The sequence below is a fragment of the Piliocolobus tephrosceles genome, chromosome 10 (assembly GCF_002776525.5).
Source record: "Piliocolobus tephrosceles isolate RC106 chromosome 10, ASM277652v3, whole genome shotgun sequence".
NCBI classification, from domain to species: Eukaryota; Metazoa; Chordata; class Mammalia; order Primates; family Cercopithecidae; genus Piliocolobus; species Piliocolobus tephrosceles.
This window is the reverse complement of record NC_045443.1, coordinates 22,952,170-23,096,348: the sequence shown is the minus strand read 5'-3', so window position 1 is coordinate 23,096,348 and position 144,179 is coordinate 22,952,170. Positions and strand designations below refer to the sequence as shown.

Below are 144,179 nucleotides of genomic sequence, written 5' to 3'. Positions count from 1 at the left end.
TCCAAATTGGCCTGAGGGAGGCATGTGGGTTAGAAACAATATTGTCATTGGCCTAGTTTTGGCAGGATTGGTAGAAAGTCAGACAACTGTTATGTTTTGGAGTTGCAGGCTAATAGTGCCCTCTGTTTTCCATTTTTGCTCCCATCCACAGAATTACCAGATGGCCAAGAAGCCACTAGAACAGAAGTAATGTCCCAATACAGTGGAAAAAGACCAATCCAGTAAACACTCTAACATCCATCCAGTGACTTAAAATAGCAATCTAAATGTTCTAAGGATGAAGGGAAAACAGTAGAAAACATAGCAAAAACTCTTTCAGCCTGACTCCTTTCACCTGAATACATGGTCTTTTCAGAGCAATACATTTACCACAGATTCCAGCACCCTCAAAATATTCTACCCATCTTCCCAAATGTCCGCCCCTGTAGCCCAGTTGACCAGGATTGCTCAAAAGATTTAGAAGACACTCCTAAACTTCCCAGAGATTCTCAGTCAGTGGATCCAGGGTGGGGCATAGTAATCTGTAATTCTTTTTAAATCCAAAATATGCTTATTAAGATGATTTCCCATTCATCTTGATAGAAGGTGCTTTTAATGCTGCTTCCTCCTGAAGGAAACTTCTTCTGTAAGCCTTGCTTTTTCTCCTGTAGGTAGGCAGAGAACAGTGGAGCCACGAACACACAGAACTACTGTTTGTGCCTGGCTCAAGACTGTGATGATTTTATAGCACCCTGGGCATTTCTTTCCATGAAGTGCCAGGGGCTCTGCATCAGGCCCTCCTTGCATTTCCTCTTCTGGAGAGGGATAAAACAGATCTTTTGTGAGACGCATGTTCTCATGGGTAGGTAGTCACCACTAGAAAGGGAAATATGTCATTTAAAAAAAATCTTTCCAAGTGGTTCTGATGGTCACACTGGGGAACCATTTAAAGGAATTTTTAATGGTCTATCTGCAGGAGAGATTTTGAAATGAGGTACTGGTGTTAGAAATGGAAGTCATTGGTTGGGTAACTTTCCAATTTTAATACATCCTCTGCTCCTACCTCCAAGTTTCTTCCATGCTTCCTAGTGGAGAGGGAATATAGTACACAGGGTGAGTAAGAATTGAAAAGCACTGTCTTTGGAATGGAGAGTCAGGAAACTGCCTGGAGAGAAACAAAGCAAAACAAAACAAAACCCTCTCGCTCTGATAGTGTAAACTAGTTGGGTGCAGATATAAAACAACTGTTATCACCACCCACCTCAACACTGGTTCATTCTATGGGGCAAGTTCTTCCTCTGCTCCTGGAAGAAATTCTGAGAAGGTGAAACTGGTTTTTTCCTGGCATTTTCAGATAATAAAATCATTTTGCCTGAAAAAGTCTCATGTTATAATTAAAAGTCAAGTCAAAACCATAGAGTTTAAGGTTAAAATTTCTCTCCTCCCCGACTGGGGATCTGCTCCCCCACTTTGGGCCTGCACGTTCGATCTCTTCTTAGTTTCCCTTCCTGCTTCTCCACCTCCTCTCCCTCACTCATCCTGTCCCCCACGCAAGATTGAAGGTGGGACTAGGGGCTGGGGTAGGCAAGGAAGAGAGGTAAAGTTACAGAGGGAAAGGTCTTACCTGACCAATATTGATGCAACCTGACCCTCCTTCCCCTTGGCTGGCTAATTCTTGCTCATGACATGCATTAAGGGTTCTTTGAAGAGCTCCTGTCATCGCTGGAGATGTCTCACCTGCAGAACCAGGTGGATTCATTTCCTCTAGCTGGTGATTCACAATTCCCTGAGCACCTGACTTTCACTGTACACCTTCAGCCTTTTCTACTGAGGTCTCCTTGCCTTCCCTCTACCAGGTTCATGGGCAGGGCTTAAGGCAGGTCAAGGGCAGCTTTATCTCTCACATGTTGTCCATATTTGACCCATGAAAAAGACTCATGTTTCATTCCCTGTTGCACCAACAAAGCAGGAAACTTTGGCCAGAGCATCTTGCTTTTAGGTGCTTTAACCATGTGTCAGATACCAGTCCACTGTATCCCCCAAATAGCAGGGAATCCTATCAGAAACCTCAATTTATCCCTGTGAAGCCTATTTCACTTGACTTTAGGTGAGGAGGAAGCCCCTTCCTCTTACTCCATAGCCATGAAGGCAGGGTATCAGCAGCCTTCTAAAAACTCTCTCTAAAATTTTGTCTTTCTTTTGATCTCTTCAATTTCTTTCATAGATTGAAGATAGGGTGATCTGCAAAATCAGTTTATAGCACCATCTTCTCAAAATGTTACGTGGTGCATCTATTGTCACGAGGCCTCAGGTGAAACAGGGATTTGGAGAGTCCCATTTTACATTTTGATGGCTAAAGCCCTAGTCCTTTGGACTGTCACACCAAGATGGTCAATGGATTTCCATTAGAGGATCCGAACGTGCCCTGTATTCCAGTTGGCTCTTTGACATTTAAAGTCTGGGCAGACTGGCAGGCCCCATTTGCCAAGGAGCAATTACTTCTGTAGTAATTAGGTCTGAAATCATGTTGCCTGTTTGAATCAAAAGCAGTTATCTGCACAAGATAACATTCAATGAGTGCAGACACAGTAGAGTAAATAAACAACCCATGTTTCTTCAACCAGGCACAGCCCTGTATTTTACAGCAGTCAAAGATTCTAAGGGTATTAAAGATTACGAGAATGTAATCATACAAATACCAAAGAGATTTGCTAATTAAAGCCAAAATCTGGAAGTATAAGCTGAAGTTATTAGTGTTTATATTATAATAGAAAAGAAAAAGAGGGACAAAGAAGGAAAAAGAAAAGAAATCTTAAATGGTAAACTGAAAAACAAAATCATAAAAATGTAAATATATTGAGGATTCTAAAAATCAACTGGTTTAATACCTTCATCTTACATAAAGTAATAACAATAGTAACAAAAAACCCTACTGCACATTTGCTATGTTTTAAGCACTTTATAATAATGTTATCTCATTTAATCATCATATATGAAAGGCTGTGGTAGATTAGATTATTGCTCTCAGATCTTCACTCACTCTCTTTTTCTGCCATGTAACTTTCTGATGCAGTGTAGCAGGCAGAGTACATTTCTCCGCCCTATTGATGTTGGGCTTCACCACGTGACTAGCATTGATTAATGGGATGTTAACACATGTCATACAAATACAAGAGTAAAGTCTGCTTTCTAAATTTGTAAATTGTATAATTTGACTTGTCATCTTGCATTCCTGAGATTGGTGCCGGACAGGAGAATGAAGAAACATATGGAGTAAACCTAAACTCAACCTGGAGCCTAGAGCCAAGGCTCACCAGTGGGCATCCTGAAGCAGATCTGCCCCAGAAAGCTTGCAGGCCCATGAACCAAGAAAATTAACGCATTTGGTAAGCCACTGAGTTCTGGACAGTTTGGTATATGGCATTATTTTAGCAATAGCTGACTAATACAAAGGTCTAGACAAAGAGAAAGAATGTCTGCTTATCACCAAGGCTGAAATAAATTTAAAAATCTTCATATTCCCAGTTTTCTTTCATGCTGCTTATTTGTCTCAGTTTAGATACCTTAGCTCTAACCTGTGCTCATTGCTGGAAGTGAAGGATTTTATCTGAAAAAGAGTTATAAGAGTAACTCACAGAAGCTCTGAATTACTACAAAAGTTTACACACACACACACGAAACCTTTTGTGGGTGCTTGCTTCGTCTGAGATGGAAAGAAACAAATGGACATCTATAACAGGTCAGTTTCAGGATGAACAACAGTAAGCTGACTGACAAGGGTTTTTTATGCAAATTGTACCGTCAACTCCCAGGACTAGAAGCATATAAAAACCTAGGCATCAATCAACGGGTGTTTATTGAGTGCTTATACAATATTAGGCTGAGGGAAAGGTGGTGCTTGGGAGTGGAGGTTTGAGGAGTGGCTAAAAATAAAAATATGACAGAGACCTTCCCCTGATAAATTTTATTCTCATTCTAACAGAAACTCATAGTTTCAAACTCCAGAACACTCAGATCTGCATGGGAACTAATAATTTGTTTCAAAAATAAACACCAAATTGGCTAACAAACAAAAACATCTACCCCCTCTCCCCAAAAAATAAGTTCTACGGCAAACATTTAGTCAATGCTAAAAAGTGAAAGCATTACCTTTAAAATTAGAAATAAGACAAAAATGCCTGCTATCACTATTTATGTTCACTTTATACAAGATATCAGAGCCAGTAGAATAACAAAGAAAAAAGAAGTCAAAAGTGTGATAACTGGGCTGGGCGCAGTGGCTCACACCTGTAATCCCAGCACTTTGGGAGGCCGAGGCGAGCAGATCTTCTGAGGTCAGGAGTTCGAGACCAGCCTGACCAACATGATGAAACCCTGTCTCTACTAAAAATACAAAATTAGCCAGGCCTGGTGGCACATGCCTGTAATCCCAGCTACTCAGGAGGCTGAAGCAGGAAAATCGCTTGAACCCAGGAGGTGGAGGTTGCAGTGAGCCAAGATCATGCCATTGCACTCCAGCCTGCGCAACAGAGCAAAACTCCATCTCCAAAAAAAAAAAAAAAAAAGTGTGATAACTGGAAAAGAAAAACCAACAACTACTATTATTTACAGACTATATGGCTGTATATATAGAAAACTAGAAAGAATATATAACGTTGGAACCATAAAAAATTTTAAATAGCGGGGTATAAGATTATTGGTGTGAAGATCGATATTAAAAAGCCAACAGCATTTTATTTTTTATTTTTTTAAATTTTTAAACAAACTTTTATTTTAGGTTCAGGGCTACATGAGCAGGTTTCTTATATAGGTAAACTTGTGTCATGGGGGTTTGGTGTACAGATTATTTTATTACCCAGGTAAAAAGCACAATTATAGTTTTATATACCAGAAATACACCTTTAGAATGCATAACTTTTAGGGCCAGGTGTGGTGACTTATGTGTGTAATCCCAGCACTCTGGGAGGCCAAGGCAGGCAGATCAATTGAGGCCAGGAGTTCAAGACCAGCCTGGCCAACATGGTGAAACACTGTCTCTACTAAGAATACAAAAATTAGATAGGTGCGCTGGCACACTCCTGTAGTCCCAGGAGGGACTCACGAGGCTGAGGCATGATAATTGCTTGAGCCTGAAAGGTGGAGGTTGCAGGGAGCTGAGGTCATGCCACTGCACTCCAGCCTGGATAACAGAGTAAGACTTCATCTCAAAAATATAATATGTAAATAACTTTTTAAAATACCACTTAAAATCCAACAATAAAAGAAAGTTGTGTGAATAAACTTAACAAAAGCTTTCCAAGATTTCTATGAAGAAAAACGTAATACCTTACTGGTATGTATGAAAGATAACTTACATAAATTAGAGACATACCATGTTCATGAATTATATGAATTGGTATGTATTAAAACAATGTCAATTACCCCTAATTATTCTTTACATTCAATTTAATTTCAGTCACAATCCAATAAGATTTTTAAGGGACATTACAAGCTAATTTCTAAAAATCTCATGTAGAATTAATGGACAGATAGACAGATGGATAGTTATGTGACAAGGAAAAATAATAAAATGTTAATTATAGAATCGGGTGTTTGTTTACAGTAAAATCCTTTTAACTCTACTTTCGGACTTTTAATAAGAAAATGTTTCGGTGGAGGGGAAATCATTTGGAAAAGCCAATAGCTAAGAAAAGCCCAGATGCTCCTAAAAAGGAAGAACAAAGTGCTTTACCACATGGGAAAACTTTGAGTGAAAGTTATTAAGACAGTGTGGTATTGGTGTGAGAACAGACAACTGAATCAACAGAATATGATAGAGACCAGGCATCTATGAAAACCTAATTTATATCAGATCCGACATTAGAGATCACTGGAGAAAGGATACACTATTCAGTAAATGGTATGAGGAAAATTGGTTATCCATATGGAAAAGAAAACATTGAAGACAAAACTTTAAAACTTTTAAGAAAAAGGTAAGAGAATGTCTTTTCAATATCTTTATAAAATAGAAAGTTTTTTAATAGCAAAAAGTATAACTCATAAAGGAAAAGACTGATCAATTTTATTACATTAAAATTTAAAACTGCTATTCAACAAAAGATGACATCAAGAGAGTAAAAGATTATCCCACAATCTGGAAAGAGTTATTTTCAACTCATATAACTGAAAACAGATTAATATCCATATTTTGTAAAGTGTTCTTATAAATCCTTGAGAAAAAGACAAACAACCCTACAGCAAAAAATGGGCAAGTGCAGAAGGATGAAAGGATGTAAAAATCTAAAAAGCCTATCCTGGGGGAAAGAAATACACAAACTCCTTTAGGAAAATTAACATTTTTAGTGGCCCTCAACTTTGAAAGAATCAAGCTAAAACAAAAGTGGCACGTGCTGATGATATACTGCGGTAAATTTGCAAACCTCCCATAAATTATAATCTAGAAGCTTACAAACCACATAAGACTTCATGAAGACTTATTTATTACTCTACCAAAAAAAAAGTATGAATTATGGCTAAGTATGCCTTTCTGTCCTCGGAAAGACAGCAAGGGAGGCAAAATCATAACCAAATATCATTTTTTTCTCCCTTCTCTTGTTTCTTCTTTCCTTCCTTCCTTTCTTCCTTCATCCATCCGCTCCTTCCTTTTCCTTTTCCTTTCATTTTCCTTCTCTCCTCCTCCTATCCTTTCTCTCTGTCCTTCTGTATTAGTGTTCTAATACTGAATAACAAATTACAAAAAACTTATCTAGGTGCAGTGGTGCACATCTTTAGTCACAGCTACTCAGAAGTCTGAGGTGGGAGGATCATTAGAGCCCAGGAGTTTGAGGCCAGCCTGGGCAACGTAGCAAGACCCCATCCCTAAAAATACAACAACAACAAAAATCCTTAACAATACAAAAAATAAATTATTATTTCACAATGTCTGTGAGTCAGGTGGCCAGTAACAGATTAACTGGGTCCTCTGTTCAGGGTCTCACCAAGCTGAAAGTAAGCTGTCAGCCAGTGCTCTGACCTCATCTGTGACCCAGAGTTCCCTTCTCAACTTATTCAGGTTGTTGTCAGAATTTAGTACCTTTCACCGATAGGACTAAGGGTCCAATGTGCTTGCTGGGTGTTGGCTAGGAGTAACTCTCAGCTCCTAGAGCCTGCCCTCAGGTCCTAGCTACCTGACCCTACTACAAGGTGCAGCTTACTTCCTCAAAGACAGCAGGAGAATCTCTCTCATGCTACAAATCTCTCTAACTTCATTTAAGAGCTCACCTGCTTAGGTCAGGCCCTCCTAGGATTTCCCTTTTGATTAACACACATTCAACTGACTAGAGACCTTAATTAAGCCAGAAACCACAACTTACTTAGAAAGCTAGAGAAATAAAGGCCAAGTCACAGAGGACTTTACAAACCACATACGGAATGTGACCTTCATCCCAGCAACAGTTAGAAACAAATGAAGGACTTGAAGGTTTTTAAGAACAAAAATGTCAGAATCAAATGGTCAGATCTGCACTTTAGAAAGATGGCTCCAGGGGGCAGTAAGAAGGAGAAGAAGGAGAACACGTATTTGTGGGATGGAAGGGGAGCATGTGACAAAAATCACTCTAGAAGCTGCCCTCAAGATACTATGCCATGCACTTAGAAACTCTTTAATTTGAAAAACAATTGCTGGGCATCTATTCTATCCCCAGAGACAAAGCTTGTAACCAGAAAAATAGTCATATGCCTGTCTTCTTCTAACATGCCACAAAAGTACATGCATGGCTTTTGAAAAAATAGTTGAGAGAGGACAACGGTCAAAATGTGGAAGGGAATAAGATTTAGGGGAGAAGGTTAGCACACCAAAATGTATACTGTATCTTCATTTATGGTTTCCACTTAGGATAAAATATTCTTAAATTTTTTTGAAGTCAAAGGGGTACAAGAGACTTGGTCAATTACAAAGACATTGGGTTCACAGGATAAACTTGTTTAGAGGACGAACCCACATTCCAGAGAGTCAGACTGAGCAAAACTTTTCACATGGATCATCTGCATTATTTTAAGTAGTAAACTAAGAGCCGGAAGAGGTCAAAATGAGGGAGTGAACCGTGCGCAGCAGGGTTTGCAGAAAAAGGTCTCCTGATGAAGGGAAGACTGAATGTAGCTCTGCAGAGGGGAGGGGCAAATCCTAGTAATGAATTTATCTCTATACACACCATTCGATTTTTTCTCATTTGATTTGTCAAAGGGCTTAGGGGTTATCTTGTGATTGGAAAGCCCTGCATGTATAATAAATTGCTAACTTCATCTCTTGACTGACTTGTAAATCTTGAATCTTTTCAGGGATTAACTACTTGCTAAATTCATTTATCAAAATTAAAACTAGGTTTTCAGAATGCTGCCCTCCAAATCCCAAGAAACTATGAAAGATTAACCTTTTGCAGAGCCTTCCAGGCTGCGCACCAGTGGGTGACATCAACACAAGTGATTAATAGCAGGTATCTAAGGTCTGGGCGAGATGCTGACAGACATTCCCCTCAAATGATAGCATAAGTCAGCTACTAATCAATCTAAGAAAACACACATCCTGATACTCTTCATACTAATGAAGCATTTCCAATTAATATTTAGAATATCCATAGGAATTCTGTTTTGCACTAGAACTAGAGGTTTTAAGTGTATCAGACCCCCTGAATATTGTAAAACAGAATTCATTGACTCAGCCACTTTTAGTCATTCTAGAAGCATCAGGAACGGTGGCAGAATTAAACCTCAAATCCAGAGTTGTAGCTGTTCCGTGATGCTGTTTTGAAAACAGAGCTTTTGCTAACATTTTTTATACCAGGGATCCTCGCACCATTTGAGCCATACACAACCTGTGTGCTCATCATAAAGAAGCACACCCCTCTCTGTTGTCTTTCTCCCTTGTCCATTTACCGCCTGTGGTGTCATCTTGAGACCTTAGAAGCATTTCATCCAAATAACCACATTCACACAAAATGTTCCAACATCTTCCCAGTACAATCCTAGACATTTTCTCTTCCCTCCTTGAGTGGCATGTGCTGTGAACCTGCTCCTTCTTACATCTGAAATGGCAACTGGGCGAGTTAATGGTCCCCTCAGATCCTCCACATCCATGATTCCTGTAAAACAAACTCTTTGCCCCAGTTCATAACAGCCCTGATGATGCCCTAAAGAAAGTGACACTGAGACTTTGCCTCCCACTACAGGGTACAGGTTAGACCCAGATGGGGGTATAAAATGGCATGAGGGCCAGGCACGGCGACTCGCGCCTGTAATCCCAGAACTTTGGGAGGCTGAGGCGGGCAGATCACCTGAGGTCAGGAGTTCAAGACCAACCTGACTAACATGGTGAAACCCTGTCTCTACTAAAAATACAAAAATTAGCCAGGCATGGTGGTGCATATCTGTAATCCCCGCTACTTGGGAGGCTGAGGCAAGAAATTGCTTGAACCCAGAAGGCGGAGGTTGCAGTGAGCTGAGATCGTGCCATTGCATTCCAGCCTGGGTGACAAGAGCAAAACTCCGTCTCAAAAAATGAAAAACAAAATAAAATAAAATAAAAATGACATGAGCCATTTTATTTAATATACTATCAAAGTATTCCCAGATTCTCTTAACTGTACTTCATGCATTTTCTAAACCAGGGGTGAGCAATCTTTTCTTTTTCCCTTGGGGACTACTAGCTTACAGGACAATCATTTAACAGGGGATCATAAGAATACAGGTCATACTAATTCCATTTACTTTATAAGCATCTGGAAAAGACAGGATTACTGAGCATTTATGGCTACCATGTACCGTGTGAAGTAATTTATATACATTATTTCTACCAGTCTTTACAACAATTCTCTGAGATATGTTCAATTACCAACATCCATTTAAACATGGGGAGACTGAGGCACTAGAGTGTGAGTAACCTGCCCAAAGTTAGCGAGTGCCGAGAGCAGCTCAGACCCTGGTCTGCCTGGCCCCAAAGCCTCTGTCCTCACTGATGACTGCCTTCTCTTTCACCACTGGTGAAGTCCATGGTAGGCCCTAGAGTCACGTGGATGATGAGTCACACGGATGCATAAGACAATAGTTCTGCTCCACTACCAGCTGGGGCTTATATTCCAAGAAACACAGGGTAAAACCTATTACAGAGCTAAGAACAGAGTCATAGTCCAGCATGGAGGATGCAGATATGAACTCAGCCTAGAAGACTGAAGAAATATTCCCTAGAGGAGTGACCTTCAGGCCGTGAGCGTGGTCGAGAGTGTTCAAAGCGGAACAGGTGCCGTACTAAAGCACACGGATAGAAAAGGGCACGTGCTAGGAAAGGCAAGAAGCTTGACCTGACTGTAATAGCAGCAATAGAGGCAGGAAGAGAAAAGGGAGGAAGAGGAGGAGAGCGACAGGCAATGAAAAAGGTTAGGTTAGGCCCTAGTGGCAATGCTTAAGAGTCTAGATATTATTTTTCAGGTAAGGGCACCCATTGTTTCTGAGCAAAAGCGTTGCATTACGAAGCCTGACTTTTGGGGTTTTTTTAAGGAATACTAAGCAAGTGGAAGTGTGGTAGGGAGAAAGGCCAGAAGCAGAAGCACCTGTTTGGAGTCCAGGACAACAGTGAAAGCAGGTGGAAAGGAAATACCAGACAAGGTACATGTCAAAGTGTCTCCAATGGACTTATCACCATATTTTATACCACATATTTATTGATTGATTTATTTTCTGTCTCCCACGAAATTATTTGTTCCATGAGAGCAGGGATTTTTGCTGAATTCTTAGTGCTCAGGACACTGCCTTACAGAACCTCCATAAATGAAGTAAACTAAAAAGAGTTTAGGGGTTGGTTGAATTTAATACACGAGAGAGTGGAGTGACTGAGAGATTATTATAAAATTTCTAACCTGGGAAACTGGATGGATCATGCCAGAGATCAAGAATACAAGACAGAAAGGTTTTGAAGTATCTACAGGATTCCAGACTGACATATGCGGAAAGCTGTTTGAAGTTTGGGACTGGAGCACAAGAGAAAGGTGGAGACTGGTTTCAGAGATTTTGGGATCATCAATATAGAGTTAGAGATGGTGCTGAAGCTATGGAAGCAGAAAAAACCAGACAGAGCCTACGAGGAGAACAGGGGAGAGGACGAGGAAACACAACATTTATGAGATAGGAGGAGCCAGCAAAAGCAGCAAGGAAGAAACAGTGAGAAAGACAAAAGAACTGGGAGAGAAGGGTGTTCCTGAAAACACCAGAGGAAAGCATCCTGAAAAGCAGAACGCAGTGCATGTGGGGACAATCAGATGTGCTATTGGCTATACACAGGTAAAAGAGAAAGAAGATAGAAAATAGACCATCTGTATTTAGAAACTAGATGATCATTACAATCTTTATAGAGGACATTGTGGGGCACGGAGGAGATGACTGAATGTGAATTGTTGAAAGTTCCAGAGAAGGCAGGAATAGGGCTACCACCAGCTCACTAACCCATTTGTGCAAATTAGAGAAAAACACCCCTTCCTGGCAGAGGAACAAAGGCACAGAGACTGACAGGTGGAGAACCCCCTCCTCTTGAGCTGAGTTCCTTTGTGCAGAATGCAGCCTGCCCAACATCACGCAGTGGCCCTTGCTAGGATTTAGACAAGGAATTCGTTTAAAACAGTGAGACCAGAATGCCAGGACCAGTGAAGAAGTCAATCTAAGATAAAGAGAAAAGATGGAGTATGGTGCAGGAGGAGACAGAAAAATAAAATGCACCTCAGAGTTTAAAAAGCATGGTAAATGTTTGAAACAGAAAAAAATAAAAAATTATTAGATGCAAGAAAAATGATGATCTAACCCATATTGATAGTTCACCTGAGGCTAAATACTAGTGTCACAAACTGTACAGGTATATACTTTTTTTTTCTGCAATGTTCAGAAGCCCAGCAATAGGAACAAAGAAAGCAAGTTGTTAGCTTCATCTTAAGTTTTTTTGGAAAATTACAAAATGCTTCACTACCCATTTTAAAAGTTGACAGCAATCAGAAAAATCCAGACAGAAGGAAACTACAGAAAAATAACTGTTCCCTCAACAAATAAATTGCAAGTTGAAAAAAAGAGACAGAAAGTGGAAACCTGTAGAATAAAAAACATTAAGAGAAAAACCAACCAATCACAAATTGAACTTGATTTGAATGCTGATTCCAATGGACACATTATGAAATTATTTTTAATTGACATTAAAGGGCAGTTGGAAATGTGAACATTAACTGGATTTTGTGATACTGAGAAATTGTTACTAGTTTTAGGAGCAATACTGGCATCATGGTTAGGTTCAAGAGTCCTCATGAATGATAGACATATACAGATATGTTTACAGATGGACTTGTTACTGAACTGAAACTTGCTTTCAAATAAAATAGGAAGCAGGAAAGTGAGTGGAACACAGGTGAAATAAGAGGGGCCGTGAACTTATGACCTTGAATCTGGATGACTGACCTATGGTGAAGGCTGTGATCGGTTCCTATGATAGGTTCATAAGATTTATTATACTATTCTGTGCACTTTCGTATAGGTTTTAGTTTTTCCATAATAAATTCTGTTTAATGTAGTGACAAAACTAAATTCTATTCAGTGAATAAAGGAAAAATTCCACTAGTTCTAGTGATGGCCAGTTAAGGAGATAACATGAGAAGTGACGGAGAGAAAAAATTTCAAAAGAGGGATAAATTAGAAAAAAGCAGAAAAAATGTAAAAGACAAAACACAGAGAGATAAAGGCATAAACACGAACAGAAAAAGAGGGTACTATCAGAGTGAAAGCAACACGAATTTAAAGACTCAAAAACAGACGTGAAATTACATTACCACCTTGTGGTCTTTTAGGATATTGCCCCTAAATACTCAAATGATGTTTTTTCACACCTGTAGGCATTTGTGGGGGTATCGGCCCTATGCTTGAACCAGGTGTAATTTAGTTAAAGGCCATATCTAAGCTTCAGATTGGAGGTTTCTCATTTGTGATATAAACTTTTTTGACTCTTCTAATATTTTCAGACTCTACCCCCACTTTTTACAAGGTCTCAATATTTCTATACTTCACTGTCCCAAATTTCTCCCTTTATATATTCAGGGTTAGCTTCCAATTTGGTATTTCAAGACTTTATTAACAAATTCTTATTCACCTGTACAAATACTTAATTTTTTTTTTTTTTTTTTTGAGACGGAGTCTTGCTCTCTCAGCAGGCTGGAGTGCAGTGGCGTGATCCCCACTTACTGCCACCTCCGCCTCCCAGGTTCAAGCGATTCTCCTGCCTCGGGCTCCCGAGCAGCTAGGACTACAGGTGCCCACCACCACGTGGTGGCTCACGCCTCTAATACCAGCACTTTGGGAGGCTAAGGCGAGTGGATCATGAGGTCAAGAGATCGAGACCATCCTGGCCACCATGGTGAAACCCTGTCTCTACTAAAAATACTTAATAATTTCTTGCCTTTGGTTTTACAGTATTTTATCTTTTTCCAAGACAAAGTCTCACTCTGTTGCCCTTTACCATTATATTTCCTGCCTGACTGATCTTATAATAATTTCTGACTCTTATGTTTTTGAGCATTCTACTCACCTTTCTCTTACCTTCTCAACTCCATGGCAGTTACTTTTCTTATAGCATGTGACAAAGTCATGTAATACATTCATATAATGTGGCACCATAAGACAGGAAAGGATTGGACTGTGGAACCAAAAGGAATCTATGGCTGTAATGGCCCCGCTATTTAGCCAGATGACCCAAGCCAGGACATTCTATCTCTCTTGTATTCAACAGTCCAAGTAGCCCAAATGCTGTTACCATTCCCCCATATTATCTTTTAAATTCACCCTCCTGTCCTCTCCTCCTGTGTGAGCCCCTGCAGTCCTCATCTCTGGCATGGATTGATGCACTAGACTCCTAGCTAGCACCCCTACTTCCATCCAGTCCAGAGTCCCTCCAACTGACCGTCCACACTGCACCAGTTACTTCTCTAAAATGCGCATGGGATCCTGTGACGTTCCGCTTAATATCTTCCAGCACTTCTTAACACCCACAAGAAAAGAATACTAAATGCTGACAGCCAACCTCTTAATAATACAACTCCTGCTGCTTTCTAGGACCATTCACTGTTGTTCCCCCAACTTACACAGGCTGCTGCAGTCAAACCAGGCCTTGCTGTTCCCAGCTAGGCCACTGTATACTCCATACTTCCTTGCGTTGGTACAAGCTGTATCCCTGTCTGAAAACCCGCTTTTATGCCTGGTTAACTCGTAATCTTGGTTAGTCTTAATTCAGACTTAACACTCATGACTCGGCTCACTCCCCAACTGAGTAGTCCCACAGCATTCCCACACTATTACACTTAATTCCCTGTATTGTAATGATGCATTTACTGGTCTCTCTATAACCCCTTACCTCCAGCTCCCCAGAACTCCAACGCAGGGTAGAGACTGAACTGTGCCGTATTTATTTCAGTAGTCCCAGAACCTAGCAGTGCCCAGCGAGGCATGAGTAGATAAAGAAGATTGGCTGCCTTCTACTCTGCAGCTGTTTGTAGGAATTTGATCTCCACAGGATACAGGTGGCCAGAGCTTTAATGAAGAAAAGGTGATACCTGGCTGGGCGCGGTGGCTCATGCCTGTAATCCCAACACTTTGAGAGGCTGAGGCAGGCAGATCAACATGAGGCAAGGAGTTTCAGACCAGCCTGGCTAACATGGTAAAACCCCATCTCTACTAAAAATACAAAAAATTAATTGGGTGTGGTGGTGCACGCCTATAATCCCAGCTACTAGGGAGGCTGAGGCATGAGAATTGCTTGAGCCTGGGGGGCAGAGGTTACAGTGAGCCGAGATTGCGCCACTGCACTCCAGCCTGAGTGAAAGAGCAAGACTGTCTCAAAAAAAAAAAAGGGGGGGAAAAGAAGGAGATACCATTTGTGGCTTAGCACACTGGGCAGGTATTTTTTTAATGATGATTAGCTACTGTTAGCAAGGATTCTCAAAGTTCAGGTAAGAATAAAAATTTGTTTAAGTCTTTCAGAAGTAAGTACAACAAAATATATCCAAAATATGCATATCATTTGACCCAGAATTCCACTTGTAGGAAGTGAAATTGACAATGGGCACAAAGATTTAAATATAATACTGTTTTTCACAGCAGCAATAATATGCTGGAAAGAAAAAAAACTAGAAACCTAAAATGTCCAAAATAGGCACTTGCCAAAGTTAATCATGGTATAACATATAATAAAACTCAGGCAGCTATTAAAAATGAACATTTTCTGAAAAGCAGAAAAAAATGATATAGAACAACTGTGGTCAGTTTTTAGTATACATCTGTATGTGTATGTGGGTTCATTTCTGACATGGCCTAACACAATAAACTTATGTATATACATACATTCATACACAAACAGATACCCAGCATAATGAAAGGTTGGAAAATACTTATGCCAAAATGAAAATAGGGTTATAAATAATTTAATTTTTGGTTTCTCTGTAGTTTCTGATTTTTCTCCAGTGAACAAGCATCATTTTTTTAATAATAAGGGGGAGAGGGAGGTAATAAAGGTTATATTATTCAAGAGAAGAGGAAGAAGAAAAGAAAGGAGGCTGCTAAGTCCCTAAGGCCATCAAGCAAGGAGACTATAGGAAGCTTACCTGAATTTAAAAAAGCATCTGAATCTTAATAACAGAAAGACCTATGGAGTTTTACAGAAGGTTAAGTCAGTTGGTTATATGTGCCTTAGTGTCAAGTCCTCAAATCAATATGTACTTGAGGTCAATGTCAGTGAATGGAAATTATTTGGAGAGGAGGGAGGTAGGGGGAAGAGGTGATATCTGTCAATATTACGGGTCAGACTATTCACATAACCCTTCTTCCCTTTGTTGCCCCACTCCACCCCACCAGTAGGCCTCCATTCTTACTACAGGGACTTGGAGAATACTAAAGACTTCCCTTCTTCATGGAGAATAGAAGGATATCTGTGGAAGTAGCACAAGAAGAGTATCTATGCCCTACACCCGCCCTTCTATCTGGATCTACATCACCAGCCTTGTCCTAACTAAAGGATAGATTAATTCTTTCCAAGTGCTTAGAAATTTGCACTTAGATTTCATCGAGAATTTTCCACTGATTGATTTACAAATTAAATCTTTAACACAAAGAATATCTGGTCTCATTAGAATAAATATAAATAAATATAAAATAGTTGTGTGGAGAATTATTTTGTTCAGACCAAAAAAAAGAAAAGAAAAGACCACTAAAACCATAATAAATGAAAGCTGAAGATAAAAAAAATGGGGATACCAAGGGTACACTGAGTTTTCATGAACTTCAGCTATGATGTTGAAAAGGGTTTAGGTAATGGAAAATATTTATTGTTATCATGTTTGTTTTAAGATAAGAAGAGACATTTGCATTTCCTGTCTTATGGGGAACATTATTAAGAGGAAACTAATTGAACAAAGAAGAGAGGACATAAAGGAAATCACTGGTATTGAATGGGATAAAGAGCATTTTTACTTCTGAGGTTGAAGAAAAGTAGACGAGGAGGATCCATAATATTTTTAGTTTTGAGGATGGAATGCGGTGGGACATTTTAATTGATTGTCTATGAAATTAGAGGCAAGATCAAGTGCTAGGGAAAGAGGGGTACAAGGGTCACACAGTGGTTTTAGAAGTATCACATGTTTTTGGGAAAAACGCAGCAAATAATGTCTTCCTGGGAAATAATGTGTTGTCCCAGGTGGTGTTCTCTGGGAAGCAGAGACTGAAAGAGAGAAGAGAGTACAAAAGTTCATCAGGGAGTAACACCTATGAAAGAGGAATCATGTCTTATGAGGGGCTCAGTGTTGCTTTCTGTTGTTGACTGGTCAGAGCTTCAGAGGCAGCAGATGAGGCTTGGTAGAAACTCAAATAAAGCCTAAAAATAGCCTCCATCCCTGCTAACGTGGCCACTTCATGCATGTGCCCATCATGTTAGCCCTGGGATGGCCACTGATGAAAGTTGGCTAATATGAAATGGCCAAGCCATTTTGTCTACTTAGTTGTTTAGTGACTCATCCATGGTGGATTCCATGTTTGGGGCATGTTAGCGTATGACAGAAAGATCCTTAAATTTTGTGCCTACTCCCGTATGTCTAACTATATGTCTCTCTCCCAGATCTTGTCACTAATCTTCACATCTTCTTTCCTTCCATCTCTGACCAGCTCCTCATTGCCCATGAGTCCTTGTACAGCATAACCTCCTTCCATACAAACTGGATAGCCTAATAAACCACCCAAAACTCTGTCCACTAGGAATATTTTCCTTCACCACTGTCTTTCAAGACCATCCTGAGTGGAGCAGTAATTGAGCCACTATCCACATCCAGTTTACACTCATATAAGGCCACCTGTTTATAAAGCAAGCCCAGGCTTTCTCCTTTACCTTCAGCTGGTTATGTAAGACCTCCCATGTATAAAGTGGGGGAGGGGTGATGATGCCAATATGATGAACAGCATAGGGGGATGGGTTAACCACCCATTCAACCTGCTTTTGTCTTCTGTCCTGTTCATGTCTAGTCCCCAATTTCCTATTTTAAATTTAAAATGAATTGCCACTGGGCCCGTCTGAGTTTTTAATCTAGTAGGACCAACGGAATCCAGATCACGATGGCCAGTTCAAGATGCATAATAATTGGGGGTCCCATAATCAAGTGCTCCATCTCTTGATTATTTGGGGTCCAGTAGCACACCAACAGCTATTTTCCAGAAGGCAATTAATTCTATGCTGCAGATGGCAAGACTACTCCAAAACCTAAGGGTTTTCTCCACAAGGAGAAATTCCATATTATATCTTTTTTCACCATTGACATCTCTAACATCATAGGGTCTACCAAACATATAGTTCAAGTGGCCAAGCTACTTTCACCATAGGCTTGACTTGTTGAAAAGGTCTTATCAGCTCCAAGTCCAACTCAAATCTGACATCTTCCATATCACCAACAACATGGGGTGAAACAGTATTCCTAGCTGTAGAATACGTTGTCTCTGCAATTCAAAGAGATATCCTAGGTAGTATGATTTCTTCTTTGTAGGTAAAGATGCACAATCAAACATTTTGTCTTTTACTTCGGAAGGGATGTCCCAGCATGATCTTTATCACTGAACCCCTAAATGTGTTAAGTCATAGGTCCCTAAATGTCCTTAAGGATTATCACACATATGTTTTGCCAAGGCCTCTAGCATGTTAGCTACCTCTTGTTCATCCTGCCTGATCAGCAGGATGTCACTGATGTAATGGATTGGTATGATGATTTCTGGGGTATCCAGATGGTCTAGATCTATTTGGACTATATTATGGCACATCATGATGATGCTAACAAAGCCTTGGCATATGGTTGACTCCCCATGCAGTTTAGTGGGTCAAAAGGGAGAAATGAGAACCAGAACTCACAAGGGTCTTGGTCTAGTCTTGCAGCACACCACCTGGATGGCAGCCTCAATCTCAGCTGGTCACAGTACCAAAAAGAGACTTTTAAAATTACCAAGATGGTACACCAAAGCATGGGGACCATGGCAGGGGGCTCTATTTGCTCACATCTAATGATGGTAATAGTCTCCATAATTCTTAACTGGTCAAGCTCCCTAGGCTGTTACTTCAAGCTTCTTGATTGTGTTGATAATCATGACCCCTCATTTCTGGCAGTTAAGCACAACCATCTGGCCTCTACGCTTCAGAGCACTATTATTTCCAGTACCACCAATGAGAAAAGTTCTGTGATAGCCTCTCCTATCTACAGAACTGGCTTACAGAGAACTATCACTGAACCTCTTGACTGGTGGCTCTTTCATCAGCTTATTCCTGACGGCCTTGGTGAAATGATGTGTCCTCTGTGCCTCCCTATAAAACATAACCTTCTGATGTGTCTTCTGGCTTTATATACACAATATTATATGTCCAGTCTGTCCACTGTTCTCAACCCTTTACAGTAATATCTTTTTCTAATGTATGTCATGGCAATTCAGGCATTTCAGCCTCATTCATGTGGGCCATCATTTTTTGCCCTGGTAGCAAGTTTGCCTCACCCCCCTCCCGGAGCCCTTACTAGAATGTTAAATTGTATATCCCAAGAGAGTACTATCAAGTCAATACATTCATTGTAAGTTACCAAAGAGACTAGCTCTGTTATTTAGTTTTCAATTGTTTGCTAACTGACCTCAGCTTTTCTTTATCTATCTACAGGTTATCAATGCAATTTATAACAACAATTCAATTCAATTATCTTTATATTTATCATTCCCCTTATTCATTTAAAATTCCTGAATAATCAAGCTACACCAATGGATTTCAATTCACTAGCACACCATCCTAGTTCATCATTAGTGAAAGTAGGTCACGTGTTGCTTAACCATGAGGATATGTACTAAGAAATGCGTTGTTAGGCAATCTCATCATTGTGTGCACATCATGAAGTGTAACTACAGAAACCTAAATAATATAGCCTACTAAACACCTAGGCTATGTGGTACAGCCTATTGCTCCTAGATTACAAACATGTACAGCATGTTACTATACGGAATACTGTACACAATTGGAACACAGTGGTATCTGTGTATATAAATATATCTAAACATTAAAAACCTACAGTAAAAACATGGTACAAAAGATACAAAGTAATACACCTGTATAAGCTACTTTCCATGAATGGAGCTTTAGGGACTGGAAATCAAGTTCTGGGGTGTCAGTGAATGACTGGTGAGTGAATAAGAAGGCCTATGACATTACTGTATACTGCTGTAGACTTTATAAACACTGAAGACTTAGGCTACACTAAATGTATTTCAAAATATTTTTCTTTATTCAATAATAAATTAACTTTAACCTAGTGTAACTTTTTTACTGAATAAACTTTTTAATTTTTTTACTTTTTGACTCTTTTATAACACTTAAAACACAATTATACTGTGCAACTGTACACAAATATTTTTTCTTTATAGCCTTATTCTATATGCTTTTTTCTATTTAAAAAATTTTTTAAAAACTTTTTTGTTAAAAAATAAAACACAAACACACACATTAGCCTATGCCTATACAGGGTCAAGATTATCCAGACTAAGCCATAAGAATTTTTCAGCTCCCTTATCATTTTACGGGACCACCATTATATACGTTGTCCATCATTAACCAAAACATTGTTATGTGGTACATTTCTTATGAAATAATGATAACAGATATATTTAGTAACATTATACAATGATAATTAAAAATTATATCCCAGTAAAATCATAACTTATGTCCATTAGGAGATATATGATGAGGACATACATTATTGTTTGTGGTGTCAAAAAGTTACAGGCAACCTGAGTGTCCATCACCGGGAGAAAGGATAGGTGAAATGTTTTCGATGCATACTAAATGGTTGTGCAGCTAACAGAAATGATACCTTAGAAATACATATTCACAGAGCTACAAAAATCAATCTTGAAAATACAGTGCTTGGTGAAAAAAGTGAGAATAAGAATGCAATGACTAAATTAATGTTATGTGAATTTAAATGGCCATAAAACTATACACATATTGTAAAACTACATTCAAATTTAAAAAATATATACAATAAAATGGCTGCTTATTAGAAGCAGTGGAATAAGAGTGGAAGGCATAGGTAAAAGGGAAATGAATTAATAAATTAGAGCACAAGCTGACTAGAAGTGCTTTGCAAGGACAAACAATGCTAACATGGCTTTAACAGAAGAGTATGATTAACTCAGTTCTCTATTCCTGAAGTCAACTGCTCTTAAAGGTGCAGTCTACAATGGAGACTTTGGAATTGGGGAGCATCAGCTAGCAAAGTTGTCACGGGGCAGGGCCAACCCCAGGGGCAGGATATATCCAAGTCTAAGAATTGGCTGGATATTGGTGAGAGAAAGATGGTGGTGGCCAGCAGTTAAAGAGGCTGGCAGGAGGACCTGAGGTGATATGCCAGCATCTAGCCTAGATAATAATAGGCCAAAAGGGGGATATCTGGACAGAAAAGAACGCGGTCCAAAGTCTGGAAGTTTTACGAGCTAAAAGAAAAGGTGAAGTGAAAGGGAAAAAAATGAAAAAAGCTGGAGGAATAGAAAAGCATAGCCAAAGATTGATACTAGTTTTTACATTTCAGTGGTGATGCATTTTTCAGGTCAGGAGTTAGGCACAGATTATGACTATCCACATGGGAAGCTGATATAAAATGGAAATGAATAATACTAAAATTTGAAGACACCCAGGCGCTTTCAGCCTGAGTTGCTGGAAGGGTCATTCTCAAGTAAGCTGCCTGTGGTGATAGCAGCAGTGGGAGACTGGGACTCAGAGATACTGAAGCTCTTCATGAGGAAGAAAGAGCCACCAGAATAGGAAATGACCAATAGGAAAGATAAGTCGGGTGTGACATAGGCATGTCTCATGAACTGTGCATAGTGCAAGTGTTTGTTGGCAAGAGATAGCAGTGGGAGGTTAAGAAAATATCCACAAGTCTCTGAGTCCTCCCTGTGGAATAACCATTCTTTATTCCCTTACTTTCTTAATAAACTTGCTTTCACTTTATGGACTCACCTCAAAATCTTTCTTGCATGAAGTCCAAGAACCCTCTCTCGGGCTCTGGATTGGGATCCCTTTCTGGTAACATTTTGGTTACCATATCTTAGCATTTTACAAATAGAAAAGACTCTAGAGGTAATCTTATTTAATCTGATCATTCTATAAATGAGAATATGAAGCCCAGAAAACCCATGGTCATTAATGGGACTTCTTGCCACCTGAACAGGGCCTTTCTACTATATAACACTTTACCTCTACTTTCTGTCTCCAGTGAGATACTCAGGGTTGACAAGGATAAACAAGAGAAAAACGAAACTCCATTCAACCTTTACAAAGACTTGTGAAATTAGCAACCCCCCTCTCATTCTTCATTTGTATTGCAAAGGTAAATGAGCTGATATTGTCAATACAATTACCAGGTAATTTAAGACAAAGAATTCTTCTCCTCTAGCCAAGTAAGGAAATTCACTGGCAAATGTGGTCAAATGGTTACATTTTCTTTCTAGTTAATGAATTTTCTGTTTTAGAATATTTCAAAGCTGTAACTCAGAAATATTTTTTAGCAAGATTGCTTTAGGTTCTTGTTAGGGATGTCACCAAGACAGACTTTTACAAGGCACCTACACAGCCTTCTGTTTCCATGTGGAAAAGAAAAAAGAAAACCTGCAAGAAGCACAATAACATTTTAAATTCTTTCCAAGTGTTACAAAACTAGAAAAAAAAGAGAACGGTTTTAGTTAGCTTCTTGAAATGTGGTGAGAAGATTAAAATGGCAATCCTTATCAACTAATTACTAAATATATATTTTTATAAGAGTCTAAATAATTTTTCAACTATTAACATTCATAATATAGTTGAGAAAACCAGCTAGAGAAATTGTAGTAGAAACCAGAATGTTTGATTCATGATGTTGTGTTGAATTAAAATAATACAGTAAAAATACCTGATATGTCAAAGAAGAGATTTAGGCTGATTCTTCTTTTGTAATAATCTCATTGAGAGAAGGGTTCAGAGGAGATAAAGCAATGCAACTGCCAAATCTTAATGACAGCCATTTTTAAAAATAAAGTTTTGGTATCAAAAGTCAGTAATGCTTGGCTTGGGTTTTATTGACTTTTATGCAATAGTCTGAGAAAAACAATTATAGGTTTTGACTGAAACTCATCTAGAGAGATAAAATCATGTAATGCTTGTTTCAATGTTATGGACACACATTTTTAAGACCATACACTGGTAGGACTTTAAAAGCTGCAGGGATTCTAGATTCTAAGAAGACTGAATTCTAGTCGCCTATAGGAAATCAATGGCAGTTTACAAAGCATTTAAATACTTCCCTCAATTCAGGCTCAACTAAATAAATTAAAACCAAACCATACAGAAATATGTGGTTAAAAAAATGAATTCACAACTTCCAAAGTAATGAAGTACAGGTTCTTCAATGCAGCAGATTTGAGAGCATCGTATCAACTCAGAAAAAAAATTATTCTGGACAATTATTTCCAGAGTTTTTAATCTCTTTCCAAAATCAAATCCTGTATTTGTGTCTTTATGGAATGTGTTCCTAGAGCACTGCACTGAGACAGAAGATGGAAGCAAAAAAGACAGCTGACGAAGCAGAAAGATGGCTCCCCGAAAGTCTTACCTCCAAAGCAGTTTTTAAAAGTTTTAACAGAGTAGGAGTTAACCTGGTCAAGAGGATTAGAAGAAAAGTATGAATAACAACAAAAAAATGAATTTAATATATATCATTGTGGAGGTAAGAATCAAACAAGGATAGGGACACTGTTTGACTATATGGAAATGTTATATGTTCTAACATGCAAAGAATGTTAACTAAATAAAATGGGAGAAAAAAGAGAGAGAGAGAAGCAGAGTAACATCACCGACTGTTCAATAAATAAGATGGAGTCAGAGGATAGAATTTAAAACTGACAGGCAAGACAGGAAAACCTAAATAAGAGAAAAAGCCCCTATAAAAATTATATAAAGAAAATCACTAGAACAAAAATACAAACCTTCCTGAATACAGATAGCAAAATAACAAAAAAGACAAACTAGATACAGAAAAAATAACAAATATTAACAACACATAGTAATTTTAACACAGACTAATATGGCCAGAGTTGAGTCCAAACATATCGGTCATACAGAAAATATGAATGGGTACATTAACATGATAAGATTTTCAAATTGACTCATAGGGTAAAATCCAATTATACGTTGTACATAAGAGACATATCTAAACCAGTAACTCAAAAAAGTTAAAGGGATGAACAAACATAAACCAGGCAATTAGAAATAAGAAAAGAGGGTTATGATCCTAATGTCAAAGTAGAATTCAGACCAAAAAGTGTTAAAGGGGATGAAGAGTGAAACCTTACAATGGTAAAAGCCACAACTTACAATGAACATCTAACAATATATATATTTATGCACCGAATAACACAGCAACAACCTATATGAAGCAGAAACTACAAGAGATACAAGTGAAATTGACAGAATCACATAACGATCAGGAACTTCAACATATCAAACTTTAACATATCGTAGGGACAAAAAAATGAGAATGACATTTCACAAATTTCATAAAAGACATAAATTTATAGATTCAAGTGGTTCAAAACCCAAGCAAGATAATAAATACAAAGTAAATTGCACCAAAGCATACCATAATCAAATTACTGAAAACCAAATGAAAAAAGAAAATCTTGAAAGTAGTCACTAAAAAATAACACACTATATACAAAGTGACATTCATTTGAATGATCAACTGCTCATCAGAAACAGTGGGGGTCAGAATAGTGTTTTTAGAAAATACAAGAATTGAGGAATAAAAGAGATTTATGTGTGCAATTTGCTCTCAAATAATTCACAAAAAGAAATCTAGATGTAGAGAGAAAATGATAAAACAGAGCAAATATTTATTGGAGGGCATGGGAAAAAATAGGAGTTCACTAAATGATTCTTGTGACGTTTCTGTATATTTGAAATGAGTTCAAAATAAAACGTTACAAACACAGATGAAAAAGTATACAGGCATGTGTGTGTATAGTAGTCTACATATATTTATTTTCTAAAATGTCCACTGATGGAATGTAGAAGTAGCAAGAACTCAGGCTGGGCACAGTGGCTCACGCCTGCAATCCCAGCACTTTGGGAGGCTGAGGCGGGTGGATCACCAAGTCAAGAGATAGAGACCATCCTGGTCAACAGGGTGAAACCCCATCTCTAATAAAATTACAAAAATTAGCTGGGTGTGGTGGCGTGCGCCTGTACTCGCAGCTACTCAGAAGGTTGAAGCAGGAGAATCGCTTGAACGGGGGAGGCAGAGCTTGCAGTGAGCTGAGATCGCACCACTGCACTCCAGCCTGGGCGACAGAGCGAGATTCCATCTCAAAAAAAAAAAAAAAGTAGCAGCAAGAACTCAGTAGTAATAAGCACCTGGCACCCGGTCTTGATTTCTAAATACCATTCTCTAATAAATAGAAAAAAAAAAAAAAAAAGAAATAAGAACTCCTTGAAGAAATAGTTGAATTGAGGGTTGAGGCAGGGAAGGCACAAGATGAGCCTGAAACAACTCATGTTATTAGAAAAAGAAGTGCTCAAAAAACTACGTAGCTTTACACTGCAAATGCTAGAGGTTAAGAAATAACAATAAATACATACAAATAATTATTGTAGCCACTTGTCTGGGGTAAATACCTGGGGTGTGTCGTCTCCTGCCATAAAAATTTAGGACCCAGACACACACAGGGAGTTTAGGAGCAGAGGTTTAAGAAAGGCGAAAAGAAAGAGAAAGGAAAACAGCTCTCTGTCTAATGAGAGAGAAGGGACTTTGGAGAGGAAAAGGCCATTCAGTCACCTATGTCCGGATTTTATAGACTGGCTTGAGGAGGCAGTGTCTGATTTACGTAGGGCTCACAGATTGGGCTCACAGATTGGTTCCATCATATTGCCCGGGAATGCTGGATGCCCCACCCTCATCTTATTATGCAAATGAACTTTCCCCTTGGCCAGCACCATCTTATCTGCTCCTTACTGTACATGTGGCTGGCAGAGAAGGGAAGACCAGCTGCCATTCTGAACATGATTGGCACAACTGCTGGCATCTATGTCTGCAGCTCAATTTTACAGGCTGCTCTTTGTTAGAAGGGAAAATGGTTTGGGGCTGCTTTCCTTTCCTTTTCTTTTTTTTTTTTTTTTTTTTTTTTTTTTTGAGACAGAGTCTTGCTCGGTTGCCCAGGCTGGAGAGCAGTGGCCCGATCTCAGCTCACTGCAACTTCCGCCTCTGGGATTCAAGCAGTTCTCCCGCCTCAGCCTCCCAAGTAGCTGGAACTACAGACACACACTGCCATGCCTGGCTAATTTTTTTGTATTTTAGTAGACACAAGGTTTCACCGTGTTGCCCAGGCTGGTCTCAAACTCCTGAGCTCAGGCAATCTGCCCGCCTTGGCCTCCCAAAGTATTAGGATTACAGGTGTGAGCCACCAAGTTAAGAAGAAAACCTTACTGAGGACTTCAGTGCCCTCAATATCTGCATCAGTAATTTCTTCTTAATTCCTGTATCGTAGGCATGGTGAAAGGATACAGAAGCCAAGCTGAAAAAGTTCCCAATTGCCAAAATGAAAACCTTGAGCAACGAAATTATTTTTTTGGTCAACAACTTGGCCAAAACAATTATTGTAGTGGATTATAGGCCAGTGAATTAAGTATCTGAGTCCTTACTGATATAGTTAAATAAATAAGTGTAAAAAAGGTATCCCTCCTTATTTCAGCAAAATTCCAATTTTCAAATGTAGAAGAGGGAAATGGAAAAATCAGTGTTAGACAAACACAGTAATTGTTGCAAACAAAACCCACCAATGGATGCTAAAATTAATGGCAAAAGATTTGCATAGTTTCAAAGTATCCCTCCCCCACCCCCACACAGGATATTAATTAAAAGAGGAAAACGGGGGCGGGGGGGGGGAAGGAGGGATGGAAGAGAGGGAGAATTGGGAGGAATCCAGCAGATACCACTTTAATCAAATGATCGAAGTTTACAAAAACTAGTAATTTGTATACTAACATCTTATACACTCTCATGATACATTCTAAAGCACATCAATTCTGTGAAATTCTTAAAAACACACACAAACATAATCATAGTGGGTAAAGAGAGAAACAAATATGAATGAGAGAGGCAAGGAAAAATTCTAGTTAGAAGCTGGAGGTATAACGTGGCCTTTTGGCTAAGATCAAGTGTGGAAATTGGAGGTAACAGTATGAACTCACAATCTCTAAAAAAGAGATTTATATATAAATGTGTGTGTGTGTGTGTGTGCTTTCTTGCTCTGCCAGTCCAAAGAACCTAGGATGGATCGGTGATATCTCAGGAGTCAATAAGCACACCAAGTTCTCAGATCTTAGTTTCTAAACACCATTCCTCCTAAATGGAACCTCCAGGTTCTTTGGAGAAATGGCTGATTCCAGGGCTGAGGCACAAAAGGTACAAGATGAGTCTAGAATGTCTTCTTTTGCCAGAAAGCAAGCGCTCAAAACATGTTGGGAGCATAGCAAAAGGAACCAAATTTGAGGGGCTCCCTCAAGACCAATCTCAGACAATTTCAACAATGACATGAATAAATATAGTATTAATAGCAGATTATAATCCACTGAATAAAACAGAAATCTATGAGTCTACACTTAAAATACAAATAGATGATAGATGATTGATAGGTAGGTAGATAGGTGCAAATAAGAGGACAATTCCTTTCAGTAAAATGCTGAGAAAAGGAGAACATAGCAATATTTTTAAAACATCATTTTACAATCATCATAATAAAGACTGGATTGGGTGAGAATTATCAAGTATTGCTAAATCAGGGAAGGAAAAAGATGTTTGTAGGGGAGCAAAATACTCAAATCTAAAGCACTATCCCACAGATTGCCTATTTGTTGCAAGGGGGAAATATACAGTGAAGACACAGAACAACACTTTAACCAGGTGATCAAAATTAATAAGTGATGTATCCTTGTTAAGGTATCACATGTGAGATGAGGAACTTGTTGATGTTATCCCCAGTTGGGGATACATAACTGCAAGCTAATCATCAGAAATTCTCAAACCCAAACTGGAAAACATTCTACAAAAAACCCCACACATGAACACAAATTAATGACTATTTTTGTTAATGGACAACTGACCTTCATGGCAAACAAACATCATCTGAAGGCAGAGATCATCGATCACACTGATAATTTTAAGAGTTTGTTGTTTAAATGGATAATCCCTGCCTAGACCATGAGATGCTACGTCTCAGTGTCTTTATTCCTCTATGTTTCCCAACTCTGGTTCCAAAGAATAGTGAAGACACAAAGCATAATAGCTAGAAGAATAATGGATTTTTAAACTAGGTAAACAGAATGTTTATAAGTTATGTAATACTCCATAGTCTCATCTCAACCAAATTTTTCCAAAAGTAAACATTTTTTCAAAACTTTTTTGTAGGAAGATCCCTTGAAACAACTGCTATGAAATAAAAGAAGAAATGCTCCTGATTATCGTAAATACAAAATTGCATGCAGGATTGTGTTAAGACAATGCCAGGTTGGACTGCCAGAATGAGCCAACAGCGCGTTATGTGCTTCCCCCTGCAGAGAGCCTGTGAACGGACGTGCAGTCAGGGAGGTTTCACATCACCAAGATTCCTATCCCAGAAAAGCAGATGTTCATAGCTCTGGGAATGGAAAAGCAGATGTTCATAGCTCTCCCTAGTGTAGAGCCTACAAAAGGATGCATGAGGGGTGCCTGTCCATATGGATAAGATGGGGCTATAAATGCCCTCATCTTGCCATGGCTCTTACATGCCTCTTTAGGGTTAAGGCATACTCCCTTCTGAGAATTTCTGGTCTAACTGGTTGTCTAGCTTTACGTCCTGTTTCTATGGATTGTTTGTAACCAGTTTTTGCTGCAACTGTTACTGCTGATTAATATCTTGCTAATCGTAGCTTATGGAAAGACCGTGTTTCTGTTTTAAGGCTCTGTTAGAAACTACTGATGCACACACTGTATTATAAATTCTTATCTCTGTATACTATACTTCTGCATACAGATGTTATGTTAAAGAATTACTTCATCCCCATGTGACCATCTCACCTAATAATCAAATGACCCTAAATCCCTCACTAACCTACCCCTGCTCTCACTAAACTTAATAATAAATGCTGGTATATCCAGTGCATTGGTGGCACCATGCGACCAGAAGGTGGTGACCCCCTGGACACAGCTTTCACTATGTTGTGTGGGTCTATTATTTCTACACCTGCTGATCTGCCTGGGAGCAAAGAAAGAGCCCTGTTGCATTGTGGGCTGCTGGCCAGATCCCACAATACTTTTTAATGTATATAAAACTAAAAACAAAACAAAACACCTAGAATTTAGAATTAGAATTTAAAGAATCACTCCACATATACACTTACATACTAACTTTGGAAAGTCTTGTTTGCAGATATTCACAAGGAAAACCTCAAAAATAAGTTGAAGTAACAAAATTTATGAATACACTGTAGTTAGAACTCAACTTTATTGTTACAACCAATTTTTATTTACAGAATATAAATCTCTTCAAAAAGATACATTCCTTCATTTAATCAATGGTAAAAAGCCTTATTAACAGAAATAAAGCCTAAACATCACTTATATTTGAACTGAAAGACAAACAGCTTCATTAAAAGTTTATGAACACATAGTGAAAATGTATTTTTACTTAACCAGTTACATGAATGAGGCTGTTTTTAATTTTCTTCACTGCCAACCTCATTTTGCCCACAGAACGAATTTTACTTAAATTAACAGTAGTAAAAATGTAAAACTTAAATTTTAAACATGAAAATATGAAACAAAACCACAGGAAGTATCTTCATTACCAAACAGATTAACAAATTCTTAGACACTCAGATATTTTCTGAGGCATATCAAAACACCTACATCAAAAGTTGCATTCATTTAAGAGGTATCAATACATTTTCAGTGCTGAGACTATTTGTAGCACTTACATTATATACAAAGCAGCATTATACTACTATGCTTCACATTTGATAAACACGAATTTAAGCTTTATGCCACTATTTCCCAATTCAACATACAGCTAACGCAATGACAGTTACTCAATTTCATTCTTTTTCTTCTGAAACTGAATAAGGAAATTATCATTTAAGCACATGGAAAAATGGCCATGTCTTTTTCCTTTTAGTAACAGTATATTTTAAAACTCAAATACTTCATATCGTGGAAATCTGACCTAGCTGTACAAAGGCTCCTAAATACAGTACAGTCAAAAAGTTTCCTCTTTGCAGACTCAATTTACAGTCAATTTAGTACAGATAAATACCAGAAACTACTTCAGATTATTGGATAATAAGAATTTCAGTGTGTCACCACCTGTAATTAAGTAGCAGCACACCACAACCACAGCAAGTAAACACTAATCTTCTCCACTGCCTTTTTGGGGTCTTTTCCAGTTCCCAGTGGTATCCAGAGATACCACTGGGTTTCAACTTATCTCCGAAGGTTCCTTTATTATGAGTTTTGAAATTTAACTAATGCATCACCTACAATTCTGTCGGCCAGTTTTTTTCTTACCATTCACTAATTAGTTTCAAATACAATATGTAATGTTTTCAAATTTTTATAAACACAGGTGTTGTACTAAAATGATTAATGGCATTTGAAATAACACAAATTGGTAAGATGTGAACCAAAACAATGGGATTAAGAGTATTTTAGAAAGAAATTTTTTGATAACTAGAAAAGCTATAAGATTCACAATGAATACAGATACAATATTTTTAACTCTGCCCTTTTATTACATCAGTAGTATAGTAAATGCATTAAGTATAGAAGAGAAAGAAAATTTCAGGAGAGAAACCTACAAAAAACTTGAAGTTTGATGCATCAAACACAGAAGAGTTTACAGTTCTCATAAGCACTATCATAATTTTTTCCTATCCAAATAATTCAGGTCTTCATTCCATTTCAAATTATAATCCAGAAATGAAGATTTTCAGTGTAAAAAACTGTTCAGAAAAATCTAATTCATTATGTAATACATCTTATTAACTTCAGTCTTCAAGTATTCAAGTAATGCATACCCAAGTACTTCCTGTTACAGCAACACATTTACAGACTAAGCCTCAAACATGGGGAAAAATTCATTTAAAATAATTGATACACTTTTCTGTCCAACGACATCAAACCCAAGACATGACACTGGAATCACACAAGTGGTATATAAAAGTTAAAAATTTTAAAATAAGGTGGTTCAATATAACTAACAATGTCTTCTTTTCAAAACAAACTGATAACAGGTTATCTTAATATGTAACTAAATTCCCAGTAAAAGGACATACTGGAATCTAATGGACTAAAGAAAAAGCAGAGCAAATCAATTTTGAAAAATGAAGCTGCTTTACCACATACTTAAAATTATTTTTCCTCTGTGCATAATAATTACTAGCATTTGTTTTCTGCATAAAGTAGCACAAGTTGCTGTCAACAAGTTTCCTAGCATAAAGCATCGTAACTTTGTCTATCAACTGAATGACTGATTGATTAAAAGCTTAAGTCTGTATCACTTTGGAATGTTTATTAAAAGCAATTTAAAGCAGAAAATCGAAATGACAGTATTTTCACTTATATTATGAAGACAGGAATTCATAAAATGGTACAGAAGGCTTCTGTGTAATGTAAAAAAGAAATAACTATAATTTTAAAAGTGGAGGGTTCTAACTTTTAATTGAGAGTGTTTGGGGGAAACTTTTTTCTTTAAATCTGGAAGCTGTAGTAACATATATTTATGAAGTTAAATATTTTTAGTTCAGCAAAAATGGAAACAGTTGTCATTACAAGATTACTTATGTCTTTTCTGTCTTTTATGATCCTATCAGGATCAACTTTAAATTTAAAGAAGTCATTTGAGATATGCTTAAGTCGAAGTAAAGACTTATTATGTGTCTTGTTTCTGTATATATGGAACTTAGATTCACATCGGGATATATAAAATTTCAAGGTTTTTTTGTAGAAAAAAAATTAACCCTAAAAATAGGAAATTATTAAATTACATTTTTAATTTCCTTTAGCTTGGAATCATGAGTCAAAGAATGGAGCTCTATTCATATAACAGTGTACAAATTCACTGCTTCCAGGAATCTAACCTCACAAAACCTAACGGCTAACTAAAAAATAAAGAAAAGTCTTATTAAGCACTAAGAGGCTAAATAAATAAGTACTGACATTAACCAAAGCCGACAAACCCTATTTCCAGTTCCTGTGATCTCACTGTGCAGCCACAACTGTTGGCTATTTTTAGTCTAAAACCAACAAGCTGAATGATTTCCTTACAGAAAAATTTCTACAAAAGGGAAGAGAATGCAAAACAATACACAATGCAAGATACAATTCACACTAATTTACAAATTTTTATTTACATTATTTTATATACATTCCAGGCAGACCTACTTGATGAGTTTTGTGCTCATATTGATCTCAGATGATCATGTGTACTGTATGATTTACTACCACATCTCTTTTGATTTCCAGAATATGGTGGTAGCATGGGGTTAGTAGGAAAAAAAAATCACTGGTCAGGTGAGATCATACAAGTATGAAAGGGAAAAACTGAAAAAAATTGTGGAATTTTGCTTGTTAAAGCATCCAGGCCACTATGGTCTACTGACTAACATTGAATATACATGAATGCCACTTCTTACAGCCATTTTCATATTTACAAAATGAGCTTACTACTAGTTGAGTTATTAGGTAAGGCATTCAAGTTCCTCAGCTTAACATAAAAAGGCAACAGACATCTCAGCACACCACAGGACAAATTTTAGAGGGATGATTTTAGAGCACTTTGAGATTTACCCTTCTTTAGAATCCCTTAAGTGGTTGACATAAAAGGGAAGCAATTCTGAACCCTATTACTAGCCTGCACCACGATCCCAAAAACCTATACAGGAAGTAGGAGCATCACAACACCCAAAATCTAGCCAGAGTAAGGAAAATAGATTAAGTATCTTATTTTGTTCCCAAGATCCACTGCATATTCCCAGAGCTAAAGTGAGAGCCTTTATTCCTGGTTACATTCACTTCCCTATGAAACTCTCCAAAAAACTTACAATAGTGTGACAGCTAGTAGCTACGCACAGTCTATCAGCAATGGCTCAGTGAATCTCTATTCAAAATAGTTTGAAGAAAGAATATGGAGTAAGGTAGAAAAATTATCTTCTCTCCTCCCACAGTTCTACAAGATATATACTGTTGCACTTTAGAAGGCAGAAAGAAAAAAAAAAAATTCAAGGGTATTACACATTCTTTATCTGTTTTATGAAAATGTTCCAACCATAGACAAAAATTCCACCAAAAACAATTTTTCAAGTTCACACTAACATTATAAAAAGCTACTAGTTGTTTAATTGGTTCCATTCACTTAATCAACTAGGCAAAGTTCTATTGATCTTACAGTAATATGGTTTATAAAAACAAAAGTGAACATTTATAACATTGGGGAGGTAGAAACCAAATCTGGTCTAACACTGTTATAGATACAAACATGTTTTAAGATTCTATTTATGTAACTAGAATTTACCATTTAAAATGGCCTGTGTTTCTACTTACTTTATTAGCTTTAAAAATCTTGAGATAATCCAAGTATTTTAAAGCATTTGTCTGAGAATATTAAGTCATTTGGAATACATCAGACTCCTCAGAAGATTTCTCAGAGGATAAATTAGTAGTTGCATATTTTGAATATGCAGATCCAGTAAGCCAACTTTGTACATGGGCACTTATGTGACCGAAGTGCAAAGCTTGTCAGACTAATTTTCTAAGTACAGTTAACCATGACTGCCCAACTACAACAGCAGACTCCAAAACCTGAAGCCTATTTATCTATCTGAAAGATCTAACTTCTTTCCATACAATAATTACCTCCTCTTACCACCAAACTAAATTAAAAATACAGTTAAACAAAAACAAGAGAAATAAACAAAAGCCCTCCTGCCATGACTATTTTGCTTAATTCACATTTTGTCATCTGTCAGATTTTAAGTGTACAAGATCAATGCCCTAAGTGTTCCTTATTTAATTATATAACTGCCTCAACATATAACGCTGAACTTACATGTATCAAGTAATCATTTGCTATCATTCTAAAAACATAGAACCAAACTAAAACATGAAACTAAAATGTAAGGAATGAAACATGAAACTAAAACATGAAATTGAAATGCAAGGAATGACTCTGGATAGGTAAAAAATAATTAACCTAAACAATATTTTCTTATTTCCACATATGATAAACTTTGTATATTTATTTTAAAAATTAGCAATACTACTGACTAATAATCAAAAACATAAAGCATCTCTAAAAGTAAAAGAAAATTTTTGGTTAGAAAGAATTTGACACTGTAAAATTTTCAAAACTGAAAATAGTAACTTGATCATATTTAGCATTTGAAAACATTATTTAATACAGATTTTGGTAACATTAACTCATACTTATTCCAAGATTATATGGTAAATATTTATATTTATACTGCCAGACTACATAGAGAAATGGGGATTTAATTCTAAGTTATATTACCCCAAAAAGAAATACTTTCTAATATTGAATTCAACAAGATGTACCACCAACAGAGACAGTGAATGTATTTCACCTTCCTAAACAGATATTTTTATATGAAAATCCTAAACTATCTACATCAGTCAATGACTGGCATTTCAAGAGTAAATGATTCATTTTACTTACAATGCATCAAGATAAAAAGGTTACATTGAACAACTAGAATGTTTACTGAAATTAATATTAAAGTAAAACTGAAAACAATTTATCTGGGACATTTTCATTGCTTACACTCAACAAACATGAAAGAGAGAAAAACAGTCACAGAATCCTGTTAAGTTTATAATAAATAATTCACATAAAACATAGGTTAAATTATCAAAGAAATGCTTAAACTGACATCTTTATACCTTTTGCAGATTTAACACATTTCTAATCCACCACATACTGAGAGCAGTAGGTATATTTCTTGACATCATTCAGTCTATTTAAAAAATAGATTGATTGTTTAGAGGCATAATTTATAAAGCAAGATAACCAAATTAAATAACAGAATTTTAACTAATATTGGCTTTTTGGGATTTCTTAAGAAAAGATTCACAAGCATTGCTCAGCTACTGGAGAATAATTAAATCTCTTCTTTACTCAGGCACTTTTAATGCAGTAACCTCAGGCTTCATTTTAAAGTACTGGTTAAAACGAACAATTGCATACCTAGTGAGAAAGAGAACAACAAAAACATTAGTCAAAGCGGAAAAACTTGGTCCTTCCCTTATTTCCACTCAGTCCTCTAAGCTGGTTTTTTTAAAGTTTAAGATTTTCAAAGGACGTACTTTTAGTTTACTGCACCACCTACTGGACACTTTTCTAATCCTGTGAGCACTTAACAGCATATAGCAATTTCTTCACAGACCAATTACTAAATGTATGCAACTTTTATAATTGATTGCAAATAACTACAATATTCCTTGTGAATTCTAAATGTTAATCCAAACAAAAGCAGAAACCAATGTAATCCATATAATAAAATTTAACTCACCCAAGGAAATCAAACTCAATAGTGGAGTATTTGGCTTGAATCAAAGCCCACAATCCCCAAAAGAAATGAGAAGCCTTAAAAGAAGGAAAGAAAAATCAAAAATTATGATAATGAATTTCTCTGTAAAACACATATGAATTGCTAATTCTATCCTCTAAATCAACTCCATGCACCATACTTTCTTGCTGTTCTTTTTATATAGTGTCTAAAACCTAGATCATATTGAAGTCTACACCTGCTAGATGGCTACATATCACTTTCGTCAACACCAAAGGAGGATATGGTAAATTATAATCACTTGAAAAATAGAGGCCAGTTCCTGTGACCTGCTTTTTTATAAAGCAAAGTTTACTATTAGCACTGATACATGTTAGTGTTTTTAATGGTTATAATTGTTAACAGGCTTACACATTATATCAAAAGCCTTTGTTTCTTGACATAAAAATATAAACACAAAAAGAAAACCCAAATCTCACAAGCAATAAATATATTTAAATGTAAAAAATGTTCTAGGGGTGAAAAACATCTGAAAAGTATCTTATTGGCTTAATTCTGCATAACAGACTACAACATAAAGTAACACAACTTATGTCAGGAAAAATATGGGCTTTGGACTTACAGGGAAATTGAGTATGTAATTAGTAACTGTAAGATAATTATGTGTGCTTTACAATCTATTTTCAGTTGAACATGGAAATATTTTAAAATTTGAATAAGATTTCACTTCCCAAGAAACACTATATTCTAACTAGAAATATTCTAAGTAGAAAAAGTATTAAAGACAAGGTTTTTGTTTCAGCTAAATTCATTATAGCAACAGTAACAAAGGGGCTCTAACAAAAAAGTACTCAACAGCCATGACCTTGATATTTTTAAATACCAAGGTCAAGCAGCACAGTATACCAAAAAGAATTCTTAATTTGAATTACAAGATGTAGAGGTTCCAGTCCAGGCTCTGAGTACCTCTGCAACCTTTAATAAGTCACAAACTTTAGTGTCAGATCTATCATTTACGAGATGGGAATATTAGCCATTCTGTATTGATTGTTTTAAAGACTCAAGGAAATAATATATGTAAAAACAAATTTTCAACCTAAAGATCTCTATTTAAAAAGCACACTGCACTTTGGTTTTGGCTTCCCCCAAAAATATCATTAACTATTCAGCTCTTCAGGAGGCTGGTAATCACTAGAGCCCAGGAGTTCAAGGCTGCAGTGAGGAGCATGCCATTGCACTCCAGCCTGGGCAACACAGTGAGACCCTGTCTCTTAAAAAAAAAAAAAAAGAGCAAGAATATAATTTCTCATCTGATACAGGGATAGAAAAGAATAAACAATGTAGCAAAGACTAAAGAAGTAAAGTCACTTGCACATGAAGCATAATAGTTAAAAAAAAAAAAAAAAAAAGCTGGGCTCTGGTGTGTGGCTTTAAGCAGCAAACACGGTGCCTTTATTTCCTCATCTGTAAAATGTAGGTCATAATAGTGCCTATACCTGGCATATAACAAATATTCAATAGGATGCTAGCTATTCTTACTATATGAAACCAGAATGATTAAAAATGATAAAGATTTTCAAAAATGGTCTTCTATCTAAAAAAGTATACCGGGTATTGAGAAATGAAGTTACGAAATTAGAGAACTTTCTTCTTTTCAAAGTCTACATCAGAGGTTCTTAAAGTGGTCGATGAACCCATGGGAGGTTTCAGAGGCCCAAAATTACTTTCATAATTACACTGATATGTTACTTGCCTTTTTGACTGTGTTAACATTTGCACCAATGGTTCAAAAGCAGTGGAGGGTGAAGCTATTGCTGCCTTAAGTCAAGGCAGTCGTAGCAAATCACACTAGTATAACAGTTTTATTCTTCACCATCACACAATAACAGTAAAAAGCCACTAAAGAATGTCCTTTGTGAAACCATTAAAACTATTAATTTTATTAAATCTCTATCCTGAAATACATGTTCTAGTATTCTGTGGGAGGAAATAGGCAGTACATATAAAGCATGTCTACTGCATATCCAAAGTACAATGGTTGTCTCAGGAAAAACACTTAGGTAACTGACTTTTGAGTTGAATTTGTACATTTTTAATGCAACACCATTTTTACTTGAAAAAAAAATGACTAATATACAAACTAGAGTTATCAAACTAGAGTTATCAGACTTGGGTATTTGGCAGACATTTTCCCAACTATAAAAAAGATAACTTGTCATTTCAGTGAAAATAACTGACAGTATTTGTTGCCAATGATAAAATTCAAGTTTTCACCCTAAAATTAGAACATGAGAAAAGTTGTACATGATTCTGTGAGCTTAACAGCTTCTCAATATAGTACTGTAAGTTTTTCTGATGACACTGGTGGTGATATCAACACATGTGATCTTTAGCTATCTTATAATGAGATGTGTCAACATTTGGAAGATCTATACAACTCAATGAATCAATTATTTTCCAAATAACTAATAAGCTAAAATTACCAAATCACATACAGGTAAAAGAATCATTCAATCTGCAAGATAAACTAGTAGATCTTAATGTAATAGAGTAAAAAGTTAATTGATATGTTCAGATTATTCACAGCAACTAACCTTTAAAAAACTATCACTTGTTGAGTTTTGGTCTAGTATCAAAAAAGAATATCCACAATTATCTGAAAAGGCAAAATACTCCTCTTTTCCAGCATGCATGTGTGAAACTTTTTCTCATATACTTGAAATGAAACAATCCATCACAAAAGATGTAATGCAGAAGCAGATATGGGAATCCCGCTGTATTCTATTAAACCATACATTAAAGAAATTTGCAGAAGTGTAAAATAATGCCATTCTTCTCACTAAATTGTTTTTTGTTTTGAAAAACAGTTATTCTATTTATGGTATTTATGTTAATGTAATGAGTTTATTTTAAATATATATATATACACACACACTTAAATGTTTGAATTTTGACTTCTAATATGGTAAATACTGCTAATTAATTCACAAAGACAAAAGCTTGTAGAGGTCTTCAAAAAAATTTTAAGTGTGTAGAGGTCCTAAGATTGAAAACTTTGAGAACCACTAGTCTAAATCATCTTGCATATTTTACGTTGATATAAAATCACCTATAGATGGTATCCTAATCTCTTCTTTCTACTAAATTTATTCTGTAGTGGAAAAGAGTGAGAAATCAAGAATCATTCTGCATTTTAAAAACATACCAACTTAGCTCTTCTCACCATTGTCAAGCAGAAATGGTAACTATATTTCTCAATTAGTTTTTATTCATATACTTAAATAAATTAAATGATTCTACACTAAAGAAGCATTATCCATAAAACCTCACTGAAATCTCATTTGTGTAGGCAACCATTTTTATAGGGGGAAAAGTGATAAATTAATATATAACAGTGGATTCTAAATGGATGAGCAGCAAAGGCAGAAAACAGCCCATTCGTCATTTGCATCCCCCCAAAATATAAGTACACCCAAAAAAATAATAAATTCTGTAACTATACTATTTCTTTTACATTTGGAGGTTATGGATATGTAAGTCTCTCTGTTAAAAGGTATTTTAATTTCTAGACTACTCACCCCTGTTGCAAGAAATATTCAAAGCTTTATATGGTAAATAAATAACTAAAATAAATCCCAAGTGTGCATATAATGGGAAAAAAAAAAAAAGAGAAACTCCTCAAAGTCATTATGTATACTCTGTTGGGTTTTATAATGCACATACCTACTTTTGTTTGCCACCATCTCAACATTAAACAATCAATGGTAAGTGAAGTCTTATAATCTTTAGAAGTCTGTATCATGGTCCGAGCATTAAACATTTACTAACCATTTGTAATATTTCAAAACACGTATACCCTGATCTTATTATTCAGACCTGCTTTTCTTTTTATCAAGGCAGCTTCATAAACTATCTGAGGAGGAAACAGCACTTAAGACACATCCATAAGGAATAAGAGAAATCTGTAAAGGGATGCAGGGAAAAGGGCATTTCAGGTAGAAGGAATAAGCTTCTAAGTGCACAGACATGAAACATCATGGAGTATGCCGGCACAAAATGACTCTGCTAGGGCTGAAGTAGGAGGTGTGAAGTAGTGGGAAATAAGAGTTTGCAAATGCTGTCATCTGGATTTCATTCTGTAGGTCACAGGGAGCCATAAAATAGAAAAGTGATACAATCTAATTGACAAATTCTAATTACTATAAAATCACTTTCTTAATAAATAGGATAAATTAAAGACAGGAAAAACAACAACAACAAAAAACTGAAGGCAAAGAGACCAGCAAAGGTTAATGTTAGTAAGAGATTAAGTTCTCAATCAAAAGTCAAAAATAAAGGGAGAAGGGGATGAAATCAAGAACATTTTAGGAACCAAGAACAGAACTTGGAAGGGGAAGACCCAAATCAGAACACTAGGGAATACTACTAACATGTAAGAGGGCTGGGAGAAGAGGAGGAAAGAGGAGCCAGATTAAGAGATTGAGCAACACAGTACAAAAAGAGAATTTGTCACACGGCTTTAAAATGATGTATTCCCCCTCCCTGCAAGAATATGGCCAGGTGAGGTGGCTCACACCTGTAATCCCAACACTCAGGAAGGCCAAGGTGGGTGGATCATTTGAGGTCAGGAGTTCAAGACCAGCCTGGCTGATACGGTGAAATTCCGTCTCTACCAAAAACACAAAAATTAGCCAGGTGTGCCGGCAAACGCCTATAATCCCACCTACTGAGGCCAGGGAACTGCTTAAACCCAGGAGGTTGCAGTGAACCCAGATTGCGCCACTGCACTCGAGGTTGGGCGATAGAGACTCCATACCAGAGGGGAAAAAAAAAAAACAAACCCACAAATATGAGAATTATCAGATCCTGTATGTAAGAAAATGCAACTACTCCCATTCCCTAGGAAAATGCGAAGTCTTATCAGGCCCTATGATGGTTAATATTAGGTGTCAACTTGATTGGATTGAGGGATGCCTAGTTGGCTGGTAAAGTATTGTTTCTGGGTGTGTCTGTGAGGGTGTTGCCAGAGGAGACTGACATTTGAGTCTGTGGACTGGGAGAGGAAGACCCACCCTCAATGTGGGCTGGCATCATCCAATCGGCTGCCAGCCTGGCAAAAACAAAGCAGCAGAAGAAAGTCGGATAACTTTGCTTGCTGGGTTTTCTGGCTTCCTTCTTTTACCCCATGTTGGATGCTTCCTCCTGCTCCTCCTGCCCTTGGACATCAGAATCCAAGTTCTTCGGCATTTGGACGCTTGGACTTAGGCCAGTGGTTTGCCAGGGGGCTCTTGGGCCTTTGGCCACTGACTGAAGGCAGCACGGTCAGTTTTTCTGGTTTTGAGGCTTTCAAACTTGTACTGAGCCACTACTGGCTTCTTTCTTCCTCAGCATGCAGACAGCCTATTGTGAGACTTCACCTTGTGATCATGTGAGCCAAGTCTCCCTAATAAACTTCCTTTCACATATACATATACCCTATCAGTTCTGTCCCTCTGGAGAATGCTAATACAAATTCCATATGTGAGTGCTTGGGGTGAACTCCTTCTCCTCTTTGGAATGTTACATTACATTTTCTCAGACCCCATATGAGTAACTGACCTCAACTAGTGGACTTCAAAATGCATACAAACATAACAATATGACACTCTGAACACTTAGTCTGTGACAGGCTGCACTCTGTCAGCTACTTCTCCAAAAGCAGAGTTCAGGCCTCTCTATAGGCCTTGGAGCTCTGAAGTCTCATCATGACAACACTAACACTACCTTCGTGCGTCCAGGAACTTCAGGTGTCTTCATGGATCTCTCCTATGTTGGTCAAGCCCAAGAAACTAATCATAAAAAGGTATAGCTCAATCCTCTCCTGCTTTCATCCTAATTGGACTAGACTTTTAATAATTTGGAACTCACTCGTTATATAGTTAATGTACCTCATCTATTGAGTATATTCCCTGTGAGATTTGTTCGGGTTGTTCTTCCTCTCTTTAAGCATCGTGAACCTAAGGGGAAAAAATTATCTTTGTATGGCAATAAAGTGTGTAATTCATGAAACCAGACTTTGATAATTTCCTTATTTTCACCATACATAAAACTATTACAAAGTCAACGAGAGAACATTTTTTAAATCAATGGTAAATACTGCCAAATGTTACTGACAGATCAAGGAAGATAAGGACTGAAAAATTTACATTGGACTTAGCGATTATGTCATGATTGGTAAGCCTTACCTGATCTTCTTTTTATAGCAGCGAGAGAAAAGGCAGACTGCAGTGTCTGAGAAATGTATGAAGGACAAGGGAGTAAGATTGAGGGTTTCCTTTTATTTCACATTGCAATCACAATTACTGATTCCTTTAAACACTTGAGATGTGACAGGCACATACTTAATAGACAGTGGGAGGAAATTAAGAGTTGGTAAGAGAGGAAGGTAAACAGCTAGCTAAAAAGAAGCTACAGAAAGTCTTGAAAAAGAAAAGAAGATATGTCAAAAGAAGGTAGCAACAGAGGCCCTGATACAAGAAAGTTGTGACATCCCAGAAGGGCAGAAAAATCACACAACAGACGATCAGCAGAATTCTGATAAAATAAGAACAGGAATCGAAACAAAAACTGTCTTGATAAATAAAGGACTTTTCAAAATCTCCTTAAGCTGAGAATCAGCTTCAGCAAAGTCTCAGGAGAAAAAAAATCAATTTACAAAAATCACAAGCATTCCTATACACCAATAATAGACAGACAGAGAGCCAAATCCTAAGTGAACTCCCATTCACAATTGCTGCAAAGAGAATTAAATACCCAGGAATACAACATACAAGGGATGTGAAGGACCTCTTCAAGGAGAACTACAAATCACTGCTCAAGGAAATAAAAGAGGACACAAACAAATGGAAAACCATTCCATGCTCATGGATAGGAAGAATCAATATCGTGAAAATGCCAATATTGCCCAAAGTAATTTATAGATTCAATGCTATCTCCATCAAGCTTCCATTGCCTTTCTTCACAGAATTAGAGAAAACTACTTTAAATTTCATATGAAGTCAAAAAAGACCCTGAATAGCCAAGACAATCCTAAGCAAAAAGAACAAAGCTGGAGGCATCATGTTACCTGACTTCAAACTATACCACAAGGCTACAGTAACCAAAACAGCATGGTACTGCTACCAAAACAGATAAATAGATCAATGGAATGGAACAGAACCGAGGCCTCAGAAATAATACCACACATCTACAACCATCTTTGACAAACCTGAGAAAAACAAGCAATGGGGGGAAAATTCCCTATTTAATAAATGGTGTTGGGAAAACTGGCTAGCCTTATGCAGAAAACTGAAACTGGACCCCTTCCTTACACCTTATACAAAAATTAACTCAAGACGCATTAAAGACTTAAATGTAAGACCTAAAACCATAAAAACTCTAGAATAAAACCTAGACAATACCATTCAGGACATAGGCATGGGCAAAGACTTCATGACGACAAACACCAAAAGCAATGCCAACAAAAGCCAAAATAGACAAATGGTATCTAATTAAACTAAAGAGCTTCTGCACAGCAAAAGAAACTATCATCAGAGAGAACAGGCAACCTACAGAACGGGAGAAAATTTTTTGCAATCTATCCATCTGACAAAGGGCTAATATCCAGAATTTATGAAAAAAACAACCAAATTTACAAGCAAAAAAACAAACAACCCCATTAAAAAGTGGGCAAAGCATATGAACAGACACTTCTCAAAAGAAGATATTTATGCAGTCAACAAACATGAAAAAAAAGCTCATCATCACTAGTCATTAGAGAAATGCAAATCAAAACCACAATGAGACAGATACCATCTCACCCCAGTTAGAATGGTAATCATTAAAAAGTCAGGAAACAACAGATGCTGGAGAGGATGTGGAGAAACAGAAATGCTTTTACACTCTTGGTGGGAGTGTAAATTAGTTCAACCATTGTGGAACACAGTGTGGCGATTCCTCAAGGATCCAGAACCAGAAATACCAATTGACCTAGCAATCCCATTACTGAGTATATACCCAAAGGATTATAAATCATACTACTATAAAGACATATGCACACATATGTTTACTGAGGCACTGTTCACAATAGCAAAGACTTGGAACCAACCCAAATGCCCATCAATGATAGACTGGATAAAGAAAATGTGGCACACATATACCATGGAATACTATGCAGCCATCAAAAAGGATGAGTTCATGTCCTTTGCAGGGACATGGATGAAGCTGGAAACTATCATTCTCAGCAAACTAACACAGGAACAGAAAACCAAACACCACATGGTCTCACTCATAAGTGGGAGTTGAATAATGAGAACACATGGACACAGGGAGGGGAACATCACACACCGGAGCCTGCTGGGGGTAGGGGGCTGGGAGAGGAATAGCATTAGGAGAAATACCTAATGTAGATGACGAGTTGATGGGTGCAGTAAACCACCATGGCACATGTACACCTATGTAACAAACCTGCACATTCTGCACATGTACCCCAGAACTTGAAGTATAATAATAAAAAAAATTGAAAAAAAAATGAAATAAATAAATAAAGGGCCTTTAATGTTTCTTAATGAGGAAGAACTGGGAATTGGTATCAGAATCTATATGCTCTTATGGAAAAACTAAGTATATGCAAATTCAAAGGATATGTTCAATTATTCAGAAATGTTTGATACTGAAGTTTTATGTCTCTATCAATTGTCCTTTATCTTTTTTCAATCAGACCTTCTACTGAATGCATGACATTTATTAATATATCTGTTGTATATTTCATGAAGATATTCTTTTCATTTTAAATCAGAGTAAGTTTCCTTCTAATTCCAATTTACTAATAATTTTACACCAAAATGGGTGTTATGGCTGGGCATAGGGCTTACGCTTGTAGTCCCAATACTTTGGGAGTCTGAGGCTGGAGGACTGCTTGAGGCCAGGAGTTCAAGACCAGCCTAAGCAACAGAGCAACACCTTGTCTCTCCAAAAAGTTTAAAAAATCAGCCAGGCATGGTGGCGTGCACCTATAGTCCTAGCTACTTGGAAGGCTGAGTTGGGAGGATCCCTTGTGCTCAGGAGTTTGAGGTTGCAGTGAACTATGACCATACCACTGCATTCCAGCCTGGGTGACAAACACCTTGTATCCAATAAAAAATAGGCCTGGCATGGTGGCTCATGCCTGTAATCCCAGCACTTTGGGAGGCTGAGCCGGGGAAAATCACTTAGGCCCAGGAGTTCAAGACCAGCCTGTGCAATATAGACAGACCTCATCTCCACAAAAAAACTAAAAAATTAGCCAGGTATGGTGGCGCTTGCTACTCAGAAGGCTCAAGTGGGAGGATTGCTTAAGCCCGGGAGGTTGAGGCTGCAATGACCTGTGATCACATCACTATACTCCAGGCCTGGATGATAGAGCAAAGACTGTCTCAAAATAAAAATAAAAGTAAGTAAATATTAAAATAAAATCAATTTTAAAAGAAATGACTGTCAAATTTTACCAGTAAAAGAGTTATTCTGTACATCTTATTTGGCCTTCTAAATTATAAGCATTTTGAAAGAATGCATTTTTTTAAATTCTTCCAATCCACCTCACCTAGAATAACAATAAGTACTTAGTATCTGATTAATGAATCAGAAGTACAGGTATTTTTCAATGCCATGTACAGATACAGTCACAGTATCCCCCCAAAATGTTAAATGTCATCAAAAGTTTGCAGGGAAATCCAAATCAGCTTTCTAACAGCAAACAGTGGGACTGATGACTAAGAATTGATGAGCTATGTGTACTTTACATGGAAATTAATTCAATGAATAAATGGAATATTAGGTTTATTCTGAAGCTCATTAAGTAACCTAAAGAGAAAGAAAGGCCTACATTCTCTAAGATCATGCTTAAATACAATAAATAGAAACAGCAGACATCCTAGGACCAGCTGTAGAGCATGTCATTAATTGACCCAGTAGCTGTACCGAAAATAGATATAAGAACAGCAGGTAAAGGAACATTTCAGGACACTCTCTTACTTGGGATGTATTCTGAGTAACTCTGGTCATATGGTACTTTTAAGACTATAAAAATGGTATACTTGTATACCACCACTAGGGTCTATCTGTACAGACAACATAACAAATATTTCCCGTGTCAACTGTACAAAATTATATTAAAACTGAAAAGCAGCAGCTAAAATAGCTTTGGCTTATTATTCCATTTAATTATCTAACACTTTAGTTGAAAGATCATTCTAATGTATCATATTGTTCTCAAAAGATAATTTAATGAGCTAATTTTTAAAATATAAATGCATGTAAAGAGAAGTAGGTCTTAATAATAAAGCTTTAAGACACCAATAAAACTGGAAATAACTGCTTATCAAATGAAGGTCAAGAAGATAAAACACTGGATAAGTTATAAAAAACATAATCCTACTGGTTCTTCCAACCTACTTTTATCACATAAGATCTAACTATAAAATGTGTCGTGGAAAAGCTCCTTTCCTGTAAAATCTGACTTTGATGTAAAGAAAGGAATAGACTAAGAAATTGTTTTATGCATCAATCTTAACCCTAATAAGAATCTACTCATTAAACAAATAATTACTGAGTACCTACCATATGGCCAGGCATTGCTCTAGGGGATAGGGATATAGTAGGAAATGAAACAAAATTGTCTTAAAAGCAATGCAATGGGGTAATGCCTACTGTAAATGGTCATGTATTTTCACTATTTTGAACAAAAATTCACAAAACTTAAAATAGGAAATTGTCTAAGATGACAAAAATGTAGAGGCATTTTAAATTACAGTAAGAACCGTTCATTAATTCTGTACATTTGAACTTACCAATGCAAACTGATTGACTTGAATGAAGAGTATTTCTACCTCCTTTTCAGTAACTTCAGTCCCAAAGCCCTTAAATTCTTTGTAGGCTTCAAGGTAAGCACGCAGCCACTGGCTCTGGAGTTCTCTATCTGGATACAGACTATAGTCTACATCACTTACACCTTTAGAAGAAAAAAAAAAATACACTGAACATTTTTAAAACATAAACTCTTCTGCATACCTTAATAATCCCTAAAACCACCATTTTTTCATAAAAAAATGAAAAGTTCCATTTTGACTAGAATCGTACACGTTAAGTAAATAGCATTTATTCAAATAATAAACCAATCATTCTATATTTCAGCTTAAACGCTAAGGCACATTACTATTGATCACCAAATCAATTCTCATAGCTTCAATTTTTCCTCAAAATATGTAGCTAGAACCAGCTGCATCACAAACCCAAAATATGCATTTTAGGAAGCAACCCAGGAAATTCTTAAGCATGCCGACATTTGGAGAACCACCTCAAAGTGTGGCTATAAAACTTTTTAAAACATGACTCATGGTAAGAATACTTTTTTTTTTTCCTGGAGACAGAATCTTGTTCTGTCGCCCAGGCTGGAGTGCACTGGCGTGATTTCAGTTCACTGCAACCAAGAATACATTTTGTTTGAGACCTTATACATATAACCAGCTGATACTAAATTTCACACAACAGTATTTACCCCAACAACATTTTCCAACTCTGATACTGTGTTTCTCTTTCCCATTCCTTGTTTTGAAAAAAAAAAAAAAAAAAAAAAAAGTCATTACCCCAAAAATTTAATTTCATGATCTGTAGTTTGGAAAATACTAACCTAGAAGACAAAGTTCATACTATTTTCCTTAGCGTCCAAGGTTCTTTATAAGTTGGTCTAAATCTACCTCACTAGTACAATAACTTTCTAGGCTCCTTCATGAATTTTATATCCTATAAAAGTAGTTTTGTCCCCTTTCCTTCTCTTTCGTTTGCACATCCAAATTCCACCTAACTCACAAGGTTTAGTTCCCTTTTTTTGCTCACGAAATCATTAGAAGATCACTAGAGTTTTCTATTTCATATCCACGGCAATGACTGTCTATATTAGTAATATGGTAATGTTTCATTATATGTACAGCTAGTTCCCTTTCCATAGATGAGATACATAAAAATATGTACAGCTTATATGTATATGATAAGCTTGGTAGTCCAAAACAACTGGAAACATCAAATTAAAATTTTTTCCCAGAGTATTTCCCAGTCTGGTAATCTGAAGTATATAAAAATACGTAAATACATAAACTTACACAAATATAAATTCAACAATAAAAAATTCCTACTAGGTATAAACCATTCAGGGGTATGTTCTAATCTTTAGCTTTTAGAGCATTTCATATTTCTAAATAAAGAGTGATAAAATGGATTTTAAATTATTTCCACTTACACTTAAAAAACTAGTAATTTTAATTTAAGTAATTATAGATTAATAGGGGTAAAAATGACCAACTTTTCAATATTCATAGCCAAAGACAAAAAAAGGTTATTGAGTTTTTTAGTGAACCAACATTCCAAAAGCCCCAGTTTACACTGGAAACAGCAAAGGCTTTTTAAATGCTTAAAAATTAGCTTCAAATCTTAGTTCTCTGTATTTTACTGTGACATTGGTGAGTTTCTTTTTGATATGTAAACTGGGAATATTAGCTTGTAGGGCTGTTGTGGAGAAAAAAATGAGGTAAGATTTATGAAGCACCTTATACTATATCTGGTCTCAACAGAAGCCACAATCATTATCTTTCTGCTATTACTTTCTGATGGCAATTAAGGAAGAAATTTTGGTCATCTCTGCTTTCCTCCAGTGATAAACAAAAGCAAAGAAAAACGGTCAACAACACTTGGGAAAATGTTGCTCCTGCTCCCAGTTTATTTGCTTTAAAAAAAGAATAAAATATTCTGCAAATACCACTTCAAAGCTAAATAAGTTACTCTATCAGTTATACCTGCAAATTCATTGAAATGATTTCCAATGTCATATGCCAGGTAGTTGTATCCAGAATATTCATAATCAATGAACTGTACATCACCTATGTGAGACACAAAAACAAAGACATTAAGAAATCACATATAAGATCAGAAAATCCCTATGCTATTTGTAATTAAATAGCTTCCAATATTTTGTCTCATTGTACGTGCTTGATTACATGCACTTCTGAGACAATACAGGGTAAGGCTGTGAATTTTATGGCAATGAGCTTTACAAAATTCAAATTATTTCTCTTGGTCAACAGCTTCTTTGTAAAAACTAATGTCCACTTTTTTAAAGAAAAATGAAAAGACAGTCATTCTCCAAGTTTAAACAAAACCAAAATACATCTTTCGCCACATGGGGGCACCAGTTACTTAAAAATTCAAGTATAATTAGAAACAAAATTTTTATCTTTGAAAATTGCTAATAATCTGTGTAATTTTAACAAAAACTTTATCTATGATACTCCAAGAGTAAACTGACAAGCTTATCTACATATGGAAATAAAATATAAACTTTTCAAGACCTGAATTCTGTAAATCTTGCAATAATGCTATAATACTTGCTGAGCAAATTAAGTAAGATCACTAACAAGAAGTTAGCTGCTATCATATGCTTACATTTTCCTGTAATACTACCTAAGGTTTCCATATCTGAGCAGCATTAAGGTGGTGGTTTTATCTTATAAAAAAGCAAAAGTATGGTTTCTGTTAACGTTTATAAATGTGAGAAATTTTTACATAAGCTAAATAGATGCCTATTCTAAATTACTGCTACGTATATAGGCATGTCATTATAGCTCTCCAAAGATAATCTAGTTCTTTTATACTACTATTCAGGAACTTTTAACTTTTGAGTAATATTATAAAGGATTTGCCTTAACAAAGATATAGGTCCTATATTCAAAAGAAAAAGCAAAAGAGACAGAGAGAAACCTTAAAAAAAAAAAAAAATCAATGTGGGTCACTGTCTTCACCAGGGATCACAAACTCAAAGGCTTACAGGGGTGTGGAGTTAAAATGGATATATGAACAGAGATGGCTGTAAGAATATAGAAAATGTTTAACACCTGCATAGTTACACTGTCTTTTAATCATCAGGCTTAGGTAGGAGAACAAATTCCTGGTCTTGACACATTGTTATTTATTTCCCACATAAAAACAGCTTTTGAATTATAGTATCTTGATATACATTTGTAAGTTTAATTTTGGGAAGTATTTGATCATATTCAAACACAAAGAAAAACAAAATTATATGACAAAAAATGTCATGGCAAATTGTGTTTTACATAAAAGCAAATATTTTTAATATAATTGTATTTAATACGTAATTCTAAACTTGTATAAATAAGTCACATCAGAATAAAATAAGTGAGAATAATCAAAGTTATAACCCAGTTATTAAAATGTAATGTGTATTATAATAATAAATATAAGATTTACAAATATTGGTGACAATAAATCACGGCAATTCAACTACCTCAAGTATTATATATTTTTTTCTCTTTTTGTTTTTTGTAGAGACGGGGGTCTTGCTATGTTGCCCAGGCTGGTATTGAACTCCTGGCCTGAAGTGATCCTCCTGTCTGTATACCTGAATTCACAGAACATTACTCCACAAGTCTTAGAGTTAACCAAATCACTTTACTAAACTGCAGAATGGGAAGTAGAAACATGTTTTGAAGTTTCTTTTCTAGGAATCATTGGGAGTAGGAGAGTGAAGACAACCATCATGATAAAATACTCACAGGCATGAAAATAAAATGAAATAAAACCATGAAGAAATCTCATTTTCAAAACTAATGACCAGGGAAATTACAAATGTCATATGAAAAGGAGATACTAAGTAGTAAACTGTGATCCAAATTAAAATATGCCTAGAGAGAAAAAATATATATGTAAATAATGCATGCAGGGAAGGATGACTGGAAATAAACCAAAATGTTTAAACTATTAACAGGTGATAGACAAGTGACTTTTTTTCTTTTATTTTTGTTATTTTAAAATTTATGTACAATAAGTAATAGAAATAAATTAGAGGAAAAATGTTATTTTAGAAGAGAAAAAGATGAATTCCCTATATAAAACTATCAGTAAAAAGACTGAAACCAATGATTTCGGAGACATCTATCCACCAGACTTCAGAAACTCAGGATACAAGATTTACTAAGTTGTACAACTGAGCTAACCTAACAGTTTTAATATGTAATTTTTAAAATCTGCAGCTGTTGATAGCTTTAGCTCTCTAAAAACAAATTCTTGTAGAGCTCATATTAACTGTTACATGCCAATAAAAATACACAGCCCAGTCCTGAGGCTTACTTTTGCCACATAAACATAAGCTTCAATTTCAATTTTCAAAATTATATTTAGAATTTGGCAAATACAGTTAAAATGGCAGGTAAAACATGCCTGCTTGTAGAGTAAATACAATTTAATTAAAGCATAGCACATTTTAACAAAAGTTAAAATCTGTTTCACTATGAAAATTTTAGCAATGACTTTTTGTAGTAACATTAATTAATTAAAACTAGCCTTTATTTTTAAATGCTATGTTGAGTTTATAAATAATGAAATTTTAAAAATAAGAAAATGAAGCTAACAAGATACAGATGAGGCTGTTACCAGGCTCCGTGCATGTGAACAAGTGATGCGATAAACCTCCAGTCAGTGCGTTTAAGAAGCACGGGGTGCGCCGCCACATGGCAGCAACAATGGCATACCTAATCTGTAGCAGATGAAGAAAATTTGGCAAACTCACATTGTACAAGACACAAAGCTTAAAAGGAAAAAAATTTTTAAAAAAAAATCTGCATTAGCTATTCTTTTTCAAACTATTGCAAACAAAGTGGAACTCAACCTTAAATTTAATCTTCTGCAACAAAGTAAAATTTAAAAAGCCAACTTCCTGTAGTTAGGGTGCCAGAAAAATCAAATTACTGGAAAATGCTTTCCTAACAACAGAAAATACACTTTTTCCTTCTATAAAGTTAACTTCTGATTTCTAAAATTTCCCTTTATTTAAATGAATATCCACATCAGCAATAAAAATTAACTAGCTCATATAGCATGATCATCTTGTCAGTTCTTTAAGACATGAATTTTTAATTGGGGTTTCAAGGATGAAAAGACAATTAGAATATTCCCTAAAATTTTATGTGTATGTGCACTTTCTTAGGAGGATATTCTCAATTTTTCAGATTCTCAAGGGACCCTTGACCTTTAAAAAGTACAGAACTACTACTTTAAGACCTAAGAGTGTTATTTTAGTTATTTTTATATAATTATCACAACGACAAGCACATAATGGGTAAAGTATATAATTAATGGATAAAACTACAATTTGAATTTTCCAAACCTACATTTTTGTCTTTTATTACTTTATTTCTTGCATATCTTTATCAGGGTAATCAAATCCCCACACTACTGGTTAAACTGTTCAAATCTTAGTAAAAGACTGAAAACAGTCTGCCAATTTTTAAGGTACTTTAAAACCAAAAAATAATAACGTATTACCTAAAGCTGTCTAATTATCACATGACATGTTTGTCTGAATTCCTTTATTTTGTTGTTAGGAGAAAGGAATAAAAATGAAAAGCAAAACAGTCAATATGAGAACCTGAAAAATCTTTCCAACTCACCCTACTTGCTCTGCAATGTTAGGCAGGTTCAAAGAGAACACTACAAAAAGCAACTATAATCCTAATGTTAGCAAAATGTTTTCTGTCTTATACAGGAAAAGGGAGTATTCTAGTCTGAAACACTTTCCCTGCAATCCTCATGCTGGTGTCCTGTGGTACTCTGTACCCCTTCACCGGGGCACTCATCATTCTAAACGTAGGTATCTGTTCAGTGATTGGACTCCTCCACTACACGATACACAGCCTCCTGGAGGGGCAGTAGGGTCCCTTTCCTCTTTCATCATGCAATCCACAGAGCAATCCCTAGGACACAGGAAATATTTAAATGCTAGTGGAAAAAATGGAAGTTTTGCAGAAAATGCTGACACACAATAACACACTTGCTGGGGGAGGGGGAAAGACAAAAAAGCATGGAAAACTAAAGAAAAAAGTGTGGTGTTTCTGACATTTTTATTCAAGTACAAGACTGAACACAGTGGGCCAGAATGCATGAATGAAAAAACAAACAAACAAACTAGTACCTATATTAGGTCCCTCTTTCTTAATAGCTGCAGGTTTTTACAGTTCATTTAAGGTTTTTATTATCTGACTTACATTTTATTTTCTGCTAACTAGTGGACGAGAATACAAATTAAAGCAGAGTTAAAGATTAAACTACATTTAGAAACACCACCCTAGAAAACACAGTTTACCAAACACAAAAATCAATTTGTATTTATTTAAATTTTTTAAAAGTATCAATGCAAAAACTCTTCTCAGTCATTAAAACATGAATAACATGACAACTACAAAGCTTTCTCAGGAGTAATAATACAGTGGATAAGATTTAGAGACAAACAAGTGACTATGGGGACTCACTCATTTTCTATTTATATTGTGTAGAACTCTTAAAACAAAACAAAACAAAACCTGATTTACTCTTTAATTCCCAGAAAAAGCTTTCTTTTTCTTCTACTCATTTGTATTTCCTTAAACAGCTGTAAATCAGCTTCTTGTATTTTGCTGACAGAGAAAATAAACAGTGATTGCCATTACTGACATTTAAAGTTACATATTAGGTATTTACATGAGCTTTTAGGAAGAAATGGGAGAGAGGAGGAGAAATGAAAGTCACCAAAAGTCATGAGACCAATAAACATTCTGAGAGAGCATCAAGACATGAGATAGAAATCTCAACAGCTTTAGTAATTTCTTGATGTCAGTAGTTAAATGATTAGTTGAAATTAAAATATTAAAGTTAGTCATAGGCAATATTACAATTTGTTCTGCTTAACATAAAGTCTATTAAATTAATGATTGATTTAAAAGATGACTGACAATTCCTATAGTTTTGGAGCAAGAACCGCTGCTTTTGGTTTCCTTATTATATATCAAATTCTACCATCATTATCATTAAGTATTCTTTTCTTACCTTTTTAGGATGTCATTTCACTGAAGGCAAGGAATGGGCCGCTGCTTACCAATCACCTAATTCCTGGCACTAACTTTTCAAAAATCTTGACAGCTACCATCAACTTCAGAAAGGAAGCTCACTCTTCTCCCATGTCCTGAGTCCTGTCAACTGACATGGTGAGAGCAGGTAGAGGCAAAATTTCTTCCTGTGATGCCTATCAGTTCCAATAACATTCGCATGTAAAAATGCCTACAAACTGCAGGGTGCTCATAGCATGTGTGCCTTGTGTATAAATATGACCCATATATACATATACACACATTTGTAATTCTAAATTAATATCTCAAGTTATAGTTAAGACAGACACTGAAAGTTGCACTTAAAGACAAACTGAATTGTCATGTCATATCTATCTGTTAATTAAGTCCTATAACTACTACTAGTAGTTATAAGACTTAACTACCTACCATCTAGCCTATAGTAACCATTTTTCAATTTTTCAGAATCAGATACACTTTGTAAAACAAACGCTATAAACATAATACAGGGTTGGCAAACCATGTACCTTCAGCCCAAATCCAATCGACCACCTATCTTTGGAAAAAGTTTTATTGGAAAACAGCTACACTCATTTAGGTATGTATTGTCTATTGCTGTGTTCATGCCTCAACACACAGCTGAAAAGTTGCAATGGAGACTATCCGGCCCACAACGCCTAAAAGTTGTACTACACAGCTCCTTACAGAAAATGTTTGCCAACCCCTGTGTTAGTATAATAGCTACAACTAAGAGCTGCTAAGTCCTTGGTCCAGTGCTATATATTTTATATGCATAATCTAAAATCTTGTTAGCATCCATCTGAAGTAGATACTGTCTCTAAGTTACAAATAAAGCAAACTAAAGTTCTAGATTATCAACAGCACAAAAACTGCCTCAGAATCTGTTAAACACAAAATTTCTAAGCCTATCTATAAAAATTATTGTTTAATTGGTCATGGGTGGGGCCCAGAAATCCTAATTTTTTCCCAAGAACCATAGGTGATTCTGATGTAAATTGTCAAGAACAGTCTGTGTTTACATAAAGACATAACGAGATAAAATGATATGTCTAATACTATTTATTTCTGTAAGTAACTGGGTAGGGATCTAAACTCAAATGTGCTTAGTTCCAAAATCTATACTCTTTCTGACTTCTCTTGGTAGTAACCAAGCTTTAATTGTATCTGCTTTTAAGAGTCAGAGATTGTCTAGTACAAAATCTAAGTTACTATGGTTTAAACATACATGCAGAGACATCAAGATAATCCAGTATAAATTTAAGAAGTTTGCCTAAAATTTGTACTTCTGAGAAATTAAGGGTCTGAAACATACTGCAGACAAAGACTGAGCTTGATGATTTCAAGGCCAGTTCCTTGGCTTTCATCTTATTATGTTTTATCTATTGGTATCTCAAAGTTGGGTACACAATAATGAAACCCGGAGCTCAAGTCATATGAATGACTTAAGAAGTAATAACAAATCAAACATGTTTGTGAATATGCAGCTTAATCGTTTATTTTATATGGAAATTATCTTAATCTCAGAAGACTCAACATGGCATTTATATGCTATAATAAGGCAACTAGTTTAAGAAGGTAAATAACTGCAGTCTGTATCTCTAGCTCTAATTAACCTTTTCAAAATTGCTGCCATAAGTGTTAATGCTATGCTACAATCTCAAATATATACAATTTCTTCCTGTGATGCCTATCAGTTCCGACAACATTCGCATGTAAAAATGCCTACAACCTGCAGGGTGCTCACAGTATGTGTGCCTTGTGTATAAATATGTTATGTATACATATACCCATATACATACACATCTTAACTAAATTAATCTAAATTAGTCTCTCAAGTTATATTATAGAGATTAATATAAATTAATCTCGAAATTAATCTCTCAAGTTATAGTTAAGATAGAAACTAAAAGTTGCACTTTTAGTGAACTGAATCGTCACGTCATAACTATCTGTTAAGTCCTATATTTACCAGTTATACGCTTGCATTTAACATGCAAACATATCTACTACTTATACTACATGCATATTATATTATTTGCATATTAAACGCACACATATAACTAGTTTGCATATTAAATTTACTCAATATTGACTATTTGTGCCTATAAAATTTATTAAATAATATAATTCATACCTTTTAAATATAAGGTATGGTATCTTCTACTTATAGTAAACACTCAAATATGTCATATAGTTAAATTACCTCAAAACCATCAGTTCCTAATTTGAAATGTAACACAAAAGACTAGGCTAAGTAAGCGTCTTGTCATACTCCAGTTTTAGATTTTTATTTGAACATTCTAACCATATTTCTTAATGCTTATGTTTCAACTAATCACATAGAAATTACTTTTTTAAACAGATACCATGGGATCAAAACTAGACTTCCTAGTGAACATTATAAAACCACTGGTAAGGAGAGAAAAAAAAAAAAAAAACAGAACATTTCTGTAACTAAGACACATACATAACCACAAAGACTAAGAAAAAACAAATGATACAAAAGAGACTTCAATAAAAAAAGGCAAATTCTAAAAAATGTATCAAAACAGTTCATCTGTAGAGCTGTAAAAATTTTCTGTGACAGGAAAATTAGACACAAAAGTATGATTCAAGTAACTTGGCACAAAAACAAATGACAACCTTGCATTCTTAAGGCCAAATTGAATAAAGATTTTATGTGAAAACATGGGAACTTTTCACATAACTGACAAATAGTTTAAAGATAAGTGACCATTTAAATAAAAAAGTGAAAATGTATTTTTTAATACCCAAGACAAAGTAATCTGATTTTTTTGGTCCCTTATTTTTTGGTTTTATAAACAAGTTTGTTCTGTGAAATGAATATGCAAAAGAAACTTATAAAAATAAAAATATGAAAGTTTAAAATTATATTCTAAAGGAAATAACAGATTCTCTTTGATCAACTTGCAGTTAAAAATAAAGCTGAGTGTCCACTTCAAATGTAAGATGAAGTCCCTCACTTGAAATTCCATTATATAAAATGTTTTATTAGGTCCTGTATTGAATTTACAAGCTCATACACTGCTTTAATGCGTAACTAATGCTCTAGTCTCACAAATGGCATTGAGATTTGGTTACCAGTATATAATGTAGTGCATATAAACTATGATAATTATATATAATAGACAAAAAGACATTAAAGGACACTGTCAAGTACTTAATATTTTAGGGTACGCTTGAAATTTTAAAAATGATTCCACACGAGCATTTCAAGATGATTCAAGACAAAAATGTTAGTTCAGTCTGTTTTTGAAAAACATATCTCTAATCGACATTGAAATATCAAACATAAAAAATTCTCGAACATATTTTCGGCAATATGTGCGTAAGCCTACCACTCGACAGTGTACCTTTCGTTTTCTTGAAGTGAAAGTCAGCTATATCTATCAACCTTTATATTTGAATAGTCCCGCCTTACACTCTAAGAAGGGTCATAAACAGTAATTTAATATAATTATGACCATGCTAATGTGAATTCTTAGGCTTTAGTACATTTACAATAGCACAATTTTGATTCAAAATTGGCTCTTCCAACTGTAATAACTATCTTCAAAAACTGGTTTTCAGGCCAGGCACAGTAGCTCACGCCAGTAATCCCAGCACTTTTGGAGGCCAAGGCAGGAGGATCACTTGAGGCCACAAATTCAAAACCAGCCTGGGCAACATAGCAAGATTCCATCTCTACAAAAAAAAAATTTTGAAATTAGTCAGGCATGGTAGCATGCACCTGTAGTCCCAGCTACTCAGGGGGGTGGGGCAAGAGGACTGCTTGAGCCCAGGAGTTGAAGGCTGCAGTGAGCCATGATTACACCATTGCATTCCAGGCCTGGGTAACATAGTGAGATCCCATCACTTAAAAAAAAAAAAAAAACCAGAGAAGCTCGGGCACAGTAGCTCATGCCTGTAATCGCAGCACTTTGGGAGGCCGAGGTGAGTGGATCACCTGAGGTCAGAAGTTCAAGACCAGCCTGGCCAACATGGGGAAACTCTCTCTCTTCTTAAAAAAAAGAAAAAAAGAAGATACAAAAATTAGCCGAGCGTGGTGATGTGCACCTGTAGTCCCAACTACTCAGGAGGCTGAGGCAGGAGAATCACTTGAACTTGGGAGGCGGAAGTTGCAGTGAGTCAAGATTATGCCATTGCACTCCAGCCTGGGTGACAAGAGCGAAATCCCGTCTCAAAAAAGAAAAAAAAAAGTAAAAAAAACAAGTTTCCTATAAAATGAAAACACGGTTTCAAAAACATTTTTTTGTTAGTAAGAATCCTTCAACCAATATTTCATTTTTAAATTTCAATTTAGCGTTGAAGGGCATCTATCATTTAGCAACCAAACCTCAAACCACTTTAGCCAGTAATATAATACAACCAAGTGGTTCTTAAATATGAAAACAGAAATTGAATACAGTGTACAAATATGAACACAAAAACATTTCACCAAAAAGTATCAGGCTACCTCAAAAAATGTTGAAATTATTTACCAAGATTTCTTGATTACTTTAGTAGACATAAATTTGAGAAACTACAAATAATATCTCCTCCATCTGGAGCTCTCTCCTTAGCATCAAAATAACTACCAAATCAACATAATAAATAGATAATGAGAAACCTAGAGACACATTTGTTTTCAATACTGTTGTCCTTCCCAACACTGTGAGAAAATTTTTCTATTTATAAAGCAGTTCAATGTCACTTTGTTGATTTTCCACATCCCCCATTATAAGCAGGTACATGTTCAACTCATGAACAACCAAATAAGTTTTGCAATTAAATTTATAAACAAATTCATTTCATCATTTTATACTTAAAAATCCCACAGAAATCACAATCTGTTTCTAACCAATTCTAAAAAACATATTTTATACAAATATTAAAAGAATATATATCCTAAATTATCAGTTACCGTAACTTGATAACCTAAAAGAAAATCTTTAAAGGTTTCATGCATGATCTTATTCCTTGCATTTGAATTTATTTTATTGATATAGAGATGAAATGACCATTAAGAACATAAAATAAATCAATTTTACTTACTGCTAAGGTCAAATACCTACCTTGTTTCTCATTGTAGATTATATTCTTACACAATAGGTCATTATGGCAAAGCACAACAGGTGAGCCCAGGTTGGAAAGAATCTCCTTCATCCAAGTCATCTCTTCCTGAAGAATCTGAGAGCTTGGGATATCACTTAGGAACCTTTTAGTTTTAAAAGAAGAGTTATATCTTGTGTGACTTTTTTTCAAGTTTGATTATGTCAAAAGTTAGAATAAAGAAAACCTATATAGTAAGTTTAGACATGAATAAAAGAAACTGAGCAGCAATTAAAATGTAGGACAAAAGTTAAAAAAAAAATCACTAAAAACTTGTGTTTCTAAGTGATATATATAGGTAATAACTAACAATTACTAACTACTATTCTAAGTAATTTACATTTATGTCAATTTTATAGATGACAAAACAAAGACACAAAGCATTTAATAAACAGAAGTTTAAGAATGTTATTTAAAGTTACAAAGACAATTTCAAAAATTAAAAATACGTATTTCAAGGTTGAAAGGGTAAATGCAATATAAATCTAAATTCTCAGAAAAGTCAAAAGATTACTGTCTATAAAAGTTGATAAAAAATAAAGTTATCCTTATATAATCCAGTTATGTTAAACACAGAACTATTATAGAAATCGCCACAGAGTAGTGAGACTGTGAAGGGCGGGAGGCAGCATGGTGAGCTGGACTAGAAATCGTGGCTTTTTGTCCTGTCCTCATCTATACTGATTATTATCTATACTTGTATTAATTTGATTAAAAAATCAAAGGAAACAAAATTGGCTGCTACCACTCATTCCTCAATAGCACCAATCAGGCTTACAAAACAGCTATACTCCTTCCCTCCTTCCCTTAATACTTGATGACGTCTTGATTTTGTCTCCAAAGTCTCTCGAATTACTCCTTGCTTCTCCATTAACAGTACAAATACAGATTCTTTTTACATTTTAATTTGCCTGTTCAGGTGGTTTCTACCTATATTTTCCCCACTACTGTATTCTTCTCTACATACAACTTCCACAAGTAGTCCTCATATGCTCTTTTCAAAATGGTATGACTGGTCAAAAATGCGGTGCTTTTTAAAAAAAAATTTTTTTAAAGGTAGTGTTGAATGAAAATTGCGGGATTCAAAGGATTATAAAACTTATAATCATGAACAAACAAAATGGAATAAAAGAAATACAAAATGTATTTAATATTTTAATTGTGTTTTATGTTCTAGCTGTATTATTTTCTACTGGGGTAAGGGTTTTCTTCCTATTATTTACTATAGTACAGTTCCAGCTTTTCCAAAGAATCATTAACCTTAAGGATTTAAAATAAACCTTAGAGAGCCTAGGAAAGAAATACAACTCAAATAACCTTCTTTGAATAACAATAGTAATTTTTAAAACAGTAGCTACCTCAACACTTACGTGATGACCAGGCACTGTTATAAAGACCTTTACATATACTATCTCGATCTTCACAAAACCTCTCTATGGTTAATACACTACTACTGTAATTTCCATTTTATAGATAAGAAAACAGTTAGGTAAGTTCCCTAGTTGAGTGAGTTACACAACAGAAATGTTAACCAGTAGGGCTGAGATTTAATCTGTTTGGCTCCAGGCTCTTGTGCTCTTATTCTACATAATACTAGACTTGCCTCTCAATTCTGCAGTATCTTAAAAAGTCAAGAAAAATCTTGCTTCACCATTACCACCTACCTTTTTTATTTTTAAATGGTGTTCCCTTACTTCCACCTCTGCCCCTTGCTGTTGTAGGGCATATTTTTTGGAAGGGGACACTGAGGGGGATAGAAAGGCAGTTTTTTCTGTAGTGCCATCTGACAGCCAAAGAATCAATGCTTATTTTACTTCAATGCAAAGAAAGAAAACCATATTTTATACAATGAAACTTTACAATTACCTTTGAAACCCTATCATAGAGCAAAGCAACGTAAAACATAATTTCAAATGTAAAAATAATTTTACCTTTTATTAATGTCTTCATCTGCAAATCCTGTGGGAATGAGAGAGAAATACTTTCCCATCTTTAGCCAAAGATTAGATTTGGGGATCCAGCCATTGTGTGCATGGATAGCATGGATTTTAGCAAGCTGACGAGCTATTAGCCTGTTTAAAACAAAACCACATAAAAAGAAAAACTTAAGTATCAAAAAGGTCAAGTCTACTGACAAAGATTCTTGATGAAACTTTAGTCAGTCTCCTGAATCTTCTTGTAGACCTACCTGTGCTCCCTGTTGTAAAAATCAGTTTTAGCAAGAATCCTACTGAGTCCGTTTAGCGAGAGTATCCCCACCCTTGATATCTGATCAGGTTCCTTAACCTTCACCATTCCCCAAATTAATTACTCTGGCCATCTTCAGCAAGAACCATTAGTTTGTTTTACCCAGAAACCCCTTACTCTGATGTTACTCTTAATCTTCCATCCACCAACCCCCACCCTGCTCCTTGGATATACATTCCCACTTGCCCATGCTGCATTTGGAGTTGGGCCCAGTTTCTCTTCTCCAATTCCAAAATCCCACTGCTGTGGGTCCCTATACCAGCATCTCAATGATTCTGAAGAAAGTCGGCCTTATCATGCTTTAGCAAGTATCACTGAATAATTTTTTCTTTAACAGTTATGGTGCTGTGACTCAGAATCAGATTCATCACTGGACCCAGGACCCTATGTTCGCACATTTGAATTCACTTCTGACTGACTGATGGGGATCCATTGGTGAGTCAGATTCCTGAACCACTGAATATCCACTGAAGTTGGCAAGATCTTTGATACTTAAGATTTTGAGTGTACTCTCTGAAACTAGATTAGAGTCCCAGGCTTCCTTTGAAAGGTACCTCCTAGGCTGGAGGTCCTTCTTTCTGTCTCTGAGGCCCCTCTGTTCTCTCCATTGGATCCTGCTTTTCCCATGTGAACTTCTCTGTCCCCTGAAATCCCTCTTTTCGAACCTCGGCTCTACCAGCTCTGTCTACCTAGTTCTTGTTAGCATGATTTTCCTAAGGAACTTCAAAACAAAGTAATTACACAGAAACTAACGAAATTCTGATTTAACTGGCCTGGTGTGCAGCCAGGACACTGAGATATTTAAAACCTTCCCGAGTGATTTTAATATGCAAAAACATTTGAAAACCACTTAAGTAAGGCCCACAGAGAACCTAGCATTATATCAATCCTTAAATAACACATTTATTATTACATTTCTATATTATTGTGAATATTCTTGTTTTTGTTTCATTCCTAGTAACTAAAGAGTCCTGATTTTCCTTTGGAGAAACTTCTGTCCCTCTTACTTTTAGTTCATGTCATTACTACAGAACTGATTTCAATCCTAACTGCATCCCATGTGCATCACTCACTTCAACAGTGAGTGAACATATGACCCTGACTTGCTCAGAGCATTCTATCATTCAGGCTGGTTCAGCACATATTACCCAAGCTAAGCCAGAGACTTGATCTCACTTTTGTTGAAGCTATTAGAAAACTAGGAAAATTCTCCCCCTGGGGTGGTTAAACCGGTCAGAGAAACCAACTGATATTATTATGGAGAGTCCTAAGGAAAGTTTGCGAGAAAAAAAAAAGGTAAAAGAATAAACAGAATAAAGTGATATTCCTAATGACATTGTTACAGTCCCTGGATTTACCCCATGTTTGAACTCAGTATTCGCAATTACAAGTACCAATAAATTCCTTCTCCTTTATGTCACTGTAAATTGTCAAATTATCATCCTCAATCAACAGTATTAGTCTCATCTTTAATCTAATACATTATTAAAATATTAAAATCCATAACCTTTTTATATATGTGTACTTTGGTTCATACCTCTCAAACAAATGAGTAAATAAACATTTACTTTTATAAACTAAATCATTTTGAATGACCCTCCCTAAGACCATATACTCATGTCCACAAGAATACAGAAAACAAATTATTTTTATGTCAGTCGCATCTATACACAGAAAGCTAAGCCCAAATGAACTGTGGTATTTAAGCACCAGGCAACTTGATGAAAAGGCCAGGTGGTTATAAAATCAAAACAAAGGAAAGTGTAAATGCATGCATGTACACGCACGCACGCACAGACACACACACACACTTTAAGCCAGTTAAAACTGGTTTTAAAACTTCAGAGAAGAGGGGGAAACAAAAAGCTTGAAGAAAGATACAATCTGTGTTACATGAAACATAAGGGGTGATCTATATCAACAGAATATTATGTCTTAGAAATATTTACTAAACAAATGAAACAGATGATTTAGGAGGGGGTCACACGTATTTAACAAACTTTATTTGCTGTGATTTTTTAAAATAAATGAATAATAATATCATTTCTAACAGTTTTACCCCAGGGTTTATATGAGACCCTGATTTGGGATCTCTTACAAAACGTAATTTTCCTTTTTGCAAAGCAGACACACGTGCTGGAACTGACAGAACTCCATGACTTCCTCGTCTGCTCCATGCTGGATTCGGAGCAGGTGTGAAGAGAGGCAAATGTCTGGGAGAGCAGAAGGCCCATGTCACTGGAGGGCTCGGCACAGTAGTTCTGCTTTCAGTGAATAAGCAAAACTCAGGGAAGTAGTCATCCAAGTGCTGCAGTTATTTGGAAATGTTTTCCAAACAGTCCCTTTAGAACCACGCCATTTCTGCTTTTCTGATCTGAAACGATCAGTGTAAGCTTACTGAGATCAGGAGACAAGGAGGCCCTGCACATCACACGGATAAAGTCAGACAACTATAACACTTTCGCTGCCTCAAGTTCTTTTTTAAATAAAGTATTTTGAAGTTCATGAGAATCATGCTGCAATATGGTCATTCCAGAGCAAATATATATTTCAAGATGAATCTAAAGCAGTTTTTAAATTACTTGAATTTTCTGTGTATTAAAAAAATGTAATGTTAGAAGTTGTCCAGTTACTCCGCTGATAGTAACTGAAATGTCAGGTGGATTAAAATCTATTTTGGATTTTTAATAATCTCATGTACTAATAATTGTAACAAAAATGTTTTCTTATACAAAAACCAAATGAGCATCCACTTAAAATACTGCCTATTCTTTGATAATAAAGCCACATCACCTTCTTCTCTCACTCCAGAATTCAAGCCAGTATCTACAGGTCTCAAAATTACTGGTCTTTTTTATCTTTTATATAACACAATTAACATGTAAAGTGTCTTTGTCCTTTCAGGCTGCTTTAACAAAAATGCCATAAACAAGGTAGCTTATAAATGACATAAATTTCTTTCTCACAGTTCTGTTCCTCACAGATGGCACCTTCTTGCTGCGTTTTTGCATGGTAGAAGGGGCAAGCAAATTTCTTTGGGCCTCTTTTATAAGGACGTTAATGCCATTCATGAGAGCTCCACCCCCATGACTAATACTGCCAAAGGGACACACCTCTTAATACTATTTCTTTGGAATCAGGTCTGAACAAAAGGTTTTTGAGGGGACACAAATATTCAGATCATAGCAGAAAGGAAGGCAGTTGATTTACAATACAAATCTTCTCATGGAAATAAGTATACTTCGATTGTAACCGTGGCAGCCACCTATATACACTTAAAAACTAGGCTTTCTGAAGAGATTTTAAAAATTAACTATGGCCTAATCACAAGTTCCATACTCATCTAAATTTTTTAATAAATAAGGACTGAACAAAGCATGAAAATTTTAAAGAATGATTTTAAGAAAATTAACAATTTTTACTAAAAATCGAATTCAACAAAGTTGCAGAACAGAAAATCAACACACAAAAATCAGTTGCATTTCTACACTAACAATGAACAATCCAGAAAAGAAATTAAGAAAACAATTCCATTTACGATAGCATCAAAAAGAAATAAACACTCAGGAATAACCGTAATTGAGGAGATGAAAGACTTGTAAATTGAAAAAAATTAAATACACAAATAAACAGAACGACACCCCATGTTCATGGATTGCAAAACAATATTGTTAATATTTCAATACCACCAAGAGTGATCCAGAGACTCAGCGCAATCTCTATCAAAATCCCATAGGCAATTTTTGCAGAAAAAGAAAAATCTATCCTAAAAATTCACGGACTCTCAAGGGACCTGAGAGTCCATGACACTGAAAAAGAAGAGTAAAGTTGGAAGTCTTACACTTCCTGACTTCAACTTATTACACAAAGCTACTGTAATCAAAACAGTGTGATGCTGTCACAAAGAAAAACATATAGATAAATGGAATAGAACAGAGAACCCAGAAACAAATCCACAATTATACAGTCAAACAGTATTCAACAAGGGTGCCAAGAACCTTAAATGAGGAAAGGACAACAATGAGAAGAGAAGAACAATGAGGAAAGGACAACAAATCGTACTGGGAAAACTAGACATCCACATCCAAAAGAATGAAGCTGGACCCTTTCCTTGTACCATACACTATATACGAAAACTAACTCAAGATGGACCAAAGATCTAAACATAAGAACTAAAACTATTAAAACGCTCATGAGAAAACAGGGGGAAAGCTTCATGACACTGGATATTTGGCAATGATTTCTTGGCTATGACACCAAAAGCACAGGCAACAAAAGTAAAAATAAATTCTACCACATCAAAATTAAAAACTATGCATCAAAGGACACAATCAACAGACTGAAAAAGCAACCTGCAGAATAAGATAAAATATTTGGAAATCATGTATTTAACAAGGAGTTAACATTCAGAACATATAACAAACTCCCACAACTCAACAACAAAAAGTAACAACCCCATGAAAAAATAGGTAAAGGACCTAAATAGGTGTTTCTCCAGAAAAAGTAAACAAATGGTCAATAAGCATATGTTCAACATTACTACTCATTAGGCAAATGCAAATCAAAAGCACAATATGATACCACCTCATAGCCACTAGAATGGCTACTATAAAGAAGAAAATAACTGTTGGTAAGAATGTAAAGAAATTGGTGCCCTTGTGCACTGTTGATGGGAATATAAAACAGCGCAGCTATTACAGAAAACAGTATGGTGGTTCCTCAAATAATTAAAACCAGAATTACCATATGATCTAACAATTCCACTTCTGGGCATTTATCCAAAAGAACTGAACGCAGGGTATCAAAAACGTATTTACATATCCATGTTCACAGCAACATTATTCACAACAGCCAAAAGTGACTAGCCCATGTTTATTCATCCATGGATGAATAAACAAAATGTAGTATATAAATACAAAGGAATATGATTAAGCCTTGAAAAGAAAGAAAATTCTGACACATGCTACACAACATAGATGAACCTTGAAGTGTTCATGCTAAGTGAAAGAAGCCAGTCACAAAAAGACAAACATTACATGATTCCACTAACATGATGTACCTAAGTAGTCAAATTCCTAGAGATAGAAGGTAGATGATGGTTGCCAGGGGCTGGAGGAAGGAAGGAAGATTTGTTGTTTAAAGAGCATAGAATTGGCCAGGCCTGGTGGCTCACATCTGTAATCCCAGCACTTTGGGAGGCCAAGGTGGGCAGATCTGGAGTTCGAGACCAGCCTGGCCAACATGGCGAAATCCTGTCTCTACTAAAAAATAAAATAATTGGCAGGACGAGGTGGTGGGCACTAAAAAATACAATAATTGGCAGGGCGAGGTGGTGGGCACTAAAAAATACAATAATTGGCAGGGCAAGGTGGTGAGCACCTGTATTCCCAGTTACTTGGGAGGCTGAGGCAGAAGAATTGCTTGAACCTGGAAGGCAGAGGTTGCAGTGAGCCGAGATTGCACCACTGTACTCCAGCCTGGCTGACATGGCAAGACTCTGTCTCAAAAAAAAAAAAAAAAAAAAAAAAAAGATGGAATTGTAATTTTACAAGATAAAAAAAAAATTTCAGGAAATTAGTTGCACAACCATGTGAACGTAATAACACTACTGAGCTGTACATGTTAAAAAACGGTTAAGATGGTGACACAGGAGCCAGGAAGAAATTATTTAGGCAGATAGTGAAGGTAAAGGAGTTATAGGTAAGGGCTCCCTTTTAATAGAAAGCAGCCCCCAAATCACTTCTAACAAAGAGTGGCCTGAAAATTCAAGCTGCAGACATAGATAAGCAAGCTAGAAGCTTGCATGGGTAAATGCTGGCAGCTGTGCCAATAGAAAAGGGCTACCTGGAAGCCAGGTATGTTCAACATGGAGCCTCCTCCATCTTCTCTTTTCTTTGTTATCATGTGTCCAGTAAAAGAAGCAGGCAATATGGCACTGGCCAGGTAGAGAACCATCTGCATAATAAAAGATTAAAGTGGGGCCATCAGCTTCTACATGCTTTATGCAAAAGGCACACCTGGTCCAACCAATCTTTTGTGCCCTATGCAAATCAAACACTGCCTCCTCCAGTTAATCTATAAAACCCTGTGCGTTTCCGCACAGAACTGGCAACCCATTTTCTCTGGGACCCCTCTCTGCACAGAGAGCTCTTCTCTTTCTTTTGCCTATTAAACTTGCGCTCTTAATCTCACTCTGGTTGTCTGCATCCTAGTTTTCTGTAGCTGTGGGACAACCAACCTCAGGTATTACCCCAGATATAAATGCTGCTTCAATGGTAAATTTTATGTTGTACTTACCATAATCAAATTTTTTCAGAACTATAAACAAATCAAAGTTTTATTAACTAAATAAAATGCTCATTGAAAAAGAGGAGTTCTTAAAAACACTTTAATCAAGTGTACCTCAGTTGTTTTCTATTAGCAAATATCATATACAACAGAAAACACTACATTTTTGTATTTCCTATTTATTTAAAACATTATTTTTAAATGTTTCTTTTTTATATAATATATTTGCTGACACAAAACATAAGCAAATCAAATCCAACAATGTATAAAAATAAACTATACACTGTGACCAAGTGGGATTATCTCAGGTATACAAGGCTGGTTCAATATTTGAAAATTAATTAATGTAATCCATTACATTAACAGACTAAAACGGAAAAATCACATGAACCTATCAACATGTGCAGAAAAAGCATTTTGCAAAACCCAGCACCCATTATCATAAAAACTCAGCAAACTAGGAATAAAGAGACAGTATCTTCAATCTGATAAAGAATATCTACAAAAAAACTACAGCTAACATCCTACTTAATGACAAATAATTTGAAGATTTCCCACTGAGATCAGGAATAAAGAAAGAACATCACTTTTTAACCAATCCTTCTTAACACTGTACTGAAAGTCCTAGCTAATGCATTAAGACAAGAAAAAAAAAAAAAGGAAGTAGACAACATGATTTTCTATGGAGGAAATCTAGAAGAATGGACCAAAAAAATCTCCTGGAATAAGCAATTATAGCAAGCTTGCAGGATAAAAAAAAAATATGAAAGTCAATTGCTTTCCTACATACCAGTAATAAATAGTGAAATTTGAAAATAAAATGCACTCCTTTTACAGTAGCACCCCCAAAAATAAAATACTTAGGTATAAATCTAACAAACTATGTACAAGATCTATATGAGGAAGATTATAAAACTATGATAAAAGAAAGCAAATAACTAAATAAGAGCTATTCCATGTTCATGGATAAAAAGACTCAATACTGCCAAGATGTCGGTTCTTCCCAATTTAATCTACAGATTCAGTGCACTTCCTACCAAAATCCCAGCAAGTTATTTTGTGATATCGAAAAACCGATTCTAAAGTTTACATAAATACTGTATCCCAAATATACACAATTATTATTTGTCAATTAAAAATAAATTCTTAAAAAGTCAATTTTAAAATGTAAAAAATAAAGTTTATAGAGAGAGGCAAAAGGCCCAGAAGAGCCAACACAATATTGAAAGAGAAGAACAAGTTGGAGGACTAACACTACTTGACTTCAAGATTTACTATAAAGTTACAGTAATTAAGGTAGTGTGATATCTGCAAAAGATTAGACTAACAGATGAAGAAACAGAATACAGAACCCAGAAATAGACCCACATAAATACAGTTAACTGATTTTTGAAAAGGAGCAAAGGAAATAAAATGGAGAAAAGACAGACTTTTCAATAAATTGTGCTGAACAACTGGACCTTCACACACAAAAACATAAATCTAGACATATACCTTACACCTTCATTAAAATTTTGTCAAAATGGCTTACAGACCTAAATGTAAAATCCAAAACTAAAACTCTGTGAGAAGATAACATAGGAGAAAACGTAGATGACCCTGGATTTGGCAATGACTTTTAAAAAACGACAACAAAGGCATGATCCACAAAAGGAAGAACAGATAAGATGGACTTCATTAAAATTAAAATTTTCTACTCTGCAAAAGACACTGTCAAGAGAATAAAAAGATAAAGCACAGACTGGAAGAAAATATTTGCAAAACTCATATCCAATAATGGATTATTATCCAAAATACACCAAACAGCTCTTAAAATTCAGCAATAAGAACACAAACAACCCAATTTAAAAATGGACCAAATACCTTATCAGACATTTCATCAAAGATACACAAATGAGTAAATAAGCATATGAAAAGATATTCTATATTACATATCAGGGAAATGCAAACAAAAACAATAAGATACCTATACATTTATTAGAATGGCCAAAATTCAAAACTCTTACACCACCAAATGCTGGTGAGGATGTGGAGCAACAGCAACTCTCAGTCATCGCTAGTGGAAATGTAAAAATGGCACAGCCATTCTGGGAAACAGTTTGGCGGTTTATTACAAAACTAAACATACTCTTACCATACAATCCAGCAATCATGCTCCTCAGCATTTACCCAAAGGAATTAAAAATTTGTATGTCTACATTAAAATCTGCAGAGAGATTCTTATAGCAGCTTAATTCATAGTTGCTAAAACTTGGAAGCAACCAAAATGTCCTTCAGTAGTTGAATGAACAAAACAGATTTGGTGTACATCCAATGAAATATTATTCAGCACCCTGAAAAGAAATCTGCCAATAAGCCATAAAAAGACATGGAAGAAACAAATGCATATTACTGAGTCAAAGAAGCCAATCTAATGAGGCTACTTAATTAAATGACTCCAAATATATGACATTCTGAAAAAGGCAAAACTGGGAAGTAGTAAAAAGATCAGTGGTTGCCACTGGTTAAGGGGAAAAGGGGGATGAATAGGCAGAGCACAGAAGATTTTTTTAGAGCAGTGAAACTCCTCTGTATGACACTAACAGTGGATACGTGCATTATATATTTGCCCAAACTCACAGAATGTACATCACCAAGAGTGTACCCTAATGTAAACTGTGGACTCTGGGTGACAATGGTGTATCAATATAGGTTTGTGTATTATAACAAAAGTACCACTCTGATATTCATAATGAGGGAGGATGTCTGTGGAGGATGTATCAATAAAAAATATATCTTTAAAAAGATCTAAGTAGAGAAAAATAAACAAAGCCTTTGGCATTTTGGAAAGGAATAATATATAAGTAGATCTAACCAAAAGGCATAGAAAAGGATACTTTTACTGAAAACATGTTTATAACATTGTATCAACTACCAAAGTATGCCTTGACAAACCTTCACTGTTCTTGATCAAAAACTATAATAATTTTATTTTTTCTATTTGAGGTTACTGAAAAAGATAAATCATGTTTTACTCTCTGCTTTAGTTACAAGGAAACTCATGTGGCCTTTCTCTAGGAACTTCATGAAATATGTTTTTGTATATATACAAAACCAGCTTTGGGGGGGATCCAATTTATGCATCTATTCATTTTTACTGCTGTTATATAGGTATTTGCCAACCACTGTGAACAAGATTGAGGATTTATAAATACATGCAAGCCTAAAGACTACCAAACAATTGATATACAGTAAACACAAATGTATTAATCAGAATCTCTTAATACATCTAAAGATCAGACTCATGTAAAAGAAGAAAATATATGTAATGGCTAAAAACTAGGGTTTGAACAGATTTCTATGCCAAAATATTTTAATATATTATTTGATATAGGTTTACAATAGGTAAGTGATACTGGTACATTCCATTTTTACCAGTGTATTAACTTAGCAATTCTTAAACTACGATCAGGGAGCCCCTGGCCATCCAAAACCCTTTCAGGAGTTTTGTAAAGTTGAAACTATTTTCACAAGATGTTATTTACCTTTCTCACTCGCATTCTCTCACAAGTGTACAGTGTAGTTTTCAAGAGGTTACATGATATGTGATAATTTCATCATAATGATAGCTAACAGGACATGTACTTAATATTCTTTTATTCTAAAAAATTTGTTTTAGTATCTAATATGGCAAATATTGATAAACATTAATCAAATATTAAAACAAAGCTCTTTGGGCACTCAGCCTCAAAGAGCTATAAAGAGATCTTGAAACCAAAATGGTTGCGAACTGCTTCTTTAACCTATGAAGTAACCTGCTGTTTTCCAATCAAGACCATTTTCTAGAGTTTTCAAGAGCAGAAAGAGAATTTTTAAAGTTGGCAATTTTGGAAAAATGATCAAGCATATATGATATTATTCTTTATCGAAAGCACAATAACAATGAACAACTTAAAGAACAAAGAATTGTTAACCAAATTAATAAAATTTTACTAAGCAAGAACTCTGAAAACATGAATAATTAAGTAATAAGCAATCGTTAGTAACAAATGTATAACACTTCAACTCAAATACTAACTAGGAAAAACTAAGCAGAAGCCTCGACTCTCTGCAGCTGGTTAATCCAGAAGCTCTTGTAGTTTTTCCTTTGCAAAGAGTCAATGACGAGAACTGCAGATATAAAGAAATTTACTTCTTTCTTTTTAGGGAAAACAAGAACAAAAACAAAAACCCTAGCTAAAGAAAGTTTCTAAGTTAACCAAATAGTTGTTCAAACAAAGAAAAGGTAATTTTAAAAAATATTTCCTTAATGCACTTAAATGCCCATATTTTTCAAAAGGAAAAATTCAGAAAAAATGTACCTGAAAATGGCTGGATTGCAGACATGCTTTGGATCCAATGCTTCTCCTTGTATAAACTCATAGCATAGTCCATTATTGAAGGTACAGTAGAGTTGTGGTGCACACCCATGAGCCTGCAACACTCGAAAACTCTTTACTTCCTCATCTCGATCAACTAATAACTCAGTCTTATTGCCATAAATTCTCACCAGGACTACATCCTCCATGGTATTTCCCACGTAACAGCCAATAAGTTTATTTGTGATTCCGTCTGTGAAGAGCTGCCAAAAATAAAAATTAAAAATGGGGGAAAAAAAGGAATTATCTATCTTTACAGAACAGGAGATAAATTGAAAATCATGAGTTAAATACTTATTAAAGAAAACACCAACTTCTTAACATAAAAGAACCATCTTTGAATACAATTTTATCTAACATCTATAACTTTAATTCTATATTTAAACGAAGAGGACAACTAATGTTAATATGTTGCCCTTAATTCATATAACATGCCTTCCCTGATCCAAAGTGTTAATTATTCACTGTCTTCAATATTTCTATATAACTTCTTTGATACATGCCATTTCTTACAGTCCACCTTGTATCACAATCTTTGCACATCTGTGTGTGTGTATGTGTGTGTGTACACATACAGGGAATCTCTCCTATGTCCAACAGATTAGAAAGTCTCTGAGAATGGGAACACTGCCCTATTCCTGGTATGGTTCATTACTTATAGAAGTCCTTAACAACATTCATAGACTTGTTAATAAATATACAAATATAATCTACCATAATTTAATTATGGCAAATCTCCAACTTACTAAAAACTCAATTTTAAATACTAATTTTAAAGACTGTCTAACATAACATGCATTAAACATTGTGTTATGCACTCAGGGTATAACAGTTTTGACTATTATAATTTAACTGCTATGGCTATAAACAAAAACACAACCTTACAGAAAGATAAAAGAGGTAAGTAGAGATTTCTATGGTATTTTTTAAATGAGACTTTGGGGCTTGTCAAGACCTTAAGTACTTCAAATCCTTTTTTAGATCTGAGCACAGAAGGTATATTTCAAAAGGAAACAGGTGATTAGCAATACTAATTATAAAAGTCTACTAAAAATTATAATTTTCATTTGCCTCTGTATTAATCTGACACTAGAACTAACACTTCACTTCTATTATAATTCAGAACTTTTGGAGGCTCCCAAGTGGAACAAAGGAAGAAAAGAAGAAAGCGAAAGCAGGAATTCAGGACATTTTTTCCATGTCAACAGGGCAAGAATAGGAAAAAAGAACAGAAGTTTTAAAAGTATGTATACACATTTAACTAATGCTTGAGAAAGAGGATAAATATTTCTATCTCAATTAGATTGCTATGATATTAAATGACATATAAAAAAAGATGTGAAACTATTTACTGAAATTATTAATAATATACAACTAACCAGTGTTGAGATAATGGTTTTTATTATATATAGGTCTTAGCTGTAACCTTTATTCACATAATGCAGTAAAACTTTATGAACTAGTGTAAAGGGACTTATTTTGAGTATCCCCATTTTTTAGATATGTGCATACTAGTGTTGCTTTCCACCTAGATTTCAAAAAGACTGCATGAAAGACACTGTCAGGAAGTATATATACTTCAAATGAGTATTTTTTATCATAATCGTAATTTTATTAAAATCTGCATTGAAAAACATGTTATTTCTTATCACAATGCCACTATCAATTCACACATGCTGTTCTGTAACTGATTTGTTTTTCTAAGACCACCAGAGTGGGCACAAAAGAACCAGCGAGTAGGCAAGGCTAAAAGCAAAACTGCAAATTTATTCTTTGGTCATCTAGCTTCAGGGACCGGAGCTGGCGGGGGGGTGGGGGGTGGAGTTTCTAATACAGTCCCGACAAGAGTGGGGGCTGAGAAAGCCCACCCCCGGCGCATCTGCTGGGAGCGACTTTTCTAGGAGTGCAAGGGCAATAGGCGGGGCATGGGCATGTCGGGGGAGGGGGGCCGCTCCGCAGGTGCCACCAGGTAAATCTTGGTCTCCTCGGATTGACATCACCTGGTGCATGCCTGATTAATCTGCACCTTCCCGAGCGTCAGCTGCATTCTCGCACACACGGGAAGAGTTGGTGGTGAAGAAGAACCCGGAAGTGCACCATCCTGCCTCCGTTCGTCCAAACAGTAACTTCTTCAGATGTCACAGATAAAATATTTCAAATACGGTAATAAAGATTGAGAAACCTTTTAACATTCTGAAATGCTTATAATGAATGAAACTCTGGGCTACTCAAACTCCAGAAATCATCATCTCCATTTTCTGAATCTTCACAGCAAATAGTTGGTGCTTAATACTTAATACTAGGTGCTTAACACTAGAACTCATATAGTTACCAACATTAATGTCTTCATCTAGCTTATAAAAATTGCATTCTCTTGTTCTTGCCTATAATGATCAAACATATTCCTAAATTGACCATGCTATATTATACATTTATTTGTGCAAACATAAAAAGATGTATACATTTAAGGGCTAGAGACAGATATGATTACTCAATACAGATTACTGAACACTAATTAAACATATATAAAGATGACACAGTGTCACAACTCCAATGACCCTGGCCCTAATTTTCTGTATTGCACAACAGCTACATAATTGGCAATGAAATGATAGGCAAAGAAACCTCTGGAATAAAAAGATATGTGAATAATATAATTCCACATTTATCAAAATATTTTATGTATAAAGATTTATTTGTCTACAAAGATACTAGGTAGTTTAAATCTTGTTTCTTTATTTTTTTGTTTCTCTATAAGTAATTTAACCTTTTATCTTTTGGCTTATGTATGTTTACTAACTTGTATTTTTACAGCAATGAACCTGGTTTACTAGTGGAAAAATTAGTAGCAAAACAATGGCCTGGCACTCACTAGGCCTTGAAGTCATGCTGAACATAAATAGTTTTACAAAACATCAATATTCAACATCAGATGAGGTCACTCTGTGATTATAATGGATCCAGAAAACAACAAAACCACTCTGTAATTATGTCTGAAGGTAGAAAAAAATATGAACTTTGTCCAAATGACAAAAATTACCAAGTATCTCCTTATCCTGGCTAATATGAGTGACTGCTGCTCTTTTCTAGTCAAACTTTGGCCCTGCTTCATTTCTTCAGCCTTCTAGGTAAGATTAAGATACCCCTAAGTCATAGACTTACCCCACTTCCGTCCTGACAACATCCAATCCAGAGAATACCCTGTTTACCTCGAACCCTCCACCAAATCACCAGACAAATCCCCACCATTCTTGATGATGTAGTTCTCCCTTACTGCAGTGAGTAATAAACCCAACTTCTTCAGCTACAGGTGAGTTTCTGCCGGTCTCTCGCTAGAGAACAATGACTTCAGTTTAAAGAGGTACAGGTAATACTTCTTACCTTTGCATTGTTCCCACCTCATATATAAACCACAAGTAACTCAATGTGCTGAACCATCAAAAATATGCTATTAAAATATACTATACACACTCTAGCTATGTATACTATCTTAAATATATACTAGAAATATAAAATTCCACCTCAGTAGAGGTGAGACAAAATATAAACCTTAGTGAGCTCCTTTTAATGGGGCTTATCCTGCACTATTTGTCAAGTATTTCAGATGGCAGTAGTTGAGAAGATGAGCTACAGAGCCAGAGTTTGAGTTTGAAACCAAGCTCTGTTACATACAAACCGAGTAAACTTAGGCAAGTCACTTACCCTCTGTGTGTCTCTATCTCATATATAAAATCAGTATATTAGAATCTACTTCTTGCATTGCTCTGAAGATTAATATGTTATATACATAAAAGTACTTAGAACAGTGCTTGGCACACAGTAAGCTTGTAAATGTAGCCAATGATACATTTAAATTTCAATACAAAACAGCAAAATAATGTTGAAATTATAAAATAATTAAGACTAAAATATATGTTAAAACACTATTTAAAAACAATACTTTCAACATGTCTCTAAAAGTAGCTTAAATCCAAATAGCTAAATGTTAAATATCATTTCTGGGCAAATTCTCTTTCACATCTGAAAAAAAAAAAAGGCTTTCAATTTAGTTAGAAATGTCATTCAATGTTACTCTCTCAAGTTAGTATTACCCTATATGCATTTGGTTTTGCACGACGAATTATATCCCGTTAAACTTTAATCCCTAAAACGTATACTACTAAGCTAGTAAATTTAGCTACTAATCACTTCTAATCTTTAGTTTAAATATTAACAGCTTTTAAATACTAGGAAAATTAATAATGGATTCTCAATTTGTTCTCTGCTTTACCTCATCACGTAATTTTTAAAAACAACATCTATATTGGTTAAAAATACAATTTAAACTTACCCTTTAACAAATTCCAACAACCCAGGAGTCTATTTTTTAACTGCTTAATATTGATGAAGTTATCAATGTTACTCTGAAAATTGGCAATTAAGTAGAATTAAGCGTTTATCCTACATTTTATGTAAAACACATTTCATAATATCCAAACCGCTCTAATTAATGAGAGAAAGTTATCTACCAAAGAATTCCGTTGACAAATGTGGAGGATACAACAGCAAAAGTATTCAGGAAACAATCTTCAATGAATAAGACCATTAGATGAAAGATTGACAGGTAATTTTACAATGGTAGGAGTCATTTGTCACCTCCTGATTTCATGAAACAACCTGACATGTTATACCTTCTGATGTGATGCAATATGAAATACACTGCACTACCCATGATATGAAATCTAATCAAGCTTCTAGATCTTCTCTTTTTTTTTTTTTTTTTTTTTGACAGAGTCTCGTTCTTTTGTCCAGGCTGGAGTGAAGTGGTGCAATCTCGGCTCACTGCAACCTCCACCCCCTGGGTTCAAGTGACTCTCCTGCCTCAGCCTCCCAAGTAGCTGGGATTAAGGCACCTGCCACTACACCCGGCTAATTTTTGTATTTTTAGTAAAGACAGGGTTTCGTCATGTTGGCCAGGCTGGTCTAGAACTCCTGATCTCAGGTGATCCACCCGCCTCGGCCTCCCAAAGTGCTAGGATTCCATGTGTGAGCCACGATGCCCGGCCAGATCTTCCTATTCCTAAGAAACACTACATGGCTGGCCACAGTGGCTCACGCCTATAATCCCAACACGTTGGAAGCCAGGAAAATCACTTGGGATCAGGAGTTCAAGACCACCCTGGCTAATGTGGTAAAACCCCGTTTCTCTAAAAAAAAAAAAAAAAAAAAACCACAAAGAAGAACAACAAAAAATATACAAACCCAGAATGTGAGTCTTTCTACACAAACACCCCACCAATAGTCAATAGCATGGCAGTCTAGTTTACAGAGGCTTATGAAACACACAGATGCATCTAGTTTGTTTCCTAATTCAAACAAATATGTCTAAAAATATTTTTTGAGGTAAAATTGTATTATGAACTGGCTATTAAACAGTACTTAGACATTACTACTAATTTTGCTCAGTGTTATAATGGTGCTGTGATCATGTAAAAAAAAAACTTTTTTTATGTTTACAAATGCATACTGAAATACACAAAGACAATGACAAGGTCTGACTGAGATTTGCTTTAAAATACTTTAAAGGGGTTAAAAACCAAATGAAGCAAATATGGATTCTGGATAATATACGAATATTTTATTCTCTCAATTTTGAGTATGTTAGAAAATTACAGTTTTTAACTTGCATGATACAACTAATCAAAGTGTAAGTGAGGAACTCTAGAGCTTCTATTAGAGAATTACAAAATATAAAAGCATCAAGGAGAAATTCTAGAGTTTCTATTAGAGAATTACATAATATAACATAGCACAAGTATGTAAGATTCACTTGCTAGCAGATTCCAAAACAAATAAATGATAAAACTTAAAGACAGGCCGGGCAGGATGGCTCATGCCTGTGATTCCAGTACTTCAGGAGGCCGAGGCAGGTGGATCACTTCAGGTCAGGAGTTCGAGACTAGCCTGGTCAATATGGTGAAACACTATCTCTACTAAAAATACAAAAATTAGCTGGGTGTGGTGGTGCATGCCTGTAATTTCAGCTACTCACGAGGCTGAGGCAGGAGAATCAGTTAAACTCAGGAGGCAAAGGTTGCAGTGAGCCAAGATCGCTCCACTGCACTCCAGCCTGAGAGACAGAGTGAGACTCCGTCTCAAAAAAACAAAACAAAACAAAAAACACCTTAAAGACAGGTTAAAAAGGGGGAAAAAAAGTTAAAAGGTCCAAGTGTTATGGGACGGAAAAATACATTATGCGGCCATGTATCCCACCCACTTCTAGAGGCCAACTTCTTTCTCCTTCCCTTCTCTGCCAAATTTCTTGCAAGAGAATTCTGTATTCAATTATTTCCACTTCCAAACCTACCATCTGCTTTTTTCAGTAATTTTTATTTTTATCAATCAACAGTAGACCTCCCGCTAAACTACTTTTCAACTCTCATGCTATTTAATTCCTTATTTTTAAATACCATTCTTAAACTGCTTTTCTGTAAAAGTCTACACATTATCTGAGACTTCTTATGAGATTGAGCTTTCTTATTTTCTTCACACACATATTCTCTCTCTCTGTCACTTCTCCTATCTTCCTTTACCCAATATAAGTATATCAGATTTTTTATTTTATCAATCTTCAATTACACTATTTTGTATACATCCTTCTAAACCCCAACATGAGATATACTGTAAATTTCCTTTCTGGATAGTTTGTTTCCTCTTTAACTAATAACTGCCTTATTTTCTCATTTGCTTACTTTTTTATATACCTATTTGTACTCTCTATATTAGTGACTTTCAAATTGGGCTATAAAGCCCTCAAGGAATGGGAATGGGAATCCAAGTGAGCAAAAAAGCTCTGCTATATCCCCAGCACATACAAACGAACATGTGCGCATATACTACACTACCACCATCTTGCCCTCGTTTATTTCACATGTACATGACACTTGGGGACAAGATTTTATTTAAACAAAGAATTCTAACCTTATAGAAAAGGTTGAAAATCACTGATAAAAATCATCTAATGGGCCACTTTCACTCTTGGCCAAGGCAAAGTAATGGGGACAGGATTTACCCTTTTACTTGAAGCAATCTCTCTCTCACAAATAAAAACCAGACAAAACGTATGAAATAACAATTTTTAAGACAATGGACTTTAGAGAGAACAGTGATTCCTGAGGGATGGGAAACAAGCAATATGAACTCCATGACTGCCCCAGCTTAATGTCTTGAGAGAATTCTCAGGTCCCAGCAAAGGGAAAGAGAACCCAGATGGAGCTTGTATGGACTTCATTAATTGAGATAAACTGAGCATCGGAGGATATCCAAACAGCTAGAGTATGCAGGACAGAGTAGTAAAGCGGAAAGACAGGGAGACAGACAGAAAGGAGACAGCACTCTAGAGGATCTGCAAACGGCTCCACTGTATCCCCTTGGTATCCGAGGGGGATTCATTCCAGGACCCCACCCCCACAACAATGCCAAATGCTCAAGCCTGTTAAATTTTGTTTTAAGTTTTTTTGTTCATATTATTTTACAGGTTCTGAAAGTCTGTTATATAGAATGATGTAGTATTTGCACATAACCTATTTATATTCTGCCACATACTTTAAATCATCACTAGATTACTTACAATACCTAATACAGTGTAGATGTTATGTAAATAGTTGTTATACTGTATTGTTTAAGGAATAATGACAAGAAAAAATACCTACACGTGTTCAGTACCGAACCAACCATCTTTTTTATCTCTTAATATTTTCAATCCGCAGTTGCTTGAATCCACGGAGGCAGAAGCCATGGATGTGAAAGGACAACTCTATATGCTGCTTACAAAAGACATAGAGAAGAAAGCTGATGTAGCTAGCTATCTCGTAACAGATAAAATAGACCTTAATCAAATATTACTAAAGGAGGGACATTTTATAATGACAAAGGGATTGATCCACCCAGAAGATATAAAAATTCTAAATGTGTATGCATCCAACAATACAACTTCAAAAGATACAGAGCAAAAACTTACAGAATTCAACAAATCCCATAATAAATGTAGGAAATTTGAGCATACCATTCAAGACCTCAATTTTAATTTTTTTAATGTTTATAGATTACACTATTTTTTTTACAAGACCTCATTTTTTTGAGCTGAGAAAAATCATTATGTAATAAGAGCTCTAAACAACAAAATTAAAAATCCAACTTAACTGACATACACAGAACCCTACACTCAACAACAGAATATTCTTTTTCTTATCTTTTTTTTGAGAGGGTCCCACTCTGTTCACCCAGGCGGCAGTGCAGTGACACAATCACAGCTCACTGCAGCCTCAACCTCCCAGGCTGAAACAATCCTCCCACCTCAGCCACCGGAGTAGCTGGGACTAAGGCGTGCATCAACATGCCCGGCTAAGGTTTTGCATTTTTTTGTAGAGACAGGGTTTTGCCATGTTGGCCAGGCTAATCTTGAATTCCTGGAGTCAAACAGTCTGCCCACCTCAGGCTCCCAAAGTGCTGGGCCGTGCCTGGCCAAGAACATACTTTCTTTTCAAGGCTACACAAAACATTACCAAAACTGACTATGGGCTTCATTATAAAGCAAGCCTCAACAAATATCAAAGGATTAAAATCACTTAGAGTATCTTCTCAAACTACAGTGGATATGAGTTAGATATCAATAACATACACACCAAATAAAACCGGTTAAGATAATAAATTTTTATGTTTTTATAACAATTTTTTTAAAAAATTAAATATGCATCAACTCAATGGAAATGAATCAAATACACATGTAAAATAAGAGATAAAGAAAAAAATACTACAATGGCAATTAGAAAACATTTTGAACTAAATGATAATAAACACATATTGTCAAGCAAGTGGTTATCTGTCACCTAATATCAACAGTAGAAGTCTTAGAACTTCTTTCTGTTCATTGTTTCTTGGTATCATAGTCACCAAAGAAAACACGATGCGCAGTCAAGCACTGCATGGAGCAACGCTTTACTCACAGAGAGAGGAGACAAAGCAAGATCAGCTTCAATAATGGGTGTTGGTCTCCCATGGTGAGCAAGTTCCTCCCAGCAGCTGATGCCAACAACTGGCCTACACAAACCCCTCCTGGGCTACAGCAGACCAACCCCATCCCTCCATCCCCTCCCCAATGGGGAGACACTGTAGGTGAGCCAGGTGACATATGACACACATGCTGAAGCAGAGCAAAGTAGTACACACTGAGTCTAAAACAGGAAAAAATATTCCCACACAGGAAAAAATAGGTCCAGCACAGGCTGTGAGGACTCTTATCTCTTGGTAAGAAAGTGTTTCAGGCCCAAAGCCCATTTCTATTTGGTGAGAAGGGATGGAAAGGCTGTGTGCATGAGACTGCCTTTCCCAACGCAAGTCAAGACTTCTGGATACTTACAAAGACATGTAATGAACAATATATTAGAAATTTAAAAGGCAAAAAAGTAGTGCTTCCAGCTCAAGAAGCTAGAACAATAACAGCTAATTAACCTTCGAAAACAAAAAAAGGATTAGGAAGGAAATAGTGAAGGACAAAACTATCAATAAAACAGAAAAACTCAACAGTCAAAAATTGTTATTTTTGGATAACTTCAAAAATAACAAACTTTTGAAAACTTCAAAAGTTTGAGATGTGATGGCTCATGTCTGTAATCCCAACACTTTGGGAGGCCAAGGTGGGCAGATTACTTGAACTCAGGAGTTCAAGACCAGCCTGGGCAACATGATGAAATTCCATCTCTACAAAATAAATAACTAAATAAATAGCTAAATACAAAAATTAGCTGGGCATGGGGCGAGCACCTGGTTGAGGCTGTAGTGGGCCATGATAGCACCACTGCATTCAATCCTGGGCAACAGAGTGACATCCTGCCTCAAAACAAAAATTGTTCTTTGAAAAGATTAACACAGTTGATAACTTCTTAGCAAAATGTATGAAGACAATAATGCAACACAAATGATAAAGAAATGAACTTCACTACAGACCTTAAACATGTATTATTAAAAGCAACTCTTCTCTTCCAAAAATAGAAAAAGAAGAAATACCTCCAAACTTGGTACCAAAACTTGTCAAGGACATTATAAGAAAGGAAAATTACAGACCAATCTCTTTCATAAGCAGAGTTGCAAAAATCCTAATCAAAATATTAGCAATTGATACAATAATAAAAAAGAGAATATATACAACCAAATAGGGTTTTCTCCAGGAATGCAAAGGTTACTTAACATTTAAATTTTTTTTAAATCAAAGTAATTCACCTCAATAAGAGAAAAATTAAGAAAAATCTTATAATCATCATGAAATGCAGAAAAAACATTTGGCCAAATTCATCACTCATGATGAAAATATTTAACAAACTAAGAATAAAAAGAAACTTGCTTAATCTGGCAAAGTCATTAAAGAAAATCTATAGCAGATATCATACCTAACAATAAATTATTGAAATTGTTCTCCTTAAGACTGGGAAATAAAGGATGCCCACTATCAACTTTCATCTTCTTTTTCAAGTGTGTTAGAGAGGTCCTTACTAGTGCAGTAAGACAAAAAGACAGAAGGACAGACAGCAATTATGTATTATTTTCAGATTTTACATAGAGAAAATGCAAAAATAATCTACATAAAAACCTTTAGAATGTGAAAAATTCAATATACAACAATTAATTATAATCCTATATACCAACAACAAAGTAATTTTTTAAGTGACACCCTTTACAATAATATCAAAAAGCATCAATACCTAGGGATAAATCAAATAAAACATGTGAGATCTCCACAGTGAAAACTTCAAAAGTTTGAGAGAAATTAAAAACCTAAACAAATGGCATATATGGTGTTTATTAATTTTAAGATTCAATCTTGTTAAAAGAATTCACTTCTCCCCAAATCTATCTATTGATTCTACAAAATATAATCAAAATCCTATCCAGTTTCTTTTGTGGGAAATTCCAGAATTGAGTCTACAACTTATATGGCAACTTAAAAATTCAAGAATAGTCAAGGCAATCTTAAAAACAAACAAAGCTGGAGTCCTATACCAAAGCCTATAATAACTACATCAAATACCAAGTCCTGTAGCAATGATTGAGAGTAATCCACACAGAGTGGTACTGCTGCAGTAACAGACAAAACAGACCAAAAGAAAAGAACAGGCGGGGTGCGGTGGCTCCCGCCTGTAATCCCAGCAATTTGGGAGGCCAAGGCGGGCAGATAGCTTCAGGCCAGGAGTTCAAGACCAGCCTGGCCAACATGGTGAATCCCCATCTCCACTAAAAATACAAAAAAAAATTGGCAGGGCATGGTGGCGGGCACCTGTAATCCCAGCTACTGGGAAGGCTGAGGCAGAAGAATTGCTTGACCTCGGGAGGTGAGGCTGCAGTGGGCCGAGATTATGCCACTGCATTCCAGCCTCAGTGGCAGAGTGAGACTATGTCTCAAAAAAAAAAAAAAAAAAAAAAAAAACAGAACAGAATTCATAAACAGATCCACATATAATGCCATCCGATTTATGACAAAGGTGACACTGCAATGGGGAAGTATTTTCAACAAATGATACTGCATCAGCTGACAGCCATTTGGGAAAAAAATGAATCATAGTCCCTCCACCTCAAACCATACATAATAATCAATTATAAACTAGACGGCTTATATATCGAAGTGTAAAATATGAAATAATAAAGCTTCTAGAAGAAAATAGGAATATCTTCATAACTTTGGCACTAGAAAAGATCTCTTGTTCAAGACACAAAACATGCTATCCATTAAAAAATTGAAAAGTTAGTCTTAAGACTATCAAAAGACAATATTAAGAATAAAAATGTGCAGTCGTAGTGGTTCACGCCTATAATCCCAGCACTTTGGGAGGCCGAGGTGGGTGGATCACCTGAGGTCAGGAGCTTGAGACCAGCCTGACCAATACGGTAAAACCCCGTCTCTAGTAAAATTACAAAAACTAGCTGGGCGTGGCAGCGTGTGTCTGTAGTTCCAGCTACTCAGGAAGCTGAGACAAGAGAATCGCTTGAACCCGGGAGGCAGAGGTTGCAGTGAGCCTAGATCGCACTACTGCACTCCAGCCTGGGCAACAGAATGAGACTCTGTCTCAAAAAAAAAAAAAAAAAGAAAAAAAGGAAATGTAAGCCACAAAGCAGGAGAAAATACGTCGTGAAAACATATTTCTAAAAGAGGACGCAACTAGAATACATAAAGAACATCTACAAACCATTGAAAACATATTTCTAAGAGATGACTCATCTAGAATATATACACAACATCTACCAATCATTGAGAAAAAATCAGATAATCCAATAGAAAAATCAGCAAAAGGCTTGAACAGGAACCACAAAATAGAACACATATAAAAAAACCCCCCCACACACAGAAAAAAGATGCACTAATTGTAGAAACAAGAGCAACTTTATTTTAAAATGTTAATCTACCATGTAACTTCTGACTAACCCTTGTCCAAGAATGCCTAAAAAATGTCTTTCTGTAGAAATGTCCATTCATTGTAAGTTTCACCCAAAACAACCCTTGATGCTGGGTTGCAGAAATCATAAGTTGTGACACCCATAACCACCTACACATTCCTTCAAGAGCATGCATACTTTCCCCAAGACATAAGACCTGGGTCTGAGGGTTTGTGAGGTAGAGATCTACCTGTTTTGCAGCCACCCAAGACCACACTTCTGAATCTAACTTCCCCTAGTAAGTCACCCAAAACCAACGAACTGGATTTGTCTGCCTCCTTTTTTGGTTTCTCAGCTCCTTCCACATTTAGAGGTTGCTTTGCATATATGGCCCTTTCACAAAACAGTAGTTATCAGGAATATGCAAATTATACCTGGAATAAGATACCCCAAGACCCACCAAAAAGAAAAAAGTAAAAGCAGACAATAGCAATTATTGGTAAAGATATGCCATAACTGAAACTCTCACATATTGCTGTTAGGAATATAAATCGGGACAATCACTTCAGAAAACTGAAAGCGTCTAACAAAGCTGAAAATACACAAACTAGATGACTCAGAAAGTCTACTTCTAGGTATCCACTTAACAGAAATGGATATTCGTGTTCAAAAAACGTATATTTGTAAGAAACATAATTTGTGATAGCCAAAACATGAAAACAACCCAAGTGTTCATTAACAGTAGGAGACAAATAAATTGAGGTGTATTCTTAAAACGGAATGCTAGTCAGTCATGGAAAAGAATAACAACTATACAAGCTTGAATAAATCTCTCAAAATCTGGGCATATGCCAAACCAAAATTTTAAAAAAACACATATTTCATATGATGCCATTATATAAAATTCAAAAAGAGGCAAAACACTGACACAAGGCACAGTGGCTCACACCTGTAATGCCAGCACTTTGGGAAGCTAAGGTAAGAGGGTCACTTGAGGCCAGCAGTTCAAGACCAGCCTGGTAATACAGCAAGACCACATCACTACAAAAAATTTAAAAACTAGGCAGGCATGGTGGCATGCACCTTTAATCTCAGGTACTCTGGATACTGATGTAGAAGGGATCGCGTGAGCTCAGGAGTATAAGGCTGCAGTGAGCTATGATAGCATCACTGCACTCCAGCCTGGATGACAGCACGAGACCCCACCCCTTAAAAAAAAAAGTAAAAATTTAAAAAATAATAAATACTAAGTCACATTATGTTTAACACGATCATCAAATATTAGGTTTGTGACTATCAAAAATTATACTCCCATTCAAACATGGGAAAATGTTTATAAAGGGCTAGTGAAAAAAAGAATATAAAATTATATATATGATTGCAAATATGTAAAATAGGTTTAGGAGAAGTAGAAGGTAATAAAAATAAAACAGTTGTGAATAGAATACTGACGACAGGAAATTGATTTTTTTTCTCCTATTCGGTTTTAATACAGTATCGTGGTACAACCTTTCAGTAAAACTAAATTATTTCATGTTCATATGGTTTCTTGTATAAAGACCTTCACGCACTTATTATTTTCTCAGAGTACTTACTTTCAAAAAATAACTAATTCAAAACATTCTATTTTGTTAATTAGAAAAAAAAAAATCTGCTATTATGATTACCACTAGAGGGAGGGAGAGATCAAGACTAAGAAGGAAAATGAAGACACTCGGTTGCTGGAAATTAATTTTCTTTTCCTGGGTTGGGGTGGGTATACTTTTTACAACAATTTATGATTCGTCCATTTTTCTATATGTTTGCTTTTTTTTTTGCAATTTTTAAAAGAATGTTAAAAATGTATTTATAGCCATTCTGGTATATCAAAGAGTAAAATAACTCCTTAGAAAACAAAATAAAGAGAAATAGAACCTCTGATTTCTTAAACAAAGGTCTTCTACTATTTCTCTATCTTTGTCATCCACTCCTTCCCCCACAAAAAACACCTTAATCTTCTTCCCTAACCTGCAATCAATTAACAAGTCCTGCACATTTATTTTCTGAAATGTGAAATCTGTACCTTATTTCCATCTCATCTGTCCTAATCTGGGCCCTAGCACCTCTTGTCTGGACTAACGCAACAATCTCTCTCAAATTATTTCCTCAAGTTTTTTAAATGCAATACACAGGAAGAAATGTATTTATCATTTGATATAATATGTATATAGATACTTTTTTTTTTTTTTAGATGAAGTCTCGCTCCGTCACCCAGGCTGGAGTGCAGTGACGCAATCTCGGCTCACTGCAAGCTCTGCCTCCCAGATTCACGCCATTCTCCTGCCTCAGGCTCCCGAGTAGCTCAGACTACAGGCACCCGCCACCACGCCCAGCTAATTTTTTGTATTTTTCAGTAGAGACGGGGTTTCACCGAGTTAGGCAGGATGGTCTCGATCTCCTGACCTTGTGATAGACCCGCCTCGGCCTCCCAAAGTGCTGGGATTACAGGCGTGAGCCACCGCCCCCAGCAGTACATAGATACTTTTATATAAAACTAAAGCACGCTTCACAGAAGAATAAATACCACCGGGTGCAATGGCTCACGTCTGTAATCCCAGCACTTTGGGAGGCCGAGGCAGGTGGCTCAACTGAAGTTGGGAGTTCAAGACCAGCCTGACCAACATGAAGAAATCCCATCTCTACTAAAAATACAAAAATTAGCTGGGCGTGGTGGCAGGTGTCTGTAATCCCAGCTACTCGGGAGGCTGAGGCGGGAGAACCACTTGAACCCGTGAGGCGGAGGTTGCGGTGAGCTGAGATCACACCATTGCACTCCAGCCTGGGCAACAAAAGCAAAATTCCATCTCAAAAAAAAAAAAAAGTACTTACCTTACTACTTGCAAGGCTGTCTGATGTATCCTCTACCATTACTTACTCTAACTTATCTTTTTAAACTCTAATGGTCTCAAGACAGTATTGATTTGGCATCCTATTAATGTATGGTAACCGCCAGTTTCAAAACCAGTGTTCTGAGTGATGACTTATTTCTCAATTTAAAACATTTCCCTCAAACAACCCTTCTCTACATTCTTGCCTGTCACTTCTCTAATACGTGATATAATTTACCTGCTTAAAAATGTCCAGGCCAGGCGTGGTGACTCACGCCTGTAATCCCAGCATTTTGGGAGGTCAAGGTGGGTGGATCACTTGAGGTCAGGCATTCGAGACCAGCCTGGCCAACATGGTGAAACCTAACTCGACTAAAAATACAAAAATTAGCTAAGCATGGTGGCGCAGGTCTCTAATCCAAGCTACTTGGGTGGCTGAGGCGAGAGAATCACTTGAACCCCAGAAGCGGAGGTTGCAGTGAGCTGAGATCACACCACTGCACTCCAGCCTGGGCAACAGCGAGACTCTGTCTCAAAAAAAATAAAATAAAATACAAAAATAAAAACATCCAGTGGCTTCCCATGATGTCCTAAATGATGAGTAAGCTGCTCAAAGTCTAGATTCATTGCCTTTGTGAGACAGTTTTCCTTGCTCAGAAATGTTTCTCCTTTCAGTCTGATCTCATCTACCCTTCAAAGCTTAGCTCAGGTACCCCTACTTCTATGAAGCCTTCTGTCCTACATTCTTCCATGCCTAACTTGGGCTACAGTTAGTTGTCCAAGGACTCTTACTGAAAACTAGCATTATACCTAGTACAAAAAACATGTGTCAGAATTACTGAATTTTAGGAGCTCACAATTCTCTCAGTTGGGATGGGAGAATTGGAAATGTGAGGTGGAGGAACGTAGTACCAAAACATACTATGCGTAATTGTAGGTATGTCATTGAATTCTCATGACTATTTTCCAAGGTAATCCCACTTTATAGAGACTTTAAAACTTGCCAAAGGTTACAATAGCTGGAAATAATACTGAAAAACCATCCTCTTTCCATATTATGCTCAGTCCCCAAAAAGACGTGATGCAGTTTACATAGTCCAAGTTACACGGCTATTATACATGAAAACAAACTAGCACTTTAGGCTCCTGACTTCATAGTCACATCTTAATAAAACACATGGGAGCCTAACAAACTTTTCATGTTTTTGGTGGGCATCTATTAAACATTATATACTTTATTATTCTAAAATGCTGAAAACAGGGAGGGAATAGGAAACAGAAAACTGGATATAACCACTAATATTGAAAGTTACATTGAATATAAACTATGACTCCTTATTCGTATCTACAGGACTCAAGATTTCCTATAATTCTTAGGGAAAGTAAACTAATATATTGTTTACTTTTTTAATGTATTAAAAAATTAGCCGTAACTTAATATATTAGCTTACCTAAGACTTTTCAGAAGCTACTGCTGAAACGAACAAACTCATTTTTTTTTAAATAGAAAAGAAAATCGATTATTGTATTAGAACACTAATGGAGACATAACTTAATACAGCAATTGTATAGATCTGGCTTTTTCTTCTTCCTTTAAGACAAAAACCAATATAAAATATTAACTATCAATATTAAGAGTGGTTACAGGTTCTTAATAGACTATTTAGGTAACCACCTCCAACACTGTTAGAAAGAGGAAGGATATGAAAACTGCTGTGTAGCTACACAACCTAACACAAAGATAAGTTTCCATGATAGTACACATATGTTTAAAAAATATAATGAAAAGATTTTTAAAAACATGCATTCAAAAACATGCAAAAACCTGTAGTAAAGCAGAAAGAACAGTACATTTTTGAAACTTCTTGTGTAATCTTTGCACGTGAACTAAATTTGAATATTCATTCCATAAACATTACATTGTTATAATTTTCTTATTTGTCTTCCCCATAGGACTAGGAATTTCAAACAGCAAATGTTTGTTTTTTGATTCAAGCATCCAATATATAGTAGGTGCTCAGCAGCAATAAGAATTATCATGAAAGATAGCATTTATTTTACCCTCACAATAACCCATTGAGGTAGGGACAACTACTGGATCAATTTTATAGCTCAGGATACTGGGACAGGAAGTTTAATGATTTGACCAGGGTAACAAAGCTAGTAAAGTACAGAATCTGGACTCAAAACTAGCACTGTGTTCAAACCTCATGCTCTTGAGTACTGTAACATACTGTCATTGAAAAACAAAGTTGCTATAAGGTACCATATAGCAAACAATCTCATTTAGACCCAATAAAGGAATAGATACATTAGTTTCGTAAGGTTAAATAATAATTACGGTATTAATATCCTACCTATGAAGCCTTTGCCATTATCTACTATAAGTTACAAGTAATAGAAAAATTCACAGTGACAAGTTAGTGAGAAAAACAACATTGCTTAATACTGCAAACAGAAAGATCCTGAGACAACATAACTGGAATATTCCAAACACTAATTCATCAGCTCTTCAGAAAATGAAAAACAATTTTAAGAGTCCATTGAGAATTATTTTGGACCTGAGATGTGACTTGATTCTCTATTCCTTTATACAATGACTATCCAAAGAAAAGTATAAAAATTAAAAATCCAAATCTTCAAGTAAGTTAGAGAGCTGTTACACAACAAAAGTCACTATCCTAAAGCAAAGCTGAAGTGATCCCTTTTTCCTAAAATGGTGTCACATATGAAAAAAGTAATGCAAATTTATGTTCAAGGGAAATTGAAAGTAGAATCTTTTTATGAGCCAAAGCTTTTAAGAAATTAATTTTATACAGAAGCACTTTCCCTGCCTTAATCATAATATACCAACAAAACTCTTGGTCAAAGAACAATAATTCATAAGATGGTTTCTCATCTCAGATCTGCCATTTGTAAACAGCAAACTCAGTTTCATTAACTATATAACATATATTAACAGTACCGTCTACATCTGCCTCACAGGATAGTTGGGAGAATGTATGTGAAAGTGCTTTATAAACAGTAAAGGACTATTAAATATAAAGCACTGTGGCCGTATTGTTGTTTTAGATTTACTCTACCTATTCTGTTACTATACTCTGAAAACCTCACCACCTCCTTTATACTTTATTCTTTTAATCTAGTAAGAACAGGAATTCTAACTAAAATGAGATATATTATTGCATGTGCCCACAAGTTTTGAGCAAAGACTGGGCTTTCTATCATTTTGACTCTAGTCTTTTTTTAGTTTGTTTTTTCTTTTTATTTTCTGATATGTTCTGGATAGTTCAGCTTGCAGGAATAATCAATCACCAGATACGTACCACTACAGTAAGTTTCTAAGGTATACTTCAAGTATATCTTAAACATACAAAAATGTTAGAAAAATACTGAGAAAAAAAACAGGCTACATTACTGATACTCGACTGCTCTAAAATTACATTATATTCTGTTAACTATATAATACATACTTCTTCTGAAATGTGAGGTATGATTTGTATCTATTTCAAGGGAAATACAACGAAATCTCAAAAGAAAGTATTTCCATTGAGATTTACTAAACAAATTCTGAAGCGTTATGAAAGTAGAGTTTGTAATGACCTAGAATGCAAAGCGCCAGATCTACTGAGTTGAAAGGTGAACTCATCAATTCAGCTTAGCAGATGCTTTTAGGCCAGCTTCTAGACCAAAGCTTTGCTTGCACATGGAGGGAATGTATTTCTAACTAATAATCATCTCAGGGAAAATAAATGGTAGTATTTACCTGCACTTACAAATATTAAAAATTTAGATTATAAACCCAAAGGTCTTTAGGTTAAAAGTTGCTACAAGAAACCAATATTTAATCACACGTAGTTACTTTCCAACAAGCAAAAACAGTTTAATGTCACTACATTTTGCCCTTTTTTACCTACATCCTGGCTTACTTCACTGAGTTTCAACCTAAAAAAGAGATAGTGCCTATCTAATATGGTTGTTTGGATGACTAAAATAAAAAAATATAACTTATCTAACCCCACAGTAGCTACTATTACTATTCTACAGACCAATACATCAAAGGAAATTCCAGTCTTCAAAGCTTCAAACTTTAAAGTCACTGCTTAAAAGTAACTGATCTGCCAACACTGGAGTTTACCAGGAAGTAGCACTCTTTAATTAATAATGTTTTATGTGTAAATGACTGCCAGAAAATAAATCGTCTTAATAAATTTTAGAGCCTTATATAATAAAATACAAATAAATTGATAAACTCAAAAAGTACTGAATTTCAATTTGGAAGATGCATTTCCTTTAAAGGAAACATATTTTTTAAATGACATAAAAATCACTTTGTGTTCACTATTTCCCATATACTCGGCTAACAAATACTCCCTTAAATTTCAAAATGTGTTGTCTAACAAGTTTCTTTTCCAAAACATACGGGTCCTTTTAATCTGCTTAAAAACTCTTCTAGGCAATAAGAACTGAAACTAACACATGAAAACCCAAGTGTCAGGAACTGCTCTGAGCCCTAGGCACTGCTCATGTTTTATTCATCTCTGTATGGGTGGCTGGCTAGTTTAGCAAAGAATTTAGCAAATAAATCAACAAATACTGGTGAATAAATTAGTCATCAAAACGACGCAGATGGTTTGGCTAATTCAAATGAATGTTCTTACATTATTGCTCAGATTTAGAACAAATCCCAAATACCCCAGCCTTGAAAATTACTGGGTTTTTTTTGTTGTTTGCAAGGGAAAAGGAGAAAATGAGATCTATTTTCGTATCTAGTTCCTGAAACTAAAGCTAAAAACAAATTAGTATTCAAAAAAAAATCACGTAGTGGAAATCATAACTTCCAACTTATCAGAAAACTCCTAGCGTCTCAGGGATTTTTCTCCTCCCAATTTTTTCTCTATCTATCAATACGGTGTCCCATGAAAAGGAAATAGTCACAAGCCACTGCTCCTTCTAGTATCAGGTATTAATTTCACTACGACGGCTTTAATAATTCAGAAATATCGACTCAAACAAAACAATGTGCGTGGTGCTACCTAAGAACCGACCTAGCGATGCATGGTCGTGGTCATTACTTTGGGAATAGAGTACGCTCGCCAATCGGAGGGTTTGGGAAGACAAAACGCAGTGTGAGGCATCAATGAAAGCACATCGCAGGGGGAGGGGAGAGGAAGGAAAAGATCAGAGAGGATTAATGACTGCATTACTGATGGGACGGGAGGAGGTAGTCGAGGACCCCGTGCAAGAGGAGTGGAAAGGTTCATTTTGCAGTGACCGTGGACTGGGGAGTGGGAGGAGGGGCAACTATCAACAGGAATCTCCCCCCTGTGGATGGGTGCGTCACTTACGCAGCCGCTTCTAGAAAGAGAAAATGTGCCCTCAGGTCAATCTCAAAGAGCAACTGCGACGGGAAGGGGGAGTGACCTTCCTAGGTGTGAGGGGAAATACAGGGTCACTTCCCAACGGACTTAGGGAGGAGATGTTGCCCTAGGTCCTCCTCGGTCATCGTGGGACAGAGGCGATTGTGGTGAGGACCCCCACAGCCGCGTGAGGGACATAAGAGACCCAGAGCTGAGGTGTGGGCGTTACCTGCAGGGTCACCTCCTGGGGGTCCCAGTGAGGCCGCAGGTGTTGCAGGAGGCTCAGGGCTCCCTCCCGGCAGCGCTGCTCCTCCTGATCCTGAACGGTGACGTTCAGTTTGGGCACCTCCGGGGAGCCGGGAGGGACGTGGATGTAATTGGCCATGGCCCAGGCGACGGCGGAGACTACCACCACGACGACGGCGACGGCGACCACGAGAACGGCGGGCGCCGACAGACTGGTGGATCCTTCCGTCCCGGGGCGCCCTCGCGGGAGGGCTGGGGGCGCTCGGACGGGCGGGCGAGCGGCAGGAAAACGTCTGGAGGCGGCAGTGTCGCCGATCCGGGTCTGGACAGCAGCTGAACTGAGCCCGGGCCGCTCTCGGGAAAAATTCCTGTTGTCGGCGCTCGACCGCGGGCGGCCGCGGAGCATGCCGGGACTGGCCTGACGCTGGCGTCACGCGCGGGGCGGGGTCTGCGCTGCGTCAGGGGGTGGAGGCGGGGTTTCTCGCCTTCCGTCACAATGGAACCGCTGTACCGCGATGGACTTGTCGGCCTGCGATTAGCACACACCCATCCCTGGGAACTGCTGGTCTGGAAAGTGGGGCTGCTTCTCCGGGATGAGCCCCAGCCCTGTCAAGCCCCTCAAGGCATTGAAGCTTTAGCTCACCTGATCCGAAAGATCGTGGGCATCCGGGCTCGAGTTAACGACTGAATTTTTGTGGGAAGCAAGGGACACGTTCTAAAATAACCCTAGGATCACTCTCCGAACTTGTCCTGAGTCTAGGCAAGCAGTGTTACTCAGTCGCCTTGATCTTGGAGCTGCTGTGTTCTGGGGACCTCGTACTAGCTGGGTTAACTATATTCCCATTAGAGTACACGGGATCGCAGTACTCGGGACAAGCTTGAGTTCAGGTATTTGGGTAAGACAACTGCAGCACTTAAGTTATTTGTGGAGTAAGATGTTCGACCATACAGAGAATAATTCGAAGCAGGGGAGAACAGGTTAGAGTCTGGTATATAGAAGAAAGGGAAGGAAAGGAATAGTTTTGAAGCTCAACACTAGAACGACCCGATGTCCGTGCCAGGGTACCCCGAGTGGGCCATGAAATCTTGCGTCTCAGTACCTTACAGGGAATGGTAGAAACTGGATAAGCTACAAGTAAAGTATTGGGGCCTCTTAATTTTCCTTTTTGATGGAGGAAAACGGTCTGGGATTCCCTGCAGCACTTAGTACTTGGTGAATACGTTTGTTAGTAGTAAATAAAACCCTTAACTGGACTGAGTTTAATTAACATTCAAAATGTTTAATTACTTCACCAGCATTAAGTTTACATCCTGATTGTTAAGAAAGAACCTACTTACCTTTGTAATTCACAAAATAATTACTTCACCTATAACGGTAAACTTCCTAAACTAAAAAGAGGGGTGGAAATGGAGCTTTATAATACAGCAAAGAAGTTGATTTAACATTTTTCAAATTTAATGGGTTGTTTTTGCTTGTTTTTTGTTTTTGTTTGTTTTCAGACGGAGCCTACTCTGCACCCAGGCTGGAGTGCAATGGTGCGATCTCGGCCCACTGCAACCTCCGCCTCCTGGGTGTAAGCGATTCTCCCGCCTCAGCCTCCCGAGTAGCTGGGATTACTGGTGCGTGCCACCACGCCCAGCAAATTTTTGTATTTTTAGTAGAGACGGGTTTCACCATGTTGGCCAGGCTGGTCTCGAACTCCTCACCTCAGGTGATCCACCCACTTCGGCCTATCAAAGCGCTGGGGATTATAGGCAGGGCGCGGTGGCTCCCTGGCGTGGGCCACTGCGCCCTGCCAGATTTAGGCATAATTTTCTACTAGAAACATTAGAGTGTGTGTTCCTTCCACTTTGGGGAGAAATCGTAAATATACTAATACTTTCACATTTCAGATACTATCCCTTGTATTTTTGTATAAATTGTATTTTTATTAAGCAGTTGACATTTTAAGAATTTTAAAACTTTAAGAATTGTAAAATAATTTAATTTAAAATTATGTTGCAAACTGCACTAGTTTGTAACGGTAAATAAGAGTCCATTAACAAGTAGAAGAAAAAGAAAAACAACTGTTAGGTACCTGAGAAAAGAAGTAACAAAAATGTACAGGATCCGTGGATAAAATTAATGGAGAAATGAACCATATTCATAAATGAGAAAAGATTAATATAAAGGCCTCAATTTTCCCTAAACTAATCAGTACATATAGTGTAATTCCAGTTAAAATCTCAGAAGGGTTTTTTTTACTGAACTTGTTAAAATGACACTGAAATTCATATCAAAAGTTAAGCTCCAAGAAAAGCACTGTGATTAGGGAGAGAGGGATGGGGACAGGTAAGATGAGGGAATATATTGGGAGGACCAATCCTACCACGTTGTATTATATATTGGTTTAGGTATGGGCACATAAGCTACTAGAACATAATGAAGTCCCGGAACAAAACCCACACACATATGAGAACTTTGTATGTAACAAAAGTACCATTACAAATTAGTGAGAAAGTCCAGACTGATCAATGAACAGAAGTGGTACAGTTGCTTTTTGTATGAGAAAAAAATTTTGATCCCTCCCTCTTATTACACACAAAAATTAATTTGGGGAAGATTAAAAACCTAAATATTAAAAGCAAAACTTTAAAAATGTGCAAGAAATATCAATTCTTATCAACCTAATCTACGGATTTAATTCTAATCACCCCAGGTTATGTCTTGGATATCAGTAAACCAGTTTTAATGTTTACATGCAAAGTCACAAGAGCCAGAGTAGCCAATATAATATTAAAGAAAAACAAAGTCAGAAAACAGACAGACTTGAAGACAGTATAACTGGGTGCAGTGGCTCATGCCTGTAATCCCAGCACTTTGGGAAGCTGAGGCAGGAGGTTCACTTGAGCCCAGGAGTTCAAGGCCAGCCTGGGCAACACAGTGAGACCTTATCTCTCCAAAAAAAAACTTAATTAGCCAGGTGTGGTGGTGCACACCTGTAGCCACACCTACTCAGAGGCTGAGACAGGTGGATTGCCTGAGCCCAAGAGATTGAGGTTGCAGTGAGCCATGATCAAGTTACTGCACTCAAGCCTGGGCAACAGAACGAGACTTTGTCTAAAAAAAGAAAAAAATAATAGTATACATTCCAGTAATCAAGACAGTGTAGTATTGAGGCCAAGCCGAGTGGATCACTTGGGGTCAGTAGTTTGAGACCAGCCTGGCCAACATGGTGAAACACTGTCTCTACTAAAAATATAAAACTTAGCTGGGAGTGGTGGCAGACACCTGTAATCCCAGCTACTTGGGAGGCTGAGGCCAGAGAATCACTTGAACGTGGGAGGTGGAGGTTGCAATGAACCAAGATCACACCACTGCACTTCAGCCTGGGTAATAGAGTGAGACTCTGTCTCAAAAAAAAAAAAAAAAAAAAAAAAAAGACATATAGTACAGTGTAGTATTCTCAAAAGAATAGATAAATAGATCTATGGAACAAAATAGAGTCCAGAAATAGATCCACACAAATACTGTCAACTAATATTTAACAAAGGAAAAAGGCAATTCAAATGTTGAATAAATGGTGCCAGAACAACTGGATATACAGTTGCAAAAAAAAAAAAAAAGAATCCAGACACAGACCTTACACCTTTCACAAAAAGTAATTTGAAATGGATCATAGACATAAATATAAAACACAAAACTATACAACTCTTAGAAAGCAACATAACAGAACATCTAGGTGACTCTGGGTTTGGCAGTTACTCTTTAGATGCAGCATCAAAAGCACAACCCATGAAAGAAAACTGGTAACTTGTACTTCATTAAAATTAAAAACTTTTGCTCTGCAAAAGATAGTTAAGAGAATGAAAAGACAAGCCACAGACTGAAAAAAAATGTTTGCAAAACATATTCAATAGAAGATTTCTATTCAAACTATACAAAGTACTCTTTTTTTATTTTTTTGAAAAACCCAATTTTAAAATGGGCAAAAGATCAGAACAGATATCTCACCAAGAAGATATACAGATGGCACAAAAGCATGTGAAAACATATTCAGTATCTAAACAATGAGATACCATTACATATCTATCGGAATAGCTGAAATCCAAAACACAACCAACCGAATGCTATGAAGATGTGAAGAGGAACTACCATCGCTGGTAGGATGCAAAATGGTACGGTCACTTTGGAAGACAGTCTGGAAGATTCTTATGGAGTTAAACATAGTCTTACCATACAATCTAGCAGTCATGTTCCTTGGTATCTGCCCAGATGACTTGAAAACTTATGTCCACACAGAAACTTGCACACTAATGTTTCTAGCACCTTTATTCATAACTGTCAAAAATTGGAGCAACCAAGAAAATAGATGAATGTTCAATAAAAACTGCTACATTCATAAAATGGAACATTATTGAATGATGAAAAGAAATGAAGGATCAAGTCACAAGAAGGGAAGAATGGAGCAGAGGAGATTTTTAGGGCAATGAAACTATTCTTTATGATATTATAATGGTGGATGCATGACATTATAAATTAGTCAAAACTCACAGAACTATGCAATACAAAGAGTGAACCTGAATATAAACTGTGGACTTTAGTTCATATTTGTATTTTTGTCAATCAACATACTGCCTTGCTGTAGTAGTTAATAAATGTAAATGAATAAAAAAGTCAGAAAATATAGAAACAGATCTCTATGATTATAAGTTAGAGAAGGATTCCTAAACAGACTCATAAAGCACATACTATGAGGAAAAAGGATTGATAAATTTGAAAACATTAACATTTGAAACCTCATGACCGAAAATACCATGAAGATAAATGACAAGCCATAAAAAGATAAGATATTTGCAATGTGTATGATCAAAAAAGTATTTATATTCAGGATACTACTAATAAATAAGGAAGTTAAACCACCCAGTAGAATAACTGGCAAACAAATAGCAGTTTGAAGAAAAGGAAATCCAAATAGCCAATAAGCTTTTGAAACTGTACCTCCCTAATTGTAATGTCTAATAATTAAGATGATGTAAATTAGAATAATAATGAGATACCATTTCACACCCATTAGATTGGAAAAATTTTGAAGTCTAATAATGCCAAGTGTACATTTCTTGTGGAGAAGTACCTTTATTTGTAAAAACTTTGGAAAACAATTTTGCAGATTTTTATAAAGTTAATGGTAGACATTCTTTACCATCCAGCGGTTTCAATTCCAGGTAGATGTGAAAATCCCATACCATGTACATGATAAAGTGTGTACAAGAATGTTCACTGCTGTCTTGCTCCTTGTATTGCTAAAAACTGGCAGCAATCTAACTGTCCCACAATATGAAAATGATTAGATGGATGGATAGTTAGATCAACAGATCATTAGATGTTAGACAGATAGGAATATATTATGACAGAATAAAGATGGCAAATAGAACATATGCATCTACTTATGCACATATTCAGGAGGCAACAGCGGTCCTAGAAGTCAAAATTCAAGCAATAATTCTGGGAACCCAACAGCTCTTCTGGTTAGTTGAGTTCTCTGTCTCTTCTCTCCACCTGTTTTTACCTATCTTCTGTTTCTAATTGTCTGGTTTTGCTTCCTCATGATTTCTGCGTACTGGCTTCTTTTCATGTGGCTTCCTATCATTTAGATCTTACTCAAAAGTTGTTCTCTGGAGGGGCATTTCCATCCATCACTTCCCTTATCACAACGACCTGTTTTATTTTTTATATATCATAAAACAATGGGAATTACCTTGGAATCAATGTATTCACTTTTTTTCCCCAGCAAAGCAGCAAAAGTTTATTAAGCATAGTAACACTCCCAGAGAGGGGAGAGTGCACTGACCTCTGTGAAATGAGATCAGCTAAAATCAGTGTATTTTTTATTTACCTTTTTAGTGTCCCTCTTACGTATTAGAATGTTAGTGCCAGCAAACCAGAGCCACAGCTTGTCTACTGCCACATTTCCACTGCCTACAATAGTGCCTAGAACATAAAAGATAATAAATGCTTAAGCCTACCTAATTAGTCCTGAAACTGTGCCAGTCTCACATAAGAATAGCACTCAGCCAGGGGCTGTATCCGCTTAACTCATTATGCTGAAATCACCTGCCTGATCATTTCCTAGGCCACTGACCAGCCCACTAGTTATCTTTGAGTCTGGAAAAAAATCTTAGCTACAGGGTGTCAGTAAAATATTCCAGCATCTTGCAACACAGGTCGAGAGAATATAACATAGCTATAAAGATGTAACATTATTTTGAAGTATACAACACATTTAATAGTCCCTTTCCCATGCTTCGCATGGCATTGGGACCCTCCAATACCTGGAATGTCCTGCCTCCTATGTCTGCTTCTTACACCCTCGCTCATCCTTCAAAGCTTAACTCTCCAGCAATCTTCTTCATGGAGCTTATCTGGATTTTCCTAGTCCAAATTTACTTCTCCCTCTTATATATCTGTTAAAACACCTACAAAATTCTGCCTTATGACACCCACATTGTAGATTTAAGTCATAATGATTATACCACACATAAAAGACTAGAAAAGCTGTTTCTAAATTGTTACATAATGAGCATTTGTAAGAGGGAGTGAAAGGATCACTGAATATAAACCCAGGGGTGCTCTGGTTGTTACGTGACAAGGGTCTGGATTCAGACCCCAAGAGAGGGTTCTTGGGTCTCATGCAAGAAATAATTCAGGGCAAATCCACAGTGCAAAGTGAAAGGAAGTTTATTAAGAAAGTAAAGGAATAAAAGAACAGCTACTCCATAGACAGAGCAGCCCCAGGGGCTGCAGATTGCCTATTTTTATGGGTTTTTTTTGATGATACGCTAAACAAGGGGTGGATTTTTCATGCTTTCTCTTTTTAGACCATATAGGGTAACTTCCTGACATTGTCATGGAATTTGTATACTGTCATGGTGCTGGTGGGAATGTAGCAGTGAGGACAACCAGAGGTCACTCTCATCACCATTTTGGTTTTGGTGGGTTTAGACTGGCTCCTTTACTGCAACCTGTTTAATCAGCCATCCCTCTTGTTTCTTCTGAGCAGCAGTCAGAGATGACTGGTTGGTTTACAGGAATAAGCAGGGCTGGCCTAAATTGCAGAAAGAAAAACAACAGATGAGACTAGAATTTAATACCAAGTATACCATAGTTATTGAAACATAATCTCTCTCCAGTTTCCCATTGTTACTAAAGACAAATTATGGTAAGACCAATTTGCTTTATTATACTTGGCTTGATTATTTGTATAAAGTGCAGCAAGAATCATAATTTGCCATATAGGCTTTTTATTTAGCTTTGATGGAAATTTGTTCCATAAGGAATCTCAGATAACACTTTTTTAGAGCCAAGTCCTGCCATGGGTTTGTACCCTCAAATACCCAAGTTGAGTAAATTCCTTTCCTCTTGGGGTCTCAAGATAACTTGGGGCTTCTGGACCTGAGAAAAAGTGACATTCTTTACTTACCACAGGTAGAAAACCTGTACAAGGGACTGTGTAGGCAAAGTATGAGGCCAGTTCCCCAAAGGGCTTTCATTGGTTTTACAAGTCAAGTTTGACTCCTTAAAGGAAAGCACACCATTCCAGTTAAAGCCTTGGTAAAATAACCAATTTCTCCAATTGCGTCCTGTTGCAAAAGAAAACTGATTCTTATTGCACTTATGCAAATAACCACACTTAACTTATTGCCATAAGTTAAGAATACTCACAAATAGTCTCCAAATTCTGGAGAAATCAGATAGAGAGAAACAAGTATGCTCCAAATGTTATTCACAGCAGTATAGTTTACTCAATTGCCACAAGCTGTAAGTAGCTCGAAAGAAAAGTTTTCTTGACTCTGGAATAAAAAACAAAGGATCAGCAATGTTTTAAGGAAAAAGTCACAAAGATTATTTGTGCTTTTTATTGATTCTGGTTATTTAGTTAACTACTGTTTTGCTTGATATTCATGAACACTTTAGCTGTCTGTGACAGTTCTGAAAGTTGTTTCCTCTATTCTAATGTCACAATTTTCAAAGTGTCAGAAACCTGCATATAAGAATGTCTGTTAGAGTTCTATAGCTGATTATAAACCAGCTTCTATGGAGAGTTAAAACAAGACAAGAATTGTCTGTGGATGACGAAACGTCTTAGGACAGCCACAGTCAAAAACACAATTGACAAAGGAATTTTGGTTACCTCTGTGCCTCAAAATGATTTTATGTAACAATATAACTACTCATAACATACACTAAGCCATATTAGAATTACAGAAGTTTCCCATAATTTTGGAACATATATTAATTTACACACTTACAGCCCAAAGAAAACCAAACACCATTTCATATTTGATAATGCTTCCTATGTAATTTTTTTTTTGAGACGGAGTCTCGCTCTGTCGTCCAGGCTGGAGTGCAGTGGAGCAATCTTGGCTCACTGCAAGCTCTGCCTCCTGGGTTCACACCATTCTCCCACCTCAGCCTCCCGAGTAGCTGGGATTACAAGCACCCACCACCATGCCTAGATAACTTTTTTGTAGTTTTTGGTAGAGACGGGGTTTCACTGTGTTAATCAGGATGGTCTTGATCTCCTGACCTCGTGATCCACCCATCTCAGCCTCCCAACGTGCTTGGATTACAGGCGTGAGCCACCGTGCCCGGCCCTATATAACTTTTATACCAAATAAGCCAAATGTCACTGTTGCATTAGTGCATTATTGATGTCAAACCCAATTCTTACTGAAACCTTATCAATAAATGTATTTAATTTTTATCAGTTTGACCAAAGGTAAGATTTTCATAAACCTTTTACAACCCTTTACAATTTTTGTTAAAGAGCAGATCATAAGCAGGGTTTTGCTTTAAAAAAAACCTGGTGGGCCAGGCACGGTGGCTCACATCTGTAATCCCAGCACTTTGGGAGGCTGAGGTGAGTGGATTGCCTGAGGTCAGGAGTTTGAGACCAGCCTGACCAACAGGATGAAACCCTATGTCTACTAAAAATACAAAAATTAGCTGGACATGGTGGTATGCACCTGTAAACCCAGCTACTTGGGAAGCTGTGACAGGAGAATCACTTGAACCCAGGAAGCTGAGGTTGCAGTGAGCCTAGATCACACCACTGTACTCCAGCCTTTGAGATTCTGCCTCAAAAAAAAAAAAAAAAAAAAAAGGAAAACCTGTTGTGCTTTTATTCCAGTGGTTAATTTGCAGAAAAACTGAATAACACCCCTTTAACTTTAGCCAATGTCCACACAGAATCTGTTTTATGGGTTAATTTTTCATAAACCATTAGACATTTTTCCTTTCTTAAACAATCCTTTAACACTTTAGGCAGAAAAAAATCTACCTTCTCATGACTTTTTATACTCTTTCACCAAAAACACATTTTACTTTCTTTACACACCTTGCATGTAAAATTGTTTCTTTGTAGTTTTAATTACATGTTATAATGTTAACTTTTAGCAACTTCTATTTTTGGTGAAAACCTTGGTAAATCTGAGATTTTAATTATGTACTAAGTGTGGATCCTACTCTAAGACACACCAGGCAGAAGTACATATAAGAGCTGACTCTTCAGCATAGTTAGGGGGTGTGGCTAATTCTACATGTTCCCAGGCCTTACCTTACTTAAGCAGGCAAGTTGTACAGTAAGAGTCATGGTAGCATTGTATGAGGCATTTAGAAGGCCTAACAACCTTTGAATTGTACATTTCTTGCATAAATTCCCTTCACAAATCCTTTCATGACTTACACAGACTATCTGAGACATTCTTGAACTTTCTGACTTGCCCTAAACATCAATAGTCATTTTACTTTAAGACAAGAATTGACCAGACAAGATCATTTCTCATATAAAATCTCTTTTTTTATAATCTTCTTTGTATAGCTAGGGTGCATGGTGATTCCACATGTCCCCAGACCTTATCTATAATCTAATGGCTTTAAGATAGGTAAATTGAACAATTTTCAAGCAGTTTATGACCTTAAAGCATTTAGTAAACTTATTATCTGACCTGCATAATTTAGACCAAATATCTTTACTTACCAATAATTTTTAAAACTATCTTGTCCGGGCACGGTGGCTCATGCCTGTAATCACAGCACTTTGGGAGACTGAGGCGGGTGGATCACGAAGTCTGGAGTTCAAGACCATCCTGGCCAACATGGTGAAACCCCATCTCTACTAAAAATACAAAAAAATGAGCTGGGCATGGTGGCATGCACCTGTAGTCCCAGCTACTTGGGAGGCTGAGGCAGGAGAATCACTTGAACCCAGGAGGCGGAGGTTGCAGTGAGCCCAGATTGTACCACTGCACTCCAGGCTGGTGACAGAATGAGACTCCATCTTAAAAAAACAAAACAAAACTATCTTTAGTTCCCAAAGATTACTTAAGTCACATGACTTAAAGTCATTATACTTTTTTACTTTTCTGATAAAATATTAAGCTCTTATTATTTTTCAACTAAAGCTATTTCATATGTAAATATCACAAACATAATACATATAAATACATAGACAGAAGATAAAAGATCATCCCCTAGGCCAAGAATTGAAACCTGAATCCAGGCCACCATTGTGAAAAGAGAAAGCATGACCACATGGTTACAAGGTCAAGTTCCCAAGGGCATAACTGACCAGAGAGAAACTTCATCCAGTTTACACACACACACACACACACACACAGAGATAGAGAGAGAGGGGGGAGAGAGAGAGAGAGAGAGAGAAGCCGGAAATCTGACTGGTAAGAAATTCTTACCTTTTGCTGGCATTACAGGCTTCTAGATTCCCCTTCCCCGAGCAGCCCTAGTGACCCAGCTGGCTGTACACAGCCCCAAGGGCCAAGCCACAACACAAAGGAAAATTATCTTTTTCTGTTCTGGCCAGAGCAAAATACATGTGACAAAACGTAGACATTAGCCACTCTGCTTAGCACCCATTGTTAAAATTGAAAGGCTTAAACTTGCCCCTGGTCAGGCCCCATCATGGTTAATCCAACCTCTGATCAGGAATTTCAACATATGGTCTCTGGGCAAGATGGTCACCCTGAATAATAGAAAAGATAAGAAAGAGAAAGGAGAGAAAGAAAAGCATTGCCTGTGGCAGGGTGGGGAAGGCAAAATGATCAGGGAGGCCAGAGAAAGACCCACCCATTGCATCGATACAGAAAAGGTCAGGCGGCTGCTGCCAGTCAAGCAGGGATCTTTTCCAGCAATCCTATCAGCTTTCAAGTTTTGCCTTTTAGGGAGGAAAATGCTCCCCATGTCACCCAATCCTGTACATGCCTAATCCTAGCACCCACGGGCCTCAGCATAGAGTGCAAGGCAGATTAATCCAAAGAAAATAGCAGTTAACAACCCATAGTGCCGAACCTGTTCTTAGCCAAGAGGTGCTTTATCAAGAGGGGCCTCTAATTCCCTAAATCTTAGAAGACCTCTAATCCCCTTCTAAGTTGGGCCTCTAACCCAAGGCCAGTCAAGCATCCTTGCCTTTTATTAAGAGGGGCCTCTAACCCACTCTGTCTTAGGAGAGACTATAACTCCCCTAAGTTGGGCCTCTAACAAGCCCATTCTTTATCTGGGTACCATACCACTTACCCAAAGTCGTCCAATCAGTGCTGGAGTCTTTTTCCTTCAGGTTGGGGGAGGTTTCTTTAGTATTGTCCCTTCAAGATTGGCCAGAAAGATGCTACAGGACGCCAACACTTACCCAAAGGTAGCTATTGGGCCAGGGTTTCTACACTATAGTCCCTCCTGTGGTCACTAGAAATACGTTACAGGACAGGGGTCTGGATTCAGGCCCCAAAAGAGGGTTCTTGGATCTTGTGCAAGAAAGAATTGATGGCGAGTCTGCAGTGTAAAGTGAAAGAAGGTTAATTAAGAAAGTAAAGGAATTAAAGAACAACTACTTGATAGAGCAGTCCCAAGGGCTGCTGGTTGCCCATTTTTATGGTTATTTCTTGATGATACGCTAAACAAAGGGTGGATTATTCATGTCTCCCCTTTTTAGACCATATAAGGTAGCTTCCTGATGTTGCCATGGCATTTGTAAATTGCTATGGTGCTGATGGGAGGGTGGCAGTGAGGATGACCAGAGGTCACTCTCGTCACCATTTTGGTTTTGGTGGGTTTAGGCCAGCTCCTTTACTGCAACCTATTTTATCAGCAAGGTCTTTATGATCTGTATTTTGTGCCAACCTCCTATTTCATCCTGTGACTTAGAATGCCTTAACCATCTGGGAATGCAGCCCAGCAGGTGTTAGCCTCATTTTACCCAGCTCCTATTCAAGATGGAGTTGTTCTGGTTCACATGCCTCTGACATGGTCATAAATGTTTTAATTACAATAGGATTAGATTTAGTTACCAGAGTGTTGTGGGAAGTCAGGGACCCTGAACAGAGGGGCTGGAGCCACAGCAGAGGAACATAAATTGTGAAGATTTCATTTTAATATGGACTTTTATCAGTTCCCAAATTATACTTCTATAATTTCTTATGCCTGTCTTTAGTTTAATCTCTTAATCCTGTTATCTTCATAAGCTGAGGATGTATGTCACCTCAGGACCACTGTGATAATTGTGTTACTTGTACAAATTGATTATAAAACGTGTGTTGCAACAATATGAAATCAATGCACCTTGAAAAAGAACAGAATAACAACAATTTTTATGGAACAAGGTAAGACAACCATAAGGTCTGACTGCCTGCAGGGTCGGGCAAAAAGAGCCATATTTTTCTTCTTGCAGAGAGCCTATAAATGGATGTGCAAGTAGGAGAGATATCGCTAAATTATTTTCCTAGCAAGGAATATTAATATTAATACCTTAGGAAAGGAATGCGTTCCTGGTGGGAGGTCTATAAATGGCTGCTCTGGTAATGTTTGTCTTGTGCAGTTGAGATAAGGACTGAGATACGCCCTGGTCTCCTGCAGAACCCTCAGGCTTACTAAGGTGGGGAAAATCTCTGCCTTGGTAAATTTGTGGTTAGACCAGTTCTCTGCTCTCGAACCCTGTTTTCTGTTGTTTAAGATGTTTACCAAGACAATATATGCACTGCTGAACATAGACCCTTATCAGTAGTTCTGCTTTTGCCCTTTGCCTTGTGATCTTTGTTGGACCCTTATCGGTAGTTCTGCTTTTGCCCTTTGTCCTGTTCCCTCAAAAGCATGTGATCTTTGTTCGACCCTTATTAGTAGTTCTGCTTTTTGCCCTTTGAAGCATGTGATCTTTGTACCTACTCCCTGTTCTTACACCCCTTCCCCTTTTTAAACCCTTAATAAAAACTTGCTGGTTTGAGGTTCAGGCAGGCATCACGGTCCTACCAATATGTTATGTCACCCCTGGCGGCCCAGCTGTAAAATTCCTCTCGTTATACTATCTCTCTTTATTTCTCAGCTGGCCGACACTTACAGAAAATAGAAAGAACCTACATTGAAATATTGGGGGTGGGTTCCCCCAATACAGAGTAACAACATAAAGAATTTGCAGAAGAAAATATTCTGTGAAACAAGATCATGTAGGCATGTCTAACAGCTAGATCATCCACCAAATTACAAACATGTTCAAAATGAAATCACTCTTGCACACCTCATAGAAAATCAGTTAATTCATGTCATTGTAGAGGAAACTGAATATTCAGGAATTCAAAACATCTGTGATACCAGACTTCAAAGACATGCATGCTTTGCCCCACCTTCCATGAAAGCAAGGGAAAAAGAAGGCCACTAAGGGCTGAGATTTTTAGAGATGCTACGTCGAAATGAGGCTGCCACTATTCTTCACTTTTCAACTTTAAGACAGACTAAGGGATCTGGTCATCTATAAAACTGCTGCAGCAACCACATTAATCATCTAAGAAAGGCTTACTACTTACATGTGTGCTCAGTTGTAACACCTAATATTTAACTCTATACAACCTGCCTCTTGGTTCTTATTCTATCTTGTCTCTTTTTGTATTTCTAGAATCAGAAATTATAGAGTTATAAATTATAACTCTATTTCATACATAAGATTATCTCGAGAGCTGGAATTCTATCATTTTCCCCTTTATATCCTCAGCAGTCTTAAGACTGTGTTTACATATTGTAAATTATAATTGTGGGTTTAATTGAACAAAGAAACATACCAAACTGCCCCTAATTTTCATAATCTAAAATATATAAGGGGAAAATTGTAAACATCGTTATATGAGTAATGAAAAAGGATGTTAAATCACATCTTTAAGCCATAAATTGTGAGGTCAGCACAGGAATAAAGAGATCAATACAAAAAGAAAGATTCAAGGATATATGGGTATGTAGAATATAAAAAAGGCAATATTTTAACTCAGTAGGGGAAAGTTATTAAAAAATAATATTGAGGCTGGGCACAGTGGCTCACACCTGTAATCCAAACACTTTGAAAGGCTGAGCAAGGGAGGATCACTTGAGCCCAGGAGTTTGAGACCAGCCTGGGCAACAGAGTAAGACCCTGTCTCTACAAAAAATAAATAAATTAGCCGAATGTGGCCATGGTACAAACCTAGAGTCCCAGCTACACAGGAGGCTGATCTGGGAGGATTGCTTGAACCCAGGAGGTTGAAGCTGCAGTGAGCCAGCCTGGGTGACAGAGCAAGACCCTTTTTTAAAATAATAATGATGATGATAGATTACTTTTCACAGATTTTGGTAAAGTCGGTTTAGTAATCAAACTTAAGTTGTAGTAATAAAAAATTCGCAAGTGCTGATAAATACTTCATCATTATATAAATATCAAATATATGCATATATATTTGCATATATAAATGCAAACACATATAATATTCTAAAACTATATACATATTTATGTATTATGTATATATAATATATACATACATTCAATATATATACATGTATATATACATGTACACATAATATACATACATAATATACATACAACATATAACATATATGTTATATTATGTATCTATGTTATATTATATATTATTATATTATGTTATGTTATGTATAACATATATATTATATTATGTACATAATATAACATATGTTATGTTATATGTTGTTATATTACATGTTATGTTATGTTATATTATGTATATAATATACATGCATAATATAACATATGTTATATTATATATGTATAACATATATATGTTATATTATGTATGTATAATGTATACATATGTGCACATATAAATATAGGCATTTATAAATATATATTTATGTATATAACAAATATACATGTATCTCAGTGACAAATACATGACTCTAAAGATGAAAAAACAGGTACTTCACTCGCTTAAATCCTGGAGGTTTCTTAATCCATTTTTCCTCAGGGCTTAGGTAATGATTGGCATTTAGTAGCCACCTAATAATTAATTGTTGAATGATAAAACTGGCGACAGACTAAATATGTCCCGCGTTATAGTTTAAAATTTTTTTTCAGACTCTATGCTGAATTGAATAATCAGCCTTTATTGTTTTACTACCATTCCAACTTTCCCCCAAATGAATGCAATCACTTTAACACCAATTCCTAAGTTAAACTTTTAATATCTTTATACCTATATGGTTCTTCATAAGGAATGTTTTCAAAAATGTTTTGATATTTTGAAGAGAGGATTTCAGAGCAATTATGTGTACCCACAAACTACAAAAGGTTAATGCCAACTACTTGTGTGACTGCAGTATATGAAAGACACACAAGAACCATTTTCTCCAGCTTCAGATTCTACTTGGCTTTGCTCTAACACATGCAATGTTTTTAAGACTTTCTTGCTCTTTAGAGATGTAGTGAAGGGGATTAAAAGGATGTGAACTTTGTAGTTACACAGTCCTGCTTTCGAATTTGAGCAATTTATTTCATCTCTTTTAACCTCAGTTTCCTCATCTCTGTTGTTATCACTGCAAAACTATTGCAAAACAGTGATAACAACAGTGATGCAGAGAAGATTTAAATAGATGATTGTCAAGTCTTTGAAATAATTCCTGGTGCTAGGAAGGGCTCAAATATGTTTTGAGCCAATATTATTAAATATTTATCTGAATTAAATAAAATGGTATATAATAGCTATTATTGCATGAGTTATGTTATTATTAACAAGTAGTAGAAGAGGTAAAAGATGTTCTTAACTTAATCCAGGAAAATTGTTCCGATGTTTAAACTTTAGTTAATTCAGAACCCAGAACTTCAGAATCTAGAACTGAGTTAAAACTTTGGGGTCTGCTTTTCTTTTCTTTCCTTGGGGTAAGTTTATCAGAGGCTAGCAGGGAATATGCTGGGAAAAAGCAAACAGAATATCAAGGACTTACTTTCTCTGGTCCTTTGTTATCTACTAAGTCTGCTCATGTTACTCTCCTTTTTTTCCCATTGTATATTTTAAAGCTGCTGTGAGTAACATGACCTGGAAAGAGAGCACTAGCAAGGAATAAGGAGTGATACAGTGACTGGTGGCTAAGAGATAATGTCTGCAGGTCACCTAAAACCATTGCAGACACAGGGAGATTGGCTTTTATGGATTTGGAGGATTCCTGATTTTGAAGACTCTGATGATTGCTAAAGAGTTAAATGAAATACTAGTGTGTTTTTTTGTGTGTGTTTTGTTTTGTTTTTGTTTGTTTGTTTGTTTTTATAAAAACAGGCAGAATGTAGCCCTATTAATTGTAAACTGGCGAGATAAACCAGGATGCTTTGGTAACCACTAGACAACAGATTGTCAAGAAATCCAGTAATAACCATCCAAAAGAGTTTAAAGTACAATGAGGAGAAATCCTGATGGCTTTAAAAGAATAAAGCCTACTGTACCAATTAATTAACTTTTATGATAGTGTTAGACCATTAGTGACAACGAGGAAATATTGGATTTAATATTTTTGAACTGTGGTAAGATGTGATTCTTTCTTTTTGTCAACACATTAAAACCATATGGTCTAGAATCCAGTATTATAAATTAAAAAATTGACTGGAACTCTTATCCAAATGGTTCACAATACTATTGCTGCTGAAATTTACTAAATGGGTCTATTTAAGGATCAGTCCAAGGGATTTTTAATATACTTCTATGAGACAAGGATGAGACATTTTACAAAAAGCAGTAGGAGTTTCTACCCACTCATACACCTCTGAGTCAGTGCTTAGAAACAGTAATTGCCAAACTGAGGTACACCTTCTTGACCTAAAACTATATGTCTGAAACAAATATGTAAGAGGTGTCCAAACACAGACCTTCAGATGGGAAAAATAAAAAGGAAGGTGGAGGAGAAATGGGAAAGAGGCAGAGTGGTAGAAAAACATAAATAATATAAGATGTCCTAATTAACTATAAAAGGAATACAAAACTTATGTATTTAGATAGATACAAATTGACTCCTTTAATGTAGTTATCTCTTGAGCTGATCACAAAATAATAAATGATAAAAGCAGTACACATGACAAATTATAAAAAACCAAAATTATCAACCTGAGGGTGAAAACAAGGACTAAATATTATGAAGCAAATGAATATTCTTCTAAGTAAAAACTGAGTCAAAAGGAAATTTAAAATATATTGTATTAGGCCATTCTTGCATTACTATAAAGAAATACTTGAGCTTGGGTAATTTATAAATAAGTGAGATTTAACTGGCTTACAGTTCTGTGAGCTTTACAGGAAGGATGGTGCTGGCATCTGCTCAGCTTCTAGGGAGGCCTCACCAAGCTTACAATCATGGCGGAAGGTGGAGGGGGACCAGGCACATCACATGGTGAAAGCAGGTGAAAGTGAGAGAGTGGAGTGAGGAGGTGCCACACACTTTTAAATGACCAGATCTCGCGTGAATTTAAAGCGAGAACTGACCTATCACCAACGGGATGGCCTAAGCTGTTCATGAGGGATCCATTCCCATGGTCCAAACACTTGCCACCAGGCCTCACCTCCAGCATTGGAGATTACATTTCAACATGAGATTGAACTGGGGGCAAATATCCAAACTATACATACATTGATATTATTTTCAAATTTATCGATATGAAAACTATATGCAAAAATGGGCTACTGCTAAATCAAAACTTTTTTTATTATTAGAATAGGAAAAGAGAAAATAAGCACTGTGCGTAACATTTAAAAAAATATCGGGGCTGGGTGCAGTGGCTCACGCTTATAATCCCAGCATTTTGGGAGGCCGAGGAGGTGAGCAGATGACCTGAGTTCAGAAGTTCGAGACCAGCCAGGGCAATGTGGCAAAACCACGTCTTCACAAAAAATACAAAAATTAGCCAGACATGGTGGCTTGCACCTGCAGTCCCAGCTACTTGGGAGACTGAGGTGGGAGGATTGTTTGAGCGTGGGAGGCAGAGATTGCAGTTTGCTGAGGTAGCACCACTGCACTGTGTCTCAAAAACAAAAACAAAAACAAAAACCTGCAGGGAGGGGATATGGGAAGAGTAGTCTCTCTTTCAGCTTAGCCAAGGCTACCTCAGCTATAATAGAATGTGCAAATATAAATGGGATTCTGTTGTGCCACCAATAACCAGTTCAGGGGAAAATATTTTTTCAAAAAAAAAAAAAAGATTGCATAGGCATATGCAGCATAAAGAGTAAGTTACTCAGGAATAAAGATGTGCAAGAACTTTTTCTTCTTTGGTATATGCTCATTTTTAAAATTATAAAATATTAAAATGTAGAAAGAAAGTGTCTTTTTTTCTACTTGGTAATCATTACAAATAACATTAGCTCCACATGGTTTTGTTAAAAATAATTTAATCCAAATGGTGATTAGCCTAAATAACAAAGTGGTCAAAACACATTCTCAGTAACTAACTTTTATACATGATGCTTCATTTACCAATTTCTCGATCATTATACATCTTTAATAATTTTTGTCTGGTTTTGGAATTTTTCAGATGGTTTTCCTGTTTTTCTTAGGTATTTTCAGCTAATTCTATAGGTCTGAGCTATATGAATACTGAAATTTAAAAAATAACCTAAATACTAAGCGGGAAACAAATTTGTGTTATCCAGGCTCCATAAACTTAGGCAGTCAATACATTAAAATGTAGTCACAAAAAGTATCCATTGAAATGAAAAACAAAATAAGGTGATCAAACTGTATGTAATGTGCTTTCAAGTTAAAAAACTAAAATTAAAAAATACATGTATATTCACATATATATCTATATTTATGCTCAGAAAGGGATTTAGGAAGGTAGAAGTCATTGTTCAACATAAACAATATAAACCAATATTTTTATTGTAAATTGACAAATTATTGTATATGTTTGTGAGGTACAAAGTGATATTATGTCATATATATATATACACAATGTGGAATGATTAAATCAAGCTAATTAACACATCCATCACCTCAAATACATATCATTTTTTGTGGTGAGAACATTTGCAATTTGCTCTCTTAGCAACTTTTTACATCCTCTTTATTTATTTATTTATATTTATTTATTTATATATTTATTTATTTATTATACTTTAAGTTCTGGGATACATATGAAGAATGTGCAGGTTTGTTACATAGGTGTAAACGTGCCACAGTGGTTTGCTGCACCCATCAACCCGTCATCTACATTAGGTATTTCTCCTAATGCTATCCCTCCCCTAGCCCCCCACCCCCTGACAGGCCGTGGTGTGTGATGTTCCCCTCCCTGTGTCCATATGTTCTCATTGTTCAACTCCCACTTATAATTAACTATGGTCATGATGCTGTGCAATAATCTCAAAAAACATATTTCTCCTAACAGAAACTTATTACCTTTTAACCAACATCCCCACTATCCCCAGCCTTTGATAGCCACCATTCTACTCTCTACTTTTATAAGGGTTCGATTGTTTTTTTGTTTGTTTAGTTTTTTTGTTTGTTTGTTTTTTGAGAAAAGAAGGAAGGAAGGAAGGAGAGAGGGTGGGAGCAAGAAAGGAAGGAAAGGAGGAAGGAAAGGAGGGAGGGAGGGAGGATGTCTTGCTCTGTCGCTCTGTCACCCAGGCTGGAGTGCAGTGGCATGATCTCAGCTCACTGCGGCCTCTACCTCTTGGGGTCATGCAGTTCTCCTGCCTCAGCCTCCCGAGTAGCTGTGACAACAGATTCATGCCACCACGCCTGGCTATATAAGTATTTGATTGTTTTACATTCCACATTAAGTGAGTTCATGTGTTTTTCTGTGCCTGGCTTAGTACACTTAACATAATGTCCTTCAGGTTCATCCATGTTGTCTCAAACGACAGAATTTCCTCTTTTTTTAATGCTGAATACTATTTTACTGTTCATATATACCACATTTTCTTTATCTATTTGTCCACTGATGAACACTTAGGTTGATCCCATAACTTGGCTATTGCGAATAATGCTGTAATGAACATGGTAACATAGACATCTCTTCAACATACTGATTTCATCTCCTTTGCATATATACCAAAAGTGGCATTGCTAGATCATATGGTAATTGTATTTTTAGTTTTTTGCAGAATCTCCATACAGTTTTCCCTAATGGCTATATTAAGCTACATCCCCATCAACAGTGTAAAAGGGTTTACTTTTCTCCAAATCCTCACCAAAATTTCTTTTATCTTTTTTGATAACAGCCATTCTGACAAGTATGAGGTGATAGCTGTTTGTGGTATTAAACTGCATTTCCCTAATTAGCAGTGATGGTGAGCATTTTTTAATATATCTGTTGGTCATTTGTATGTCTTCTTTTGAGAAATGTCTATTCAAGTCTTTTGCCCATTTTTTTCTTTTCTCTCTCTTTTTTATTTTTTTCCAGACAGTCTCACTTTGTCGTCCAGGCTGGAGCGCACTGGTGTGATCTTGGCTCACTGCAACCTCCATCTCCTAGGTTCAAGTGATTCTCCTATTTCAGCCTCCTGAGTAGCTGAGATTACAGGCACTTGCCACCATGTCTGGCTATTTACTGTATTTTAATTTAGTGGAGATGGGGTTTTGCCATGTTAGCCAGGCTGGTCTTAAACTCCTACCTCAGGTGATCTGCCTGCCTCGGCCTCCCAGAGTGCTGGGATTATAAGCGTAAACCACCATATTTGGCCCACCTATTTTTCAATCAGGTTATTTGTTTTCTTCTTAATGAATTTTCTGAGTCCCTTATACATTTTGGGTGTTAATCTCTTATCAGATGTATGACTTGTTTTTGGACACTTGTATACCTTCTTTGAGAAATATTTGTTCATGACTTTTGCCTATTTTTTGATGAAGTCATTTGTTTTTTTGCTTGTTGAATTGTTTAAGTTCCTTATAGATTCTGACTATTAGACCTACGTGGATGCATAGTTTGTGAATATTTTCTCCCATTCTGTAGGTTGTCTGTTTACTCTATTGTTAGTCTCTTTAGCTATGTAGAAGCTCTTTGGTTTAATTAGGTCCCACTTACCAATTTTTGTTTTTGTCGCAATTGCTTTTGAGGTCCTAGTCATAAATTATTTCCAAAGACCAATGTCTAGAATGTTGTTTCCTAGGTTTTCTTCTAGAATTCTTATAGTTTGAGGTCTTACATTTAAATTTTTAATATAAGCCTGGTGCAGTGGCTCATCCTTGTAATCCCAGCATTTTGGGATTTGGGTGGATCACTTGAGCCCAGGAGTTCAAGACCAGCGTGGGCACTGTCTCTACAAAAAATTAAAATATTAGCTGGGCCTGGTGGCATGTGCCAGCTACATGGGAGGCTGAGGCAGGAGGATCACACGAGCCCAAGGAGGTCAAGGCTGCAGTGAGCGATAAACCTGGCACTGCACTCCAGTCTGGATGACAGAGTGACTCTCTGTCTCAAAAAACAAACAAAACAAAAGTCTTTAATCCATATTGAGTTAATTTATATATATATATGTTGACAGACGGTGGTCTAGTTTTATTTTGCATATGGCTAGCCAGCTATCCCAGCACCATTCATTAAATAGGGTGTCATTTCCCCAGTGCTTATTTTTGTCAACTTTGTCAAAGATTAGATGGCTGTAGCGTGCAGCTTTATTTCTGGGTTCTCTGTGCTGTTTCATTGGTCTATGTGTCTGGTTTGGTACGATGCTGTTTTGGTGACTGTAGCTTTATCATATAGTTTGAAGTCAGGTAATATGATGCTTCCATCTGTGTTCTTTTTACTTAGGATGCTTTAGGTATTGGGCTTTTTTTGGTTCCATTTGAATTTCAGAATAGTTGTTATATGTCTGTGAAAAATGATATTGATAGTTTGATAGCAATGGCATTAAATCTATAGATTGAGCAGTATGGCCACTTTAACAATATTGATTCTTTCAATCCATGAGCATGGAATGTTTTTCCCTTTGTGTCACCTATGATTTTGTTTAGCAGTGTTTCATAGTTCTCCTTGTAGAGATCTTCCACTTATTTGGTTAGATGTATTCCTAGGTATTGTGTTGTGTAGCTATTGTAAATGGGATTGCATTCTCAATTTGGCTCTCAGTTTTAACATTAATGGTACATAAAAATGCTACCAATTTTTGTACATTGATTTTGTATTCTGAAACTTTATTGTAGTCCTGGGCTTTTCTTTGATGGGAAACTTTTTATTACTGATTCAATCTCCTCATTATTGTTCAATTCAGATTTTCTATTTATTCAAGATTCACTCTTGGTAAGTTGTATAGGTCTAGGAATCTATCCATTTCTTATCCAGTTTGTTGGCATATAGTTGTCAAAGTAATCTCTTATGATTATTTTTATTTCTGTGGTATTAGTTGTCATGTCTCTTCTTTCAGTTCTGATTTTGAGTTTTCTTCTCTTTTTTTCTTAGTATAGCTACATGTTTATCAATTTTATGTGTTTAATAAGCCAACTCTTAGTATTTTTTATATTTTTCTATTTTTTCCTAGTCTCTATTTTATTTATTTCCCCTTTAATCATTGTTATTTCTTTCCTTCTGCTCACCTTGGACTCAGTTTGTTCTTTTTCTACTTCCTTGTAGTATAACATTAGATTGTTTATTCGAGACCTTTCTCTTTTTTGATATAGGCATTTATTGCTATAAATTTCCCTCTTAGAATTGCTTTTGCTACCTCCTATAAGTTTTGGTATATTATGTTTCCATTTTCATTTAACTCAAGATAATTTTTAATTTCCCATTTGATTTCTTCTTTGACCCATTTGTTGTTCAGGAGCATGTTATTTAATTTCCACATATTTATGAATTCTCAAAACTTCTCCTGTTATCGATTTTTAGTTTCATACCATCGTGGTCAGCGAAGTTACTTGATATGTTTCAATCCTCTTAAATTTGCTCAGACTTGTTTTGTGGTCTAACATATAATTTATCCTAGAGAATGTTACGTGTGTTCTTGAGAAGACTGTGTATTGTGTTGCTGTTGGATGAAATGCTCTGTATATGTCTGTTAGGTCTTTTAGATCTAAAGTGTAGGGCAAGTCCAGTGTTTCCTCATTAATTTTTTATGTAGATAATCTGTTCATTATTGATAGTAGGACTTGAAGGCCCCTATTGCAATTATTATATTGCAATCCATTTCTTCCTTCAGATTTTTAAATGTTTGCTTTATATATTTAGGGGCTCCAATGTTGGGTGCATATAGATTTACAATTATTATATTCTCTTGATGAATTGGCCCCTTTAGTATATATAATGACCTTCTTTGTCTCTTTTTACAGTTTTTTTTTTAAATTTAAAGTCTGTTTTATCTGATACAAATATAGCTACCCCTGTTGTCTTTTGGTTTCCATTTGCATGGAATATCTTTTTCTATCTCTTTACTGTCAGTCTATTTGTGTCCTGAAAAGTGAAGTGAGTCTCTTCCAGGCAGTATATAGTTGGGTCCTATTTTTTTAAAATCCATTCAACTACTCTGTCTTTTATTGGAGAATGTAATCCACTTACATTTGTCTTAGTTTATTTTGCACTGCTATAACAGAATACCACAGACTGTGTAATTTATAATGAACAGAATTGTATTGGCTCATGGTTCTGGAGGCTGGGAAGTCCAAGATCAAGGGATTGGCATCTGATAAAGGCCTACTTTCAACCTAACACAGTAGAAGGCATCACATAGATGATATAAAGAGCAAGAGGATGCCAAACTCATCCTTTTATAAGGAACTCACTCCTGTGACAAAGGCAGTAACGCATTCATTAGGATAGAGCCCTATGACCCGAATACCTCCCCATAGGCCTGCACCTCCCAACACCTCCACATTGGAGGTCAAGTTACCAGCACATGAACTTCAGGTGGCACATTCAGACCATGGCAACATTCAAAGTAATTATTGATAGATAACAGCTTACTAATGCCATTTGATAATTTATTTTCTGGTTGTTTGTAGAGACGGTATTTCTTTCTTCCTCTCTTGCTGTCTTACTTTGTGGTTTCATGATTTTTCTGTAGTAATATGCTTTGAATCCTTTCTGTTTACGTTCAGGGATCCCCATGAGGTGAGATTGAAATGGGCTTCCTGGAAAGCTTCTTGAAATGTTAAAGAAACTGGATATTCACTTCCTAACTCCTTTCAAGACCACAAAAATCAGCATAAGGCTAGCATCATTGTTTAAAATGTATTTAGATATAAAGAAGTTGAGAGTAAAAAAGTCAGATAATCAATATGTGAAAACTAATGACCAGGAATATTAAGGTTTGAACAATTTTTTTCAAAATATTTATTTACTTGGCTGTGGTGGCACATGCCTATAATCCCAGACACTTGGGAGGCTGAGGCAGGAGAATCACTTGGATACAGGAGATGGAAGTTGCAGTGTGCTGAGATTGTGCCACTGCACTCCAGGCTGGGCAACAGAGCAAATCTCCTTCTCAAAAAAGAAAAACATATCTATGTATGTATATATGCATATACACATATTTATTTGCTATATGTAACATATAACCATAGAATACATATGAATTTACGGATTTACCTATATATAATTATACACACATGTGTATCTTACATCTTTTTTATCATATTGTATATCAGGTTTTGTATAATGCTTTTTTTTATTCACATTATATGCATTTTTTCATGTGATTAAAATTCACAGAAAGCATCATTTTGTTGGCTACATATTATTGTTATACAACATTTATTTATTTATTTATTTGTTTATTTTTTTATTTATATTGTGGTTAAAAGCACATAATGTGAAATTTACCCTTTTAACCAATTTTTAAGTGTAGAGTATTGTTATCTATACAAACAACATGGATCCAGTTAGCCAACTGGGCCTGCTCAGCTGGCTTTTGAATGGAAGTTCAAGGCTTGCTTAGCAGGCAGGTAAAGTTAAGCTGGTGTAATAACCACTCACACTCAGTGTTCACATTGTAAAATATGAATAATTCTACTAACTAGCTCGTCAGATTATTAACTAGATTAAATACAGTGTATAAATCACTTAACACAAAAGCAGAGCACCTACTCAGTACACGTTTCCTTTTATTAATAGTATTGGTCAGTTTATGTCAATCTGAACTCTTAATACCAGTGGGGACTTTGAGATATTTAGAGGCTTAGATCACTTAAATTAATTTTGCATCATTAAAAATAAAATATTTTGTTTTCACTAACTAGCACCATGTTTTCACTTTTAAAATGTATTTAGATATAAACAAGTTGAGAGCATGCAAATGAAATCTATTTGTGTGTGTACGTGTGTTATCATTTGACTTACATCACACAGTGTCTGACAAAAAGTAATAAATCTTTTTGAATGAACAGTATTATATGGTTATAAAGCAGCTACCACATACTACAAACTGTGAAATGTCATATTCTGAGTTCACACAAGACCTACATCACTGAAAGCCTTGGTTGATAACAGTAGATAAAAGTCTTAATGGATTCATTGACTTCCCATAAACAAATAATGAAGTTCATAGTCTATCGTTCATTATACCTGGGCTGAAGGAGACTCTACCATACTTATCTGTCAAGAGCTCTAACTAGGAGTGAAGGAAGGAGTTTCCCTTTCCGTTTCAAGTCCCTTGGACAACAAGCTGGCTAACATTGATGGGGAAGGGACACTCGTGCACAGAAGTAGGTAAAAGTAGGCACCGTTCAAGACCAGCCTGGCCAACATACTGAAACCTCGTCTCTACAAAAAATACAAAAAATTAACTGGGCATGGTGGTGGGCTGCTGTAATCCCAGCTACTCGGGAGGCTGAGGCAGGAGAATTGCTTGAACCTGGGAGGCGGAGGTTGCAGTGAGTCAAGATCACGCCACTGCACTCCAGCCTGGGCAACAAGAGCAAAACTCTGTCTCGGGGGGGAAAAAGTAGGTCAAACTAGGCTGAATTTTAAATAACTGAATATGACTGAAAATCTATGGGATTTTCCTGAGGTATCATTAAGAGATGAGTCAGGGGGATTTGATAAAACAGAATTGAAGTCATTTAGAAAAAAAGTTCTACCTTTATACCCTAAGGCAGAAAAATCGCTTATTAAACTCGTTATGCATATTTTGACGGCAGAAAGACTTTTAAAAACTTTTGAAGTCCATGGTCGTACCACCTGAGTGTACTCGATCACATATGGAAAACTTTTAGAGCCATTAAAGAGTTTAAGAACCTTAAAACCAAGGAAGAATTAATGTTACTTATGACATATGATACTTAAGAAGAAAATAATTTACAATATATGTAAATCACCTGATATTAACATTAATAACAGTATAATAAATACATAGTGTAATAGAATTGTTATATTTTCATTAAATTTTATCATGCTAGAAATACCACTTGTGAATTGTGCTTAATAATTTATAACAAAGACAGTAGGATATCTGAAAGATGTCCCTCCTTCCGTTTGCTGCCTGACAAAAACTTATACTTGTATTTCCAGACCAGTACAAATGCCACCTCTAGGAATGTTATAAATAATATACTTCTATATCACATGGTATTATAATTATTTGTTTATTTTTTTCCATAACTAGATATGTGTTCTTCAAAAATAAGAAGATATCTTATTTTTGTATTCCCTACCTGGTATAATGCCTGACGCATAGTAGGCAGTTAATAAGTGACTGAGTTATTTAATGAGTAAGTCATATATAGAGTCATGTGTTGCTTAACAATGGGATATAGTCTGAGAAATTCACTGTTAGGTGATTTCATAACTGTGCAAACATCATAGACACAAACCTCCATGGTCTATCCTACCATACACCTAGGCTATACGGTACAGCCTAATGCTCCTAGGCTACAAACCTGAACAGCATGTTTTTGTATTGGATATGCAGGCAATTATAACACCATGGCAAGTATTGTGCATCTAAATACAAAAAAAGGTACAATTTTTAAAAGGAATAATAATCTCATGGGACCACTATCACATATGCAATCTGTCACTGACCAAACATTGTTATGTGAGGCATGGCTGTATTTCTCATCATTAGAGTTGAAATTAAGTTTTGAATAACTAGAATATTTTGGGAAAGTCATTGATGTTCATGAGCATGAGGTGCTCAATGTACTTGTTTAGTATGACCTTTTTTCATAAGGTTACAGGAAATTTACTGGCAGAGCTGATAATTGACTTTATTGCTCACCAGATTGCTGACTCTAACACAGATATTAAAAATTATGAAAAACATCTAAATTGTTGGCTTTTTAAAGATCACTCTGTTTACTTCAGGCTGTGATGCATTTATTACTATGAAGTCAAAGAACAGTTCTAAGAGATCTTAATTTCCCAGTAACATGATAGAGAGCTGGATAGTGGAATATGACCTTAGGCTTGCAATTCTACGCGAGTGTTTAACTTCTTCAAGTAACTCATTAACTGTTTGTCTTACTAAGCAAAGTGCAGGATGATTCTGAAATAACTAAACAGACTAATAAATGTTTTTGCAACAGGAAAATCTTTCACACTTTTATGCTGTTATTAAAATAGATACTCTATTGTGTGGGAGCTGTCTTAATTCACTGAGATACCTCAAATTTTTTGCTTGGTGTGTTTCTTTTTTAACTTCAAATGTGGTGCAGACAGAATTATAAAGCCCTCATTTCAACTTTGCAAGCCTTTGTGCATTCTTTCTCAAAACAATGGAATTTTCTACTTAGCACATACTCAAATGCATGCAAGGAAATATTCTTCTAAGAGGTCAATACAGTAATGCAGTGATTAATTTTTTTAAGGATTCTATTTAAAAAGTAAACTTAATATTGTTTTATTTATATTCTTATATGGAATCGTATACCTTTTAAATTCTAAACTAAAGTGACATTGGTATTAATTTGGCTACTATCCTAGTTTTACAAGCCTCGCTACAAGTATTTTCGTATCTGTAGACTTGAGTAAAGTGTCCGATATAAGGCCGGGTGCAGTGGCTCACGCCTGTAATCCCAGCACTTTGGGAAGCTGAAGGGGACGGATTGCCTGAGTTCAGGGGTTCAAGACCAGTCTGGCCAACATGGTAAAGCCCCATCTTTACTAAAAATACAAAAAAATTAGCCAGGCATGGTGGCATGTGCCTATAATTCCAGGCACATGCTTAGGAGGCTGAGGCAGGATAATTGCTTGAACCAGGGAGGTGGAGGTTGCAGTGAGCTGAGATCTCGCCACTGCACTCCAGCTTAGGCAACAGAGCAAGACTCTGTCTCAAAAAAAAAAAAAAAAGTGTCTGATATAAAGATAAAATTTCCTCAGATGAAGATGAAATATTTTCAAAAGTAGTTCTAAGTGAAAACTCAGTTTAGCCACCATGTAGACATCTATGTCTTGTTCATCTTTTGTTTCCTAGCACATAAATTAATCTACCAAAAAACAACCTGAACTAATTGTCTTACAATTAAAGAGTACTTAAACTGAACTGTAATTAAAGGATTTTCTTTTTTTTCAACAACATAATGGGTTTATATTTAATATACTACTTCTCATCAGGAGGATGTTACTCAGTTAATATAAAGGTTTTTTTCCAACATTAAATCTCTTTTCCATGCCAATGTCTTTAAATCTTTTCTGCGTTTCAGTATTAGATACACTGAATGCATTTTTCTAAATGTTTATTTTCCCCCAGAGATAAAAAGTTCCCCTTTTTGGCTGACTATTTGATATCTAAATATAATATCAACTCGGGAGATAACAAAACAAAATTCTAATAAAAATATGGAGAAAAGACTGCAATGATTCCGGAGGCAGTGATTACAAACGAACAGTGGTGATTTCCTAGACTTATGGGCAAGAACTTCCTTCTTTCTATTTTATGTGCTTTGAAATTTTAAAACTATGAACTATTAAGAAAATTTCAGCCATCTTACTTCTTTGACCGCCTTTCTGACCAGCAAATACAAATCATAGGCTGAATTTTTCAGTGCATAATTTGTTGTAAAGAAAACTTTCCTTTTTCCATATATACACATATATCTGTTTGTTCCCATTTCATGGAAACAATGAAGAATGTAAAACTCCCCTATTTACTGATTCTTGAAAACTTTCAGACACCAAAGCTCAAGTTTAGCCTCAATAGCACAAAGGTTTTCAGGCTGAGGTTTGATTCAGTAGGCCCTTCAAAGTCACATGTGTCCATATCTTTCTAGTGCAAATACCTGCAAGTAAGCACAAATGCCTGTAATGCTGAGAACCACACCTAACAAGAGAGCGATTACATCACTGGCTTCTTCTGCTTCAACAACAGGCAGCATCAAAAGAGTAACATGAGAACTAAGGACAACTATGTTGAAACTGAGGTCATGCTGTTGAAATCTTGAGGACTGAAGGTTCCAAAGAAATGATATACATAGAATTCTATCTGACTTGAAATTTTCCTTTTCTGGAGTTCCAGATGCTGAGGCTAAGAGGTTCCTCGTGAGGCTGCTTTGCAGGAAGCAGTCATTACAGGAATCAAAGCATTTTCTTTCCTTTTGATGCATAACTATCTTACCTACACACAGATGATAAGAGTACAGAAAAATGTTATTTATGTTATTTAGTAATGATTCTAATTTAAAACAAATCCTTAGGTTGCACTAAAAGAAACATTTCGATCAAGAAAAGTAATAGTTCCACTGAATTGGGTTCAAATAAAATGTTTATACAATTGTTATTAATTTTTTTAAATTTTTTTGAGACAGGGTCTCACTCTGTCACCCAGGCTGGAGGGTGGTGGTGTGATCTTGGCTCACTGCAACCTCTGCCTCCTGGGTTAAAGTTATTCTCTTGCCTCAAGCTTCTTGAGTAGCTACAGCCATGCACCACCATGCCTGGCTAATTTTTGTGTTTTTAGAAGAGACAAGGTTTCACCATGTTGGTCAAACTGGTCTCAAACTCCTGGCCTCAAGTGATTCACCCGCCTCAGCCTCCCAAAGTGCTGGGATTACAGGCGTGAGCCACTGTGCCCAGCCTGTTTTTAATTTATAATGCCACTAAAATAAATACAACAGAATAAGACTTTTAATGAAGGTGTGGAGAAATACAACCAGAAAATCTAACCTATATCTGTGCCTCCTGGCCAGTAACCCTTTAGGAATTCTGTATGGAGAGCAGGTCAGGTGGGAAAGATGTCCGGGGCTGGCTCTTGGTGGGAGGCTGCAGCTAAGAGGAAAGGCTCAGGTTTGGGAGACCAGAGCCTTGCGTGGCTCTGATCTCTGACTTCTAGAGCCCCAGCTGCTGGCCGATTCTAGAATATCCTACTTGATATGATTAAAAGGCCTAGGAGAGCTCGGGGCCCTCAGTGGCAAAACAACAATGTCCAACCCTTAGTCTCCTGTCTTTCCATTTTTGGTTAAACAGCATCCCGGTTGGTTTTTCCCACCGGTGGTGCTGCTGAGATTTTTAAAATATTGCCTCCATTTATCAAGGAGAGAAATAATAACTAAGAAATATACCCTTAAAAATATTTATTTCTTTTTCTAAAAATATGGGAGCCAAGATTCCATTCATGGAAGAAAGACAAGGCCCACCCCTTACCCTCAGAGAGGTCCACCTGGTTTGACATTGCAATACTTCTTAATTTTTTTTGCTTATTATTTCATTTCAATTCCATCCTTCTATTCTGCTTAGTCTATATTCATAGACCAAGGGGCAAACAGATACCCAGATAACTTCTAAAAAAAAATTAGTTACTAATATATAATTAACATTTATTGAACATTATGCCAGCCAGTGTTTTAGATACTTTATAAATATCATTAATTTTCTTTCTTTCTTTCTCTTTCTTTCTTTCTTTCTTTCTCTTTCTTTCTTTCTTTCTTTCTCTCTCTCTCTCTCTCTCTCTCTTTCTTTCTTTTTTATTTTTTATTTTGTCAAGGTGGAGTTTCACCCTTGTTGCCTAGGCTGGAGAGCAGTGGCACAGTCTCGGCTCACTGCAACCTCTGCCTCCTGGGTTCAAGTGATTCTCCTGCCTCAGCCTCCCGAGTAGGTGGAATTACTTGGCATGCACCACTGTGCCTAGTTAATTTTTTTTTTTTTTTTTTTTTTGTATTTTTAGTAGAGACGGGGTTTCACCATGTTGGCCAGGCTGGTCTTGAACTCTTGACCTTGGGTGATCTGCCTGCCTCAGCCTCCCAAAGTGCTGGAATTACAGGCGTGAGCCACCGCACCTGGCCTAAATATCATTAATTTTCACAACCACTCTATGAAAGAAAACCATGATTCAGTATATAGTTCTCTTTAAGGAGAGAAAAACTGCTTACAAAAACTGAGCAATATTAGGTAATTGTGTGAATCCATTCCTAAAGGGCATTTCCTCCACAATGGACAATTATTTTCAGTTGTAGTTGTACGAATGATATATAATGCCACAGCTGAAATCCTGCTGTTCTGAGAAAGTTAAGAGTGTGTCCAGAGAAACCTGAGCAGGTTAGTGAAGCATTCAAAAATGCTGTTGCTTGTGGAAAGGTTAAAATCACTGTGACACTTTAGCATAGAGAAGAGACTACTTAGGCAGCTATCTTCAGATATTTGAAGGGCATTTTGTACAGAACAGATTGGATCTTATTTTTGTATTGCTGCCAGGCACAAATAAGATACATGAAATGGGACAGGGAGACTTTGTGAGTCAATGAGTTCTCTTTGCATTGCTAAAAGTGCTCAAGATTATCATTATCAGGGTAGAGCTTGTTTTTGTTCTTTTTAAATTTATTCCAAAACAAATACGAAACAGCTTTACCAAAAAATAAGAGGAAAGAAATAAAGCAGGAAGGTAAAGCAGGAAGATAGGCAGAAAGGAAGGAAGATAGAAAAGAGAGAGAGTTTGGGAAAAACATAAGGGATGATCTGTTAAAGATTTTTTCAAGAAGTAAATGGAAAGTAAATTTAAGATGAGTCACTGTTTTCCTAAGAGAATAGGAAAGTTTATCCAATGTATGATCTGGTAAGCATATCAAAAATTTTTTTAAAAATTACATAAAAAAGATCCTAAGATACAAAATAGTCAATGTTGATGGTACATATGATGGATATTGTCATATCTTTTTGGTAGGATTATGTATATTGATACATTTAAAGAAACAATAATTTGACAAAATAAAACATTTATAACTTCCACACCATAATTCTACTTCTGTGAATCTATCCTACTGAAAAAAGTCGTAAGAAGCTGTGAGCATAAGCATATTCATCACAGTGTGTTTTTTAAATAGCAGAAAATTGGAAATAATATAAATCCAATTATAGAGGAATAGTACATTAACTGCAGCACGTTCAATGGATAGAATGTTATGTCGCCATCAAAAACATGTTGTCGGCTGGGTGCAGTGGCTCACACCTGTAATCCTAACACTTTGGGAGGCCGGGGAGGGTGGATTGCCCGAGCTTGGGAGTTCGAGACCAGCCTGGGCAACACGGTGAAAGGCTGTCTTTACTAAAATACAAAAAATTAGCTGGGCGTGGTGACATGGGCCTATAGTTCCAGCTACTCAGGAGGCTGAGGCAGGAGAATCACCTGACCCTGGGAGGCGAAGGTTACAGTGAGCCAAGATTGCCCCTCTGCACTCCAGCCTGGGCGAGGGAGTGAGAGCAAGACTCCGTCTCCCCACCGCTATAAAAAAGGATGTTGTCAAATAATGTGTATCAGCAGGGGGCTAAGGCAGGAAGATTGCTTGAACCCAGGAGTTGGAAGCTGCAGTGAGCTTTGATCACATCACTGAATTCCAGCCTGAGTATACATAGGCAAAACATTTTTAAAAGGACTTGTAATAATTTACTTGCTGTCTTCTAAAATTGTGAATAAATTCCATTCATATGCCTCAGTAACATTTCCCACATTTTCCTCTTCTTTTCAATTCTCTGCAACCCCACATTATTCTGGAGCCTCTTACTTATAAACCATAATCCAATATTCCCTTTTCCCCTTTTCTCAGCTGCTTTCTTTCTCTCTATCCCCCTCTGTCAGTTATTTTTTTAAAGTTATCCCAGATCAGGCCGGGCGCGGTGGCTCAAGCCTGTAATCCCAGCACTTTGGGAGGCCGAGACGGGCGGATCATGAGGTCAGGAGATCGAGACCATCCTGGCTAACACGGTGAAACCCCGTCTCTACTAAAAATACAAAAAAAAAAACTAGCCGGGCAAGGTGGCGGGCGCCTGTAGTCCCAGCTACTCCGGAGGCTGAGGCAGGAGAATGGCGTGAACCCGGGAGGCGGAGCTTGCAGTGAGCTGAGATCCGGCCACTGCACTCCAGCCCAGGAGACACAGCAAGACTCCCTCTCAAAATAAAATAAAATAAAATAAAATAAAATAAAATAAAATAAAATAAAGTTATCCCAGATCAATTTAGTTATTCTCTCCCTGCCTTCACCACTTCCCAATTTTGAATTCTACATATCAAAAGTCCATCACTACAGCCTAGCAGAAGATGAGTCTTCTCTGGGGGAAAGGAGGTGGACGCTGGAATGAAACACAGAAAGTCAGCATTCTCTCTTGCGGTAGAGGGAAGGTCATCTCCACGTTAATAATTTCTTATCCTGTTTAGTTATAAACAAGTTAACAAAATTTAAGATACCAAATATTAAAACTTGGTACTCAAGTCTTATAGTCAAACTGGTTTTGGTTCAAATATATATACTCCCACCAGAAATACATTAAAATACCCATAATATACACCTTCATCAGTATTGGGCATTTTATTTCTTAGCCTCCTTTTTCAGGCAAAACTAAGAAAAATTATGTTAAACTACTGATAAACACACAATTATAATATTAGCATAAGTGGTAGTGCTGACATGTAAAGGACTAGAAAGGTCTCCCAGACAGAAGGGCCAGGATTTTACCGTAAAAAAAAAACTTATTTTTTCCTATGTCTTATATTTTCCTATGTCTTAGGACCCTGCCAATTTCTTGCTGAGTTAAGACGTATGATTTACATAAATCCTGGTTACATTGAGGGGCAAAAGAGATGGGAAATAGCCAGTTGTTAATGAGGAATATGTCAAGAGGAAGGAAAACAGAAGTGAGGGCTGTAAGAATACTTAAAACGCTTCCTTGTTTTTGAATTTTTAAAAATTTCAATTTCTAAACATAATTGATTTTACTAGAGCCCTGCTGCTGTCTTTGATTAAATGAGAAAAGATTAATTGCTAGACTCTGCACCCCACTAGATGCTTCCTGTAATATCCTGTTTTCTGTTAACTACTTAATCAATAATTTAATTAAAAATCAGTAGAATTACAAGTATGTAGGATAAAGTCCCATGAGGTCCTGGAGGGGCTTTAAAATAGTTTAGCAACAAAAAGAAAGAAAATAAGGGTAGCTAAAGCCCATATGACAAAATTCCAGTAATTTTAAAATCTGGGTGGTGTATGTATAAGGGTTCATTATGCTAGTCTTTCTATAACACTTTTGTGAGTGCTTAACATTTTCCATAATATTTAAATTAGTAATATGATGAAGGCAATTTTGAGCTGTTTTAAAAAATAAAGTTTCTAAAGCTAAAGTTTTCTATCAACAAAATCGAAATCATTCTCTGTATGCCATACTTCTACGTCTTAGGAAAATTACCTATGTGTAAAATAGTGTTGTTTGCACTTGAAAATAATAATTTGGAGTTAGTAGAAGTGAATAAAGCAAGAGGCATTCAAATCTCATACTGTCTGTTCCATGGCCAGACTTCCTCATCCTAAATCCTGACTTTGTTTTACCCTTACCGTTCTTTTTTTTTTTTTTTTTTTTTCGACGGAATCTCACTCTGTCACCAGGCTGGAGTGCAGTGAGGCGATCTTAGCCCACTGCAACCTAGGCCTCCCAGGTTCAAGCGATTCTCCTTTTTCAGCTGGGACTACAGGTGCACGCCACCACTCCCAGCTAATTTTTGTATTTTTAGTACAGGTGGGGTTTCACCATGTTGGACACGATAGTCTTGATCTCTTGACCTGGTGATCTGCCCGCCTCAGCCTCCCAAAGTGCTGGGATTACAGGCATGAGTCACTGTGCCCAGCCAACTTCTTATCTGAATAGTTCTCACCCTTGATTTCCCACCTCAAGTTCTATTTTCCTCTTGAAATTTCACCAGCCATCTCACTCCACAGAGATGTTTTTCTGCTTCTGAATTCCTGTTATATTTACCACTCATTTTCATACTCTCCCCTATGGTTATATTTGAAGTATATAAACTAAAATTTGAGTTGGAATTTATTTGAAAGCAGTGACAACATTCTGGATCTTTCTGAACTCTTCCAAGGGATTAATGTGGTGTTCCATATGTAAGTTGAGCATTGGATTGAAATGCTAATAATTTTCTCAGAACGTACGAGTTCTTCTACCTCTCTTTGGCTCTGTTTAGCTTAGTAACAGTTAAGGACAAGAGCATGTGAATCTTAGGACTGTTATTGGTTAACCTAGCAACCATGCAGTTCCCAAGGATACAAACTCTGAAGACACACCCTTTTGGTATGGTAATGAATGAAGCTAAAGAGGTAACTAAAATCAAATGTCAATATTAGAACTAGTGTATAATTAACTGTGCCTTGATGGTCTCTGTAGGAGCCACTATTACCCTCTCTAAATCAAACATTTTCCTTTAGTCACATGAGATAAACGTCTTAAACTTTTAAAAAATGAAATAATGAGAACAAGTAGAGGAGTATCAAGAATAATATAACAACTAACCATGTACACATAATTAACCAATATGATCATGCAGCCATTTTTCCTAAGAAATCAAACATTATAGAACTTGAGCCTTCTGCCAGGCATGGTGGCTCATGCCTGTAATCCCAACATTCTGGGAAACTGAGACAGTCAGATCACTTGAAGTCAGGAGTTCAAGACCAGCCTGGCCAACATGGTGAAACCCCATCTCTACCGAAAATATAAAAATTAGTCAGGCATGGTGGCACACACATGTAATCCCAACTACTCAGGAGGCTGAGAGGCACAAGAATGGTTTGAACCCAGGCGGAAGAGGCTGCAGGGAACTGAGATATTCCCACTGCACTCCAGCCTGGGTGACAGAGTGAGACTCTCTCTCTCAAAAAAAAAAACAAAAAGAATTTGAGCCTTCCTAAATCATTTTCCTTCCTCTTTCTCCAGCCTAAAGCTGATATGTACAATTTTCCCATTCATGTTTGTGTGTTTTTTTAAACCATATATGTATATACTAACACTGTGTAGTGCTATTTTGCATATTTACAAATGTTACACAATTGCTATATTAAAAATAGCAATCTCCAAACTGCTTTTTTATTAATGATTAAAATGTCATTAAAAATTAAATCCGTTTCTTAATTTTTTATTGTCTCCTTTGATCATCTTTCATTATTTTCTATTCTTATTATTTTTCTTTCTATTTTCTTGGGCTTTGCTCTCTTTTTTTGGTAAATGTTCTATTAATATGTGTGATTGAAGAAAAATACATCTTTTCTACATTAGTTTACCTTAAGAAATATATGGAAAGCCTGGCCAACATAGTGAGATCCCATCTCTACAACAAATTTAAAAATTAGCTGTGTGTGATGGTATGTGCCTGCATTCTTAGCCACTCAGGAGGCTAAGGCAGGAGGACTGCTTGAGCCCAGAAGTAAGAGGCTGCAGTGAACCATGATCATGCCACTGCACTCCAATCTGGGTGACAAAGACTCTCTCCCCGTGCCCCAACAACCCCGGCAAAAAAAAAAAAAAAAAAAAAAAAGAAATACATGGGACATAGGTTTACTATTAAGTCTAAAATAAGGCCAGGCATTGAGGCTCACACCTATAGTCCCAACACTTTGGGGGACCAAGGCAGGAGAATTGCTTGAGGCCAGGGATTTGAGACCAGCCTGGGAATCCTGTCTCTATAGTTAAAAAAATGCGTGTGTGTGTGTGTGTGTGTGTGTGTGTGTGTGTGTGTGTGAGAGAGAGAGAGAGAGAGAAATGATACATTTGCAATTTTGATATCTATGTGATTAAATGGCACGAGAAATAAACAATTGTAGAAGTTTAAGGAAAAGATTATCTTAAAGTTTATTCTATATCAATATTTAGAGAAAATTTTTTCAGCTACATTGAATATCTTTTTAACTTTTTTTTTTTTTTTTTTTTTTTTTGAGATGGAGTTTTGCTCTTGTTGCCCAGACTGGAGTGCAATGGTGCAACCTCAGCTCATTGCAACTTTCGTCTCCCAGGGTCAAGGGATTCTCCTGCCTCAGCCTCCCAAGTAGCTGGGATTACAGGTACCCACCACCATGCCCGGCTAATTTTTTTTGTATTTTCAGTAGAGACAGGGTGTCATCATTTTGGTCAGGCTGGTCTTGAACTCCTGACCTCAGGTGATCCATCCACCTTGACCTCACAAAGTGCTGAGATTACAAGTGTGAGCAACTGCGCCTGTTTACTTTTAAGATAATCTATTTTTCCTTTCACTATGATGGGTCTAAGTGCAGATTATTTTATTTTAAACTTTGGTGTACACTATGATTTTCAAGATTTATGACATTCTTTAATTCTAGAATATCCTATTTATTATCTGTTCAAATAGTAGATCTCATTATACATTTTCTTCTCTTTTTTCCTTTGTTTTAAAGGGAAAAAAATGAACATCCAGATAAAGAGGTCCTGAACTTCTACCAGTACTGTAGGTATCTTCAGGTATATGGATGCCTAATAAGCATGCTGAGATGATCTAAAAATGGAGAGCAAACTTCTTTTTTTCTTTTAATTAAATAACTTTTTTTAGGCCACGTACAATGGCTCATGCCTGTAATCCCCACATTTTGGGAGGCTGAGGTGGGTGAATCACTTGAGGCCAGGAGTTCGAGACCAGCCTGGGCAACATGGTGAAACCCTGCCTCTATGAGAAATATAAAAATCAGCCAAGTGTGGTGGTTCACACCTGTAGTCCCAGCTACTCATGAGGCTAAGGTGGGTAGATCAGTTGAGCCCAGGAGAATGTTTTAGAGACAGGATCTCCCTCTGTCACCCAGGCTGGAGTGCAGTGGTGGGATCATAGCTCACTGCAGCCTCAAACCTCTGGGCTCAAGCAATCCTCCTGCCTCAGCCTCCTGATTAGCTAGGACTACAGATGTATGCTACCACACCCAGCTAATTTTCAATTTTTGGTAGAGACAGGGTATTGCTATGTTGATGAGGGTTCCTGTATATTTCTTTTCTTTTTTTTTTTTTTTTCTTTTTGAGACGGAGTCTTGCTCTGTCGCCCAGGCTGGAGTGCAGTGGCCGGATCTCAGCTCACTGCAAGCTCCGCCTCCCGGGTTTACGCCATTCTCCTGCCTCAGCCTCCAGAGTAGCTGGGACTACAGGCGCCCGCCACCTTGCCCGGCTAGTTTTTTGTATTTTTTAGTAGAGACGGGGTTTCGCCATGTTAGCCAGGATGGTCTCGATCTCCTGACCTCGTGATCCGCCCGTCTCGGCCTCCCAAAGTGCTGGGATTACAGGCTTGAGCCACCGCACCCGGCCACCCTGTGTATTTCTTAAGGTAAACTGTTGTAGAAAAGATACTCCAACAAATAATGACTTAAAATGTAAGCATTTAGTTTTCTCATATGTAATCCTGAGGCTACTGGACCAAGTTTCCTGGCTGGTTCTGCTCTACATGGTCATTACTTGGCCCTGATTTTTTCCATCCAGTCTCTTCACCATTGCCTAAGTCAAGAATTCTTAGTCATTTTTGGCTGGGCATGGTGGCTCACGCCTGTAATGTCAGCATTTTGGGAGCCCGAGGCAGGTGGATCACCTGAGATCAGGAGTTCGAGACCAGCCTCAACATGATCTCTACTAAAAATACAAAATTAGCCAGGCGTGGTGGTGCATGCCTATAATCCCAACTACTCAGGAGGCTGAGGCAGGAGAATTGCTTGAACCTGGGAGGCGGAGGTTGCGGTGAGCCGAGATCTCGCCATTGCACTCCAGCTTGGGCAACAAGAGTGAAACTCTGTCTCAAAAAAAAAAAAAGAATTCTTAGTTATTTTTGTGCCGTGGACTTCGTTGGTCTTCCAGTTAAGTGTCTGGACTCCCAGAATAACTTTTAATGCATAAAATTAAATACATTTGGAATCAAAAGAATGATGAATAATAGCCATTGTGTGATTTGATTACCTTCTATGAATCTCAATCTTTAGTTGTTGTTTAATCTCTGCTTTTTAGGAGAGTTTGATCTTCTGCAGCAGAAAACTCAGACAGAAATTGCTACTGAGTGTGGAGTTCAGTCATAACAAAAACTTAAAAATACACAGCAATGGCTTTTGGACTAGGTGGTGGACAGAGAATGGAAGGATGCCAGGAGACTGTTGGAGGAGGCTGGAAAAGCAGTGAGGAGGCTGTTAATAAAGATTGGAGAAATAGCAAAAAGAGCATTAGAGGAGGCTGGAGAGGCAATGAGGCAATTATTGGAAACTAGAAAAGGGGAACCCAGAGTATGTAGTAGCAGAAAAATTATCAGGCTTGTAATCTGTAGAGACTGACTTAAGCACTGATTTATCCAACAGCTATTTATTGAAAATCTGTGCTGTGCCAGACACTGTGATAGGAGCTAAGAGACAATGTTAGTGTTGCAAGAAAACTTAATTTCACCAGTTAGCAATTTTCAGAATATTTTTGTAAATATTGGTAGCTTCTAGCAATTAAATGTAGGTGGGGTCTACCTCCCTCTACCAATTTCCAATAGCCTTGATGTCAGTGTATTGTAAGTGGTATCTTATAATAAATGTAAGTCATAGACGAAATTTTGACAAATATATTCACTAGAATACCATTTTAATATACACAGAAATTATAGTCCTTCCATGACAAAATATAGCATAATTCTAATAAGAAATACATAGTAAGGGCTGGGGGCGGTGGCACAAGCCTGTAATCCCAGCACTTTGGGAGGCCGAGGTGGGCGGATCATGAGGTCAAGAGATCGAGACCACCCTGGCCAACATGGTGAAACCTTGTCTCTGCTAAAAATACAAAAATTAGCTTTGCATGGTGGTGCGCACCTATAGTCCCAGCTACTTGGGAGCCTTAGGCAGGAGAATTGTTTGAATCTGGGAGGCAGAGGTTGCAGTAAGCTGAGATCACGCCACTGCACTCCAGCCCGGCGGCAGAGCAAGACTTCATCTCAAAAAAAAAAAAAAAGAAATAGTAAGATGATGAAGCAGACAAAAGTCATAGTATTAATATTTTTGCAGTAGGTTTGAGAATAAGTTGTTGTTGATATATTTTACTGTTTTATGTTTTAAGAAGTTTGGTATATTTAGTATCTTACAGATTACTTTTATGATTCCAATATATAATGTCTCATTTATTCAGGCTTGCAATTTCAAGTTGAAAGGTATAAGGTAATGTTATTAGTTATATAAATGGCATTTAACCCCTAAAATAAGTTGAGATTCAATATTAATATGTATACATATTTAATTTGCCAGATTTACAAGTCAAATACATTCTTGGGAAATTTTGTCAAATGGACAATTTAAACATTTAACTAAAATTGTAAATGAAACCAAATATAAATCAAAGGCCTCATAAAAGTAACTGCTAAAATTTGTCAGATTTATAAATTAATAATTTGATTCATAACTTAAAAGCTTGAGAAGAAATAGGTTTTGAATTTGTAACATTAATAAATCAAATATGAATTTAATAACTTCAAGTAATATTTTCCTGAGTCATTCTCAAGAACATCAAAATACTGTCCTTGACAAAAATGAATCAAGTTCATCAGTGTTAAGTAACAGTGTTACCGAAAAGAGATCTTGATCCAGATCCCAAGAGAGGGTTCTTGGATCTCACACAAGAGAGAATTCGGGGTGAGTCCACAGAGTAAAGTGACGAGTTTATTAAGAAGTAAAAGAATAGTAAGAATGGTTACTACATAGAGCAGGGCATTCAAGAGCAGATAAAGCAAGAGGAGGAACACATCCACCTTAGGTAGAGGCTTGTTTAAATATAATATAATAAAGAAAAAAATGGGGAGCACACCAATGGGGAGATGTGCTGTCCTACAAGGGAGTGTAACAAAGGAGTGTACATATCCCCATTGGTGTAGCTATGTGGGAAATTAATTTGAAATTTTATTCTGGACAAATGCAATGGAACAGTAAGACACAACTCTGTGGTTACAATTATGTGTAAGTGGAATGTAAGAAAGATTAGAAAAATATTTAAAATTAGAAAATTTCATTCCTATCAGCAAATTATGACATTTTTTGCTGAGATGTGAAAAATATCTCAGGAATAAAAGTGTCTATTGCTACAAATTATGTGTTTTTACATTATACAATTGAACAATATAGGCTTAAACTTCCCGGGTCCACTTATATGTGGCTTTTCTTCCACTTCTGCCACCTCTGAGACAGCAAGACCAACTCCTCCTCTTCCACCTACTCCTTACTCAATGTGAACACAACCAAGCTGAAGACCTTAATGATGATCAACTTCTACTTAATATTATGCATAGTAAACATATTTTCTCTTTCCTATGATTTTCTTCGTTTTTTTCTCTATCTTACTTTATTGTAAGAATATAGTGTATTATAATACATATAACATGTAAAAAATGTGTTAATTAACTGTTTATGTTATCAGTAAGGCTTCTGGCCAACAGTAGGCTATTAGTAGTTAAGTTTTGGGGGAGTTATACATGTATTTTCTTTTTTTTTTTTTTTGAGACGGAGTCTCGCTCTGTTGCCTGGGCTGGAGTGCAGTGGCCGGATCTCAGCTCACTGCAAGCTCCGCCTCCCGGGTTCCCGCCATTCTCCTGCCTCAGCCTGGCGAGTAGCTGGGACTACAGGCGCCCGCTACCTCGCCTGGCTAGTTTTTTGTATTTTTTAGTAGAGAGGGGGTTTCACCGTGTTAGCCAGGATGGTCTCGATCCCCTGACCTCGTGATCCGCCCGTCTCAGCCTCCCAAAGTGCTGGGATTACAGGCTTGAGCCACCGCGCCCGGCCTATACATGGATTTTCAACTGCAAGTGGGGTTAATGCACCAACTACCATTTTTCAAGGGTCAATGGTATAGCCCTCCCCCCCTTGTTTTTACGACTTGGAGTCTCGCTCAGTCGCCCTGGCTGGAGTGCAGTGGCACGAACTCGGCTCATTGCAACCTCTGCCTCCAGAGTTCAAGCGATTGTCTAGCCTCACAGCCACAGCCTTCTGAGTAGCTGGGATTACAGGCACCTGCCACCACACCCGGCTAATTTTTGTGTTTTTTAATAGAGATGGGGTTTTGCCATGTTGGTCAGGCTGGTCTCAAACTCCTGACCTCAGGTGATCCTCTCGCCTCGGCCTCCCAAAGTGCTGAGATTACAGGTGTGAGCCATTGTGCCTGACCTGTTATAGCCCTTTTGCACTTATGCAATTAACATGCCTTTATTATTAAATACAAGATCGTAGCTGAGACTGCAGGCATGTGCCACCACACCCAGCTAATTTTTATATTTTTAGTAGAGATGGAGTCAATATGTTGGCCAGGCTGGTCTGGAACTCCTGACCTCAAGTGATTACCTACCTCGGCCTCCCAAAGTGCTGAGATTACAGGTGTGAGCCACCACGCTCAGCCCTCTGTCTCTTATATAGTGTGACTGGTGCTTTTGTGAAGAATGTGTTTTTTTCTAACATGGTGTTTTAGTATATTTTTCATAACATTTTTCTGTAATCTTTTTGAGGGCTGCATTTAATTATTTAATTTAGAGTTGTTGACTTCATCAACTGCACCTTATCTAGACAATGTATAATCATATAATATGTACTCTTTTGTGTCTGGTCTTTTGTTCAGTAAAATTTTTTTGTGATTCATTCATATTGAGATGTGTATCCATAATTCCTTTTTATTTCTGAATAGTGTTACTTTGAATGACTATGTCACACTACAGTTTGTTTATCCATTTACCTATTAATGGACATGTGGGTTTCTAGCTGCTACGAATAAAACAGCCACACATATTCTGATTCAAGTTCTTTAGCAGTGGTGAAAACATTCCAAATCTTCAAAGTGATGGGCATTACATAACTACATATATTTATAAAGTCTCATATAACTGTATACCTAAAAAGGATGATTTTTACTGGGTGTAAATTTTACTTCAATAAACCTGACTTTAATAATATATGTATATGTATGTGTGTGTGTCTATCTAAAAGAAGCATAGCACTAAGGAAAAAATGGTGGTTACTAAATTAAGAAACTTATGAGGTATAAACGTACTTGAAATTGGTTGCAATACATACATAATTAATAATTGTGTACAAACAAGTTGCTATATTCTACCAATAGAAATATGTAGTTATCAAAAAATTGTGGTTAATGTCTGGGTATGGTGGTTCATGCCTGTAATCCTGGCACTTTGGGAGGCCAAGGCAGAAGGATCACTTCAGCTTAGAAGTTTGAAACCAACGTGAGCAACATAGTGAGACATCGTCTCTATTTCTACTTTTTATTGTAGTTATAAAAGATAAATATCTATATTTATCTGTCCACCGATCTATCTATCCATCTCTCTCTCTCTATCTATCCATTCAGAAAAACTGACTACAAAACTTTTGTTATTGGGAGGCTGAAGCAGGAGAATTGCTTGAATCCGGGAGGTTGGAGGTTGCAGTGAGCCGAGATTGTGCCATTGCACTCCAGCCTGGATGATAGAGTCAGACTCTGTCTCAAAAAAAGAAAAACAAAACAAAACAAAAAAACTTTTGTTATAAAGTTGATATTGGGCCAGCTGCAGTGAGTCGTGTCTGTAATTCCAGCCAAGGCAGGAGGATCACCTGAGGCCGGGAGTTCAAGAGCAGTCTAGACAGCATGGTGAAATACCATCTCTACTAAAAATACAAACATTAGCCAGGCGTGGTGACACATGCCTGTATTCCTAGTTACTTGGGAGGCTGAGCAACGAGATTTGCTTGAACCTGGGAGGCAGAGGTTGCAGTGAGCCGAGATTGCACCAGTGCACTACAGCCTGGGTGACAGAGCAAGATAAAAAAAAAACATAAAGCTGAGGTTGAATACAGCAATCAAAAACTTTAGCATTACAGTATATACTTTCTCTTTGTTCTCATATATCAATATGATTTTTTAAATGAGCCTTTTAATAATTACTTTGTGAACCAATCTAAGTGTTTTATAATGGTATTGAACTTTTTGCAAACTAGTACTCTATATTTGGGTTTAATTTTGTTCAAAATCAGTTGCAAAATTTAATTAAAACATTGGAGAATCAAAAGACTTCAGCTTTTTAAGTTTTTAGCAAATTCTGATTATTAAAACTAAGCTTTCAACCAGGAAGACATTAAAATTACCTCTATGAAAGCAAAGAAAAAGTAGAACATTTAACGAGAATGTAAAATTAACAAAAATTGAATTCCATCATAATAGGTTCATTTTTTGAATATATTTTATAATGAAAAGAATGAAATTGGTAAATCCAATAGTTTTTCCACAGCTACATTTGATTAATTATTCTTACAAACCCAAGAGACAAATTAAGAAGGTCTATCTTGAAAAAAAATCTTTTTTAAAAAAAGACCAGGCATGGTGGCTCACGCCTGTAATCCCCAGCACTTTGGAAGGCCAAGGCAAGAGAATTGCTTGAGGCCAGAAATCTCATACCAGCCTGGACAACATAGTGAGACCCCATCTCTACACACACACACACACACAAAAGATAATATGAATGGAGGTTAAGAATCTTTACTTCTGAAAATATTTGAGCCCAAAGTATTTTACATATCAATAAAAATGATATAAAATTTATAATATCTTCCGTTTAGCAGAATTTTCTCTGAATTTCCCAAGTACCTCAGAATCTGTAGAGGGAATATTTTCTGTATTAAAAATATTATGGTCTAGAAGAACAAATTCGTAGGACTTACACTTATTGATTGCAAGACTTACTATAAAGCTACAAAAATTAAGAAAGTGTGTATTGGCATGCACACTTTCTTAATTTTTGTAGCTTTATAGTAAGTCTTGACCTTCATTATATGAATATATGGAATATATATAGAATAAATATGTATGTATATAGAATATATATAGAATATATGTATATATGGCATGCATATATACATATATGCATATATACACATATAGAATATACACATATATTCTATATATACTCCATATATGACATGCATATATACATATATTCTATATATATATATTCCATACATTTATATAAATTATGTATTTTTATATATGGAATATGGATGTAAACAGAATAAAAGGCAGAAATAGAACTGTACACATACACGGCCAGTTGATTTTTGACAAAGATGCCAAAGTATTTCAATGTGAAAGGAATAATCTTTTTCAACAAATGGTACTGGAAGAACTGGTTATTCGGAAGTGCTATAGTTTGGATATGGGTTGTCTGTCCCCAGCAAATCTTATGCTGAAATTTGATCCCAAGGTTGGAGGTGGCCTAACGGGAAGTGTCTGAGCTGGTTGTTAAAGAGAGCCTGGTACCTTATCCCTCTTGCTCTTTCCTCCTCTCTTTCTGTGTGATCTCCGCAACACCAGCTCCCCTTCACCTTCCACAATGGATGGAAGTAGCCTGAGGTCCACACCAGATGCAGATGTTGGTGCCATGTTTCTTGTACAGCCTGCAGAACCATAAGCAAAATAAACCTCTTTTCTTTACAAATTTCCCGGTCTCAGGTATTTCTTCACAGCAGCACAAAACAGATTAAGACAAGAGGGAAAAAAATGAAGCTTAATCCTTAACTTTCATTTCACAAAACTTAACTTGAAATGGGTCACAGAATTAAATGTAAATGTTAAAAGTTATAAAAATCTGTGACCTTGGCATAGGTAAAGATTTCTTAGATGGTACATAAAAAGCATGGGCCATAAAAGAAATAAATGAATACATAGGACTTTATCGAAATCAGAACTCTTGCTCTGTAAAATACAATCAAGAAAACGAAAGGTGAGTCATAGAGAAAATATTTGTCATACATGTATATACTGATAAAGAGCTTACATCCAAAACTCTTACAATTCACAAAGGCAAAGAAGCCAGTTCTTAAAACTGAGCAAAAAGCCAGGCATGGTAGCACATGCCTGTAGTCCCAGCTGCTCAGGAGGCTGAGGTTGGGGATCGCTTAAGGCTGGGAGTTTGAGGCTTTAGTGCACTATCCTCACACCTGTGAATAACTATTGCACTCCAGCCTGGGCAGTATAGTAAGATTCACCTTTAAAAAAAAAAAAAAACTGAGCAAAAGATTTGAAAAGACACTTTACAAAAGAAAATATATGAATAGCAAAAAAAAAAACAAAAAAGTCCATTATCTTAAGTCATCATAGAAATGTAAATTTAAACCACAATAAGATAACCACTGCCCATCCATTAGAATGGCTAATACTAAAAAAACTGCTAACATCAAATGTTGGAGAGAATGTGAATCTACCAGGACTCATGGATTGCTGCTGGGAACGCAAATGGTATGGGATTTTGGAAAATAGTTTAACAATTTCTTTAAAGTTAAACATATAGTTCAACCCAGCAATTCCACTCCTAGGTATTTATCCAAAGGAAATGAAAACACATATCCACATAATAATTTAAATCTTAGTAATTTATAGCAACTTTATTTATAATAGCCCCAAACTGAATCCAACCCAAATGTCTATGGACAAACAAATTTGTTTCTTTTTATTAAGTAGTATGCCATATATGTGTGTGTGTGTGTGTGTGTGTGTGTGTATTTTTTTCATTCACAAGCCAAAGGACATTTGGGTTATTTCCAAGTTGGGGCTACTATAAATAAAGGTGCTGTAAATATTCATGCAGACATCTTTGTATGAATATAAGTTTTCATTTATTTTGGGTAATCACATAGGACTGGGATTGCTGGGTTATATGTTAACAGTATATTTAGCTTCATAAGAAACTGCCAAACTGTTTTCCAAACTGGTTGTATTATTTGGATCTCCATTAGCAATGTGTGGGAGTTCAAGTTGCTCTGTATTTTAGCCAACATTTTATATTCTCATTATTTTTTTAATTTTAGTCTTTGTAATAGGTGTTCTTATGAACTCAATTTTATCCTCCCCAAAATTCATATGCTGAAATCTTAACCCTCAATGTGACTGTATTTAGAGATAGGGCCTTTCAGGAGGTAATTTAGGTTAAATGACATCACATGGGTGGGGCTGTAATCCAACAGAACTGGCATCTTTATAAGAGGAAGAAACACCAGGAATACACACGCACAGGGGAAAGGCCACGTGAGACCACAACAAGAAGGCACCACCTGTAAGCCAGGAAAAGAGGCCTCCCCAGAAACCAACACATTGGTACCTTAATTTTGGACTTCCAGCCCCCAGAAATGTGAGAAAATAAATTTCTGTTGCAGTCCATTCTGTGGTACTCTGTTATGATAGACAGGCAGACTAGTACAGATTGTATAGTGGTATCTCACTGTGGTTTTCATTTGTACTTCTCTAGTGATTAATGATATTGAACATCTCTTCATGTGCTTATTTGCATCTTTAGCTCTTTTTATGAAGTGCGTGTCTGCATAAAATTCATAATTTTGTGCACCAAAACCAATTCTTAGTACATTTTGCTCCACAGATTTCTTAATTCATTAGGATCATTGTCTTTACTATCATTCTGTGACTCACCAGCATCTGTGTTTGGATGAATAATTCTTGCAAAAACTATGTTTCAGGGCTCAAAGCTTTCTTTTTCCCACAATGGACAGTTATACAAAGTTTAATATAGTAATTACCTTTTATACATTTGATAAAAGTAACTTGTTTTAATTTATGAAAGAAAAATTTAATAAACTATAAAAATCTCTGTGAAAGCAATAAGACAAATGTATAAAAATGATTTTAGTTAGCTGAGCGTGGTGGCTCACGCCTGTAATCTCAGCTACTCAAAAGACTGAGGCAGGAGAATCGCTTGAACCTGGGCGGCAGAGGTTGCAGTGAACTGAGATCATGCCACTGCACTCCAGCCTGGGCGACAGAGCAAGAGTCTATGCCCCCCGACAAAAAAAAAAAAGATTTTATATCTTCTTTATCATAGATGTTGACTTACTGGAACAAGAGCAAAATCTGCATTAGATGAGAGGCTCTAAACTTCTCCATAAGTTGGTGTTCAATAATAGTGTTTTTTAAGGTCATTGGAGACTTCTGTGAGCATCCATCCACCACAAATAACTCCACATTTGTGTTGTCTGCTTTTGTTTATTTATTTATATATGAGAAAGAAAGTCTTGCTCTGTCACCCAGGTGGAGTGCACTGGCGTAATCTCGACTCACTGCAACCTCCGCCTCCTGGGTTCAAGCAATTCTTGTGCCTAAGCCTCCCGAGTAGGTAGGTGGGACTACAGGCGTGTGCCACCATGACCAGCTAATTTTTGCATTTTCAGTAGAGACAGAGTTTCCCCATGTTGGCCAGGCTGGTCTCGAACCCCTGGCCTCAAGTGATCTGCCTATCTCGGCCTCCCAAAGTGCTGGGATTACAGGCATGAACCAGTGCACCTGGCCTATTGTCTGTTTCTAGATGGCCTATTTGAATTATGTCTGAACATGACACACATGTAGCCTCATCAATTTGTTTTCCTTTTGTTCTGTTTTGTTTTTGAGACAGCGTCTCACGTTGCTCAGTCTGGAGTGCAGTGACACCATCACAGCTCACTTCCAACCTTGACTTCCCTGGGCTCAGGTGATCCTACCAACTCAGCCACCCAAGTAGCTAGGACTACAGGCACATAACACCATGGCCAGCTAATTTTTGTAATTTTTTTTGTAGAGATGGGGTCTTGCTATGTTGCCCAGGCTAAATTTGTTTCCCCAAATGTAGATATTAGAAAACGTGGGATTTGTTTTCATTGATTGTGAAAGTGCAAGTCCTCCTCTATGTTGTTGCTGACTACTGACAACACTTTAAAACTCCCAGTGTGTAAAGCAAGAATTTCATGGAGATACTTTGCTCCTGCAATTTCTATTCTGTTAAAAGAAAAATCTACTCCATCTAGGGTAATATTGCTTTTACATCAGCCAGATACATAATTCCATCCTGAGTTATTTTATTGCAGCTGACATCAAGGCAGCATAGGCTACTGTTCAGACACGTGAATAACACGTAAATGTTGTATACTACAGTTTTTTATATTATGCTTACACATGTGTAGTTGAACAAGGCAGTTATTTTCTTTCAACATATGGCCTAGGTGGGCCGTGCACTCTTTCTGTTTGCCATACAGCACAGGTCAGTTTAGGTTTATTCCCTTAATTGCTTTGTTTTTAGTTAGTACTGTAGCAAATGCTATCAGACTTTGCATTCCCAGATCACAGTAACCCAGACATACTTTCTCTAAGGATGAATTAATTTGCAGCATTGCAGCAAAAAATGTTCCACTCTTTTTTTTTAATCTTGTTTCCAGTAATTCTTAGGTATTTCAGAGTTCTGTTCTTATTTACTGCTTTGCCAATCAATTCTCCACCTTGGCTGAATGCAGTGGCTCACACCTGTGATCCCAGCACTTTGTGAGGCCGAGGCAGGTGGATCACCTGAGGTCAGGAGTTTGATACCAGCCTGGCCAGCATGCTGAAACCTTGTCTCTACTAAAAATATAAAAATTAGCCAGGGATGGTGGCGCATACCTGTAATCCCAGCTACTCGGGATGCTAAGGCAGGAGAATTGCTTGAACCTGGGAGGTGGAGGTTGCAGTGAGCCAAGATTGTAGTACCACTACACTCCAGCCTGGGCAACAGAGCGAAACTCTGTTTAAAAAAACAAAACAAAACAAAAAAAACACTCCTCCTTCAGGCCCAGTATCATCAAACATAAGGTTTAAGTAAATGAGATTAAGTTATTTCTGAAGCAGTTTTACACTATAGTATGTGTCAACATCACTTATGAGGTTGTATCTAACATCCAAACTCTTAATATATAACTGATTCTTAAAAAAAAAAAAAAAAGAACTAAGATTGTGCAGTGACACTATCATAGTTCACTGAAGCCTTGAACCCCTGGGCTCAAGTGATCCTCCTGCCTTGGCCTCCCAAATTTCTGAGATTACAGGCATGAGCCACTGCACCCAGGCTAGTTAACTATTTAAAATTCTAGAAAGAACCCAAAAATCTTCACCTGTTACTCTTTTTACTGGCAGTAAGTAATTATTAACAGCAATGTTTAATGTGCTTCCTTCTTCTAGTTATGCCCATTGGGGTCAATGCCAGAGTTGTGGCCAGAATGGGTGGCAGAGGGGGTGAACCAGCCAGGGCAAGAGGTGGCATCCTACCAGCTGCTCCACGTATTCCTTTTACCCCACAGGCTGCAGCAGCTGTGCCACCATTCAATACTAACTGGTTTCTTTGGGGGGTGTTTGTTTGTTTAATTTTTGAGACAGGGTCTTGCTCTGCAGCCCAGGCTGGAGTGCAGTAACGTAACCATGGCTCACTGCAGCCTCAACCTCCCTAGCTCAAGTGATCCTCCCAGTTCAGCCTCCCGAGTAGCTGAGACTATAGGTGTACACCACCATTCCTGGCTAATTTTTTAATTGTTTGTAGAGATGAGGTCCCTACCTCATCTCTTTAATTGTAAAGAGATAAGCCTTTACAATAATGTTAGATAATTCACTTTAGAGAGAAAAATGACCTTCCAAAAGATTTGTTTTGATTCTATAAATTGTATGAAGAAACTCTATTACTGAAATTAACTGATATTCTATTTTAAGCATCTGATAACACTGGGAGAAAAAAAAAACAGCCACCATTTAACTGTTTGCAAAGCCTTTCCTTCTGCTAATGGAGCCAACACCTTAATAGCTATTGCTCCACTTTTCATAAGTGTGCAAAAGACGTTTCAATAAAAACGGGCAAAATTAATTGAAACATTGATTTAATTCAAAGGTGTGCTTCACAAAATGATATGTAAATAGGCTTTCTACATCTTCATATTTTAAATTTTTGTCTCTGGGTATAGTCTTTTAAAATTAAGTATTCACTTTTAAAGCAGAAGCCAGTGTTTCTTTAACTGATTTGTTTCTTTCGGATTTTCAGCAGTCGGTGATAATACCATGGTCCCTATGGTAGATGTAAATAGTGGCAAACATGCTGTTCAAATAACACGTCCACCATTAATGTTCTTAAGAAATGGAAACACAGTCATTTTTTCATTAAACATGTATGTTATGGGTTGAATTGTGCCCCACCCCACCCCCACAAATGTGTATATTAAAGTCCTAGCACCAGTACTGCAGAATATGATCTTATTTGGGAATAGGGCATTTTAGGCTTAATTAGTTAAGATGAGGTAATACTGGAGTAGAGTGGCCTCTAATCCAATGTGACGGTGTCCTTATAAAAAGGGAGAAATTTGGACACAGACATGAACACAAGGGAAATACCATGTGGAAATAATGGCAGAGAATTGGGGTGATATTTTTGCAAGCCATGGAATGCCAAAGTTTGCCAGCAATTCACCAGAAGCTATGGTAAAGGCATGGAACAGATTCTCTTTCATAGCCCTCAGAAGGAACCAATCCCACTGACACCTTGATTTTGGACTTCCAGCCTTCAGAACTTTGAGACAATGAATTTAAGTGCTTTAAGCAACCCACAATTGTGGGTACTTTGTTATCGCAACCTTAACAGACTCATATAATGAGCTTACATTAGTTTTAAGTACATTATTGCTAAAAAGGCTTATTATAAAATAAAAATGCATTACCACTCAATAGCATAAGTAAGTCATTTTATCATTTTATATGTGAATTGTGCAATGAATGACAAAATATAGTACTAAAAATTCCCGGCCAGGCGTGGTCGCTCATGCCTGTAATCCCAGCACTTTGGGAGGCTGCAGTGGGTGGATCACCTCAGGTCAGGAGTTCAAGACCAGCCTGACCAAGATGGAGAAGCCCCGTCTC

At 36.6% G+C, this 144,179-nt stretch overlaps 1 protein-coding gene and 2 pseudogenes across 1 annotated transcript; all 3 read right to left on the bottom strand.

Annotated features, from left to right (window-relative positions):
* Positions 1 to 29,078: 29,078 nt before the first annotated feature.
* On the bottom strand, positions 29,079 to 93,032 carry ETNK1 (ethanolamine kinase 1). Its single transcript, XM_023209072.2, has 8 exons — positions 92,033 to 93,032; positions 71,118 to 71,377; positions 60,174 to 60,314; positions 58,206 to 58,348; positions 48,013 to 48,096; positions 46,015 to 46,175; positions 35,174 to 35,247; positions 29,079 to 34,848 (listed from the first exon to the last, which is right to left on the bottom strand). The coding sequence occupies exons 1-8, from the start codon at positions 92,453 to 92,455 to the stop codon at positions 34,776 to 34,778; spliced, it is 1,359 nt and encodes a 452-aa protein (XP_023064840.1). The 5' UTR covers positions 92,456 to 93,032; the 3' UTR covers positions 29,079 to 34,775.
* A 28,424-nt stretch (positions 93,033 to 121,456) lies between these two features.
* Positions 121,457 to 121,635, bottom strand: LOC111540635 (annotated as a pseudogene).
* An 18,684-nt stretch (positions 121,636 to 140,319) lies between these two features.
* LOC111540660 overlaps positions 140,320 to 144,179 on the bottom strand; it is a 6,941-nt pseudogene continuing 3,081 nt past the window's right edge.

What these genes read in the sequence shown, in the direction of transcription:
- ETNK1 (XM_023209072.2), bottom strand. Translation starts at nt 92,455, where the DNA reads ATGCTCCGCGGCCGCCCGCGGTCGAGCGCCGACAACAGGAATTTTTCC. An exon ending in CCCAGGAGGTGACCCTGCAG is followed by an intron (nt 71,378 to 92,032) that starts GTAACGCCCACA and finishes TATTTTTGGCAG; the next exon opens with CTCTTCACAGACGGAATCAC. An exon ending in ATTGAGTTTGATTTCCTTGG is followed by an intron (nt 34,849 to 35,173) that starts GTGAGTTAAATT and finishes CTTTCTCACTAG; the next exon opens with GTATGCAATTGTTCGTTTTA.